Raw genomic sequence first — 121785 nt, 5'->3', positions numbered from 1 at the left:
AAGATATATGTATTCTAAAAGCAAATAAGGATTGATTTTTATTTTTATAAATAATTTTTTAAAATTACAATTTTTAATTCAGATTACACCGCGTCACTATTTATAAATTAAAAATCGTTATATTTATGTACTTAATTTTATAATTCTTTTTAAAATATGTACATACTTAGTGGAAGTATTAATATAATAATATAAAAAAAAAGAAAAAAAATTACTTGATGAAAAAATTGTTACAAACATATTACTTTATTCACATTAATTTAGGTACACTTTAAATGATATAAATTTATAAATACGTATAATATATTTAATCTACAATATCTACATAACAAATAAGAAAGGATAGCAATGTAATTTACTTAAATGTATGATATAGTAATTTTTCTAGTTTTATCTTTAGACAAATACTTTTATATTTTATATATTTTTTTATATATACATGAAGTTAAGAACAAATTTTAAACAATCAATATAATAAATAGGCATAAATATATAAACGGTAAATGCTTTACTGAAAATATATTTACCAATAAAAAAATATTATAGTCCAATATATGTATTCCGTATGTACTATAACCATAACAGTGATAATTATGAAAGCATGTCATACGCAAAGAATTATTGTAATTATCTGATATATAACATTTTATTATTGTACTCTTTAAAAAATTTTATTCTTACAATTGAAAATTAAATAAATGAAATAAGTTCAAAATATTACAAATAATAATACTATTATATTTTTATAATTATACATTATTAATACATTGATAGTGCAATTTATTAAGACTCATGTTTAACTAGTTTATATTTTTCCATGCCTTTTTCGTCTAATGTTTTTTCTCATAAATAATATTTTCATGTAAAATATAAGGAAACTAAGTTTTTAAATGTAATATAATAATTATATGTAAATATATTATAATATTAATTACTCAATATAAGCACAGTAAAGCATATAATTGTTCTAAAAAATTATTAAAAATACAATTTTTCTATTTGAGCAACATTTACGATAACTAAATATTTTTGCTCCTATTTTTTTTATAATATTTTATATTTTTCTATATTATTTGTGTTTTTGCTTAATTAAGTAATAACATATAAATAGATTAATATCATTATATAATATTTAATTTTATAATTCTTTAATATGTAAAACATAAATGCAATATTCTCTTATATATATATTTGTATTAATATTTTATTATTATTTCATTCATTTGTAGATTCAATATCGTTTTTTGCAATATAAACTTCTGAATCTATTATTTTTACTAATTCATTTGTTTTTTAATTATGGTTTTCAAATAAAAAGCATTTAAAATATTTTTTTTTTTTTCTCATTATTATTGTATAAAAGGAAATTAACATATTCTTACATTTACAACAGTAATTTTACAACATTTTATTATTTTTTTAACGATTACAAATTCTTCATATACTAATATTAAATTTTTACACTTCTTTAATTAAAACATCTACAAAAAATATATGGAAATTTTTTTAACAAACTCAGTTAAAACCTATGTAACCAAAAAAAAAATTAATGTACATATGTATTATTTAAAAAAAAAGTTATTTTTTTTTAATTTAATTTTATTTAAAAAAAAAAGTTTATCATATTAAATTAATTAGTAATTTTCAATATAACTACATATATTTTATGCATTTATAATATAATATTAACTATTTACATAATATATTTATTGGACATAAAAAATGAGGAAATATAAATAAAAAACACAGATAGATTATTATATAAAAGTAGAAAAATTACATACTTCTTCATTACCCGTAATGATAATATACCTTTTTCCATAGATATGAATGTATATAAAATTTTAATTATGAAAAAAAAAAAGTATTTATGCATATATTTTTTTAATATTTGATTACATTTAATTCATTAATTTAAACGTTTAATACTGTAAAAATTATAAAAATATATATGGTATATTTATAAATTTCCATGTAATATATATTTAATTAATTATTCAGATATAAAATTAACTTTACAATTAAGGTAAATAATAAATAGTTATTTTCAATTAATTGTGGATATTTAGTATTAATAAGTTATTTAACTATTATAAGTACCTGAAAATTAATAAAGATATTATATTTATTTTTATTTTTATGTCTAGCAAAAAAAAAAAAAAATAAAAATCCGTTAAAAAAGAATTTACAACGCAAATTTTTCCACAGTTTATTTATCATAAAACTTATTTTATATAATGAATATTATGTTTTTTTTTATACAATATATATATGTACTGCAATTCAACAAAATACATCTTCATCGTGTCAATAAAAATAAATGAAGACATATTTTTTTTTATATTAATTGTAATAAAATATATTCAAATTATGCAACAAATATTCATTTTAACTAGAGAAAAATAAAAACATATAAAAAAGTATTTTTATAGTCAAAATATAAATTAACACAAGCAATAAATAAAATTATATAAATTGTCCCACTTAATATTAATTATAACACACAAAGACATATTTTTCATACAAATATATGAAAATATACAAATTTATTCAATAATTCAAAATATTCAATTTGGATAAAACGATACCTTAAATTACAAACTAAAAAATATTATATATTAGAATTCACAAAAAAAATAAGATTTTTTTTTAATGGTGTGTATCCTTTAGAACAGGTATAAGTATTTACACCTATAATATTTATTCAACTATGAGTATTCATATTATGAATACAATTCAAGATATTACAGTTAACTGTTCATATTGAATATTTCATTACGCAAAGAAAAATATTAATTATTATTCATTTACCTTTTTCTGAACTTAATTTTTTCATATTTTTTAACTTTTTTATGATAATAAAAAACGCTGATATAAGTATGATACCTAATATGAATAAAGGCACAAAATATATTAGAAATCCCAAAAAATTACACAGTAGTTAAAGTTTTTTCACCTTCCTTTACCAAAAGCTTCTGTGAACCATTTTAAAGAGGTCTGTTCAGAATGTCATATAAATGTACTAAGGCCGGAGAAGCATTTTGTATATAATTGAAAGATTGTAATATGCTTAAGATATGGTTTAATTAGTTCACTAACCTACGACAGGTGAAAAGAGAAGTATCACTTTAACAAACATATGTAAGCCCATATCCACAAAAATTATCTAATATGAACGATATGCTAATACAAAAAAACAGTAATAAGGTAAAGCTATCGTAATCCGCATTTTTAAATATTATTTTTTTTATAAATCTTATCACTAATTGTTCTGTTGTTTTTAAGAAAATCTGCATAATCAAGTTCTTTGAATATTTTTTTTTCTAAATGGGAATATTTTTTTGTTTCAAATATACAAGATTTACTTTTTGTATCTTTTCTATGACTTCTTGCATTAGTTGGTAAAGTTCTATTTGAATGTTTTTTTTTTCTTTCAGCATATTTTTCTTTACTAGTTATATCACTTTTTTTTGTTCACTCCGTTAGGTAACTGTTCATTTATACATGTAATACTTGAATGATTATACTGTTTATTTTTGCCATTGAACGATAATTTCTTGTATATAATTCTCTATGATGATTGTAGTTAATATCAAAAAGTTTGTTAAATGCCATCTAAAAAAAATAATATCAATAATTATTATGTATACGATTAAATATTATCATTCTAAAAAACAGCATTAAAAAAAACACAACACAAAAAGTATAAATAATACAAATTTCCTGAAGTAATATTAATATACCATATATATGTAAAAATGGCATATCCAAAATAAAAAGGCTAAATGTAAAATTTTAATAAATAACAGTGACTTAATTTGTTGTTCCATAATATAGATCTTTTATATTGTACAATATACTGAAAAAGTATATAATTAATAATAATATAATATACTTTTAATGATAAGGGGCACTATTATTATTTATTTAACTTCTTTTTTTATTATATTTTCATAAAACAAAATTAAATGTATGCACCTATAAATTCTTTTACGACAGAGATAAAGAAAAGTAACCTTAAAAATATATACAAAAATTATTATATTAATATTATTTATAAAAGTGTAACTTTACATAATATAATATAAAATGAATTCGGTAATAAATATTCAAAATATGAAAATTATTTATTCAAAATAGTGAATTAATTAAATTACATTTTTTTAATTTTCTAAATAAAATGATATATATATATATATGATTTCATAATATTTCCAAGTAGGTATATATATAGGATATAGAATGTAGAGAATATAGAAAATAGATAATTCTCTACATTAAGTGAAGTATTACTCATTTAATTGATTTTTCCTTATTAATTATTATAACAGTATAATAATAAAGAAAGAAAAGAATACGTTATACAACTTTTTATTTTATTTTCTTTCCTCTTGTCACTAGTTACCCCATAAATATATTCTTTATTATATGATTTATAAAATATTTATAACATCAAATTTTTAGCGTATGACTTAATAAGTATATATTTAAAAGGTATATAAAAGCTTATCATTTACTTCTTAAAAATAATTGTTTGAAGGTTATTGTATCTAATTAGATATAATTTATACTATTTATATAAAAGAATAGTCTATAAGTTTATCTACTTTTTTATATTACTTTTTATTTTTGTAATGTTATATATATATTTATAAGAAATACAGAAAAAAAGAAATAAATATTTATAGAGTCATTTTGTACAAAGTATATAACATAATAATGTTATAGAAAATATACTTTAGTTATTTAATTCGATTAAAAAATGAATATTTTTTTTTGTCAATATATATTTCATATATATTTAAATAATTTTTTTTTAAAAGTTTTTAACTCCAAAAATTACATAAGATAAAAACTAATCTGAAGAAACTTAATCCCTCATTTATAAATAATAATTCAAGAATTTTTAAATAGATAATGTTCCGTTAATAATTGATACATTAATGTAGAATTATGTCTTATTTATTAATAATATCAAACTTGAAATATATAAAAAATCTACTGAAAAAAACTTTACATCAAATAAGTTATGAAATCTGTATTTACATAATATTTTTATATAAATATGACGTGTTATATTTACTTCTAAATAAAAAATATATTTAAACACAAAAACTAATATGGTTTTGTTTTATCTATATGAAAAAAACGTAATATATGGAAATTAAAATTAATGTATAAAGAATTTTTTTAAAAGTTCATAAAAATTATCACTTAAAACCATAAAAAAAAATAAAAATAAATAATTTTTAAAAAATATAAATTACTTCATTAGATTAGTGAAGTTATATTATCTGTAATCCTACATATTAAATTAAAAGATCACATATTTATCATAATGTAAATCTACATGATACATATTGTATATATAATTTTTGCTTATTAAGCACATATTTATATTGTTAATATAGAGAAATATCAATTTCACATTTATATGTTGAGAAAAATATATATTTACATGAAATGCACAAACGTATTAAATTACACCAAAATAATTAATTATTATAATAAAGCTAAGGTAAAAACGCGCTGTTAAAAATATTTAATATATTTTTCTTTACTTTTGTGCAGTAATATATATTTGTTTATTATCTAGGGCGCATAAAAAAAATAGTTTAAATTATACAACAATTGTTTTATGTGAGATTATAATTTCATTAAGCATAAAGCGAAATTTCATTGGATTCATGAAAAATATTATTTCTGAAAACAATATATGAAATGTATATAGGATATAATTTCATTTCCTCATACTGCAACTGTTTATTTTAAAAATTTACCAATACATAAATAAACACTAAAATACATAATAAAGAAATGAAATACAAATACAGTTATGGTTCTCTCACTAGAGTATAATAATCATCTTTGTAATTCATTCCCTAATAGACAATAAATTTTTTAATGGAATAAGATATAAAAAAAATAACAAAAAACATTATATATGAATGTATTCATATAGAGTAAATAATAAAGAGATTTCATACGCGCTGAATATTTTATACTTTGGGTATTATTTATATATTTCCGACAATATATATAATAAAATCATCTATATAATAGATTTCCAAAAAAAAAAAAATATATTTATCACTTCAAATGGATTATATATAGAAGATTCTCATTTCTTGACTAATTTCTTGCTGAAGCATTGAATTATCTATAACCTTACACTAACCTTTTCCAACATATGCTGATTAATATTATCGATTTCATTATCGGAATCATCTTATCTAATTCCATATAATATATCCTTAATCGTGTATTACCCGTTACTTTCTTATTTTCTGACAATGAAAAACCATTTTGCATATAAGGTTCTATCATTACTGTTTTAATTATCTAAAGATTTATCTAAAGTACATCATAATGAAAAATAATATTTTTATTATTTATTATATGATGAATCTACCTATATGAAAATTTTCATATAAGTACATTTAATATCAGTTATCAAAAAATATAAGGCAAGTTTTCAGCGATGTCATCGTTATACAGTATGGTATAAATTAGAACATCCCCAAATAAGAATATAATTATAATAGTTTTTACTAAAATAAAAAAAAAATACATTTTTTCTTTCATATTATAACTGTTTATCCACTAGATAATAATGAAAAGGTATATTTATTTTCATTGTTATTATATTTTTTTAAAAGAGCAAAAAAACTTCATAAATAAAATACATGTATAGAGTATATTAAAGCAAATATAATTTTAAATATATTTTTGTAAATATTTCCAAGAAAGTTATTATGAAAAAGGTAACATAAATAAATAACTTTCTGTAAATGTAATATTATTCATAAATTCTCAAAAAAATATATATATTAATACTCTAACAAAACAATTATAAGTGTTTATTATCAGTAATTTCCATAATAACATTAAAATAAAATGGATTTTTTAGTTCATAAGGATTTTATTTTACAACTAAATAAAAAAAATATATGCGGTAAGAATAGATACATTAGCTTATACTAGTAATATAGTCATTAATTTGTTGTTTAGCAACTTAAGAATGAGCTTACTTCTTTATATAGTTTATGCTTTTAAAACATTATATTATAATAGAAAACACAAATTATTCTATAGCATACAATAGTATTAATAGGAATAAAGAGAAAAAAAAAAAAAAAAAAAGACAAATTTATTATATGGCACATGTTACTCTATAAATATTCTATAAACCTACTACACGTATAGCATTTATACTGTAATAATATAAAAATTACATTCTAAGGTTTAATAGAGTACAAACTTTAATTACAAATACTATCCAATTTAACAGTTTAATATATTTTTACCATTGTGTTATAAACGATATACTATAATTTTTATATAATTTAAAATAATACATTTTTTTTACCATAACTGAGGTGAAATATATTTATTTAAAAATAAAGCAATTTATATTTTTTATTATTTTATTTTTAAAAAAAAAAATTATAAATTTATAAGTTCTATAGAAATGATAATATTAAAAAAGAAGAAGAATTTAATAAAATAATATTTTAGTAAATATGTTACTTAAAAAAAAATTCTAATAAAAAATCACTGCAAATAAAATAATTTACAACAAAAAATAACTTTGTTAGAAATGCAAAAATATAATATATAAAAAAACAAATAATAAAATTTTGGAGAATATTTAATGCCTACTTTATATTTTAACATTTTTATGGATCAGATAAAAACTTATATATTTTTCATTGATTTACATATAAATATTACTGAGAACCATATTTTAAATTACATATATTAACTTAAAATAAATTAAATATTTTATGAAAAGTATCTATAAAAAAAAAGGAATAGTTATATTCATAGTTTTTGTTTAATAGAGTAAATATGGATAATTATAAAACACAATTTATTATTTTGATAGTATAATTATAAATTGATCAGAATATTCGTAGTAAATTATATCTCTACAAAAAATACATAATTAAAGGCAAATATAAAAAGTTGTAAATTTATAATAGGCTATATAACACATATTACATTATAATATTGCGCACAGATAAGAAAATAATCTTCTTTATTTCAGTTTTTCATATATATGCAGTATATATAGATATGTATATATATAAAAAGATTCATTCTTCAAGACCTTTAAATGATTCTTTCATTTGGATGTCCGCTTGTCAAAATTTACAAATTTGTGTTAATATAAAAATATAGAAGTAATTATCTTAATAATTAAAACTATCTAATAATAATAACATATTATGATACAAATTACATGAATTTATAAGCTCCATTTTTATAATTCCTTTCTAAATATTTGTGTAACTAATACAGTTAATAATATTTAGGAAAATAATTTTTGCCTAAATTATTTTATACATGTTGGAACTATTAAAAATTTCCAGATTAATTTAAATTAAATAATTTTGTATATTCAGAAAATTGAATGAACATTCAATAAACAATTTTAATTTTTTTTCAAATACTTTAGTTCCTGCATGAACAAATACTATATGAGAGAGTAGAAGTATTAAATATATATATATGTTTCATATATGCATATTTATTAATTCATATATACTTAAATTAATCTATGCATACTTTTTAAATTATTGTATATATAATGTCAATTTTAAATATAATTTCTCATAAATATAACTTTTGTTATATTATATTAAGTTTCTTTTAATTTAGCATGTACTTAATGTCATAATAAGGCATATGACTTTTTTTATTTTAATATTTCGTTCAAAAAATAATATGTGCTATACATATTTTTAGGGAAATTATTATTTTCTAATTATTTCATTACGTAATATTTTTAAAATAATATATATTATACAACTATTAATTCTTATCTACAATTCTAATATTACTATGACCTCTATTGAAGTATGTTCACATAAACGTTTATATATTAAAATATTCAATAACATTAGGACCATTATGAGTTTTATGCATGTGTGTTTCATTTTACTCTAGAAATATACAGATATTTATTTTTTCTAATTAATTTATTGATAAAAACATATTTAAGACATTCTTGTTACAAATGAGATAACATATCTATATATATAATGTAATTATTAAAAAAAATAACAAAAAAAATTAAAGTATAATTTTTCCTTTTTTTATGTTACAAATAAATTCATGCATTACATTCAAACTTGCATACATAATTTCCTTATGCATATTTTTTATTACTACACGTGTATCTTATCTTAGATACTTGTTTTACTATTGTGAAATAATGAACATATCCATCAAAATATAAGTACATTTTATGTATATGTACACTTAGTTACATATATGAAATGTTTACTATCATATTACGATGAATTAATAAATTTTGGATTTTTGGTTATACCTTTGCTCCTTATACATTTGTATTTTTTATATCGTTTTTTTTGCATCCTCCATGTTTACGATGAATGCATTAATTGATTTCCATATAAGGATATTTAATAGAAGTAATCAGACCTACGATAACATTTCTGATGTAATATAAAATGTGACACAGTTAAACGAATTTCCTTTTCAAATAATTAATTTAACCAGCTCATAGTTCAAGTGAGTTATAATATATACGTTTTCTTATCCCTTTTCTTTATTAACGTCCTTAAGTGAAGTAACTCTTTTAGCGAATTCATGCATTGCACTTATATTTTCTTGTTATTTATCTTAATTTTATCATTCGTTCCATTCTCTTTTAAGTACATGTACTTATTCCAAATTTTTCAGATATATAAAAATAAACATAAGTTGGTAATATCTGTAAAGTAATTTAAATTAATTTCCAATATGCAAAAGTCTGTATACATATACATGTGTACGCATGTTTTCCCTTTTATAACTTTTCATTATAAATAATCTAAAACATACAATGGAGACAGTATAAATAAGCATATATATATGCTTGCTTGTCATGTGCACAGATATGCATCTAATAATGAATAATGATATTCTACTAATTTTTATAGGTATGAACTCAATTGTATCCTCAAATTGATTCAGTTAATGACATAAAATTGTACTCCCATAATGAATTGCTTATTCTCTTTATCTTTATTTTAATAAATTAAAATAGCATTAGTAACTTTGTGAAAGTATTATTCCCATGGATTCCTTTATTCACGTTACACATGCATGGTACAACACATAAAAAAAAATGTGTACATATATGTACGAACCTCAGAAATAATAACGAATTGCTGTAATAATTGCATAAAATGAAATAGATAAATGAAGCTGTAAAAAATGCATCTTATTTGTTTTATTAGATATTATTGCTTTTATGTGGGAAAACATGCTTCCATAAATCATGTTAATAACATAGATAAATAATTCAGTGTAATTTTTCATGTTTAAAAATAAAGTTGCGTTTTTTAAAATATAAGAAAGTATATGTGTTTAAATATATTAATTCGTACCTTACATTATGTAAGTATACATAAGTACATGTACACACACTCCTATATGCATTTACATACATACATACATGTTCTTATGCACATGTAAATATACACGTATGTATGCACATACATATGTACACAATATAGCAGCATGATTCACACATATAAATTCTTTGAAAATAATTTTTTTCAACGCTTATGTCACCGATTCCCAAGAAACTACATAATTATAGGTTTATTTTTCGAATTTTTGCACTTTCATAGATACAATGGAAAGAAAAAATAAATTGGAAAAATGGTAGAAGGATACACTAACATTTTTTTTTTGTCTCTCTTGAATAAAACATTTATATGTATATCCAACTTCGTTTTCAAAAAACTTCGTAATATCTATTTGAACAATGAAAAAAATAGGGACAGAAAAAGTTTTCTTAAAATACCCAGTTATACATATGTTTTTGTATCAATATCAATCACATTTTATGTTATTTACCTTTTTTTTATATTCTTAGAGTTTTGCACGATCTTGTCAGAAAATGATTTTCTTCTTCTACATTCTCTCCTTTTTCAACATAACCTGCTTTCTGGATAAATAAGACATCTTGATAGTAGTGAAAAAAACTTAAAGAAAGCTTACATCTCATTAATATAATATTGTTAATTTTTACATGTACTTAATATTCATTCACGTAGTTCTCTTATTTTATATATATTAAGGTACTAGTTCGTACACTACGTTAATTCTTATAGATATAATGAAAATTGATACCCTAAGCACAGAAAATAAAAAAAAATTTCCATTTTTAATTTCGCATATAATAACAATTATTATATAAGTTCAACATTATGCGCACATTTCGGTGACATTTCCACAACTGTAAAATTCAAATTTAGCTCTACAGTATTTTTAAAAACTCGTGCATGAATTCCATCAACGTTTAATAATTTCTTATTTTTTGATTTTAATTTTTCAGAAATCAATTAAAAATAAAATAAAAGCAGAATAAAACGATGTAAAAGGGATAAATAAAAATGTGAGATAAGAGGTATATATGAATACATGTACAAAAGAATTTTTAAGGAATATGTGCACACATGTAAATACTTAAAATACATTAAAAAGTGAGATGAAAAAAAAATATATTTTAAAGAACAATAATAACATATAAAAATTAAAAACATAATATGCCGAAGATTCAAAATAAAGCATTTTCTTTAACATTTTGGGTGAATAATTTAACTTTTTTAAGGTATTAATGTTATACCTGTCAAAAAATATATAATTATCTTTTTCTTTGATGGCTTCTAGTAAAAAAGAAATTTGTTGTCATGTAATTAACTTTATGTATTTTATAAAATACAAATAAACGACGAGCTAATAGCCCCAAGGAATTAGCATAAATACTTAAAAACAAAATTTTCAGTTGTATAAAAATTCTATTATCATATTTATTTTTTCGTTTATGCAGTTTTTATATAAATAATTTTTATTCCTTATACAAAAGAATATTTCTGTAATATTTTTTTTTATGTTAACCTATAAGAGTGTTCTTCAATTTTGTTGTATTTTGTAATTCTATATAATACATGCATTTGTATTATTAATATTTTTAAATATTTCCATACAAATAAAAAAAATTAGGACGACGTAAATTTAGTGTAATTTTTTTACAAAAACAAGAAATAATTAATTATCTATAAATTCTAAAAAAAAAACATTTATTAAAATATATTACATTTTGAATAAATCGACAATTAATACATAACAATTAATATAAGGGTAACGATATGAAGTAAGTATCAGTATAGTTCGAATATTAACTAAACTTTTACTTATTTTAGTTTTCCTACATGTATATATGTATAATATTATAATCTAATGAAATTAATTATTTTTCTACTTTTATATCTCATTTCTTTTCTATTTCTTAGAAATTTAACTATATAAAAATTATTCTACACAAAAAAAAAGAAAAAATGTATACATAACAATTCGAAAACTCACGGATGCGATGAAATTAATACATTTAAAAGTATCTCAATTTACGTTAAAAATTTTAGTCAAGAAAATCTTATAGCATGTTTTTTTTTTTTTTATGCATCAAAAATAAAAAATTAGGAAACGTTACAAATCATTATGAAATATTATACGTAAACAACAAAGATATATAATTTTTTTAAACTTTTTAATGCTTACTGGTATGTATTTCATGTATATAATTTTTTCTTCACATATTGTACTATAACATTTTCTCATAAAAATGCTGCCATTACGACAAACTCAAAGTATTTTTAATACTTGATTAATTATATATGTATATATTAGGAGCAACTTATTATAACTGTATGCATATTTAGGTGAGTACTCAATATAAATATTTAATTATGAACAATATTTTGTAAAAGTTAGAACTTCATATTATCATCATGAAATACTCTATTTTGTTGTTAGCAGATTGTAAAAATATATATATTTTATTGCATATTCCAAATGTTTTACAGTAAACTAAAAGAAACCATAATTTTTTTTATCTTATACACACACTAAAAATAATATAATTATGTAATCTCAAAAAAATTTAAATACCTCATTTTTAGAAAAACTACCATGATATAAACCGAAAAATTATTAATATAATTTTTCCTTGAATTATCTACATTCAGAAGAATGAACTCATTTTTAAATTCATATATTTTACATACTCCAAGATACATAAATGTATAATTTTCTACTATACAGAAAAAAAAATAAAACAAATTACTAAAAAGAAATATCATAAAGAATTTATAAATAATGGTATTGTATTAATACATAATGTTATAGAAAGTACGTAATATATGATGATCGCTTCACTACCATATTCCGAGGTAGAAACAAAAATAGAATTATAAAGCCTTATAATTTATTATTGAACTCATAAAAAATTCAAAAAATAATGGAAAAGAATATTTAAAAAATACTTTAAATAAAGTATTCATACATAAGACTATAGAAATATGGAATTCTTAATAACGCGAAAATTATGATTTATGTATATAGTAGTAACTTTTCTACTGTATAGTTTGCAAGAAAAATATTAAATACCTTATTCAAAAATTAAGTAAAAAAGATGGAATTTTAATTCATATAAAATCGAAAAATATAAAAAATTTAATTTTAAAATATTTAAAATATGAATTTAGTGCTCCATAAGTAAAATTACTAATATTTTCGCATACTTAAAAAAAAATATATTTTGTAGATATAAAATTATTTAATAATTGCAAACTATGATGTTAAATTTTCAATAAACACCTTTTCGCTAGAGAGAAGAGTTTTGTTTTATGTAAGTAAAAAACATCTGCCTAGTTATTATTTATTCTCAATATCCTATCTCATAAGTTATGTAATTTTTTTTGAGAAATAATTAATGAAAACTATAGATATTTAAAATTAGTACCAACTAGTAAAATAAAAAGATATATGTTATAAAAAGTAGACATAAATTTTATAAATAATATTTAAAAAAAAAAAAAAAGCAATTCAATATATGATTTATTAATATCTAATTGAAATTAATTCATTAGATTAATAAGAGAACAACATGAAAAATAAGAACTACATGCTCTATATTTAATTATAAATTTTCAACATAACTTATATATAAATATTTTACTCAGACTCCAGTTAGTACAACAGTTATGAACAAAATTAATAGGACAAATGATTTAAAATATTCATTTAAACTTAGCGATTGATAAGCTTAAATTTAGTATGATATTATAGTTAATCTATAATTAAAACATATATTATTAACTATATATCTATATTTTTACATTTCCTCGGCATAAAATAAGCTAAAAGTCTGTTAAACAGATTTTTTCAATATATTAGTTTTATAATATGTTTTACATGGATACATTATGCAAAAAATATTCAGTTCTTTCCTAAGAGAAAAAAAATGTATATATACATGTATCAGTGTAACGAAATACATATGCTTTTTTTCATTAAATACAAAACACCACACATTCACTGTTAATTTAAAAATACAAAATTTTCTTAATAACTTTATCAAATAATAATTTTAGGCGCAACGAGATACAATAAAGAAATCATAATTGTTTAGTATACTTTTAAATTATCCAACTTCTACAAAATTATGTAAATTCTGCTATTATATATTCCTATTAAAGCACAATCAATTATATTTCATAGATATATATTTAAACTCATAAATATATGTGCTACACCATAATATTTAAGCTATAATAATATTTGAAAATAAGAATTGTAAAACATTAAAACATTAATACATTAAAATCGACAAAAAAGGAAGAACATATATTTTTGTTGCTGTGTATCAAAGAGACTAGATATACATGTAGCATTATAATATTTTAGAAAATATATATATGCATACTAAATATATCAATAAAGTTTTTTAATTTATTACATCATATTAAAGATTTTACAGAAAGATAAACATTCATTTTTATACATTTTACTCCATCATTAACTTAATTCTATTATATTTTTCATTATTCCTTAAAATCTTATAAATCACTATTATAACTATTACCGATAATTTTATGATAATTATACTAAATAATCCTATATAAATATAGAAATTTTCTCCATTTTTCAAGTTATCTAGAGCACTATACAAACTTTTAAATAATATATTTCCTTTCATCCATTCACCTACAGTTTCCATAAATGGTAATCCTGGTAATACGGATAATCCTATTCCCAAAAAGAAAAAAAGTAAAAATAGAGCAACTCCAATTCTATATTTTCTAAATTTTATTTTATTTAAAGATATATCACAAATTCTCCTGTTTCTTTCAAGAAAATTGTCATAATCTTTTTTTTTAATCCATTTTTTTTCAAAATGGAAATGTTTTCCATCAAACATTCCTTTATTATAATCTGTAACTTCTGTATAATATTGTGCCTTATTTAATAAACTTCTATTTAATTGTTTGTTTTTTTTTTCGTCCAGTTTCTCATTTTTAGATATATCTTTTTTTTCGTATTCTGTATTTTTTGGCATATACTTTTTTAACCCTAAAGTATATGAATCCCTGTTCTGTATACATTTTGCTAGTATTCTATAATTTTTTGTATCTAATCTTCTATCAAGTTCGTAACTTTCATCCCCAGATATATTAAATACTCTCTAAAAGACCATAGTAAAAAATAATTATTTAAAGGCATAAATTATTTCACTCAAAAAATTAATATTTATAAAAATGAAATTTGGAAATTATTAATAAGCTTATGTGCTTAAATAGCATTATCATACCTCATCCATGTTAAAATGATATATCAAATTTAAGATGATTAATACAGAAATTTTAATGAACATGGTTGACTTAATTTTACGTTCCATAATATAGATACTTAATATTTTAATGTATTAAATAAAAAAAATGTTAATAACAGTAGAATATACTATGAGTGATATAAGATTTTGTATTTATTTTAAAATTTACTTTTATTATTCTTTCATAAATATTTAGTAAATTACGTGTAACAATATTAGATTATACTATATATACGAAGCAAAATAACTTTAAAAATATATATTTAATTTTTATTATAATATTAACTAAAATAAAAACTAATCCTCTTTATTATAAAATAATTTTGAATTTATTCGTAAGCATTAAAAATACATAATTTAATTTTTTATATTTCTACACTAATTAAATAATGTTTAATTATTTCATACCAAAACAAAATAGAAAAAAAAAAAAATACAACATTTCATTATATTTCAAAATATTGCGTTTATATAGAATAGAGAACTTAGAGAATATATATAATACATTCTTATATACATAAGTTAATAATAACTAATTGTTATGACTTTTTCCTATTAAATTTAGAATTGTTAACATTATATTTTGTAAATAATCCTTATTTCTAATATAATATATATTTTTATAACAATATAATAGTAATAATATATTAAAGAAATAACATTTTACGCTATGTTAATCATAACAGATACTTCATTTATTCCATAGGAATATATAATATTTTATGTTCTATAAAATATTTAAAAAATTAAAAATATATTCTTCTAAGTGATCAATGAAGGAATATATATTCTATATGAAAATAAATTATTTTTTATATTTGTATCATAATTTATAAATATTACAACTTTTAATTGTTTTATATATAATATTTTTTTAAATGAAAAATATTTATATGCATCTACCTAATTATTTTTATTTATTTTTTAATTAATTATATATTTATATATAGGAGATGGTAATACGAGAAAAAAAAACTTTTTTTAAATAAAATTATTCCATATATTATAAAGAATATATATAATTTTAATGCACAAATTAATTTTTACATACTATAATAATATATAATATTAAAAAATAATTTATACATATATTTTTTAATAATATTTTGATAATCAATATTTTCAATTTCAACATACCGTAATACCTTAAACTCTAGTTTCATTTTCAGTAAATTCTAAGGAAACTTTTAAAAAAAATAAATATTCATAGGTTATTTCATATAATACATTGTATTTTTTAAATTTACTGTGAGAGAACTAAAACAGTATTGATATTATATTATTATTTTCATTTGAATCTATAAAAAATTAAATTTTATAAAAGAAAATTACATAAAAAATGATTTTATAGGTTATGATGTACAACATATATATTTAAATAAACATTATGAAAAGAAAGAAAACGGAGTATCTCTTTCAGTATACATTATTCATAGTTATCAATCAAAAAAAAAAAAAAAAGGATACGTAGTTATCATCTATAAAAATAATAGTTCTTTCTTTTATTTTAAAAATTTTTTTTTTTAAATGATTATTATTAATTTGAAAAAGTTACTAATACATACTATATACAAAATATAATTTTATGAATGTTAAAAATAACATTAAACATTTACTTAGTATTTTTATATATAATCATACAAAATAGAACATATATATATATGTGAACATAGAAAAAATTAAATTATTTCAAAAATAAATATACATATGTTCATTATATTTAGTGAATTATTTTATTTTTATAAATATAAAACACATTTTTAGTAGACTATAATTATGAAAAACCCACGGTAAAAAATTAAAAACATCAACATATTATTTATTAATATATAATTATAATTAATTCATTAAGTGAACATTGTAATTATATTAAATATTTCAGTAAATATATATTTAAAAAAAATTCCAGAATTTCACTGACTCACAAATAAGAACAACTATAAAATTATTATTGTTTTCTTTTTTTTTGAGTTCTATATAATTAATATACCAAAGTTAGTAAATAATTATAAATAGTATATATTAAGAAAACAATTATCATTTTATTATACGTTTCTAAGTAAGAATTTGTAGAATGCATAAAAAAAAGGCGTTTACTAAATTGATATTTACCGTAAATGTTCTAAAAAGCATTTGTCACAATTTATTTTATATAGCAATTACTATTTTTTTTAAGAAAAAAAAAAAAAAATATATATATATATATATATTAAGACATCATAGTACACTCTCTTCTTTTTATTATTTCATAACAAGACACTTTTTTTAGTATTTAAAATTAATAAGACTTTTTTTTAATTGCTTCAACAAAAAATAATTTATACTGGAGAAAGATAAAAAATATAAAGCACCATTTCTTATAAAATATATATAATTTAATATATAATTTTAATAAAATTATATAAAATATTCTTTTATGTATTAGTTTTAACATACAAACGTATACTTTTCATAATAATTTATTAAAATATGTATATACACATATATATATGAAGTCATAATATTTATCATGATGAAAATATATCTTAAAGTACAAAATAATAAACACGAAAAATTAAAATCCACAATAAAACTAAGAAAATATTTTTTTTACAGCGATTTATTAAATTGTCCTTCTGTATGCACATTTATGTATATAATTTTTGCAATTATTGATATATTTATTTTACATATGATTAAATATACTACATATATTAGTTCTTAATGAATATTTATTTACGGAAAAAATCATTATCTCTTTGACATATTTTACCTTTGCTTGAACTTAATTCTTTCATATTTTTTAACTTTTTTATGGTAATATACAATTCGTAATATAATTGTAACTCCCAATATAAAGAGGGGTAAAAAATAAATTATACTCCTAAAAAATGGAATAACAATATAAGAATATTTCTTACTACTCTGTTGTAATTCTCTACCCAACCACCATAAAGGGGATTTCCATAACCACTCTTTTAAAGGGCTTATCCAACTTTTTCCAAAAGACATTTCCAATGCCTTGTGAAACGTATCTACAAGTGCAAAATGCCCAGATAAATCTAATATGATGGGTATTAATAATAATAAAAAGAATAATACAGGTAAAATAAGCCGTAATCCGTACTTTTTAAGTATTATTTTTTTGTAAACTTTATTGCTAATTGTTCTGTTATTTCTGAGAAAATCTTCATAATCAAGTTCTTTGAATATTTTTTTTTCTAAATTGGAATATTTTTTTGTTTCAAATATACAGGTTTTATTTTTCATAGATTGTTTATGACCTTTAACATTATATAATGGACTTCCATTTGATTGTTTCATGGTTTCTGTGTTCCTTTTTTCATTACTACATATATCTTTTTTATCGTTATTCCCATTTGGTATATCTTCTTTTAAACATACAATATTTGAATCCTTAATCTGTTTATATTTTGCCAATAAACGATAATATCTTGTATATAATTTTTTACGATTATTGTAGCATTCATTCAAAGATTTCTCGTGCGTACTCTGAAAAAGCAAAAATAAAACTATTATATGATCAAATAAATAATATCATACTAAAAAAAAATTATTAATATAAAACTCTAAAAATATAAATAATACATGTATATCTATATAAAATTATTATAACCACACAAGTATGAAAATGAAATATCCAACTTAAAAGGACAAACGTAACAAATTTAATAAATGACAGTGACTTAATTTGTTTCTCCATTATATAGAATATTAATATTTAAATATATCCAACAAGGGTTCATTTGACAATAATAAAATATCCTTTTAATAATAAATAACGCTATTATTATTTGTTTAATTTGGCTTCTTTTATTTTCCCGTAATATAATAATAAAAACTGTATAACTATAATTACTTATACAACAGAAACAAAAAAAAAGACTTCAAAAATAAACTATAAATTTTTTATAAAAATGTAATTTTTAAAATAATAACTTTCATTAATATAATACAAATTTATTTCATTATTTGATATTCAAAATATATGAATTTTTTATTTAATATAGTGAAGTAATTAAATAATTTCTTTATCAATTTTTATTAAAAAATATATATATATATGCTTTCATAATATTTATATGTATTGAGTATATAGAAAATGTAGAAAGTAGAGAATATAGATGATTGTTTCCTCTAAATGTTGGGAGAAATGTCACTTATTTAAATGATGTTATCCTATTAATAATTCTGACATAATGAAAATAATATTTCGGAAAAATTGTTTTTTTCTAAAAAATATTATTATTGTACCAATAAAATAATAGTAATAAGAAAATAAGAAAATAATATTTTGTATAAATCTTTTTTATCACTATTTGTACTAGTGGTAACATTTACTTCATAATCATATGCATTTATTTATGGTATACAGCATATTCAAAATATTAAATATATGACATATCCCTTAATCTAGTAAAAAACAATAAATTGAAAAGGAAAATAAATACCGATCTTTTATTTTTGTAATATCATTTTTGAAGGGTATAGTATTTAATTAGTTATATTTTTTAATATTATTTATAAATGTAAAATTGTTAAATTCGTCGATTAAATAATAGATATATTTTTTTAGCTAATATATATATTCAGAAGAAATATAGTAAATAAAAAGAGAGTAATAGTTGTATAAAGTATATTCACATAATCAAAATGCTGATAGAAAAATGCACTTGTTTAATTATGTCAAATGTATTAATGAACATAATATTTTCTTATTAATATATTATATCATAGTTATTTAAGCAATACTTATACAAATGTATTACATCCCGTATTTATATAGGATAAAAAGTAAATCACAATTTTTAATAGAAGTCCTAATTTAATTATAAAGCTTCATATATTCTCAAATTCATAATGTTCTATTAATATTTAATTTTTAAATGAGAATTATATCATTATATAGCTATAATTTAATACTTGAACTATAAAAAAATTTAGAAATTTATTAATACATTCTTATTTCATATAACTTATTAAATATATAATTTTCAAAATAAGTTTTTTATGAAGATGTTTTGTTATGTTTGCATTTAAATAAAAATTACAACTTAACACAAAAAATAAAATAATTATGATTTTACTAAATAAAAAAGTAATCATATATTAAAATTAAAAGTAATATAACATATATTTATTAATAGGATCAAAAATGAAAATATACAACCTTTAAAAAAATAAGAAGAATATAAATGGTTAAATATATAAATTACTTTATTAGATGAGTTAAAATACATTGATTACGATATAATATAATAGCTTAGATGTCACATATATATTATAATAAAAACCCCAATGAAACAATTACATATGTAATGTTTGCAAATTAGGTATATATCTTTATTCTGATTATTGAACAATTTGAATTTCACATTTTAATGAATCAAGAAAGAATTATTACATATATATATGTAAAGAATAATTAATTATAATACTAAAAAAAATATAGAAACATGAAGACCCTTAATATTATTTAACATATATCTTATTACTTTTTTGTGCAAATATGTACCTGTACAATATCAAAGTTTCTTAAAAAAAAATTTATATGTATACGACAGTTAATTTTTGTTAACATATTTTCATTAAGCATAAAGAAAAAATCTATTAAATACAGGGAAAAAGGTATTTCTTAAAACTATCTATCAATTGTAAATATGCTTTAATTTTATCTTTTTCTACTTCAGCGATACATTTTACAATTTTAATAGTATATAAAGAATTAAAATGCATAAAAAGTAACTAACAACCATACAATTGTAACACTTTATTGAGAATTAAATGATCTCGTTAGAACATGTCACCTTAATATATATTACAAATTTCCTAATGAAATAAGAAATAAAAATATAATAAAAATACGATAGGAAATGTATTCAATATAGTAAATTCTAAAATATTACTCATATATTCTGAAAGTTTTAAACTTTTTTTCTTGGTAATACATGCATGTTTTGAGTTATAATATATATGAATAAATGCTCTGTATATTTTTTTTTTAAAGATATATCTCTCACTATATATGGCTCGAATATAATGGATATGCATTTCATTCATAATCTTTTGTATTCAGTTCTCGAAGTATCATTATCATTACATTAATACTTTCGATGTTCTTTTAATTCAACATTACCTCTTTGTATTAGGAATTATCATATACATTATCTTATAACATATCTTTAATTATATATTATTTCTTCCTTTCTAATTTTCTGAAAATGTTATAACAGTTATTGAAACTCATAATCCATTTCCACTGTTCTAATAATGTAAAATATTATAAAATATTTATTACAATGAAAGGAAGATATTTTTATTATTTATAAGGTGATAAAGTTCTTTACTCATAATAAAACTTATTTTATAGGTGTATATTTGTGCATACAATATGCAGAAGCAAAAATATAAAGCAAATTTTATGCTATCATATTACAACTCTCTACTTAAATATGGAAATATCAAATAAAAAAGGATAAATCTGAGTAATTTTTCTAATATAAAATATTTATATTTTCTATTAAAGTTGTATTTACTTAATTTTATAATAGATCTATTTAAGTAAATAACCTAAAGTATATTCACAAGTTAGTGACATAAGCATATAGTAATTTCAGTAGCAACTTTATTTTATTTTATAAAAATATATTAAGTTAAATAAATAATGTGAAAATTATAAAAAAGTGAAGATATTTTAAAAAATATTTTTGCAAATATTTCCAATAAATTTATTTTTAAAAAAAGCAACATAAAAATGATACTTGTGAAAACTAATTTTATTAATGTATATGCAAAAAAGAAAAAAAAATTTAATAGCCTAACATAGCAGTTCAAAATTTTTTTTAATAAAACCTTTCAGAAAAAAAATAAACTGGCTTGTCTAGTACATAAAAATTTTATTTTATAATTAAAACAAAAAAAATTAGATGTGTTGAGTATGGGAATATTAGCATATATTAGGAATATAGTTATTAATTTTTTACTGATCTTCCTAATAATAAGCATAAATAATTGTACCTCTTATACTTTTTAAACTTTATTTTGCAAATAAAAAATACAAATTATTCTATAATATATTATAGTATTCATGGGATAAAAGAAAAAATAAAAAAACGCTTTTTTTTTTATATCACGTATTATAATTGAATATATCCCATATATGTGCAAAATATAGAAGCTTTGTGCTAGAATAATTTTTAAATTATATTATAGGATTTAATTCAAATAATATATTTTAATACTTTAAAGTACTCTATCTAATTTAACGCTTTTATACAATAGTTTGTTATTATTATAAATAGAATACTATAATTACTATATAGTTAAAAAAAAATAATTTTATTTATTATGATCAAATTGAAAATTTATTTTATATAAGAATTAATTTATATATTTTTATTCTTTATCTTTTTTTTTAAATATATATATTTTTATATTACATATAGTAATGGTAATATTAAAAAAACATATCTATACAAGATTATGCGTAATAAAAAAACATTTTTACTGATTACGATAAATAAAAAAAAATTTGCAATAAACGAATTATTTTACATAAAATAATTTACAACAAAAAATAATATAATTATTTAATACAAAAAGATAGTATATAATATAACATGTAATATAATTTAATAAAAACTTTAATGCATTATTTTCCTTCTTGACATTTCTATGGAGGACATAATAATGTATATAACTTTTATTTATATATAAATAAATATTATTTAAAATAATATATTACATTAAAACATCTTTGTAACTAACTCAAATAAAATAAATTAGATTTCTAATGAAATATATCTATAAAAGCAAAAAAATTTGTATTATATACCGTTTGTTTAATATAATAAACGTAGATAATTATAAAAATATAATACCATGAATACGTTATTTTAATTATATAATAATAAAATGATACTAATTTGTGCAAGTATACTACTTTTTTAAAATGTGATTGATTAAAATTAAATATAGAGTATCCCTAAATTTCCCATATTCTGCATAATACACATTTCCCTGAAATATTACAGAATAATAAGATAATTATTATTTTGTTTCAGTTTTTCGTATTTATACATACTACATAAATATATATGTATTCACATATAAACATAATTAATAAGGTTCATGCTTCAAGACATTTAAATGATTTTTTTATTTGGATGACCCTTTCACAAAATGTACAAATTTGTGTATATACAAAAAAGAGTAACATCGTAACTTAATAATAAATTCAACATATTATCAAGATTAAATAGTTATAATAATAATATGAACACATAAGCTACTTTTTAGTAATTATTTTCTTAATTTTCTTGTAACTAATGCATTTAATTTTTTTTTTGTTTATTCTTGTTGTTTCTAATTATTTTATTCATGCTATATTAATTAAATATATTCATATCAATTTAAATTAAATAATTATGCATATTCAAAAAAGTAAAAGAATTGTAAATAAATAATTTTCATTTTTTCTTGCAGTACTTAATTAGTACCCAAGTAAATGTATACGATATAAATTTATGGTAATATTAAATATAAATATATATTTTATAAGATTACATATATAAATTCCCATATATATATATTCATATTAATCCATTAATTCTTATTTAAATCTGGTATATTTGTTGTCACTTGTAATAATAATTTCTCATATATATCCCTTTTTATATTAATAAAGTATGTTTCTTCTAACTGCAGATTTTACTATTGTTGTGATAATAATAGCATATATGACTTTTTTAATTTCATTAATATATTTAAAAAAAAATTAATGTAAGTCATATATATTTCCAGTGAATTTATCGTTTTTCCATTGTTTTATTCAGTAATAATTTTGCAATCATTTTTATTATACAACTAATATACATCTTCTACTGTACTATTACAACTATGAAATGTATGAACTACGTCAACATAAACATATATATGATAATATATTCTCTAAAACGAGGACCATTATAATTTATATGTACATGTATTTCTTTCTACTCAAGAATTTTTCTTCCATGTATTTATTCAAATTAATTTATTTTTTTCAAATCCTATTCAATTTTTTCATATAACCATTAAGTATTTGTATATTAATCTAATGTAATGTTTACAAAAAAAAAGAAAAAAAATAAATTATAGTTTTATTTTTTATTTTAGTTTCAAATGAATAAATTTATTATATGCATATACGCATAAGTAATTTGTTTGTACATATATTTTTATTATTATTTTTGTACATTTTCTTACATAATTTTATATATGTAAACAATGTTCTACAGATAAGCATACATTTGTAAGCCCACCTTCCTCAAACGTACATATAAACATATATGTGAATTATTTTCCATAACATTCCAATGAACTAATAATTTATACGTTTCCGTTTTATACCTTTGAAGTTTATACTTTTCTATTTTTATCATTCATCCATGGGCATTCTGAATACACCTAATAAATATAATAATTAAAAACTTGTACAAGAATCTTTAATAAAGGAAAACAAATGTAAATTTACAATTTTGATGTAATATAAAATACATATGTTTTGCAATGAATTACTTGCGCAACTAATTATTTTATTCAGTGCCACGATTAGGCTCCTTATCCTGTATATTTTTTTTTCTTCCTTTTTATAACATCCTTAAGAGAAATATCTTTTTCCATAAACTTCATATATTAGTGATATATTCCCTTACTATATATTAGAGTTTTGTCAGTTATCTCATTCTATCCTATGTACATAAACATCTACATGGACACATATACAATATGGAAACATAAGGTGGAAATGTGAAAAATGGCAAGTAAATTAATTGCCGGTATGCAAAAGTTTATATGCATATACATATGTATGTGCGTCTGTTTACAGCTTTTTCATGTAAACAAGCTATAATATCCAATTAAAGCTAGTAGAAAAAAAAAAAAAAAATACATATATGTTCTATGTATAAATAAGCATTCACTCATGAATAATGCTATATTATGTACACATACAATCATGCACGCAATTGTGTACTCAAACTATTTCAAATATTTATATGCATATAATCACCTTTCGAAAATAAATGTTTTATTAGATACATTTTGTTTTTAATCCTTTAAGTACACATTAGCGTCTTTAAAAAAATATTCTTCTAGCGGAGGCAACAACTTAAAAAAAATTTAAGTATATATATAAGAATCTTGATCATTATAAGAAATTCCCAAAAAAATGTCATAAGAGAAAATAGATAAAACATGTCATGTAAAATTCATTTTATTACGTTTGCTTGTTTTAATTTTCTCTTATTCATTTTGTGCAGGAGAAGATTCTCACATTAAAACTATTGATAACATTGTCTTATATGTCAAAGTACTGTAATAGTCATAAAAATAAATATGAATTTTAAGAAGTATAGAAAAGCACATGTCTGGAAATATGTATATGTATACATCATCCTAAGAAATGTATGTATATACATTAGCATACAAACATGTGCTTATATACACACATATCCATACATGTATATACATGGTATAGAAGCATGCACGACACATAAAAATTCTTTGAAATTTTATCATTTCTTACGAACATAATTCCCAAGAAATTACATATTTAGAGGCTTATTTTGGTGATATGTAGTCTTTCTTACAAACTAAACAAAAAAAAATATATATATTAAATTCTTGTAAGCAGCTACACTTCCTTTATTTTTCTGTTTTTTTTTTTTTGTATTAAACAGTTATATATATATCTATCTAAGTTTTTAGAAAACTATTGTTGTACGTACTGTCTTAACATAGAAAGACAAGGAAAAAAAAGAAGTGTTTTAAAAATTTTCAATTATACTTATATATTTTATACAATTATTAATTGTATTTCATGTTATTTTAATTTTTATTATTTTTCTTATTTTGATTTTCTTGGAGTCACTTTTGCATGGCCTTGTCAGATATAGTATTACCTTTTCTCTATTCTCTCCTTTTTCAGAGTATCTTCCATTCTAGTTTAATAAGTGTTCTTGATAGAGATACATTTAACTTAAATAAATAAATCTTATTTTCCATGACACACCTATATTTAATGCTCACATATGCATAATGTTAATTCACACAATTCTCATTTTTTATATTTATTAAAATTTTACCGTGCACTTACCTTTAATACTTATGGATACAATGGAATTGATACACAAATTTCAGAAAATAAAATAAGTTTTACAGTTATATATTTCAAAACAATTACAATGAAATTTTAGTGTTATATTAGCAATTGAATATTTATGTCAGAATGGTAAAATGAAAACTGTATGCCATATTTTTAAATATTATTACACAAGGAAATTTCGTTAAAATTTAATTATTTTTCATTCTATAATTGTAATTGTTCAAATATTAATTACAAAAAAAAATTAAGTCAAAAAGCAAGTTGAAAGCGGGAAGTAAAAAAGTAAAGAATGTTTTTCGTGTACATTTAAATCAGAAATATAAATTTGTTAAACATATGTAAACGTAAATATATCAGAAAAATTCAAAACCAGATAAAAAAAAAACATTATATTTTATTGTAATGTACATATCTTACACACATATATATTTATACGTATAAGAAAATATTTTAATAAAATACATTAATACCTAATATTATAAAACAAAAATACATATAAATACATAATATTGGAATTCTTATAAAAAATCACTTCACTTTCACTACGAAGAATAATTCGTTTATATAATTCTCATACTCACTATCTCTTTATTATATTTTTGTAAAGGAAAAAGTATGTATGCGCTATTTCATTCAATAAACAATACTTTTTTTTCATATGTAAATGTAATAACTAAAGTATATATTAATTCTATATAATAATATTCAATTAAATCCATAAAAGAGGCTGTTTACTTAATGAATTTAGATCATAGGAATTAATGGTTAACTCTTCTTTTATAAAATGGTATACATTACACTTATTTAATTAAATCTTATAAAAAAAATATTGTAAATTTTAAATTCCACTGATTAAAACTTATGTAACAAAAGCAAAAGTTGAATACCTATGAATTATCAAAAAATACATAATATATATATTTTTTTAATTTCATTTTATTTAATATACGAGCGTTAGAAATGTAAATATATTATTAACTGTCAATATAGTATATTCATATCAATATAAATCCTTAAAATTTTATTTATGCCTTACTCCACATTTTATATATATGTGAAATAGTAAATATATATAAAAATTTACCTATACATTATTATATTATTGTAAAAAAAAATATTTTTTTTTATTATAAATAATGATAATTCAACTGTTCCCAATGGTATTCATATATTTTAAAATTTACTATTTACGAAAAATGAAAAAAAGTTGTCTTATATTCTATCTATTAATGTATGCTTACATTTAAATAATCTATTTAAAATTTTAATAATGTACAAAATAACATTAAGTATATACTATATTTTTTTACATATTTTCATTATAATACATATTTAAATGGTCTATCAAAATATAATTAACAGCAAATTAACTGTAAAAATAAATTATACTAAATCTTCATTTTAATTGTAAAGATACAGAATCTATAGTTTGGTAAACAAATATATTTATTCTATGTTTACTAATGATACTTCACTATTACATATATATAAATTCAAATTTATATTGTCCAAAGAATAAAAATAGTGAATTAAAATTATTTTTACTTTAATCTTGACTTCTTATATAATTCAAATAAAATATATTTTATAGAACGTATATTAGGATATTTATTTATTAAAACAAATATATGTATACATATAAACACAACAATATATATTCACTCTCTTTCGTTAAATAACAATAAATACACATTTATTACAAATTTAGAACCAATAATATTATTTTCTTAATAAACTGAAATAATAATCATTTTATCCTAGAGCAAATATATAAAATAAAAAGAAACATTTTTTATTTAAAATATAATTTATCACAAGAATTCAATAACATTATATTATTTGTGCTTTCTTATATTAATTTTGAAGCTCCGATATATTTTTTTATAAAAATTTATTTAAATTATACAAATATATATTATAACAAAAGTATTTAGTCCGTAAAATACTTTATAATAGGTATTAAAAAGTATTAAGATGTTCAAATTTACTAAAAAATAAGAACTTTTAGTCTTGCGTGTAAAGTAGTACACAAATATGTAAATGTGTCTATAATATTTAATCAATAATGAGGATGCTTAATAAGTTTATATCGAAAGTTATAACACAACCTATCTTATATGAACATTTTTATTATAAAAACAAACATTTTTTTTACCATTCACTTTATCTCTTCCTGAATTTAATTTTTTCAAATTTTTTAACTTTTTTGTGATAATAAATAATTCCTGATATAATTGTGACACCTAATATAACGAAAGGTAAGAAATATATTAGAATACCAAATAAACCACTCGCTGTATGTAATTTTTTTACAGTTCTGCTCTCATCTGCTATATATATTACAAAAAAAGCCTTGAAAAAATTCGCCAAAGGGCCTACAGCATTATAAAAATTTTGTGCTATTGTATTGTAATAATCTACACCAACAAGATTTTTTAATATATTCTTCAACATATTTACAAGGCCATAACCCACAAATAAATCTAATATCAGTGATATTGATAATATCAAAAACAATAATAAAGGAATGGCAATTTGTAAACCATATTTTTTAAGTATTATTCTTTTGTACAACTTATCACTAATTATATGGTTGTTTTTAAGAAAATTCTCATAATCAAGTTCTTTGAATATTTTTTTTTCTAAATAGGAATACTTTTTTGTTTCAAAAATACAAAATTTATTTTTCATATCTAGTTTATGATTTCCCTCATTACTGAGTGAACATCCATACGATTTTCTATTTTTTCCTTTGTCTCCTTTCTCATTGTTGTATATATATTTTTTCTCGTTTTCTACATTATATAGTGTCGTTTCTTTTAATACCTTGTTACACGAATTCTTATCCTGCTTATAATTTGTCAGTAATCTATAAGTTCTTACATCTAATTTTCTAATTACGTTACAGTTTTCATCTATATATTTTTTAAACTTACTCTAAAAAACAAAGAAAATATTAGTCATTTAAGGAATAAATAATTTCTTGCCAAAAAAACGTTATTAATAAAAATAAAATAAGAAAAATCTGAATAATACAAATATTCTTAAATGATATTATAATACCAGATCACTTGTAAAGTTGCTTTTACAAGATAAAAGAATAAAAGTTGCAATTTTAATTAAAAACAATAGTTTCATTCTTTCCTCCATTATATGAATATTCACTACAGTAATATATTAAAATAAAAATTGAAAATAATATAATATTTTTTTAACGATAAAAGGAAGTATAAATATTTGTTTATTTAATTTTTCTTTAATTTTTTTTTTTCTGTAAAAAATAAAATATATGAAACTATAATATTTTGTTTAATATAGACAAAATAATATAAGATTAAAATTATATTAAAGGGTATTTATATTATGCTTATTATTAAAAACTAACTATTATTAAAATGAAAACTCTATATTTATTCTAAATATTAAATAGGTATATTTTAACGTAGTAGCATAATTAAATTGTTTTCATTATTAAAACACTATAATAAAAAAATAAAAAAAAATATAAGATTTCTTAATATTTCAAAGAACACTATGTAGAATATGGAATGTATAGAATATATAGAATAAAGATAATTTCCTGTTTTCTATATTAAGCAAATAATAAACAAGTTTAATTTTGTTTTTCTATTATCATTTATAATTTTAAAAAATAATACATTTTAAAAAAGCATGTTATTATTTTTAAATAATATAAATCACAACAATATAATAATAGTAATAATAAATTAAGAAGGAAATATTTTATACAAGTTCTCATTATATATTAATAAAAATACTTTCAGTTTCTATGGTATATTATATATTTTAGCAATCTTATTTATATCATACTTCCAAATCATTAAAATAATTCACATTATAAAAATAAACATTAATTTTTAATTTTTTTATAAAAATATTAAAAAGTGATAATTGTTCATTAATGTTAAATCATGTAATTACTTTTAAATGTAACGTTTATAAAAATTTTTAATAAATTAATTAATTTTTTTAATTAAATATATATATTTAGAACACTGGTTAATGTAAAGTAGTAAAAAAGAAAAAACAAAAAAAGTAATTCTAGTATTAAATATTTCGTTATCAGTACAAGCACAGTTCAATATTTATTTACCTATATATTTTAAGATATAATTCCATTATTTTTTATTATAAATTTATTATATCATGGATACTCAAGTCATTTTTATAAATAGTAATTGAATGAACAAATAACTAATTCTGATAATAAATATTCGCATTCATTCATTTTATAGTAGAGCATTATACTACACAATAATAATAATTTGAAACAAGCATTTTGTATAGAAATTTAATTTACATTAATGAGAATAGACTATTTTTTGTAACTAAACTGATCCCTTACCACTAATATAAAACGATAATTTTTACAAATTATTATATGTTAATTAATATTTATAAATAGTACATATTTTATTTGGACAATTTTTAAAAGCAATATCTTATTTTAAAATGTTGATAAAATAAATTATTAAATATCAAAATAATAAAATCGTAAATATCTCAAAAAAAAAAAAAAAGAATAAAATGTATTTAAAATGTTATTATATAACTATGAAGGAATGTACCCAAAAAATAACTAAGAACTAATTATTCACAATAAATAAAACAAATAATTCTTAGGGCTATATATTATTATGAATATTTTTTTAGTATAAATTTACAACAATTTTCCTAAATAAATACCAGCATTTAAACCTAATTATTCACATTCTTTATTATCTGTTTTATTTTTTTTTTTCTCTACTTATATTTCTATATCTATATATGTGTAATTCTCTCTCTATTTCCTCTTTATCCACTTTTTCCTGAGCTATACCATACCCTTTTGTATCCACATAGAATTATTCAAAATTATAATCTTCAGGTATTATTAGGAGAATTATGAGAACACAAAATTCATTTATTTTTAAAATTCCTTTTTTATAAACTTCTAAATATACAAAACATTATTCTTATAAAATATGCAACGATAGAAAAAAACACAAACGATTGCTAAACATTGCTTATTTACATAAAAATTAATATATTTTAGTTTATGCATAATTTACATTTAATAATTTAACTAAGAAAATTTTGTAATATTTTTCTGGTTATTATTAAAAAAAAAAATTCAGGACATTATAATACATAAACAACAATCATTTGTAAAAAATAAATATATATTAATTGAAACTTTTTATTTATTCCTATAACTATGAATTTTACATGTATACATATTTCATGGTATGTCTCACTAAAAGTTTTTATTGTGAAATATGTACTACTACAATAATATAAAAAAAAAAGATTTTATTAAGTACTTAAATAATTATAAATATAATTAATATGATTAGCATATTATTATTAGGTTTATGATTACAAAGGCACATAATATAATATATTGAATAAAGGATAACACTATGTAAAAGCTAGCATACTGTAGCTTAATTATTATACTCTCGTATAAATATTGTTGATAGTGCGTTAATAAACACATATTTTAATATCTTTTCTTTACATATTAAAAAGGATATACATGACACTCCAAAAAAAATTCATAGATTTTATTTTGTTTTTCATATAATAACTAGAATTAATGTAGTTAATTATGTAAAAAGAACCATACTTCACATTATTTAGAAGAATTATCATAACATAAATAAATGTATATTTAATGTTATTTTAATTTGTTTTATCTATATTCAAAAAAATGATTCTCGAACATATGAATTTTCTTATTTTAAAATGCATGAATGTAAAAGTATCTATATTGCAGATAGAGAATAAAAATATATTATTAATAAAATATCATAAATATATTTTTATGAATATTATTATATTTGCACTTATTGGAATGAAAATATGTAAGATATTATGACTCTTGTACAATTATATCCTGAAAAAAGCATAAAACTAAGATAACAATGTTTCAGAATAAATTTTCTAACTTATACAAAATTCCAAAAATAATAAGATAACAATTACAGGAAATATTCAAAATAAAGTATACATAAATAAAATCAAAGAAAAATTGAACTTTTATTAACATTAAAATAATTATTAAAAAACAAATCAACTATACTTATTTATAGTGTAGAAAAAAAATATTAGTGTTTTATACAAAATAACACAACACTCATTTTTAAAAAGGGGGAGAGTTCATTAAGGTAAATAAAAAAAGAAAATTTATTTATTAAAAATCTTCATAATTTCCATTTGATAATACTCGCGAGTTATTCTTAATATTTCCTGATAATCAAAAAGAAACATATAATAGTTATAAAATTACTTATTCTTTGGAATTCAAAAGATAGCATACTAAATATATCGTTTTTTGTTAAAAATAAAAGCTCTGTCTTATACTACAAACAAATACCTATAATTTTTTATTTAGAGAAAATATTCTGATTCATTTATTATAAAATTGTTTGTGAGAAATATTGAATAAAATTCATGAATAATTTGAAATTTGTATCAATTAATAAAATAAGAAGAAATTATGATATAAAAAAGAGATGTTAAATGACAGATAGGTGCACATATAACATATAAAAAAGAAAAAAAAAAAAAAAGGAGTATTAACATGTTATCAACTAATATATAATTAAATCTAATTAATTTAAACTTTTAATGATATACAAAAATAATTAGCTTATTTATACAGAAATTTTTAGTATAATATATACTTAAGTAAATTCTACAAAATTGAATTAATTGTAATATTAGACACAATAATAAAATGATAAATTGTATTACCTTATCATTTAATTGTATCTACTTATAATTCCCATATTAGTAAGTAGTTATTAATAATCCATAATTAAAAAGGTATATTGTTTTATTATATATATATAACTTAACACTTATGGTATTAATAAAGAACTAAAAGCCCCTTAAAATAATTTTTTCAATAAATATGTTTGTTGTACATTCCTGTAGAATATATTTTATATAATATTATTAAGTATTCATTTTTAATAACATATATATATATATATATGAATATACAAAAATACATTTAAACTCTTCGAAAAATACAAAATAAGATCAATCTAGTTTTAACTTTAAATAATACATATTCTTAAAAACCTGAGCATATAATAACATTAGACTAGAAAAAGATATAAAATAGAAAGAAAACATATTTGTTACAAATACAAATTATCATAATTCTAAAAAATTATATGAATTGTACTAATGTATATTAATTATAATGTATAAACATATATACTTCATAGAAGTCAACCATAATACACAAATATATATATTATGAGTAGTATATTTAATTAAGCTTGAATATTACATTAAATTATAAATTCAAAAATGTTAAAACATTATAATCCATAAATAAAAGAACAAATATTATTACTATTCCTTATCAAATTCATGAGATACATGTAAGTGATTTTATAAAATTTCAAGAACTTTTGTATTTTTAATAATTATGTTACTAAAAATATTACTGTTATTACTTCATAATAAGGACTTAGTTGCATAAGGATATATATTTTTTTCTATTCATTATACTCCTTCATTAAATTAATTTTATTATATTTTTCATTATTTCTTAAAATCTTATAAACCGATATTATAAGCATAACAGATAACATAACCATAAAGACAACAAATAATACTATAAAAAGATAGGGTAGATCTTTTATATTTATTGACAATTTTTTTAAAACATTCATACAAAATTGCCCCAATGCACTGCTTTTAAACTCTTGCGCTGTAGCATACAAAAGCGATAAAAAACTAGGCGATAGGGGTATTCCTATTCCAAACAAGAAAAAAAAAAAAAATAACACAATACCAAATCCGTAACTTCTAAATTTTATTTTTTTCAAAGATATATCACAAATTCTTCTTTTTTTTTCAACAAAATCATCATAATTTCTTTTCTTAATCCATTTTTTTTCAAAATGGAAATGCTTTCCATCAAACATTCCGTTATTATAATCAATAACCTCTGTATAGAACTTTTCCTTATTTAATAAATTTCTACTTGAATACTTGTTTTTTTTTTTGGTCCCCTTTTTGTTATTGTATATATCCTTTTTTTCGTTCACTCCATTATTTCGAAACTTTTCTTTTAAGCATACTTTATTTGAATTATCTAGATTATATTTTACTAGTAATCGGTAATTTCTTGTGTCTGATATTTTATCAAGATAGCAATTTTCATTCGTGTATTCACTAAATCCACTCTAAAAGAAAAAAATTGATATTCAGTATTAAAAATAATAAAGAATATAATTCAAAAAAACAGTACTAATAAAAATATAATACACTATAAATATAATTAAAGCAATTATCATTAAGTTATGCGGGTATACAAGTTCATAGCTAAAAAGGCATATCCATGTTAATAGGAGATATACAGCAACATCAATAATAATAGGAAAACTTTTTTTTTCCTTCATCGCATAAATTTTTTATATTTTTTATTTTATTAACAGAATAAAAAATTAACAACAATATACTTCTACTAATAATTTATTCTATATTTTTTTGAGTATTTATTTTTATTATTTCTTCTTAAATGCTTGTTATATGCATATATATAATACATATTTTACAGCATATACAAAGTAAAATAACTTTAAAAATATATTATATAATTTTTGTTTTAATCTAAATAAAAAAAATGACCCTTTAAAATAAAATAATTTTAATCATTTCATGAATACTTAAAGTATAAAATATATATATATAATGTAGTACATTAATTAAATAATTTTTTATTATTCATTTTTATTGTGAACTATATATTAAAATTATCATTTTCTATTATATATAAATGTTGAGCTTATCTACTATATAGAATGTAGAGAGTATATACATTATATATTTCTCTAAATATTAAGATTGTTATCAAATTAATAATTCTAATTTTATGAACTTTGTACTCTTGAAGAAAAAGTTATTTTAAATAAAATATTAATTATTATAATATAATAATTATAATAATAAAAAAACATATTATGCTATATTAATTATAACAAATATACTAATTCATATTTAAGTACATAAAATATTTTATCGAGTATACTTTTTTATAAAAGGAATATTTACATGGAGCTATTTAATATATAAAGGTATATGTATTCCAAATGTGAATAAAGAGATATTTTTTATCAAAGCTTTATAATTCTTAAAAATTTCATATTTAAATTAAGTTAAACTTATTCTTTTTCTAAATTATAAATAGATACATTTAACTACGTAATTTTTTATTTTTTTTTTTAATTAATTATATATATTTAGAATTAATAATAATGTATAAATAAAAAGAGGAAAAAAGATTAAATGTAATACTTATATAGAAATATTTTATGAAATTTCATTAATTTATAAATATATCAAATTAAATAAATTCACAAATAATATGCAGTATATAATATGTACATATTAAATTACAAAGTATAACAATATACTATACTAAAATACGTGATTTATTAATTTTTCTATTTATAATTTTAAAATAAATATATTTTTTTTTATTTATTCTTTTAAAAATATTATTGTGGTAATGAGTTTCATAGGTGTAGATTAATAAACCTACATAAATATGTAAATAAAGAATATTTTATTAAGAATACGTTTAACAACAAAAATATATTACCCTCAATATTTCCATTGTTATATTTTATATATAATAATATAAACATTATAAAAGCAATACACATAAAATTATTGTAATCATTTGTGATATTTCTTTATATTATTATTATTATTATTAAATTTTTATAGCTTGAATGTGAGTAATTTTAAAATTAGTAAAAATTACTGAATAAAATATAATTTTTTAAATAAGTATCAAAGTAATATATTTAAAAAACATAATGCTATTACATTTTCATTGTTATAATAAACATAAAAAATCAGAGATAATGTACGTAAAGATACTTATATAGTTTCTTTTAGGTTTTCTCACAACAGTTTCGTCTAAATTTTTACATATAGCTAATGTTTCTATATGAAATATACATTAAAACATTTAAATATCCATAAAATGTATATATAACTTATAAAATAAATTATGTAATATAGGTCCATTATATAATGAATTCCTTCTAAAAATTAACTTATAAATCTTTTCAATTTTAGCAACGTTTATTTTCTCTAAATAATTTTTCAAGACTTTTTTCTAAAATATATATTTGTATTCACCTAAATTATTTATTTTTTCCTGAAAATAGGAAATCTTATACATTAGCTCCATTTTACTTTATAATATTTAATTACATCCCTATTATATATGTTTACAATAAATGAACAGTGTCATTATATATATGAAATTAACACGTTTATTATATTTTCCTTTTTTATATTAAATAAATTATATTATTAATATTTAATGCAAAACTATAATATTAGTTAAATTTAAAATGATATTAAATTTCTAAATATTATTTTCATATTTATACTAGCTATATGGTAAAATACCATCAAAAATTACCATATACATTTAAATGCTCAACTTTTATATAATGTAACATATAGATTATATTGTTACAATCATAATTTAATGATGTATATTTATATTTTTTGCTTTAAAAAATGGGAAAAACTAATTAAAAATTTTCCCTTTTGTATATTTTAAATAAAAATTATTTAATTTACCATTACTAAAATGTTCTCATTTTTTAATCAGTACACATAATCTTTGCATAAATGGTGTAAAACATGAACGATTATATAATAATCTATATAAAGACATATTATGCAAAAGGGTGATATTTTTTGTACGAATTATCAGAACTTCAAAATTATGTATGTTACTGGTAAAAATTATGCAACTACAAAAGTTGACTGCTCATATAAATTGTCAACTAGGTACATGATCTCCTCGAATTTCAATGAATCTCATTTTATATAAAACTTTTACTCGCACAGCTATTAACACGAGAGGCACATTCGGATGATACTTAATAGGAATTTATATAATAAATTCCAATAATTATATTGATATTTATTGTATTATTTTAAGTATATTTTGTTTTTTTCAAAATATATATTATTTCAGTTAAAAATAATAATGCTCTTATATCATCCATTTAATTAATTATAACAATGAATTATTTCTATAATAAGGCAGTATTCATACGAAGGTCTATCTTTTATACTATTTTACTTCATTTGAACAATGATGTTGTTTTAAATAGAAAACAATATAAATATTTTGAAATATCTAGATGAACAAATTTATCATTTAACTAATCATTGTTCTGAAAATTATCATATATATTTAAGTTACAAAACGTACTATTTAGTACATAGTACTTCAATTCTAATTAGTAACTTCTCAACTAAAGTAATCATTGGAAATCTAAAATATATAATTGAACATGTTAAGTGAAATGTGTTTTAAAAAAATAAAAAAAAGTAAAATTAATGGAATAAATTTTTATAATAATAATATTGCAAAATAATAGGATGCAGCTAAGTACGATTCTATGACAATTATAAAAAGTTCTTATATTAAGAAACATGTTAGCTATTTTAATTCGGTAAAAAAAACAACGTGAAATTAAATAGTAATTCTTCTGTGGGCATATATTATATCACTATGAAAAAAGAGTTATTGTATAAAAATATGTTAATATTAGTTAATAATATTAATATTATTATTCAAGATTAAAATATTTACTATGTACGATATTTATTGTGAAAAATTCATCTATAGAATTTATATAATGTCAAAACGATAAATAAATATGCATCACACTGTCACTAGATAAGGAGAAAAATAATTTTTTTTTTTATTGTCTAATAATTTGTAATAATAGTAATATGTTATAAATTAAAGTAAAATTAATAAAAACATAATAATTTTAATATCACAGAATTTAAATAGACAGATATGTAATAAAATATTCAATCAAAATTTGAAATATGTGTCCTATGATTGTAGAATTATATATTAAACATATTATATATAATACGAAATGTTGCAATTCAATAGGGTTAAACGATATTAAATAAATATAACAGTAATATCACGTATTTTACATTATTGTAATATGTATAAATATAGTTTATTTCGTACTTAGTCCAATCAAATATAAAAAAAGTTTTTTTTTCATTATGATTGGGCTCTATATTTATCCGAATAACTAAAAGTATGTACATAAAATAAAAATATATTTATCATCAAAATAAGTTTTTTTATATTATATTGAAGATGTATTATTATTTATGGGCGTATTCCCTGTTTTAATATATATTAAATTATAAAGAATAGTATGAAATAATATCAACTATAGATTTAAATATGTAAGTAACTTATTTTAATAAAATATTCCATAGTTCTTACTTTGCGCATTTGTACATATTAAATAAAAAAAAATAGAAAATATAATTCGTTATTTAAACTATTTTTTCTTAAATATAATTACTTTTAATTATATTTCTTGCTTTGTTCTGTTTTACTTAATAGAATTTCGACTATATTATATTATGTTAATAATTTACATATTGTGTATATCATTTATAGTAATATATATTGCATTTTTAATAAATAAATAAATAATATATTTATTATACTATTAAAAAGGCTCCAATAAATCATATAAATCATTAATAATTAAATATCACTTTTAAATAAATGTAATTCGTAAAATGCAGTATCAAGATATAATTTTCATAATATATGCAAAAACAAAAATTGGAAGTACAGAAACAAAAAAAAACATTTCACACATATATAAAATTGTTAAGAAATAAAAAAAATAAAATAAGTAAAAAAATAAATAAAATATTTCATATAAACAAAACGTAAAACTCTTTCCTTTTTTTTTTTTTTTTATATGTTTTTTATTTTATCAAATATAGTTCATTCCACGAAAATTTCATTAAATAGTTTTATAAAATATATCTCATGATTTAATAAATATTGTTTTCCTAGAATCTACTTACAGAATTAATAAATACAAAAGTGTTTAACAAAAATCAAATCAACTGTTTAAACTATGAAAAAAAATAAAATAATGTACAAAAATAATATGAGTTAAATATTGGAAGAAAATATGTTATAAAAGGATATTGTTTTATTTATCTGTTTTGTTTTTCTACTTTATCCTATTATAATTGTATTAATGGAATATTCATAAAACGAAGTATATTAAGAGTACATATTTTATTATTTTAATATACTTCCTAGAACAATATTATTAGAATTTCTAACTATATATATGTATGTATTTCCCTTTCAAGGTTTAATTGAAGTATATTGTTAAATTCTCATTCATGTCAAAAATCTCTTATATTGTTTACTACATAAAGTAAAACTATGTATGTATTATATAATTATATTTCGCAAACATTGTTTTTATTAATAAATATATAATTATATTAAAAATCAATAGTACATATATATTTATATATAAACCTATGTAATATATTATAATTTTGTTACGCTTATATATAGTCGTCTTCGTCCAATAATAATATTTTCCAAGAGTATTTTTAAAAAGTATTACAAAATAATTAGTATACAATTTCTAAAGAGCTTTTACTTTATATATAATAACAGATTTAAACAAAATTGTTCTAAAAGAATTTTTTGCATGTTTAATAATGGAAATCGTACTACTATTATTTTATCCTCTATTATATTCCTAATGAAATATTTTATATATTTACAATATATATAATTTTTGCTTTTTTAGAAATAAGTTGTACGTTCCTGAATTATAATTTTTATGAAATTTTATATTCATTAAATTTAATAAATAATATTTTATTAATTTTATATCAATAATACTACTTAATGACAATTTTAAACAAAATTATTATTAATTTTTTTTTTTTTAATTACATATATTTTTTCGTTCCCAGTATAAACTAAAATTATACTTAAACAAATATATATTGTTATTTATATTGTTATAATAAAAAACAAAAATAAATAAATTATAAATCAAACATTTACTAAATATTATCAAAAGTACTATATATGTCTAATACCTTAATTATTTCAAAAGTTTTATCAACATTAAAAATATTCATTATACAACATAATACAAATATGCTTAATTTCTTTAATAAAGCTATTATTTTTCCCATTTTAACATGTAATTGGAAATACCTGGATGAGGTACCATAATTGCTATATATAAATTATTATTTTTCTCATTTTTTTTTATGCTTTTTTATATGAGAATATATTTTTATTCAAATAATTTATAAAATACCATTTTTGAATGTTGAATATTCATCTTTATTTTTAGTTAATCATCCATCGCAAATCATGGTACAATGGATACTAAAAAAATAATACATTCAATGTAAGGTTCACAAGGTTACTAAGTAGTGAAACATAAGTAGCAAAAAACAAAAAACTAAAATATCAAAAAATAGAATAAATGATTCATTATATCAAAGTGAAGATTTCTTAGTAGAAAGAATATATTCGTTAGAGGATAAAAACATTTTACGAAAAAGATTTATTGATTTAATGCAATATACAATATTTCCAAAACAACATGATTCATTCAACATGGAATGTAATTTAAAAAAAATATATAACTTAAAACATTATGATAATTCTGAAAAACATAAAAACTCACATACATCATTAAAAAAGGGAGACTCAAAGAATTAATCAGATTTATTCCAAAGCAAACAAAGTAATAATAATCATTCATTTAAACATCAATATATAAGTAAAAATCCCTTATATTTAAGAAAAAGACGTCAATCGTATTCTTATATTAAGTCACACAATAAATTGTTTAAATTATTATATATATTGTTTACAATAATTACTTTTTTTACTAATTTTATATATCTCTTCTTCTATAGGAAAATACTAAGTAATGTGCAAAATTTGCTTATCCACAGATAAGTTTTATTAGGAAATAAATTCTTTAAATTAACATATATAAAATTATTTAATAAATAAATCTAAAACTAGGATAAATATGAAAAAAATATTTGCTGTAAAAAATTAATCTCATAAATTTTAAAATTTATGACAGTATTTTAAAGGTACATACAATTTTATATGTTTAATAGTAAAAAAGTATACGACCTAATACAATTATATAATATTTGAATTCTTTATTTTTTCATGTTTAATCTTAAAAAAAAGACTTAACATAATTATATGTATCCCTTAATAGGAGGAAATTATTAATATTTTAATTGTTGGTTCAGATTATTGAAGTTTCATATTTTATCTAAAAATATAACTTTTAGAGTTATATATATATATTTATTTAACAGTATTTGCATAAAAACCATTTATATTACAATTATATAAATATCAGAAGATACAATTAAATTACATTAAATGATATTTTTCAATGAATATACACGTAGTTCTCATTCCTTTTAATTTCCAAAAACATGTTTCTATAATTAATTAATATTTATTAAAAAATTTAGAAAATAAAATGTAATTATTCGTCAACTAGTTTTATTTATACCGTAAAATGTAGTATATTTTTTATCTTGTTTCTTGTTTTGAATAAATATTTTTTATTTACTATATAAACAAGCCTTATCAAAGATTCTCTTTTCTTATGTATTTATTCGCATTAACTACAATTTACATAATTTATTAATATGTAAATATATATCTTACAATTTCCTCATATCATTACTTCGTTAAAAAGAATTAATTTTTAATAATTTTTCATTTATATATTTATTATATTATCTATTTCCTCACATTTTTATATAATTATGGAATTCTTAATTGCATACTGTTAAATTTCTTTTTTTCTGTATATTTAACAAAATTTTAAATAAAGCTTATTATTTATAAATTCTTCCATTTATAATTGTATTGGAAGCAAAAATAATTGATTTCAGAATTCTTATGACAATTATTCCATTTATAACGTCAAAAGTTATAGCAATGAATAAATGATTCCCTTGTCCTAACTTCAAATATGAAATTTTAATTATTTACTTAATGCCCTAATATTGTTAAAATTCTGATTCTCATTCAAAAAGTAGCCTATATAAAGTCTTCTTTCATAAACATAATTTATATATCACTTTATATTCTTCATTAAATTTAATAAAAAATTATCATTTTCCTATTTTTTCCTATTTTATTAAGGTATTATTGTGTCTAATATCGACCATGTGAATGCATAGATAATATGTAGTTTGATAATTTTTTATGTCTATAACTTTTTAAAAATTTTATATAACGCAAAATAATGTTTCTATTATCAATAATATCTTTGCATACAATGCTTAATCAAAATAGTATCCTATTTTTTATAATCCTCCTAGATAACTGTATATATAATCCTTAATCCTTCTAATATAATAATATATTTAGTTTCTCGTATTCAAATGATTTAATTCAACATATGCAAAGAAGAAATATATTTAAAAAAAAAAAAAAATATAATATAGTGTATAAATTGCTTTTATTTTAAATTGTAACTTTATTACAATAGTACTAGCATATTGTCAATTTTTATTTTTTTTTTATATCTTTGAACATCTTTAAAAATATTAGTGTCTGTACATCATCCTTCATTATTTATGATAAAAATTAAAAAGATTTATTTTAATATAGTAATTCAAAAGATTTAAAGTTATATTAGTATTATTAAACTCAATTTGTTTGCACAGTCGTGAAATTTTTTTTTACTTTTCATTATGTCATTAGTACAACCATACACTAAAAAAAAATAAATTAAAAAAAAAAAAAGTTAGTATTATTGCACATCTGTTGGTATATTCATACCGGAACAATTATTTATATTATTTTTATTATTATAATAAAGAACATATTATATTAATATATAGAAAGCAAAATGAATATAAATATGGTATATATACTTAGTTTATTAAAGTAACATTTTTTACTTGAATATAAAAATAAAAATTAATACTATATTTTCTGTTAATTGAATAAATCCTTCAATTGTAATCTATATTTTTATATGAACATTGTAAAGGAAATAAACATGACAATATGTATTAAGTATAATGGACTAATGAAAAAGTTTTTTTTATATCTTTTATTATAATAATCACATCCAATCATAAAATATAAAACAAAACTTTTCAACAACAGAAAGGATAATTTAAATGTAAAATTTATTACACAAATTTATATTATAAGAATATTACAATTTACTTAAATCATTAAATTATGGTAAATAAAATAAAAATTAAAGCATATTTTTTTTTTTTGAAATAACTTTATTATTTTATTGTATATTTATATTTAAATGCTCAATAAATATATAAAATATTAATTTTGTAATTTCACAGTAATCAGCCATAATTTCATGTATTATTATATAAATACATTATACATAAGGCTAATACAATTCCTAAATATCGTTCACTAAAGAATAACACATATATTTTCAATTTCTTTAGAATTTCTGTGTTAATAATTTTCTATTTTATAACAATAAAATTTTCCACCATGCCATATTTTCTTTTATTACGTAGCGTGCGAACATCAGTTTTATGCAAATAAACTTATTCATTATTAACATTGTAACACGAAAAAAGTTCATACATGAGATTAATAGAAATGATTATTTTGTATTAATATATAAATTATGATATTTAATATAAAAGTAGAATTATTCATATTTTTTTATATTATATATATTTTTAAGCTTTTAAATATAAAGAAAAAAATCTAACTGCACAAAAATGTAATATACATTTAACTATAAACTTTTATTTTAATTCTTTATTTTTGAAATTTTAATTCTTTTAAATATATGCATATCATAAATATAAAAATAATTTACACATATTTACATGGTTATGCAAAAAACAATTATTTATTTTTGCTTCGTTTATTGTTAGTTGTACCTTTATCTATATACAATTTAATTTTTAAAACTTTCAAAAGTTTAAACATATATTGATAAGAATTTTTTAGTAAATACGCACTACGATTCTTTTATCATGATACCATTTATATTGAATATTAAATATATTTTCTTATTACCAAAACAATAACATAAATTTTTTTCAATTTATTTTATAAAAAAAAGACATTTACAATTAATTTAAAACAAACCACATATTTCTGTTATTATATTGCGAAACAAACATTTTGCATTATATAAACATAAAAGATATAAAAACAAAATGAGTACAACATTTAAGAGTAATAACAATAATTTTCCTGATAGTTTAAGGAAATAATACTAGTTGAACTCGTTTTTATATGAATTAAATAGAGAATACATACGTTTTAAATTCAAATACACTTAAATTCTCATATTCACGTTATACTGAAGTATTAAATTAAGTTCAAAGAGTTCTTTAAAATACAAGTATAAGAAATAAAACAATCATATTCGCTTATTATTAAGATTACACATTTTTATATATTATATAACAGGAGGTATTTCCATATATATATTATTATAAAAATTAAGTAATTCTATGTACGTGCAGTATTTATACTTGACATTTTTTAGGGCATCATATATCTAATTTCACGATATTAAATGTTTTTCCTACATAGAACATTATCACCTTTATAACAATTTCTATAATTTTTTAACTTTATTTTTTCATATATTTCTAATTTCATCAAAATATGTATAATACCTAATACTATTAGTATAGATGGACATATAAGTAATATATGATATATACAGGAACAGCTGGAAAGTAATGGAAAGGTATTAAATATTTTTTTGGATTAATAGTAATTTTATATGTTAAAGTAGATAATGTGAATAAAACTACTCCTATAAACAAAACTAAAGAAAAGGGAGAAGTTACTAAAATTATTTTTCCAAATAACCTTGTACATTTACTTTTTTTGTTATATGCTCAAGTTACTCATAATTTTATCCATGCAAATTAATATATTAAATATTTTTTTTTTAAAAAAATATATCTACTCTAATAAATAAAAGAGGATTCATTTTCTTTGCTATCTTATCTGATTTCTCCCTATTAAATTCTATTCCTCTTAATTCTTCTCTTTTTAAATTTCATATAAGTAAAAGTAGACCATATTATCAATATGACAATTAATATACACAGTAATACAAAAAATATTATATTATATTATCATTAGTTCCTAAAACAAAGTTTTTTGTTAAATTTGGACTTCCTTCTGGACTTAAATAACCTCAAACTAAAACTATCAATGGTTCTAATATCACCCGCGAAAGTACTAGAGTTGGTAAATACATTGATAATCCAAACTTTTTAAATACTAATTTTTGGTATTCTCTATTACTGACGGATTTTTTCTAATAAAATCTATGTAATCAAGTTGCTTGAAATAATTTCTTTCAAAATGAGACAATTTGTTTTCTCAATATATTAATTTTGTTTGTACCTTATATAGTTTATTGAATTCTTCATATAATGAACTTCTCCTTAATTGTATGTTTGTTTTTTTGTTCCTATTTCGAATGTTGGATATAACCTTTTCACCATTTTCCTTATCATTGGATATCTTTTGTTCTGACTTTACAATATTTGAATCATTGTTTTCTTCAAATTCTCTTAGTAATATAAAATTTCTTAAATCTAATTTTATATCATACTTTTGCTTCTTTATCAATATATTTAAAGCACACTAATAAAAAAAAATTAAATATTTATTATTGAAAAAGATAAATAATTTCGTTTTCAAATTCAAATAAATAACACTAATATATACAAAAATACAATATATAACTTTCTCTAAATAATATTATTAAGCCAGTTCATTGTAAAAATGAAATATCCAAGTTAAAAAAATAAACATCCAAATTTTAATAAAAAATATTGACTTAATTTTTTGTTTCATTATATATATTTTTAAAATACTACTATATTCAATAATAAAACAACAAACAATCGTATAATGCTTTTTTAACTATAACGGATACTCTACGTATTTTGTGAGTTTTTTATTTATATATAAAAACCTAATAACATATATAAAATTAAAATGTTTCTAACAATTAATATAAAGAATAAAATCACTAAAAGTGCATTAAATAATTTTTATTTTCATATTATTTATAAGAAATTAATTTTAATAATAATAATAATATAACATATATTCATTCAAAAATATTCAAAATACATAATTTAATATTATACAGTAATTAAATAATTTTTATGTAATACTTTTCAATATATATATATATATATATGTGATCTTTTAATATTTCAAAATAATAAATATATTTTAAATGTAAAATGTATAGAATACTGATTATGTATTATTCTATATATTAAGAGAATATTTTGTAATTTTAATGAATCTTTCTTATTAATTATTCTATTTTTGTAAATGTTACATTTTAGAACAAATGATTGTTATTGTTGAAAAATATTTATTACCATAACAATATCATAGTAGGAATATTAATTAAAAAAAGAAACATTTTGAAAAAATTATGCATTATATTAATGATAAAAATTGAATTCCTTATGATATTTCATATATTTAAAAAATCATATTAATAAGATGTCCAACAATATATAAAATATGTATATATTTCTAAGGTAACCAAAAAAAAAAAAAACAAATTATTCATACTTGTAGCATAATTTTTAAAAAAATAAAATTTAAATACTCTTAATATATATCATTATTTGTAAATGAAACCTTGTAAATTCATGGAATTAATTACTTTTTTCTGTTTTTTAAATGAAAATATATGTTTAGATAAAATATAAATATAATGGAAAATAAGAAGAAATAGAAACGAGATGCAAAATTTCCTTAAAAATATAAAATATAATTTCCTCAATTCAAAGGTATATCAAGTGAAATATATTTAAAAATATGTATAATTTACGAGCTGTATTATGAACAATAAATAAGAATAAGTATATTTTAATAAAATACGTTTTTTAGTAATATATTTCAGAAAATTTTAGAAATAATATATTATTATTTTATTTTTTCTTTTGCAAAACAAAAAATTCAGGACAAATTCTAAGGATACATATACTAAGATGAACACAAAAAAATAATATACTGTTAAAAATAACTTTAGCAAAAAAATATATTATTTTTTAATATTTTTATTCTTTATGCATAGTATCCTTAGCTATGACAATTATGAATATATCATATACAAAATTATATACTGTAATAATCCTATAATAAAACTTTATATTTATGTTTAGCTCAATGAAAATTTTTCTTTAAATAAAACAATTAAAAGAATTAAAAAAATAGCTAAATTTGAAAAACTATTCTTAAATTTCCAAAAACAAAAAAAGATTTAAATTAACACTAATATATTTTTTTGTTTTAATGAATATGTATATTATTATAGCCACGTCATATATGGAGATTATTATTTAGTTTCTTTTAAGATTTTTCAGAACTTATTAATTTCCCATTTTTATGTACATTTTATGTTTTTATATAAAATATACCCAAAAACATTTTTAATATGCATAATAATATACAAATAACTTATAAATCACATTGTCAAATTGAACACTTTGTATAGCAAAATTCTGCAAGATATTTATTTATAATAAAATTTTTTAAGTTTAATAACATTGGTTTTTTATAAATATTTTTTAAGCCTTTTTTTAAAAAGTAAACACATATTTGCATAAATTATTTATATTTTTCCTAATTTCAGAGGTTATATATAAAAAGTTTAATTTCTTAGTAAATTATTTTATTTTTTCATTATTACGTATATAAAGCATAAGTTTATTTTTTTTTATATACATATATCTCAATAATCTTCACCTGCATTTCAAATATCTTTTATATATTTAATGAATTATATTATAAATACATAATGATTAAACAAGTTAAAAGAAGAGCAATGTTAAATTTTAATTTTCAAAATATAATCTTCATATTTATAATACGTAATACTATATCTACAACAAATAAATTATTTATTTATATAATTGATTTGTACCGAAAATAACATATTCTTTATATGGTTTCATGTATTATCTACCAAGGAAACAAATATTATTTTTTTATAATAAGTGTATGTTTTATTTTTTACATATTTTTATAATTTAACACATAAATTATTTGTTTCACTATTTCTAAAATGTTACTTAATTCAATTATATATGTAGACTTCACAGATAAACTACAAAATATAATTGATCATATAGTAGACATATAGGTAGATATGTTACACTAAATTAAATAAGTTTTTTCACATTTGGAAAAATTTTAAAATGAATATAACACTCGTAAAAATCATATGATTATGAGAATAAGGGTACATCTTTTAAAGTATATTAATGTACTGCATGAAAGTAATGAAAATTAACGATATATAGTTCCAGTAAAATGTTCATTTGTGGATTTACTGATACCAGAAGAAATAACGTCTGAAACTACATTGTATGAATTTATCATTTTATTTAAAATAATTACATTATCATTTACAGAAGTATTTGCTTTTTCATTTTGTCTAGAACTATAAATGAATTTATTCAAATATGTGAACGTTCTACACCATATCTGTAAATTGTTACTACAAAGAATTACTGTTTTAATAATGTTTCTTACACGAATATGCAATTTATTTAATACTTATTAATATCGCGTATACTTTATTCGATATTCAATAAGAAAAAATATAAATATATGTATAAGAAAAATCCTGCAATACAGATAAATGTTTCTAAAAATTATAAAACATATTCGGCACACAGAAGTTATTATGCACCATATATTTTACAAAATTGTAATTTATAAATGTTCCATAATATATGTCTATCAACATATAATATAAAAAACTTGAACAATTAAAAGGGAATATATAATAGAAAAAAAAAAAAGTTCAGGAAAATTTTTTCAAAAATAACAATACAAATGTAATAACATATGAATACAATGCTTATAAGACTGTATATAACTCATATACAAATAACACTGTAAAAATTTTATCAAGGTAAAAAAAAAAATATATGAAAGTGAAGCACAAATATTTTATGCAAATTTATAAGTAATAAAAACACAGAATTATGAAAAAGAAATAATTTTAACTAGCTAACTAACATCCATATTATTGTTCAACATGAACATAGCATACATGAAATGTATTAAATGCAAATAATCATATAATACATATTAAATTATATGTAGCAAAAAGTACAAATTAATAATTGAATAATTTAACAATCGTTCCACCTGTACTGGAAAAACAGAATAATAATTAAATTAACTAAAAATTAGTAATTCTAAGGATATGGCATATATAATTTTTGGATTAATGCATAAATAATAATTTCTATACTATGATAAATAAATTATCAGAAATGTAATATATTATGGATCTCATTTTTTGAAAGATCCATTTATCAGAACAGCAGAATTTTATAATGAATAAATTATACATCGAATGATCTTATTTAATCCATTAATATGAAATGACGCTAATTAAAGCATTAAAATAATATCGCTTATTTTATATTACGATATTCTGCATAAATATAATTTATTAATTTATTCTCAAAAAAAAATTTTAATGTATGTTCCTTATATAATTTGATATGACTACATATTCATCTGTATAACCAAAGGTATATAAGTAAAATTAGGACAAACTTATTATCAAAGTAATTTTTTTTATTTTGCTTTTTATGATTATTATTACTCAAAATTGTTAAGACTATAATATTATGCTAATAATTATGAACTCTAGTTTGAATAACATGAACTAGAATTTTTATTACGTAAGTATCTCACTATAATTTTATATACCACTGTTTTTATATTACATTTTTGTACGTAATAAATGAGTAAAAATTATAATTTATTATTTAAATAACTACACTATCTTAAATTCATTTGCTTCTACATATTTTTCCGGTTTTACACTGTAATACTTTTTATGCATATAGCATTTGTTTTAACTTATATTATGTTAATGTTTTACATAAAAATATATTTATTTTTGTATTAAATATTATTTTTTAAGAAAAATGATTTATAACATATTCTCAATAATATTAATGAAATTTCATTATTTTATATGAATTTTTATTAATTTTGTATTATTTTTAAATAAACCTAATACATAAATTTCAGTATTGTACACAACCTCTTATCATATATTAAAAAATATAATAAAAAAGAAAAAAAAAATATATTTTTTTTTATAAATATTTTAAATATAAATTTACGTAGCTTTTTTACTATTCTTTCAAATGTTTGATAATATCGTAGCATATTGTTATTTGCTGCCACATATTAATCCACAATAATATGTTCACTATATATATTATATTTACATAAATTTATATAATATATTCAAGTACAGTAATATATATAAATAATACTTTAAAATATGATAATTTATTTTTATTTATAATCCTATATTTATTGTTATTAATATATTTAAAAAAAAAAAATTAAATAAAATGTAAGAGCTTAAAATAAAAGGAACATAAAAACGAACAAATAAATTTAATATAAATAAATTAAAGCATAAAAGAAAATTAAGATAAAACTTTTTAGAAAACCATATTTATTTTGCTTAACAATAATAACGTAATTTTATACGTGAAATAATTAATTACAAGCATTTGTTATTACATTCTTTTTTAATTTGCTCACTATTCAATATTTCATATGTACATGTTTCAAATGTAATATTAATATAATAAATAATTTATATAATTTATACTATAATAACCTATTCTCTTGTTTGTGAATTTAAATTGTTCTGCGTTTTCAATTAATTATTCACAATTTAAAAATTATTATAAACTATACATAATCTTTTTTTTTATGTAGGCTAAATAAATATTTATTATTATAAAAATGTTATTTTCTTTAATTAAAAGTATAAACGAACAAAAAAATATATAATATATTTTTAATTTACTTATAAGAATATAACTATCAATTAATGAATAAAAAAAATTACAAAAGTTAAATATATTTTGTTTTGTTCAACGTAATATATTATTTCTTTTGCGTCAAGTTATTATTTTATGATTCCTTATTTGAGTATTATAATTTATTTTATATTTTATTCAACTATATTGCATAAATAATTTTAGTATAATTATTTCTTAATATTTTTTTATATATTTTTAATATGTATCCAAAATTTATTTCATTATTAAAACTAAATATACTTTTAATATATTGTTTTTTCAAATCATAGGATTCATATATAAAAGTAGTAACAGGTATATACAAGAGAAAATATATGTAAAATAAATTATACTATATTAAAATTATTCAATGAAATAATATATACTGTAAACAAGGAATGTTAAGTAATAGATATAAATAAAATGTTAACTGTCACACGTACATTTTAATAAGAACATTCCACAAGTATAGCAACACTTTAGTATAATTTATATAATATTAGTTCTCGTTCTTTTATACAATATAGTAAATATGAAAGATATTTAAAAAAATTTATAACACTAGAACAACCTATATCAATAATAAATAAAAAAGATAATACAAAAAAACAAAAATAAAAACAAATTATCATTACTAATAATGTTTTGGCTTATAGATAATTTATTCTATGAAAAACGTAAGAATAAAAGGAATTATATATATTATTATAGGGAATAACATCTATATATACATGTGTTTCTACTAAGAAAAAATAGAAAATGCCAATATATAGATTAAAGTTATTTTTACCGAATAAATTTTATATTACATGTTGATATAATTTATATGTATTGTTTTGCGGATAATATTTTGGCTTTTTCTTTATATAGCGAAAATTATTTTATATAATAATATATACATAATTGTGAATTAATATTAAAAAATGATTAGGATATATCTCCAGTTGTTGTATATTTACTTAACGTAAAACCAGATAAGCAGCACATAACATAAATACTGATCTATTAAATTATATTATAGAATATATATAAATTCTTATGTAAATGATGATTTTGTATTTATTTTTATTACCATGTATAAACGTAAAATTACAATATTGATAATTAAATATATAAATTCATATTTTTCCTTCAGACGGTTATTTACAATAAACTAGAATATTAACGTAAATCCATCATGGATAATTGTTTTTCTTCGGTAATAATTGTTTATTTTTTGATGTGTATGAATTATTTATTTATTCTAGAACAACTGATAAAATAAATTAGGTAAAAAATAATTCTTAAATAATTCTTTTGAATTTAGAAATTGAATGTTCGAAGTTCTGGATTTCTGAATTACGCTGTCGATCGAAATTTTAAAAAAATTAGACAATATATAACCTCTAAGACTGCTACCTTAAGTAATAAGAGTGACAAACAAACAATTAGGAAAGTATGTAGAGATTTGAGTAAATATCTAATTGAAAACAAGTCTCCCCCATCATATTATAGGTCTTCTAAAGATACATGGGAAGGGGCAATAAAAAATTGGGTAAGATCTCACTATGAAAATGTTGATATACATGGGAAATGTCCTGTTGTTATGAATGAAAGTGATATGGAACTTTTAGAATTAAAATATAAAGAAGAAGAATTTTGTGAAAAAAGAAGTACATATATGAATAAAATAAAACTATTAAAAAGAGGAATCTCAAATACATGTGATGACGAGTATTTAAATATATGTAATGAATACAACAATTGGATTGACGCGATGAAGATTTATTTTGAGACAATTACAAATCGCTTTCGACATTGCTACAGAAAAAAACCAAATAAAGGAAAAAGAAGACAAAGTCAAGAAATATTCTGCGACGTGTTCCAAAAGGAAACTTTTACAAAAACTTCTCATTGCTTACCCATCAATAAAATTCCGTCTTGTAGAACTTTACCTGAAAAAAAAAGTGATAGTTCACAAGAATCAGATCAAGAAAAAGATAAACTTCAACTAAAATCTGAAGTTTCAATGGAAATAAGCTCTGAAACTCCACCACGTATGGAAATTCTAGATGTACAGAAAGCTGAAACTGAAGAACAATTTCCAAAGGAACAGAAAAGTCAATCTGATGCTCAGTCGTTAACTGAAACATCAAGTTCTCAAGATAAAAGTACAAGTATTCCAGCTATGCAAATTAAACCAAATGTAAAATTAGAAGGATCTACACAGGATAATATTGAAAATACAGTATCACCAGGATCCGATACTTTAGCAAATTCAAATTCTGAAGGATCAGGAGTATCCCCTGCTATTGAAACTAATGCTCCAAGTGCTCAATCATTAATTCATATGCCAGGTTCTGCCAATTCTACTGAAATTTGTAAAATTCCAGGAATCACGAATTCTACTTACATATTTTTGATACAAAAAAACTAACTAATATATATATATATATATATATACATATATATAACTACACAGGTCCAACAGTTAATTCACTTAAAGCATACTCATCTATTTTTATAATCTTCATAGTTATTGTATTTTCCCTTTTTATTAAAGTAAAATAAAACTTGTCTTATAAAAATATGATAAATATTTTGTTATTGTAATTATTTGTTTTATAAATTTTCTTTTTTTTTATATTTCAGTACTATTTAATAGGGATATTTAAAAAAAAAAAAAAGATAAAAAGAAGACAAGTGAAATTTCTAAAAATACTAACACCTTCACATTCTTGCACGAAACACAAATTTGTAAAACATGATAATATGGAATATCCATTATATGATGATGAAGAGATAACAAAAAAAATAAAAATACTTGAACATAACAAGAATAATAATATAAACGCATCAAAGCAAAACAAACATAGATACAAAACTATCATAGAAGTACATATGCAAATACTCGAAGAATACAGAAATGAAGAATGGGAGTATACAAAAGGAGAATTTTTAGAAATATGCTTAGAATTGTTAACAAAAGGCGAACACAATACATACCCTTTTTTAACTAATGACGAACTAATAATTGGAAATACAAAAAGTATTAATCAAAAAGAAAAACAAAAAATATTATGGAATAAATGGATAGAAAAACATCAAAATCTTGCTGACAAATTGAAAAAAGAACATTGGTTTAATAATTTAAAAATTGATTGGAAAAGAGAACTAGCTAACTTAAAAAAAAGAGAAGAATTAACAAATGATCCTGATGAAATTCAAAATATTCCATTTTCACAAAGAGAAAAAGATATATGGAGACAGTGGATATTGGAAAATTGTATAATTATTAAGCAATATATTAAACAGCACTTATTTAACTATTTGACTGATGAACTCCAGATTATACCAGATGAACATGATAATGAAAAAATTAAAGATTCTTTGCTATTAATTAATATAGGAGAATTATCGGACAAAGAAGACTGCCAAGAATTATATAAATATATAAAAAAAAAATTATTAACAAAACTGTGTATCCTCGTTCTTATGTCAGTATTAGAAGAATGCAAAAAAGAGCAGGACATTGAAAAAAATGAATCACATTTGGATAATTACATAATTGAATTTAAGGAGAAAGAAAATTCAGATAGTAAAAAAGAATTTATAGAAAACATAAGTGACTTTAACCGGAATTTTTTGGGAAATATGGAAAATTCTGATTATACAACAGACGATAGCTTTATGAAAGAGTTAGAAAATTGGATAATAGAAGATAATACAAATGCAAATTCTATGGAAAAAGAGAATACTGCAGACAAATACTATTGAATTATAAAAAAATACATTTTTAAAATTTATAATATACATTCTGAATATATAAGGATAATATATTTGCGTAAGCAAGTAATTTATATGATACTTATTTCATAAATTTTATTATTCACTAAGGGAACAATGAAAAAAATAATTTGAAAAAATACTTAATAAAAGAAAGAAAAGCGAACATGAAATATGAAGATTGAAATAAAGATGCATAAAATATATTTCAATTATATATACTATTTTTTATTTAAGATTATAAATATGAATGTTATATTAATATTTGATTAAATATAAGTAACAAGGTATATATATAAATATATATATAAATTAAAATTATATTAATGTATTCCAAAAATATTAAACTTGTAGGAAAATAAAAAAAAGCAAAAACATTAATATTGCAATACTTTTTAATTTATATATCACAATTACTTATAATTTTAGAATTCTATGTTATTTCATTATTTTTATATATATGGTTATTTCCATATTTATAAAGATTCTTATTTGTATCCTTCAAAAAATTCCTATCAATTAACTTTTTAAGGATTTAATTAATAAAAAAAAATTTAATAAAAAAACAGAAATACCTTAAAATACACGAAATCGTAGTGAACACATATATATAATTCATATAAATTAATATATTATAGAAAAACCATATGTTATATACATAATGAAATATTTCTAGGTCATTATGATTTAATAGATAATCGCATAATAAACGTTTTCTTTTATAGTAAGTTTGTAACCCTTTATTTGTTATATATCAATATATTTTTTTTTAATTATATATATCTTCTCACAAAGAAAATACCGTATTTAAATGTACTGTCCCTTTATAAAAAATTCAATTTTTTTATACAACAAATAGTGTAACTTAAATGAAAAAACTTTATACATATTTATAGATATTTATGATATTAAAGTATTTTTTTTGATTGTATAACTTTTATAATTATAAATTTAAAAAATCATTGAACTAATTAAAATGCCTAAAACATGATAATATTGAAATTATTCTGAATACATAGTTTTTTATATTAACTTGTAATTTATATTCGCTTTTAAAAAAAATGTAAACAATTAAATAAAAAATATTCTTATATTTTTTTTTACTTTAATATCTACATTATTATTTATTAATATTTTTATAAAATAAAAGATATAAAAGTTAAATATAAAAAAATGTATAAATTAAACAGTACTATATGAATTTCAGCGCTTTTCTAAAACCAGAAGGATATGAAAGAAAATATAAATATTTTATAGTAAATTTAAAAAATATGATATATTTTTACATTTTAAAAATAATTTGTTAATTTTGACTTTTATCTTTATATTTTTTTTTGATTTTATGTAATTACTTAATTATATTTTTCTTTTTTCTACTTGGCTAATAAGATTAATGGTTATTATTTTTTAAATCATCTCTCTATATATTAATATTTATAAAAATAACTACTACTAGATTTATCTGTGAAAATATAAAATCCATTTTATATATGTAACAATTTTTAACTCCTATCATATACCAAAAAAATAGGCAGATTACAAATTATTATTTACTGTTTTATATTATGTAAATCCCATAATAATATCACTTAATTTATGAATTTTACAATATCATTAATTCATAAATAATATAATAAATAAAATGGCAAAAAATATATTAATCTGAATTAATTATAATTATTACCATAGGTTAGTACAATGCTATATGAAATAGATATATTCGTCTCTCTAATGTAATATCCTTATAATACATTAAGCAAATATATTATTACATATTAATAACATATTATTAAGAAAATAATTATTTTTAGCTAGTTATATTAGCGTTGTCTTTGTTCCAACACTTTTGAATAAATTCAATAGAATTTATATTTTTTCTTTTTGTTTTACAAGAAGTAAATATATAGTTCTTTTAAAGTATATTCTTTTAATTTATATAAGATTCATTCCATTAGATATTTTTATACTTTATCATAAAATATTAATATTACATGCATAATTTATTCATACAAATTATACATTACCAGAAAATAAATATTTATGTTTTCTTTTATATTTTATTTTTTATATATGATATTGTACTTAATAAATTTTTTAATATAACTTTAGTCTATTAAATCTATAGTGATTATACTAGAAATATATTGAATATTAAAAATAATAATAGAATATTGGCACACATAAACCTACAAATGTAGTTATTAATTAATATTAATCTCATAACAGCACAACTGTAATTCTTTGGAATCTATTGGGAATTTTGACAACAGTACTTTATTAAATGAAACGCATATATGATAACTTAAAAAAGATATATTATTGGTATAAATATAAAAATAAAATAACAGAGGATATCTTACATAAAATAAATTTAAAAAATATTTATTTTAACCGTTATAATAATAACTTTTCTATATTAATTACTACTTTGTTCATAAAGTAAAAGAGAAATCATTCTACGTATGTATTAATAATAAAAACAATTTTTGTTTTTATGTAATTTTATATATTTTTTTAAATTTATTTAATTATATCATAAATATATTAGTACAATTAAAATATAATAATATACAAGTTATATATTTTACTAAATATATAATCTTGAGATATTTTACAATAATATGATATATAAGAAAAAAAAAAATAATTTATTATTATTCTCTGAGATCCTTGAAATATACGTTATTGTATAGTAGAACATATAAGACATGGAATAGTGATAAATAAAATAGCAGTGAAATAATTGAAATTTAAATATATTATGATATTTTTTTAACAATTATTTTACTATATCTGGAATGTAGAACAAAAGCCATAAATTTATTTTTTAATGGGGATTGTTATATTTTGCCTTTAAATATAAATTTTAGTTGATATATTAATTTATATTTTTAATAAGTCACATGTATAAATTAAATTCACTAATATATTTTACTAAAAGCTTTAGGAATTTAAATACTTTTTTTTTTTTAATTTATAATTTTAATTAATCTACCCTGTAATAATATCTGATTTTTGTTTATATAATTGTTATATTTGAAATATAATCATATATATTATACTAAATCAAATGTTATAAAGATTAAACTGAAACTTTAGCTTGCTGTGTAATAGGATGAAAAAGAATAAAAGATAGTTTTAAATTATATGATATTGTCTATTACTAGAATAATATATTCATACTTAAAATATTATTTTTAAGCGAAATATTTTTAATTTAACGAAATAGTACTTATTTACGTGTATTATAATCGTATTTAACTTAAATTTATTTTTCATTTATTTAAATTATAATTTCACTAAAAATCATGAAATTGAGATTCCTAAAGGGTCCATATATTATTATAACGTATTTTAAATATTAAGTGAAATAATTTGAAAGGTGTCATTCTAACACTAAAACAAAAATAAAAGGGAAAATTCTATACCTATAGAATAAATAATATTTATCTATTTATATTATTTTATAACGTAAAAAAGGATTTTTATATAGATACTCATAAATAATTCGAAATATGTATATGAAAATGCACTAATGTTAATTTATTTTTTTTTAAGGAATATAAGTACATTTATATAATTTTCATACGAATAAAAATAAAAGTGAAGAATATTCTTTACCATAATTATATTCTAGATACAATAAAAAAATTATGTTTTTCAAATTATCATGTTTACAATTAAAAGCTTTTATATTGTACTATAGAAACTATACAACCTTATTTTAATTTTAACCAAAAATTAAAGTTGTGATTTTATTAAGAATTGTTTTTTTAAATTCTATATATGACAAAACAGAATGTGTCATGTATATACTTAAGGTGTAAAATTTTTTCACTTAGATATATATATATATAATATTAATTTAACTTTTGCTGTTTCATTCACATATATTTATATACAGTGGCGCGAACATTTTAGGGGAAAAGCGTAAGATTTATTTGTTTATTATAATATTTATATATATAATAATATTTCATTAATTTGCTGTTACATAAATGAAATATATATTTTTATTCATTAAAATAAAATTTACAAATATATATTATTATTAATAGTAGTATTTTTTATCTAATTTTTTTTATTTTTGGAATAATTCCGTGGAATTATATCATCAGTTTAAAACGGAATATGAGATGGTTTGTTGAAATATTAGGAGTGGTAGTATAAGTCCTGGATAATATTGTTCTAATACTAAATATAATTCTTTAGATATTCCTAATACTAATTTTATTACATTATGTAAACAGATTGGTATATATTTAATTGAAATTAAGGATAAATATTATTCTGATAATCTCAAACGTCGTAAATACTTGAATTACCTGATAAATTCAGAAAAAAAAAATAAAAAGAATAATAGTTACATTTTGTTTAACCCCTTTAGAGATATTTCGTCTAAATTAAATAATATATGCATACAAGAAATAAAAGAAATTGATACTGAATCTTTAACAAAGCTTGAATAAATATACGGTTATTATGATTATTTCAGCAAACTTAATGGTAAAAAACAGGTTTCTACTGATACAATTTGTGGTAATTTTAAGAAATGTTATAACATTTACAAGAATAATTGTGAAAAACATCAAAAAAGTAGTTAAAATGCTTTTTGCGAGGAGTTAATCAATTGTAAAGAAGCATTTAATAATAAAATTCACATGGTAACTCCTTGTATTGTTTTACCACATATTTATCACTTATGCAAATAGAATATATATTTGCTGTCGGTTTATCCAGAGCTATCGTATTACTAGCATCATTCTCTTTATTTTTTCTATATAAAGTTAAAAAATTATAGTAAATAACGTGAATATTCTAATACAATGAGTATACCCATTTTCACAAAAATTTACAGGCACAAAACATTAATATATTTAGGTATATATACATGTTTTGTTTCATATAGTTTACTTTATTGAAATCATGCTTATATAATAGCTTAGTTATGAAAAAAATAGTTGAATTTAAAGAAAAAAGAGAATCCTTACAAAATATATATTAAGTATTAGATAGAAAATTTAAAGGAAGTTCTTATAGTATAGGATATCAACCACAATGTGATCCTTGATATAAGAACCACAGTTTATATTATTTACAATACAAACTCTAATACTCAGCGGTGCAAAAGTTACATATAAAAGGATATTTCTTAATAAATGTTATAAAAAAAATTAGAAATGCATACAAGCGCATAAAAATTAAAAAAAATAACACAACAATTATTCAAACAAAGGATAAACATAAATACAGTACTACTGTTTGAGTCAGTAGAAAAAGGTCCACTTATATATGAATTTTTCATTAGAATAAAAACTACATAATTTTAGTGTATAAATATATAGCACAAGGTTGTGAAATGAATAATGATTTTATTACACATTAATATATAGAAGCGTTTATTAAAGTAGTATTAATGTGAAAAGAAAAGAATCAGAAGCTTTAAAAAAAACACCAGTAATATTATTGTGCAAATAAAAAAATAAAATTCATAAAATAAAAACATTATTCAAAAGTTTAAAAGAATATATATATATTATTTATATCTTTAAAGTTTCATTATCATTTATCTAGTTGCCGATAAACAGAATTAAAAATTTAAAATATGTAAAAATTATAGTATTGTTGTTTTTGTATGGTATTTATTCTATGTAACATTGTAAAAATGTTATTTATATATGTAGTTAAGAGATATTTATTCTACTCAATCTCTAATTTATATAGTAAAACTCTTAATATTTAGTTTATAATTCATATATATGCTCTTCTAAAGCACTATAATTAATTGTCTTTTTCTCCTCTAATACTTTTTATACACGTAACATCTGAAGTAGTAAGAAAATATTCTTATGATAAATAAAAAACATATATAAATTTATTATATAATTATAAAATTTTATCTAATGTATATTATAAAAGTAACAAATCGTATATACATTTCTATATTGCATTTTTATTTGCTATATACCAAGAAAAAAATACAACAGTTATTTCCATAAAAGTAATAGCAAGTAACATTAAAATACCTAAATAATTAGAATAGTTAAAAAGAAATTCTTTTTTTATTCAGGTTTCTAATAGAATTCCACTATTTTGAACTCCATGGAACTCATTATATATACATTATTATACATATTACATTTTAAAAAATCAGATACTTTTTTTGCTGCATGTAAAAACTTTAGATGCATTTCTAATAACCAAATTATAAATTTCAGAATAGGAATTAATATTAATTATTCTGCATAACTATATGATATCTTGTATTTTACCATATATCTGTAATTTTGTTACTAATTTAGGTATGGAAATGATCAGATTACTCATAATATCACATTCAAAATAATAAAACAAAAATATTTTTCATTGAAATTATTTCATGTTATTTTAAACATTAGCATGTTCGTATTAAAAGGATAAACGAAAATATATTTGAAATAAGGAGATAATTAATTTTATGTTTCATAATAATAGTTTTATAGTAATCATAAATTTAATTCGGAAAAAAGAGTTTAGCATACGCTTCCAGATTATAATAAATATAAAAATACTATATAGTTTATAATATTTATTTAATCATAGATTTTAATTTTACTACATATATATATTTATATATATATATATATATATATATATATATATATATATATATATATATATATATATATATATATTTGTACATCATTATGTATATAACTAAAAAAATTATAAAATATTATTGTGACATTTTGTTCCTAATTTATTTATGTAATGTCATCTTCCAATGTTTTTAACATAATTAATCTATATAAACTATTTACTCAGCTCACTTACAAATTCAACATACTTTTAATAATTTATTTTCTATAAAAAAATAATTTCAGTAACAAACAAATTGCTTTCATTTAAATAATAAAATATAGGATTTATAAAAATAAAAATTTTGTTAAAGATTAAAATTTTTTTTTCTTATAACTTATATTTTTTTTTAATATATTAATAAAAATATATTTCATTTTCTTAAAATAATGAAGTTCATTTTTTTCTATTTATAAATTAATTATATACTTATAGCATACATAATCTTATTAAATAAAATAAAATAGTAACTTGGACAAAATTAAAATATTATTCCTCACTACCAAAGGAATATTACTTTATAAGAATATTATTTTATTATACAATTCTAATTCCCTACGTACACCGTTAAAGAAACAAAATCAAACTTCTTACAAAATTTATTAATAATTATTTTTATGTTATGCCATATTTCTAATAAAAATTATTTATATAACAAATATTATGTTTATATTGGAGTAAAATATATAGAAATCATTGTAAAATAATATATATATTACTTTACATTAAATACAAAAAAAAAAATATTCATTTTTAATGTAAAGTTCATCATATAATTTCTTAAGTATGTCAACAGATAATTATATTATTATTCAAGAATATAAAATAAATACAAGTACTTTTCGTTTAAAACGGAAATTCTAACACTTCTTCATTAATATTATATATTAATTTTAATTCACTTATATATGTTTCTTATAAGAATCTAATTATATACAGAAATGCATATATTACATGATGTTATTTTATTTTGATTCAACAATAATTTATAAGAAAAAATGACAATTATTAATACATTCAAATTTACCAACAGACAAAGAACATAATTTATAAGTATTAATTATAAGTATTACGTTCTAAATCCATGTACATTAATAAAATTATAGAAACAATATGTATGTTTATTAAGTATATAAACTAAAGATATTACATATAACGTTTCATATATATAAGTTATATAAAAAAACATGTTTCTTGTTATGCACTTTACTCATACATCGCCTTAATTCTGTTATATTTTTCATTATTTCTTAAAATTTTAGGAATTACTATTACAAGTATAACAACTAATATAAAGATAATTGTGCTATATGCTATAAAAAAAAAATGATTTTTTGCCGAACCTAAACATGTTTCTATAGCTGACCACACACTATTCATAGGTCCTAAATTTTTAATCGCATCTCCAGCTTTTTGTAATAGATTTAATCCTTGTAATATGGGTAAACCTATTCCCAACAATAAAAAAAGTAAAAATATGGCATTTCCAAATCTGTAACTTTTAAATTTTATTTTTTTTAAAGATATATCTCTAATTCTCCTCTTTTTTTCTAAAAAAGCATCATAATCTTTTTTTCTTATTAATTTTTTTTCAAAATGAAAATGTTTTCCATCAAATATTCCATTATTGTAATCTATAACTTCTGTATAGTACTGAGATTTATTTAATAAACTTTTGTTGGATTTCGTGTTTTTTTCTTTATTCCATTTCTTATTATTAGTTATAAATTTATTTTCTTTTTTATCATTATTTTGAAAAAATTCGTTCAAATATATGTTATTTGAATCTTTATCCTCTTTACATTTTGCTAGTAATCGATAATTTCTTTTGTCTAATATTCTACACTGCATAAAATTCTCACCTACAAATTTGTTAAAAGTTAACTAAAAAAAGAGATTATTATTCAAATGAACAAATATTTTAATTGTAAAAAACTGTATTAATAAAACAAAAACACGGAAATTATGTATAATACAATAACATAACTAATATTATCATACCCCATCATGGTTAAAAGAGAAAATACTCTTTAAAAAAGTAAAAGTAGTTATTATAATAAATAAGATTGGATTAATTTTTAGTTCCATATTATATATCTATAATATTATAAAATACAAACTAATGAATAAATAATAACATATTTTTTTTATTAATATCTTTTGCTTTTTATTAAGATATTAATTAAATATATACAACTATAATTTACAATTAAACAACTACATATAAAAAGGTATATAATAATGTATTATATATTTTTTACCTAAATGTTATATAAAAACAAATTGTATCATTAAAATAAAAGAATTTGAATTCATTCATAAATATACAATATATATAATTTAACTTTTTATTTAATGCAGTATTAAATATTTTTTATTATATGGAAATATTCAGTTTATAAACAATAGAGAATGTATAGAATATATATATATAATACGATCCAATATATATTAAAATGCTTATTAAGTATACTAAAGAATTTATCCTGTTTATAATACTAATTTTACAAGCAGCATTTTTTAGAACAAGTATATTTTATTCTTAATAAATATTAATTATTATAGCGTAAAATAACAAATAAAGAAAATATTTTGTGTTGTGTTAATTATAATCCATAGTTTAGATTCCTCTTATTAATAAGCAGTTTTTTTGATATTCTAAATATAATTAAAAAAATATAATTTATAATGTAATATCTAATTTACGAGAAAATATATTCATAAAGAAATCCAAGAAATAATTTCTTATGATTATGCATTTATTTTTGTAAATTATAATTTTTATAAATAAGTCACTGTTTAATTGTAAATAAAATATTTTTAAATTTATCCATTTTTTTTTTTTTTTTTTTCCTTATTAATTTATATTTTAAATATTGTAATTCAATTAGAAAAAAAGAAAATCCTAAAATTACAAGAGAATTATTCCTTACATATACACGTATACGTAATATTTTCATGTAATAACATATTTTAACGAATTTTAATAATACTTTATATTAAAACAAAAAAAATTATTATTTCTTCGTAAATAATTAATGAAACGTTCATTGCTGTAATAAATTTTGTAATATATATATAAAGAAAAATATATTTATAAACGTATTATAAAATTTTTATTTTAATATTTTTAAAAATTACACTTTCATTAAAATAAAATAATTTAAATTTATTCTTAATTATACTATGTATATTATTAAATTATTTCATCGAGTGTACTAATTAAATAGTATTTTTACAAATACTTTTCTTAAGAAACTACGGAAAAAAAATTTTATTCCATATTATTTTGAAATATTGAGTTTCCATAAAACATACAACATTTAGAATACATATATAGTATGTTTATCTATTATTAAAATATTAATTACAAATTTTATGGATATTACCTTAATAACAATTAAATATTATAAACATTATATTTCACGACTTATTATTAAAAAAAAATATCAATTATTATAACAATAAAATAATAAAAAAAATTAAATGGAAAAAAATATAATTTTATGTTTTTTAAAATATAACATATGATCCAATTACTCCTTGAATTAATATATTATTTTTTTAGCGTATAATATATTTAAAAAATTAAATTTATTTTATTCTACCTAATATATGATTTAGTATCTATTTTAAAGTCAAATTAAGACTTTTGTTTTATATTCGTACCATAATTTTTAAACGTTCTAATCTTTGCGTTCAAGTGGTATTACATAATTTTAATGAAAATTATATATAATCATGTACTAAATTTTTTATTATTTTTTTTTTTAACTATATATATTCAGAAGTAACAATAATATAATAAAAAAACAAAAAATAAAATACCTATTGCTATAATAGAACTGTTACATATATCAATGGATATATATTTTTTTTGAATGAAATAAAATATTTGAATATATTATATTAATCTGTAGAATTAACAAAAAATACAAAAATATTTGATCTTTTAATTAAAATGTATATTAGATATGTTTTCACTTTCCTAGAAACAACTACTTGTACATGATAATATCTTATTCCCTTTATCTTAAGTATACTTTTTACAAAGAAATAATTATGAATGAGACATTATATTTATATAAAAATATTTTTTAAATGTGTATTTAAGTGTAATAACTAAAAAATATAATAATTTAATGTTTTTGCGTTCATTTATATCTATATAAAATCAATTTTAATAAATAAAAATATTCGAAAAACCATTCCATAACCAAATTTCTGTATTAGATATATTGAATGAAACAAAGCGAACAAATATATAATTTTTACATACAAATTGTTAAAAATTATCTAAAAAATAATAACAATATTATTTATAAATTATCTAAAAAATATAATTGTTTTTTCTTATTTATTGTGTTTAATAAATTGTAATTATTTTGAAGATGTTATTAATTGTTTCTATAAACTACATATATTTTCATATATATTTAAAACATTTTCAAAATTTTATACATTACATAATTATAGACAATCTTGAAAAATAGAATATATATAAAAATATTTAAATACATTTTAATTTATTATTTCAGAAAAAAATAAAATTAGATTCATTACAGTTAAAGACAATTTTTATTTTCATAGACATATAAAACACGTTAAGAGATATATAATCATTAAAAACAAAACAAAACAAAACAATTCCACAATATAATACATTCATCTGCAATTAACGTAAAGTAATTTCTTTTATTGTTTTGTAATAAAAAAAAATTAACAAATTATATATTCTATATATTTTCAATATAATATATATTTAAGTAGAATTTCCAAAATTATCTTTAATATCGCAGCCGAATACACTAATAATAAATTAAATTATTTTAGCTCTTCCTTTAATTTTAAAAACTCATAATTTTAATTTAAAAAACTATTAAAAATAATCAATATTTAATATATATATTATATAATTATATACATTTTTTTTTCTATTAAACCATCCCCAAACATCTCCACCTTTTTCAAAAAGGGATTAACAAAAAATATATTCTATAAAACATATTTCATAAAATATATTTTATACAATATATATGATAGTTTTACTAATTACAAATATGTATGTAAATGGAACAAAACAGATTCACATTCTTACATAAATTATAAAATAGGACATATTTATAGTTAATATAAATCGAATAATACATTTTAATAATTACTTCCATAAATAATAATTTTAGACTTAATCTGTGGAAAAATAGGAAGTACCACATATTATATTTATAAATTAACATACTATTTCAATATAATTATGTAAATTATCCTATTATATATTAATTTTAACTCAGAAAATTTTATTTCTCATAAAAACCTACTTACATATAAAAAAATATATAAAAAAATCGAAAATGCAACATTAAACAGAGATAACATATTAATGAACACATTTAAAAAAATTAAAACATGTATATTCACAAAAAAAATTAAGACATATTTTTTTACAGTTGAATATATTTATCGGTATATTTATGTAAATTTACCTATAAAATATATACTGTTTTGAGAATATTTATTAAGAATATCACTAAAGATAATATATATTAGTTCTTATTGGGTATTTCTTTTTAAAAAGTATAATATCTCTTACTATTCGTTTTACCTTTTTCTGAACTTGATTTTTTCATATTTTTTAACTTTTTTATGATAATAAATAATCCCTAATATTAATGTGAAACCCAATATAACGAACGGTATGAAATATATTAGAATACCAAATAAATGCCATAATACGTCTATTTTACTAACAGCTCTCGATGTTGCATTAAAAGCAGGTTTCCAAAACCCTTTTAACTCTTTCAATTTTTCTAAAAAGTTTTTCAGAGAACCATTAGCCAAGGTTCTTAAATGGGTCAAAACCCCTAATGCATCCCATAACCCCTTATTCCCATCAATCAAACCCCATGATAAATCTACTAAGAGTATGATTAATAACAGTGAAAAAAATAATAAAGGTAAAGTAAATCGTAATCTGTATTTTTTAAGCATTATTTTTTTGTACATCTTATTAGTAATTGTTCTGTTTTTTTTAAGAAAATTCTCATAATCAAGCTCCTTGAATATTTTTTTTTCCAAACGGGAGTATTTTTTGGTCTCAAATGTACAAGATTTTTTATTCATATCTCTTTTACGATTTCTTGTCATACTTGGTGAACATCCATTTGATTTATTCATTTTGCTTTCCACCCCATCCTCTCTGCTACATGTATCTTTTTTGTTGGTCAAACCAATATTTGGCATTTGTTCTTTTGTAAATATATCCTTTGAATCGATATTATACTTATATCCTCCTAGTAATCGATAATTTCTTGCTTCTAATTCTTTCGTACAATTGCAATACTTATTCAATGGAATGTCAAACATGCCCTAAAAAAAAATGTAAATATTTTTTATTTAATAGTATAAATAATACAGAGGTAAAAAAAAAGTATTAATACAGAAAAAAACCAAAAAATGTTATGATTACAAATATCCTTAAATAATATTTTCATACAACATCACTGTTAAAATTAAGAATCCAAGATAATAGGATAATCTCAACCATATCAATAAGTAAGAGGGTTTTTGTTTTTTGTTCCATTATACAGATATTTATTATTATAATAGAATCAATAAAGAAGAAGTTAATAATAATAGAATATACTTCTAATGATAAAACGAAATATTTAAAATAATAAAAAAAATTTATTATTTCTGTATAAATATATAATAAAATATACATAACCATAATGTACGTTACATATTCTATAATCAAAATTAATTTTTAAATTGCATTATGTAATATTTATCTTAATTTTATTTAAAAAAAAAAATAACTTTCTTTGAAATCATATAATTCGATTTAATACATATATATTTAAAATATATAATTTAAATATTCAGTGTAGTGTTATAATGATATAATATTTTTATTAACCTTTTTCAGAATAAATTATGAAAAAAATATTCGAATACATATTATATGTAAATATTGAGTTTATACACTATGTAGAATGTAGAGAATATAAATATAATATATTCCTCTATATATTAAGAAAATAATTAATAATGTTAAAAATTATAAACAATTAATAATTCTGATTATATAAATTTTTATTTTGAAAACGTTGATTTTTATTAATAAAATATCAATTATTATAATAATACAATAATCATAATAATATAAGAAAAAAACATATTAATTATATTAATTAGGACAAATGCATTAATTCCTCCTCAAGTAAATATACTTTTTTATAGTATATAATTTCTTTTTAAGATAGAAATTTATGGAACTACTTAATCTATGTAGATATATATATTGTAAGAGCAAACAAGGTGTGATTTCTTATTTTTGCACCTTAATATTTGAAAATCACAATTTTTAATTACGTTTAAGTTATACCTTCCATATAAAAGAAATTTTTTTACATTCATATACATAGATTTTTAAATTTTTTTTTTAATATATATATTCCAAAGTGATATAAAAATATTAAAAAAAAAAAAAAAAGTTTAAAGGTAAAGCAGATATATAATTGTTACATTAAATTTCATTAATTTAAAAATATATCAATTGAAGCAAATTTACTAATTATATATATATGATATAATATGCTTAAATTGTGAAATAATAAAAATATATTCAACTAAGATATATTACTTAGTGATTATTCAATTCATAATATTAGAAAGAATAAATTACTTTTTATATATTCTTTTGAAAATACATAATCACAGAAACATATTTTACATGGTAACTGAAATGAATGAGTATAAATATATTATTCCAATATTTATCTCTTACATATTGTAACCATTAGAAATTTAATTATAAAAAAGTTTTATAAAAAAATATTCCAGTCAAAAGAACATTCACTTTATATTATTGATGTCCTTAAAAATTACTATCTTTCCAGTTAATAATTAAAACTTAAAAAACAAACAGATGAAACCAAAATACTATTTATAATTTACAAAAACAAGGAAAAAAAAATTACATATATTAAAATTAACATAATTTGATATTTTAATATGTACATTAGTTTCATTATAACTTTTATGAAGACACTCAGGTTCTATTTTTTCGAACATTTTGAACAGCTCACATTTTTTCTCTCACCTAATTCTTATGTATATAATGTGCTTTAATCCATTATAAAAATTTATAATAATCTATACACAAAAATTGTAAATATATTATGAAAAATAAGTGCACTATATAATAAAATACTGCTAAATATTTACTTATAAATATTGTTATTTTTAGAAACATTTATTGATCCTATGTATTTTTTGATCTATTTATTTTAAGAAACAATAAGTTATTCATCTAGATTATTTACATTCTCTAAATAAAGAGACCATATATAAATATATTAATTTACAGGGAAATATTTAATTTTTCCCTTATATATATGTCATATGTCTTTGTTGTTTATAATATAACAGTAGTGTTTAAATACTTTTCTAATTATGTCATGTTTATGTTTATTTAATAATATTATTAATACTTAGTACATACATATAAAAGAAGATAAATATAATATTAGATTACAATTTCCATAACATCATTTCATGTTTATGAAAATTGTATATTCTAACATATGCAATAAGTAATGCGTTCATTTAAATAAGCAATTTTTATCCAATTTATTGTGTAACTTGGTTTCAACCGTAACTTAAATGGATCTATTCTTTTGTTGTTCAACAAAGGTAAAATTCCTGAAAATCCCCCCTTTTTTATATTTTTAACACATTTTATATTCGTTTTAATTTTAGTAAATTTTTATTTTTCAATTAATATATATAGTATGCTTATATATGGTGAAAAATATTATTTATTATATAATATCCATATAAATGTACGTGTTATATAAAAATGAAATATTTTTTGTACATAAACGGAAAACGTTAAAAATGAATATAATAGTAATAAAAATCGTATGGCTAGGTTCTAACACATGAACAGCTTAAAATATACTAATAAACTAAATGAACCTGTAGAATCTCAATGATACATCATTTATGTCAAATACTCTTTCTAAGATAGCGTACCATTGGTACAAACTCTTTCTGAACTACTACATTTGGATATATTTGTTTATATCCTTTAATAACATTAACATATATTGCAGTATTTTTAATATTATTTATTTAAAAATATAAATTATTCTATTCAAATATTTCAAGCACATCTTTACAAATATCCAATCTCCTCAGACAAGACATTAATATCGTAATAGTGATGTATTGAAAAATATGTAATATTTTCTAATAATAGCTTATGCTATTTTAATTTTCCTATTCTATTCAATAAAAAACAAATATAATTATTTCGAAATATTTAGATAAAAAAAATGATTAATAAAATAGCTTGAATTCTGAAAATAATCTAAAATATTCACGTAACAACAGGTGTTATATAACATGTTATATTGTAGTAAATTCTTATTTATAAATGTTCAATAATAAGGATCGTTCCGCATATAACATAAAGTAATAAAAAACTTAAAGAAAGTGTTTTTTTAGAAAATACCAAAAAAAAAAAGATTATAACAACTTTTTTTAATATTAATATTGTAGAAGCAGTACCGTATAAATGAGTATAAATCTAATAGAACGACAAAACTTTAGCGTAATAAGACTCGTTTGAACAAGTTTACAAAGGTAAAAGAAAAAAATATAGGAAATCAAAAAAAAAATATTTATGAAAAGTTATATTTTATCAAGTAGATACATATAAATTGTGAAAAATCTTCAATTCTAATTTGATATCCTGTACCTATATTATCATTTAATACACCCATACACAAAAAGCGTATTACTTTTTATAAACAACCTATCCATATTATATGTATAAGTGGAAATCTAAGAGAAAAGACGAATTAATAATTATAAAATATTAACGTTAATAATAGCTGTAACAAACTTACAGATTAATCATTAAATTAACTAACTTTTCTTAATAATAAATATAACTTGTCCTTTTATATATAATTGAACTTAAGTAATAACATTTGTACTTATTTAATTAAATAGTGTGAATGTAATAAATTATTGAACACAAATTTTAAATTATCTTTGTTAAAATCATAGAATTTTATATTAAATGAATTGAAAATATTGCAATTATATGTAAATCAAAAGGAGTAAACATATTATTTAAAACATAACTATATTATCAAATATTTTACATTAAGATAACAAAGACAAATAAAATTTATTTCATATTTGTTGAAATCATATATATATATATAAGTTACTTTTATAGAGTGTTTCGATTATATATTTATATCTACAACTAAAATAATGTATGTAAAATTAAAATATATCATAAAATAAATTTTCTCATATACATTATTTTTAAGGATGTATTCATTATTAGAGGGTATTAATTATTATATATATGTATGTCATATAATATGAACTATAAATTTTAATACGTAAATTCTATTTATAGTAATATATATCACAGTTACTGCGTTGTTCTTTTATACATAATTAATAAGAAAAAAATATGTTATATTATTTAAAGTTACCAAAAAATGTAACATTGTATTAGCTGTATATATATTTCATCTTCATCCTCTACTTCGTCATATATATCCATTGATATTCTGTTAGTATAATTTATGTGAAAAATTTACCTATCATTTTATATATTTTATTGTTAAATATTTTTTAAATAAATAATATATTCGTGGCATTATGAAGGAATATTTAATAACTAATATGAATATTTATTAATTTTTGCATTACTCTGAATAAAATGTAAAGGGTGAACTACATTAATATATAATAAATTTGTTCATATATTACAACAAAATAACGAGAAATATATTTTAAAAAAAAATTATATATATATATATATATATATATATATATATATATATATATATATATATATATATTTATAAAACAATAAAAAAACAAAATATATATATATTTATAAGACTATAAAAAAAATAATAAAGAAGAAAAAAAAAAAAAAAATTGTTATATAAATATTTAAAGCAATTAATTTGAATTTCTTCCAGTAGGTTCTCATATATTTAGGAAATTAATATATTTTTTTATGTGACTACTTATGCATCTAATATTATATGTTATTTATGTAGTATGCGTATCACATGCATAATGTATTCAAACATAAAGATTTAAAAATATAATTCCTAGAAAAAAAATAAAATATTTTTACGTATATTTCCACATGTAGCCTTATTAATTAACATATATTTAAAGTAAATCAGATATAAAATAAGTAAATAAAAAAAAAAAATATATAGAACAAAAAATTTGTATAAATATAAATTTAGAAATTATAAATAAATAAAACCAATAACACCTTAATAGAGCAAAATGATTAAACATTAACGAAATAACTAATTTGTTTATGTTAAGTAATTATTTACAAAAGTTTGTAATTAAAATGCATTTATTTATTAATTTACTTATTATTCCACATCTCTTGTGTTCTAGTTTCAAAAGAAAAATTAAAATTAGTAACTGTATTTTTAAATTATGGTTCATTAACCTATGATATTCTCAATACATTTAAAATTTTATGTAATTCCATATAGTGATTCATATATTAAAATGTATTATAAAATAATATATTAACTTTTTCATTTTTTATGGTAAAACATATTTGTCATTGTTGTATAAATGATATTCTCATATAGTTATGCAAAATAAAAACAAAAAATAAAGGTTATTTTTTTGATATATTCATTAGAATATATCTTTAAATAATTACAAAAACAAAATTAGGGGGTTCAATATTTTTTATATAATTTAATGTAGTATAATAATTCATTTACATGGAAATATAATATTATTAATATTATTCATTAAAACATTATAATATAATTTACTGCTTTTTTAAATGTATAGAATAATTAATTTTGTTATAAAAATATCCAGAGAATTATACTTATTTCGAATAAATAGTTGAATTTGCTTTTTTTATTTAATATATCTAAATATTCATTTTATTAATTAAAATATTGCCAGTATGAATTCATTCATAAATAAAAGAAGTAATACGCATGTACAAAACATATATATATGAAATATATTACTCTATTTTAGAATTTGTCAATGAAATTATATATATATCACAAATAGTTAAATTTTGGATAAATGATATATATATATAATATTAAGTGTCAGTTACAGTTTAATTACATGAGGTGTCTAGTATCACATCGAAAATTTAGTATAATTTATATATTATCTATTCTGATCCTTAGACATAAGTAGTAAATACGTAAAAGAATTAACAAAATAATTATGGCAAAATTATAGCTAATATTAAAAATAAATAACAAAAATAATATAATAAAATATAAACATACTAACAGTACTAATAATTATGTGTTTTTTAGATTATATAGTTTCAGAGAAACATAATAATACGGTGAATTATTTGTATTAATACATACAATTTTATTTATATTTTTTGGTCTTCATTAAAATAAAAGGAAAAAATGCAGTATATTAATACTGTTTTTCCATAATGAATTGTATATTACATGATGCATCTCATATGTAGGTTTATATTGTCAGCAACTTGACTTTCTCTTTATATAGAAAACATGAAATTGTTCATAAAAATATTTACTTAACTTGTATTAAATATTAAAGTAAGTTTAGATAAATATCTAGTTCTTATATATTTATGGTTAATATAAATAGATTATAAAATAAATAGTAGTTCATTCATTATTTAATATTTCATATAAAAATTCTTATGTAAATGATAATTTTATAATTTCCTTTAATTAGGAAATATTAATTTAAGAATATGCTTTTGTAAAATATAACATAATAAATTTTTATTTTTTCTTTCAGATATATATTCAGAGCACACTTTAATATTATAGTCACCATGGAAAATTGTTTTAACTCGGTAATATTCATAATTTTTTAAGATGCACAATTTTAATTATAAATTCCATATATGCTATAAAATTATAAGATATCTACCATAAAAAATAATGCCTAAATAATTCATAATAATTCCAAATATAGTACCCAGTTGTCCAGGGTATTACAGCAATAAATTTGTATTCACAACAAGTATTTAAACAAGTTGGTGCTAATATTAAATCTCAAGTCTCTTCTTTAAAAAGTGAAAATAAAAAAGAAAAATTTAGAGAAAAATGCAAGAACCTGGCTGATTATCTAATTAATTCGAAACACCCAAATGGATATATTCAAGAATATATTTGGAAAGGATCACTAAGAACTTGGTATAGTAAGAACTTTACAGGGATTACTCAACATGGTGGATGTTTTATGATTTTTAACAATGAAGAAAAAAAACTTTTAGAATTAATTTATGATGCTTACGATTTCTGCGAAAAAAAAAAACAATATATGCAAATACTAAGTAAGTATAAAAAAAATAATAGTAGCATATATGACTGTAATAGTGATGAGAATTGTATAAATAAATGTGCAGAATATAATATATGGATTAAAGACAGGGAGGATCATTTTAATAATAAGAAGAGTCTCTTACATTCCAAATGCAAAAACAAAATATCTTTATCCAAATTTTCAACAAAAAATTGTGACATAATGAAATCTCAAACTTTTCAAAAAGTTAGTAAATGCTCAGTGTCTAATACAAGAATAAGTGCACACATCACACCTGAAGAGATAAATGAAGTTTCAGAAGAATCACTACGTGAAAATAAAGCTCAAGAACCCTCTAAATCTCTAAAACAATCTTTATCTCAAGAGGAAAATTCTCCTAATGTTCAAACATCACACTCAGAAAAACTTCATCATGAAGAGGTACTTAAACATTCAGCTAATCAACATGCAACTAAAGAAAATGAAGTTACAGCACCCTCACAGATTGAACCATCGAATCCAACTACAGATATTAAATCTCCACGTTTGCAAAATGAAGAAGCTACTATATTACAATCTCCAAATCCTGAAAATTCGGGGGCACTTCCTAATTCTAAAATTATTTCTCCACCTACTTATGCGTCAAGTTTTTCCTCACTTTCTACTTCACATTCTTCATTTTCTACAGCTCTAGGTATCAATAATGCTACTTATTTTACTGTTTTACAAATGACTACATAAAATATTATATATATTTAACAAAATATTACAGAACCAAAAGGAAACCAATCCTCCACAAATATATCATCCATTTTAATAAGCATTGTAATTATTATTATATTATCTCTGTTTATTAAGGTAATATAAAAATAAAAGCTTAAAAATATGATAAACATTTTATTATTGCAATAATATATTTTATAATTTTGTATTTTTTATATCTTAGTACATATTAATAGGAATGATTAAAAAAAAAAAAAAGATAAGAAGAGGACACTCAAAATTTCTTAGATTATTAGTACCTTCATTTTCTAACAATAAAAGTGAGCTTTTAATAGATGATCATTTGGAGCACTTGATATATGATGAGGAAGAACTCATAAAAAAAATTAAAATAAATGAACTTACAAAAAATTTAAACTCGTCAAGCCGAAAAAAAGACAGGTCCAAAACCATAATAGAAATACATATGGAAATACTCGAAGAATGCGGAAATGAAGAATGGAAAAACAAAAAAGAGGAATTCCTAGAAATATGTATAGATGAGTTCACAAAAATGTTTTATAGGACTTATCTCAATTTAACAGATGATGATCAAATAACACAAATTATTAAAATTAATAATGATATTAAAAAACAAAATATTCTATGGAATAAATGGATAGACAGCCATAGATATATTTCTGAAAAATTGAAAAAAGTAGATTGGTTTAATAATTTGAAAAATGAATGGAAAAAAGAAAAAGCATACATAAAAGAAATGGAAGAATTAAAAAAGAAATCTTCCAATGACAATCACAGAGTTCCTTTTCTAGAAATAGAAAAAGATCTATGGAAACAATGGATATCGGAAAAGAGTACTTTTATAGAACAATATTTGGAACAGGACTGTCTCAAAGAATTGGCAGAAATGTTGCAGAACATGTCAAAAGATTCTATAAACGAAGAAACCATAAATTACGCATCACTAATAAATATAGAAGAATTACCCCACAAAAAAAATTATGAAGAATTATATAAATATATAAAAAAAAAATTATTAACAAAGCTATGTATTCTCGTGCTTATGACAATAATAGAAGAATGCAAAAAAGAGGTAGATTTTGAAAATAGTGAATCGTATTTGGATAGTTCCATAAATGAAATGAAGGCAGAAGAATATTCAGATAAAAGACAAAAAATTACAGAAAAAATAATTGAATATAACTGCAATGATTTAGAAAAAATAAGAAATAAGGAAATTCATGCATATACTGAGGAGGACAATTTCATGAATCAGATAGAACATTGGATAAGAGAAGATGATACACACGTAAATTCTATAGATAATGATGGGAAAGTAAAAAAATCAGATGATATAGAAGAAAACCATATTTTATAGATTTACAGTTATACATCCAACATATATTTAGATGATATTTAAGAAAAAAAAGCTGTTAGTGAAATATAGCATTTAAATTTTGTAATGTATGTAGGAAATAAAATAGAACAATGTAAAGTGATAAGTAAAAAAAAAGAAGCATGAAATATGAAGTTTGAAATGAAGGCACTTAAAATATATTCCAATTATATATACAATTTTTTATATCTATAATATTATCCATTAGAGCTCTATATCAATACTTGATTCAATAAAAATAATAAGATATTAATAAACATAAAATAAAAAAAATTAATATTAATATTTTCCGAATATGTTAAACTTGGAAAAAATTATAATTTGGAATAAAAAAAGAAAAACAAAATAAATAAATTGTAATACAATTCTTAATTTTTTACAATATTATTACAAAAATTTAAATATAATTCTATTTTATTACATTACTTCATAATATACAGTTGTTTTCACATATATAAATATAATTATTTATATCTTTTAAACATTTCGATTATTCGATGGTTTCATATCTAAATTATTATAAAAATAATTTTTTTTAATATGTTAAAGCGTGATGTTATTTCATGCACAATTTATGTTATAAAATATATTATAAAAAAAATATAATATATACTTAAGAATTCTAATTCTGTTAAGCTTTAATAGATATTTTCATATTAATAGTGTTTATTTATTGTAAATTTTTAACCCCTTATTTGTCAGATATACATGTATTCTTCTCAATTATTTATCTGTTCACAGAATTAGAAAATCATATATAACAATTCTATTTCTTAATAAAGAATTTAATTTTCTATGTAATAAATATGTAAACAACAATAAAATGTGTTCATATATATGTACATTGACAAAATTAACTTGTTTTACGTTAGTTCTTATAACTTTTATAATTATATAATTAGTAAAATAATGAAATTGATTGAATGATTAAAATATTATAATAATGGAAATATGATGAATAAATAATGTTTTATATTAACAATCATTTAATATTTTAAAATAAGATATAAACAAAAATAAAGTAGAATTCTTGTACTTTTTGCCATTTTTTTTAATTTCTATGTGATAATGTAGTAATACTTCTATGAAATCAAATGAATAAAGGTTAAATACAAATAAATTCATAAATTTAAGAGAACTGAATTAATAAGTTTCAACATATTTTTAAAACGAAAAAGAAATAAAAGAAAATATAATTATTTTATAGGATATTTACAATATATTATATATTTTTATTTGTTTCCTTTTAATTAAATTTCTTATTTTATTTTTATTATTTTATATTAATAAAACATTTTCAGTAACTTTCTTTCTAAGCTTTAAATGATTTTAATTAATTTTCATTTTCATCTTTTTCTTTTTATTTTGCTTTTTTCTAAATACACAGTAATATTTTTTATTTTTCTACTTAATAAAATTAATGTTTATTAGATTTTTTGTATTATTTTTTATATTATCACATATGTATCAACATTTATAAAATAAAAGGATACTATATTTATTTGTGAAAATTTATAAATTCCATTTTGATAATAACTTTTTACTTTTACCATATACCATAAAAATAATTATATTATAAACTTTTATTTAATGGAATGTATTAAGCAAATAATATAAAAGCACCATTTTATGTACTGTTTAAACATGCTCATTATAGAGAAATTTTACTAATAATTAAAATAAGCAAAAATATATTTTTTTAATATATTTATAATTATAACTATCGGGAAATACAGTGCAAATTGAAATACGTATGCGCCTTTGTAATAGAATATCCTTAGAATACATAAAACAAAAATATTATTATATATTAATAATATTTCATTAAGAAAGTAATTATTTTTAGTTATTAATATCAACCTTATCCATATTTTAATAATTTTGAAAAATTCCGTACAATTTATAAAATCTTACTTCATATTGCCATTAATAAATGTACAGTTCTTTTAAAGAATATTAGTTTAATATAAATAAGGAATTTAAAAAAAAATCTTGTATGTTTCATCATATAAAATATATATGATATACATACTTAATATAAAGTTAAAGTTACTCGCATAATAAATACGTACGACTTTTTTTATTTTTTATATATGATAAGAAAAACTAATAATTTTTTTAATTTAATTATAATCATATAAACATATTACAAGTATATTAAAAGTATACTATACGTGAATACTTATAAAAGAATATTAGGTTACATAAATCTAAAAATGTCATTATGAGTTAATATAAAATTTATTATATAAAAAATTTAATTCATGGTAATATATTGTTCATTTAACAACCCGCATATTTTATTAAACAAATCTCATATATAAAAATTAAAAGAAGATATATTAATTCTATATAGAAAAAAAACAAATAAATAACAAAGAACCTTCATCGTAATATAATTCATAAAAAATATTTATTTTAACTATTATAATAATTATTATACTATTATAACTTCTAACATATTCATGAAGAAAAAGACAACTCACTCTATATGTGAAATAATAATAAAAACAATTTTTTTTTTTATTACATTTTTTTTTTTTTAAATATATTTAATTATCTCATACGCATATTGTTAGAATTAAAATATAATGATTCTTTTAAATTTATATATAATATTTAATATATATGAGAATATTTTATTTTACAAAAACATAATATATAAAAAAAGGAAAAATAATTTGTTATTTTTTTTTTTTTTTTTGCCTTAAAACATAAGTTATTACGTAGAATGACTAAAAAGACATATAGTAGAGATATATAGAATAATAGTGATATATAAATAATCGAAAAATATAATGATATTACACATCACATTTATTTTATTATAAATCGAAAGTAAAACACGTATCATAAAAGTTTATTCATATTGTATGTGTAATAAACTGATTATAATTAAAAATTTTGATTTATATATTAATATATATTGTTATTATATTACAAGTAAAAAAGGATTTTAATAACAAACTTTTTTAATGATTCTAATAAAATTATAAAATTTTTTATTTTATTTTTAATTAATGATTACAATAAATTTATATTATAATAATATCTAATTTTTCTTTACGTATATTTATTTTCATTATAAATATTTATATTATACTAAGACAAATGTGATAAATATAGAACTAATAATTTATCATTTCCACATAATATAATAGTAAAAATTAATGGATAATTATATAAATATATGATTCTGTGTATCTTTTAAAAATACCTTTATTGATGAAAGTGTTTTTTTTTTAACAATCATATATTTAATTCACAAAAAATGCCTTTTTTATATATTATGCTTACGTTTTAGTTAAATTTCTATTCTATTTCTATATATTAAACTTTCGGTGATAATGATTAAGTTGAATTTCATTGAGTGAGTTTATATCATTATAACGTATAATGAAAATCAATTAATTTAAATTGAAAAATATCAATTTAACTTTAAGAATATATAATCGTTAATAAAAGGGAAAATTCTAAACTTTTCATAGAAATAGTATCTATATATTTATAGCATTTTAAAGGATCAAAGTATATTCCTAAATAGATATTCCAGTATAATCTTCAATTTATATAAATATGTACTGAAATTTATTTATTTTTCTTTATAGCATTTCAATTAAATTATATATTCATCTTTAAATGAAAATAATTAGAAGGTGCATATTTCTCTATAATATTCGTTAATTAATATAAACTAATTCTGTTTCTGATAATATTATATTTATATATTAAAGCTTATGTTTTAATCTATATAAACTATTCTATCTTATTTCATTATTAAAAAAAAACGAAAAAAGAGAGTTGTTAAGGTTTTTTTTTTTTAAATTCACTGTTAATATAAAGGAATATATTATATATCAACATATAATCTATCATTATTTTTATTTATATAAATACTAACACGATAAGAAATTAATTATTGCTATTTAAATCCCATATACTTATATACAATGCCATCCATAAGTGCACAGAGAGATGTAAAATTTATCATTTTGTTATTTTAATTATATATATTATTGAATTCAACAATGGGTTTTTCAAAAATTAATATAAAAATCAATTTCATGAAAGTATAATTTTTCTAAATTATATATAATAATTATTATTATTTTATTTTTTGGATAATTCGGTGTAATTCTTATTTAAATATGAAAATGAATTTAATAGTTATATCTCAAGATATCCATGGACTAGGAAAAATCCCGAACAGTATTGTAATAAAAGAAAAAACGGTTTTTCACAGATTACTAATGATACTTTTATTACTGCATGCCAATATACTGACATATATATAATTAAAATAAGGGATCTTTATAAATCTGATAGACACAAACACTGTATATATGTGAATTATCGAATAAATAAATAAAATCAATATAGTAAACATTTTAGTTGGTTTGATGGTTATAAGGAATCTTCCACTTATATAAGTAATACATGTGCTCAAAAAATAAAACAACTTGATAGACATATTTTATAAAAACTTACAGATCTATATAGTCTATATAAGGGATTTAAACATTTTATAACCGAAAAGAATAAAGTTACAACTAGTTGTGATAATCTTAAAAAGTGTCACAAGTTTTATATCGAACATTACGAGGAATGTGAAGCAAATGAAATTAACGCGTTTTGTGAAGAGTTAAGAAATTTTAAGAAATCATACAATGAAACAATGAGCGATGTAACTATTTGTCCCTATGTACCAAAAATTTTATAACTTCCAAAAAGTTATCTTTTTGCTACCAGTTTAACAGATTCCGCATTACCAACATCTTTTAGCGTATTTTTTTTATATAAGGTTAGTAAAAATTGTACTTAATATGTCGAATATTCTACCACAATGCGTATATACATGTTCACAAAAAATTAACTGCATAAAAGAATTATATTTTTATGTATATGTTATTTTTCATATATATTACTCCAATAAAATATTGGTTACATATTCGTTTAAATAGGAAAAAAATAATTGAACTTGAAGAAGAAATAAGAGTATCCTTACCAAATATACAAGATATAAATAGAAATTCTGGAGGAAATTTTCATAATATATGTTATCAGCCTCAAGGATATCCTTCATACTAAAATTATAGTTTATAATATTACCAATAAAAAATCTAGAAGACACCTATATGAGAGATTAATACATGTGAAAAGTTATTAATAAATAAGATTAACTAAATATAAACAAATTAATAAAATTTCATAAAAATTACAATTATATTGATATAAAAATTATTCAAAGAAAAGGTTAACATATATACAGCACTAATTTAAGAATTAGTACCAGAAAAGTACGCTTATACCTGAGATTTTAGCCAGAATGAAAAAAAAATAATTTTAAAACATGAATATATAGCACAAGATTATTCAATAAATATTGATTTTCCTATATAGTAATATGAAGTAATATTTGTTACAGAAGTATTAATAAAGGATAAGAGGAAAAAAAAAAAGAAGTTTTAATAACAACACCAATAATATTACTATATAAGATAAAACAAACGTTAAAATAAAAAAACAACCAAAAACATAAAAAATTTATATATTTTACTTATGAAATATGTATCCTAAAATTTTTAATATTATTTTTCCCTTTAAAATTATGTCGAATTGAATATTTAATCCAATGTAGAACAATTTCATCATTGTTATATTCATGTTGAATCCATCATATGTAGAAGTTTATTAATAATATATATACATGAAGATAAGAAACAAAAATAATAATGTTAATGGAGCTTAAATTAAAGTATTTCTATCTATTAGTTAATAATTCTTAAATAAGTTCTTCTCAAGAGCTATTCTTAATTTTTTGTTCTGCCATTTAAAAACTTTTTTATGTATAATATTGAAGGAGGGTAAACAAATGGATATAAGATAAATAAGAACATATATAAAATTACATTATTATTATTATAATTTTTTTACTAAAAAGTATTATAATTGAAACAAAAAATGTTTATATATCTATACATTATTTCTGTTAACTTTATATTAAACAGAATATTCTACATATATTTCCATAAATTCTAAAGCACATAATATGCTAATACGTAATGGAACAGAAAAATTAAAAAGAATTTCTTTCCTTCTTGAATATTCAAAGAAAATTCCATTTTTATAGCCTCCATGGAACTAAATATATATATATAATTATACATATGACATTTTAGAAATGGAGGTTCCCAAATTTAAACACATAAAAATTTTAAGCGCAGTTTTATTTTGTGAATTAGATATTTCAGAATATTCATTCATTTAAATCATTGTACATAAGCATATGAAACCTAGGATTTTACTATATATAAGAATTTTAGATATTAACTTAGATATAACATTTTAAGGATTATACTTAATGTTACACTCAAAATAGTCAAACAAAAAATATGTAATACTGAAATTTTTTTAACACTACCAAAACATTAACAAGTTCATATAAAAATGATAAATAAAAAAGTTTTTATAATAACGAAGCACTTAATATTATTTTTAATGAACATTTCAATATACTAATTATATATTTTTTCTAGACGGAAGTGCTCAATATATAGTTAATACTTCTAATATATATAAGGACACCATTTTGTTATATTTTAATCAACATTTTCCATTTTACTCTAATTATTTATTAATTAATATATATATCAATATATATATGTATAGAGAGAGAGGGGAATGAATTATAAGGTATACATCAAAAAAAAATTACAAAAATAATAAAGTATCATCCCCTTACAAATTTGTTTATGTAATACCAACTTAAGATATTTTTAACTGAATTAATATATAAAAATTTGTGAATTATTTTCCTTACATATTGAGCATATTTTAATAATTTACCTTCTTTAAAAAACAAAAACTTCAGATACAAAAAATTTGATTTCATTTATATTTGAAAATAGAAGAATTAAATAAAAAAATTTCTTACAGCTTAAAAAGGTATTTTTAAAATTTATATTGTATTCATTTTTATTCTTTCTTATTCATGTATAAAAATAAAAAAAATATTTATATTTCTTAAATCACTAAAGTATACTTTTCTATATTTAAAAAGAATTAATTTTACACTTAATAATATACACAAGAGCATAAAATAAAGTAAAATTGTAAATGGAGTAAAATTAAAATATTAACCGTACTCGCCAAACTCAGAACCTTATTTAAAAAAGCTATTATTTTATTATATATTTATAATATCCCATGTATATCACGAAAAAAAAAAGATGATTCTTAAAAGTTATTACGTAATAAATATATTTTATATTATATTCCTAGTAAAAATTATTATATATATAATTAAAATTATGTTTTTTTTCTTGAGTAAAATATATGCAGTATAATATAATACATTAACTTCAGTTGATTAAATACAAAAAAGAACATTTTTATTTTTAACATAAAGTCAACCATGTATTTGTTTTATTACGTCTATCAACAGCCATTATAGAATTGAAGAAAGTAAAAAATGGAACACATGTATTTTATACTTAATAAATAAATTCTAATATAAAATCAACAAAATTATATTAATTTTAATATTATATATTAATTTTGATTCAATATATACAATTTTAGTAGCAATCTATTTTAACACATAAATATATATATTATTCAATAATATTTAATTATTTTGCAAGAATAAGTTATAATACAAAATGAAAACCCCTAAAACATTCAAATCCACAAAAAATCGAAAAACAAAATTTATTACTGTTCGTATAAAAATAATGCTTTATACACATTTGTATTTATAAAATTATATCAATAATAAGTATTACTATAAAGTATATAAAAATAAAGATATTACATATAATGCTTCTCACTAATAATTAATTTATATGAAAATACAAATTTCTTATTGTTTATTTTACTATGTCATCAGATTAAATTTTTGATATTTTTCATTATTTCTTAAGATATTATAAATAGCTATTATAATTAATATTGATAACATAATGAAAGTTACTGCAAATAATAATATAAAAACATGTCCTTCATTTTTTAAACCAAGTATATTTTTAAGGAAATTTATAATCTGTGTATCTATTTCACTACTACCACCTGTACGTATAGACGCCAACTCGAATTTACAGGACATGGGCAATCCTATTTCCAAAAGGAAAAAAAGAAAAAGTATAGCAACTGCATATCCATATTTTCTAAATTTTATTTTTTTTAAAGCTATATCACCAATTCGCTTGTTTCTTTTAAAAAAAGTATCATAATCTTTTTTTTTATCCATTTCTTTTGAAAATGGAAATGTTTTCCATCAAATATTCCATTATTATAATCTATAACTTCTGTATAGTATTGCGCTTTATTTAGTAAACTTTTTTTTGATTGTTTGTTTTTATCTTTAGCCCCTTTTTCATTAATAGTTATATCCTTCTTTTCATATTCAGCATTATTTGGTATATTCTGTTTTAACCCTAAAATATGTAAATCCTTATTCTGATTATATTATGCTAGTAATCGAAAAGTGTTTGCCCCAAATTTTTTTGCCAAATTTGTAGTTATCCATGGATTTATTAAACGTGATCTAAAAAGAAAAAAACAGTTAAGTAAATATTTATTATTTGAAGGAGAAATAACTAATAATATAAATTATTATCAATAAAAATGGAGTATGCAGTATACGTATAAATCGTATATCCTTATATAGTATTATTATACCTCATGATTATTAAAATGACTTATCCATGTTAAAAGGACGGATGCAAAAATTTTAATGAGTAAGATTGTATTAATTATTTTTTCCATTGTACAGATCTTTTATATTCTAACATACTAAGGAAAGGATCAATAATAATTTAATATACTTTTAATTTTAAAGAATGCTATACTATTTTAAAAATTTCCTTTCGTTATTGCTTCATAAGAAATTAATAAAACTATATAACTATAACAACTTATACAAGATATGCAATAAAAATAAATTTAAATATATATTATAAAATTTTAATCTTAAATTTTTTTATTAAAAATTAACTCTAATTAAAATAATATAATTTACATTTATTTATATATTCTCAAAAATTATAGTTTTATTATTTAATAGAGTACACTAATTAAGTAATTCCTTTTATTAATTTTTTCCAAAATAAAATAGAAAAAAAAAATATATATTATTTTATAATATATCTAAATACTGAATATATATAGAATATATAACGTAGAGAACATAGATCTATACTCTTCATATATGAATACAATATGTAAAATGCCTATAGATACTATATTACTAATAATTCTAAATATATAAACAATATGTATTATAAGAAACTTATATTATTCATAAAAAATATTTATAAGAATATAATATTAGTAATAATATATTTAAACAATAATATTTTGTGTTATGTTAATCGTAACAGATTCTTTAGATAATCCACTACCGCATACAATATATTATAGTTTACAATATATATACTATTATATGATATATGTAGAAGCATATATTTTAAAGGAAAATAAAGAGTAATGTTTTTAATATTCTACTATAATTTTTGAATAATAAAATTTTTATATTTGTTTAATATATTTCATTATTAATTAATGAATACATATTATATTTATGAACTTAATCTTTTATATATTTTTTTTAATTAATTTTTTCTTATATATAGGATGCACTCACATACGAAAAAACAAAAAAGAAAAAAGAATAAACATATTCTAAAAATATAAGTATTGTCTTTTCTGTACTACTTATTAAATAAATGAACTAAAATATTTTAATAAGTTTTAGTAATATTTATTATTAAAATATATATATATATATACATACTTTTTATTTATATTTTTATTGTACATATTTTCATGTTCTAAATACACTATTTCCATATATATAAGTTTAATTTTCTACAGGCCCTAAGTATACTTTTACAAAGAAAAATGTACAGAATGATTATTTTACTAAGAGAACAGTGCCTTTTAAATTTTACATAAAGGTGATAAATAAAACATATATTAATATGTTATTATCATTTTCATTTGAATCTATAACAAATCATATATAGAAAAAAAAATTTAATCATAAAAATTACTAGGTAATATGTTCAACGGGCATACCTATTTATTATAATTATTTAGATAAATATATCTTACAAAAGTAGTCATCCTTTTGATACAATTTATTAATACCTATCAATATAATAAAAAATATATTACCTATTCATTAATCGTTTATAATAAATAAATCTTTTTTCATTTCTATTTTGTTCATAAACATATTATTATTAATATGAAAAAATTACTAATGGTTAATATAAAATATGCATATATATGTACATCAATGAAATTATATTAACTTTTAACTTAATATATTTACAAACAAGCGTAAACAATAAAATTTATATATAAAACTTATCTATGTATTATTATTTTACAGAGAAAATAACTGAATTGTTTTTCATTACTCTTAATGATAATATTTATAGATATATATTACATACTTAGAAGTCTACAATTATGAAAAAAACAATATTAAATAGAAAACAATTTCATTATACTATTTATTAATATCAAATTACATATAATTATGTAATTTTATCCTTTAACGATCTAAAAAATAATAAAATTTATATATCTCATTTATTTATAGATTATCAATATAAATTAAATTCAATTATTTTTATAAAAACTGAATTAATTACAGAATTAAGGAAAATAATAAAATAATAAATAGTTTTAACTGTTCATTTAAAAAATTATAATCATAAATATAATGTAATTAAACAATAAGTAATAACCCATACACAATAATGTTATTATTTTGATATACAATTATTTTTTTCCTTTTTAAACTAGGAAAAAATAGCTAAACAATTGATAAAAACAATTAAAAAATATATATTTTTTATAACAGATATCTCAAAAAATTTATATTAAGGAATAATTAATATTCTCACTTAAGTAAATATATATATATATTTCACTGCAACAGAATAAATGCACATCCTTTAATTTCTTACAAAATAAGTCACATTTATTTTTAATATTAGAGTACTGAAGTACATTTTATGAACTATATCAACATATAATAATTTTAAACTGGAAAAATTGTGATAATAAAAAATAATATATTATATTGTTCAAATATAAAGTAACATGAGGCTCAAAAAATACAATACAAATTGTACTATTATAAATCCATTTTAACACTCATATATATATTTTCTATGAAGATATATACAAATACCTAAATATTTATATTAAGCCATAATATTTAATAAACAGAAATAATAAATTAAAATACATTTTAAAAAAAAATAACCCCTTCAAATTCAAACAAAACTAAGCATATATTTTTTTAGTGTTGTATATCATATAAGCCTTGTTCATGTAGATTCACTTAAAAAAAGATAATCAATTATTGATATTCTTAGTAGATATATAACTATAGATATTACAGTTATTACTTCACATTAAATACTTTTTTATATAAAGGATCATATTTCTTATTATTTATTTTACCTTTTCCTAAACTTAATTTTTTCATATTTTTTAACCTTTTTATGGTAGTAAAAAACCCCTAATATACACGTGACACCTATTATAAAAATTGGTACGAAATATATCAGAAATCCAAAGAAACCGGTTATATAAAAATCCTTAGTTACTTTTTTACTCTGTCGACTTGTTATTTCAGCAGTTCCTTTGAAGAATAAACCAAAAGATGAATTTTTTAACCATTCATGTAAAGGTTTCAACATTTCACCAAAAGTAGTATGACCGCTTGCAGAATTGGCCACAACTGCTGTAGAGATTTTTTTCAAAACATAAAACAAAACATTTATAATTCCATAACCCACGAATAAATCTAGTAAAAGTAAAATTGATAACAACAAAACAAAAAATATAGGTAAACTTAATCGAAATCCGTACTTTTTACGGATTATTTTTTGGTAAATCCTATTACTAATCCCCCTGTTGTTTTTAAGAAAGTTAGCATAATCAAGTTCTTTGAATATCTTTTTTTCGAAACGGGAATATTGTTCTGTTTCAAATATACGAGAATTACTTTTCTTATCTTTTTTGTGCTTTTCTATATTCCTTGATAAACTTCTATTTGATTGTCTATTTAATTGTGCAAATATGTTTTCATTATAAGATATACCTTTTCTTTCTGTTATATCATTATTTAATATCAATTCTTTTAACCCCATAGTACATGAATCCTTATTATGTTTACATTTTGCTAATAATCGATAATTCTTTGTATTTAATTTTTTGTCATTTATATAGTTTTCACCCAAAGATCCATAAAATGTCCTCTAAAACAATAAAGTAAATATTTATAATTAAAAAGAATCAATGATATTATGCTAAAAAAAAGTATTAATAAATATAAAGCACAAGAAAAAGAAATATTTGCAAATATCATTAGATAATATTATCATACATTTTCATTGCTAAAATGGCATATCCATGTTAAAGGTATAAACGTAGCAATATTAATAAATAAGAGTAACTTAAATTTTTTTTCCATTATATAAAATTTATATGTTGTAGTATGTTCAATTAAAAAAAAATTATATTCATGTAATATACATTTAATGGTGACACTACATCTATTTTTTTAATTTTTTATTATTCTGTTCTCATAAAAAAATTATGTAACAAAAATATCAATAATACATTTTATAAAACAAAATGAAAAAAATAAATGTTATAAATTATTTTAAAATTTATATTTTAATTTTATTCTCTAATATCTAATTTATTTAATATAATTATAATTTATTTTAATTCATACGTATTTAGAATATATAATTTTGTTACCTTGTATAGTAAATGAACAAATGTTATTATTAATTCTCTTCAAAAAAAAAAAATATATTTTTTTTTTTTGCTATTTGTAAATATTGAATTTATCTGCAGTATAGAATATAGAGAATATAGATATAATCTATTGTTATAATTATTGATGCATTAATTACTGATGTTACCAAATTTACTATTTTACTATATGTATTATTATAATTCCATAAACATCATATATTCCAAAAATTGGATATATTTGATATAAAATAATAATTGTTCGAACAATATTATAATAGTAAGAATAAATTAAAAGAGTAATAATTTGTAAAAAGTTTTCATTCAATGTTTGATACATACTTTATTTACTCTTTAAATCCATACATTCTTTTATATATTATAACATATTTAAAAAAATTAACAATGTCCTACATAACATATGAACATTTTACATTTTAAAGGTAAATACAGGATTATTTTTTATTCGTGTACTGCAATTTTTTAAAATTCTAATTATTAGCTTGATTTTATATCATAATTCTTTATGTTATTTTTTAAATTCATTTATATAATATATTTTGTTTTTCTTAAATATATATATTTAGAAGAAATATTAATATAGCAAAAACAAGAACAAACAAAAAAATGAAAATTGTTTTGTAAAATTTATTAGAATTTGATCAAATTCTTATGTGCATCCTTCCAAATATTAATATCTATTCCTCTATTTGCAACTATATTTATGCAATAAAAATCAAACACTTTGTATTCTTTATGATTTAATAAATATATTTTAAAAAGCAAAAGCCTTGTGATTAAAAAACAAATATTAATCTTAATTGGACGGTTCAAATGTAAATTAAAAAATAGTATTTTAAAAAAACATAAAACTTAATCACTTGTAAGGCACTTAAATAAAACCTATTAAAAAATTATAAAATTTATAATTGATAGTTTTATACGCATTATTGATTAATGATTAAATTAAAAGACATAAGAAATTATATTTTTCATAAAAGCAATATAACATTTATATGAGTTGACCTATACATATATGCTGATTAACTTTTATTTAACATTATATAATTAAAATAAAGATGAAAAAAAATTTCGAAAAAATTTAAAGATATTAATAAAAACTCTTTACACTTATAGACGTATTTAATGTCATATTACTACTTTGGAAATCGCATGTATAGACAAAAAATGAAAAGTAACACAAATGCATAATTTTTATTCATATGTACTTTTGTTATGGAAAGATATATATTTAACTTTTAAAGTTAAATATATATTATTTAATTGTTAAATGAATTTCATTGAAAATATATTAATAACATTTATTATGCATTAATTCTTTAAGACTCAACCAAAACAATCATTTTTTTATTGTCATAATATAACGCCAAATTAACAAAGATACAAAAATATAATCTCCTAATGTATTTTCAAAAAAAATATACATTGTTTTTTTATGCACATTTTTTTTATTATAGAAATTTAGATAATTTTTATGAGATTTAATTTCAACAACTAATTAAATTCAAAAATAATAGGACAAAAGTATCATAATTCAATTAATTATAAAGTATTATAAATTTTAAAATAAATAAAGTTCTATTAATAATTTGTTCTTAAAATCAAAATAATATTTGTGTATTTTGACAATATCACAAATAGGATAAATATATAAAAATTTAATAAACACATTCTTATATTAAGTTTTAAAATATATATTTCTCAAGTTCCTTTACATAAATTATCTATTATATGTATATTTAAATAAGAAATACATGTTAATTAAATAAAACACAAACTTTTAGTTTTATTAAATGAAGAGTAAATTGAAACATGTAAATTAAAACTAATATACAATATGTTACTTTGAAAAATTTTTAATATACTTAAATTCTTAAAATAGAAAAAAGAAAATATATGATTGTTAAATATATAAACTACCTCACTAGCTCGAGTGACATATTGAATGTTACTATATATATTAAATTTAATGAATACTAAATTCTTATTATAAAAATTTAGATTAAACATATATACACATATTTTCTTCCTATAAAGAACTCATATTGCTATGAATACTAAGAAATATCAACTTCTCAGTTTTATTAAACACAATATTAGATACATATATATAATGTTAAGTCAAGTTAATAAATTCAAAATATTACATCACAATAGGAAAAAATATATAAAAACATCTACTTTTATAAATATTTAGTACATATATTTTTATCCTTATTTATAAATATATATGCGTATATTATATCTTTACCTAGATAAAATCTACATGGATCTAATAAGAAAATATTTGAAAACATTATATTATACAAAATATTATATACTTTTTTTATTTGCAAGATAAACATTTTCCCTTACAGCAATACTTTTACACATAAGCTTTAATTAAAATTCCTTTAACTTCAAATGCGTATAATAAGAGTTTAACCAATACACGAATAACCATATAAATACCTAATATAACTAGAATAACGAAAAACATGTAAATTTATCATAGATTTCTATGAATAAAAGTAATAAAATTCTTATTATCAAAAGATTTACTGGTGCAAAAAATGTTAAAAAGGTTCTTCTACAAGCTACATATATTAAAATTTTTTTCCAAGTAGAACAGCTACATTTTCCGTATTATATATAAAGGAATAAATTCCTTATGGAGTGATTTTTTAAAAAATATTCTACTTCTGAAAAGATTTATATATGACAGAAGGGTACTTCTGGACTAAATCTTTTTGATTCAGCACTTGAATTATATTTATTTGACGATTAACTTTTCCTGTTATACTCTCATTCTCAATTAACGTATTAATTTTTTTAATGATCCTATCTCTCATTTTTTAACATTTTTAAAAGCCACAATTTTTGTTTCGATAGAATTTTCTAGTAATAATATACTTGTTCTTGAATTGAATGTTTCATCTTCACTGTTTTTATTATCTAAATGTTAATTACATATAGTTTACAAATAAAAGAATATATTTTTAATATTCATAATTTGATAAATTTATTTAAGCATTAAGTAGAACTTTTTTGTTATCATATATATATATATAACATGAGTTAAAATAGAAAGAGAATTTTATTCAATTCTATAATACTGCATCGTTGTAATAATAACATATCCAAATAAAAAGCATATATAAAGGAGTTTTATATTATATATTTAATTTTTCTTTTCGAGGTGGTATAGATTAATTTTATAATATTTATATTTCTGTGTACAAAAGTCTATATTATTACAAGATATTCTTAGAAAAATAGAACTAATGTAGTTTATATTTTACATTATTATACGTTTTAGAAAAATACTATGATTCATAAATAAAATACATATATTAGGTTCGTCAAAATAAAAAGTTAATTTTAAAAATGTTTTAGTAAATACGTTCAATAAAACTATTTAGAACAAGGGCAACATAAAATAAAATAGTTATTGGAGAAACTAATTTATTAATGAATTCCCATATATATATAAATTATAACAATATAACAGAACAATTCTAAAATCTTGTTGTATATATTTTCCATTACGAAAATAAAATAAAAAGGATCTTTTAGTGAATAAATATTTTATTTTACAATTAGAATAGAAAAATTAGTTTCTGTGAAAACAGATACATTAGCATAAATTAGGAATAATAGTTATTAATTTTTTTCTAAGCTTCCTGATAATAAGATTTGCTATTTCTACATATTATACCATAAAAACATAATTTAAAAGTTGAAGAACGTTAATTATAGTGTATCTTATAATGTTCATACAATAAAAAAAATTAAATAAAAAAGAAAAAAAATGTTTTAAGTACAATTTATAATCTAACACTCGTCATATACCTACAGCATGTAGAATATTCATATACAAATAATTTCATAATCACATTTTAGCAATTAATTTACCTACAAAATTTTAATCTTTTAAAATTTACCATTTACATTAACTCATTTATATATATGTACTTATTATTATGAACGGAATACAATAAATTTTATATAATTTATAATAATTCATTTTATTTATTATAACCAGAAAAAAACTAAGCAGATTTAGTGTATAGGTAATTTATTTTCCATTTTGTTTTTTTTTCATAAGAAAAATTATCATATTTATTACATATTATAAGAATAATAATATTTAAAAAAGAGAGTACCATAGTAAGAGGAACTGCAGTGAAAATAAATTTTTAGTAAGATAATTAAAAATAAATTATAAAAATAAAATTAATTTTTTAAAAATAATTAATAATGAATATAATGAAACTTTAAATTGTTTTTTTTCCTATATAATATATATTACTTATAGTATTACACAAAATTAAGATAATTATAATTTTATTGCAAGTTTCCATATGCATATATTATATACAGAGCTATAAACATAGTTAAAAAAGATTGTGGGTTTGAATTCTTTAAATGTTTCCTTTATATCAACGTCAAATATTTTGTTAAAATTAAAAAATTTTCTGTTTATATAAATAACTATTAGGGTTCATAGCAATAACTAATACTACCTATAATTACGAATACAAAATGTTAAAAATTATATAAACGTATTATCTTCTTTTTATTAATTTTTTTCTAACATTTCATGTAATCAATCGATATTGTAATTTTTTGGAGCATTTTGTTTTTTCTAATTCGTATTATGCACTATATATTTACTAAAAATATTCACGTTTATTTAAAATAGTTAATTATGTATAATCAGAAAAATTAATGAATCATCTATATATAATTTCTATTTTTTTTGAAATATTTATTTAGTCCCTAAATACATGTATTCACCATAAATTAGTATTAATAAATATATATATTTATAATATATATGTATATTTATTAATTCATATATATATATTTATATCTTAATACTTGTTGACCCCTGTAAATATATTGTCACTTGTAATAAATATTTCTTATAGATATTCCTTTTATATTAATAAATTATATTTAGCCTAATTAGAGATGTTATTAATGCTACAAAAATAATGGATTATATAACTCTTTTAATTTCAGTATTTTATATAAAAATAAATTAATTTAGATTATAAATATCTTCCATGAAATTATTATTTTCTTATTGTTTGATTAAGTAGCACTTCTACAATAGTAGTACTATATATTCTATTATGTATACACAAACATATATATGATAAAATATTCTCTAAAATGGGGACCATTATTATTTATATCTACATGTATTTAATTCTACTCAAGCTTCACTCTGATATTTATTTATTCTAATTAATTTATTTTTTAAAAACATTTTGAATCCTTTTATATTACAAATAAGTTTACATTTATTTGATATTCTGTCTACATAAAAAAAAAAAATATTTTAAATCATTTTACATAAGTATATTATATGCAGAGAAGAATATATTTTAATAAAATTCATTAGCATTTAACAATAAAAAACAAAAATACATATACACTTTTTTTTTATTATAATTCTTATTATCAATCTCTTCCATTTCATCATATAGAATTGTTCGTATGCATTATTTTCATATTCTATATCTCTTTAGTGTATTTTTGCAAAGAAATATATATACTTATATTATTTCATTAACAAAAAATAACATTTTAATTGTATATTAATGTGATAAATGAAACATATATTAATATTATAATTTTAATTTGAACCTATAATGATACAAATTTAATAATTTAAATTTATTCTTGAACATTACTAGGAAAATATTCATATTCAAAATCATATACATTATATTTATTTAATTAAACATTGTATAAAAAATATAGTAATTCTTAGATACAACTAATTACAACCTATGTAACCAGTAAAAAATATTGCATAAATATGAATTGTCTAAAAAAAAATAATACCCTTTTTTAATTTCATATTTTTTAAAAAATGAGTTTTATAAATGTAATGTTTATTGTCATTTTAAAAAATATATATTCGTATACATCTATAATATCATATTAACTCTTATATATACTCTTACTCATTAAAAATATAAAAAAAATATATAAAAATAAGTACACATTATTACATTTTAATACAAAAAATATGTACTTTTTTAATATTATTAATGATATTTCAGTTTCTTACAGACATATGCTTCTATTTATATATTTAGAATTATAAAAACTATAAATGAACAATTTATTTGTACCATATATTAATATTTAATTAATTTATTTAATATTTTAATAATGTGAAGAATAAAAAAAATATATACAATTTATTTATAAATTTTCATTATAATGTATATTAAATTAGTCTTACCAAAATGTAATTAACATCAAAATTAAGTTTAATAATAAATAACTATAAATCTTTATTTTAATTGTAGAGATAACGAATCTATAATTTGGCAAAGTTTTATAAATAATAGATATTTAATAAGAATATATGTTTTTCATATATATATAACTACAAATGTATATTATCCAAAAAAATATATAAGTTCATTAAAATAGTATTTACAGTTATAATTTCTTATAACATATTTCTCATAAAAAATATTTTATAGAATGAATATTAAGATTTCATTTTAATAAAAAAATATATATATATTATATCAATATAACAAATATTTTCTTTTTCTTTCATTAAATACGAAAATTTACACGTTTATTGCTAATTTAAAACTAATAGCCCATGTTCTTAATAACGTGAAAAACTAACAATATTAGACTATTATAATATCTGTAATAGTAAGAAGAATATTTTATTTAAAATACAATTATTAAAATAATTCTGTAAAATTATATGAATTCCTTGATTATATATTAATTTCAATGCCCAAATATATTGTTTTTTTGTAGAAATATATTTAAATATAAAATGTACAAATGATAAGACAAATATATTTAAGTTGAAAAAATACATTATAATATAAACTGAAAAGTATTAAAACATTCAAATTTATTAAAAAATTGAAGACTCAATTTAATGTTGTCTATAGGGAAGACAACGTATATATATTCGTATAGAAAAAATTTAAGTAATTATATTTTTACTTTCTAGTTTAATCATTTATGCTATTACAGATATTACTTCGTGTTAAAGAATTACCACAAAAAAAAAAGCACATATCATGATGTTCATTTTACCTTTTCCTAAACTTAATTTTTTCAATTTTTTTTACTTTTTTATGGTAGTAAATAAGACCGGACATAAATGTAATACCTAATATAATAAAAGGTACGAAATATATTATAAAACCAAATAAATTACACGATACATGGATTTCCGATTCCCATTTGCTATTTTTCCATATTGACAATTCGAAAGATGGTCTTAATATTTCAGACCAATGATTCCGTAAAATATAATTCAATTTTCCTCCTAACGCACTCCAAAAATCTCTACCATATGTATTCAATAACGCGCTCAAGCAATTTATAAAACCATAACCCACGAATAAATCTAATATAAGTGATATCAATAATAACAGAAACAATAATATAGGTAGGGATAGTCGTATCCCGTATTTTTTACTCATTATTTTTTTATACAATTTATCACTAATTATCCTGTTGTTTTTAATAAAATTCACATGATCAAGTTCTTTAAATATTTTTTTTTCTAAATGGCAACACTTTTTTGTTTTAAAAATACACAAAGTATTTTTCTTATCTTCTCTATGACTTCCTGCTTTATTTAATGAACTTTCTTTCGATTTTTTCTTCCTTCTTTTATCTCTTTTATCGTTATTACATATATTATTTTTTTCTTTCTTTATATTATATGGTATCTTTTCTCTTAATACAACAATACTTGAATCCTGATTTTTTTTATATTTCTACAGTAACTTACAATCACTTCTGCCTATTTTTCTATCAAATTTGAAGTTCTTACTCAAATATTCGTTAAACATACTCCGAAAATATAATGTAAATATTTGTTATTTAATGAAAAAAAATTTCCTCCTACAATAAATTATTAATAAAAATAAAACACTAAAAATATTAATAAATCAAATATTTTCAAATAATATTATTGTACCTTATCATTCTCAAAACAGTGTATCCATGATAAAAGTATAAACGCAGAAATTTTAATAATTAAAAGTAACCTAATTTTTTGTTCCAGGATGTATTTCTTTAATAGTGTAATATATTCAGTAAAGACTAAATTAACAATAATAAAATATTTATAAATGTTAAAGCTCACTATAATTTTTAATTTTTTTTTTTTATTATTATTTGTTTTTTTTTTTTTCTAGTATAGAATCAATAAAATCTATACACTTATAATACTCTTTACATCAGACACCAAGAAAAGTAACTTTTAAGACATATTATAAAATTATTGTATTAATTTTATTTTTATAAAACTAATATCATTTAAATAAAATAATTTTCATTGTTTAATGAATATACAGAATATACACATTATTGTAGTATAACAGTAAAATAATATTTTTTATTAATAGTTTTTAAAAATTAATAAAACATATATTCTTAATATTTGTAAATATTGAGTAATGCTAGAATATAGAATATATACTTTGAAAAATGTATACACTATGTAGAGAATACATATAATATTTTGTAATATATTAAGGAAATTATAATTAATATCAACGATGTATTTATATTAATAATGATAATAATATAAATATTATTTTTTGGAAAAACCGTTAATATATAATAAAATGTTAATTATTAAAATAATATAATAATAGTAATGATAAACGTAAAACGTAAAAATTTGTACAGAATTTCGTCAAATGTTTATTATAATATTTTCGTTATAAAATGGAATATAATATATTTAATAATTCAAATTTATATAATACATCAAAATCTATAAAGCAATCCATATTTTTTAGTGTAATTAGCTTTTAATTTTTTATTTTTGTGCAATCATTTTTGATAATTATAATTTTTAATCGAATTTAATTCATATGAATATTTTTAGGTAAAATGTTTTTAAATTCTTTTACAAAAATGTTTTTTAGATTAAGTATACTAATTTAGGAAAAGTATAAAAAAAAAGAAAATAGTAATAAAATAAATAATGTAAACTGAAATTCTTCCATTAAAGTTTTTATAACAAGAATAAACCTGGTACATTAAGTTCTCTCTCAAATTATATATTAATAAGAATTCTTATTTTTTTTACTAATAATCTCATTATATTATAAATATTTATGTTATTTTAATAAAGTACTTTTAAATTAACCATTATATAAGCGTAACAATACAACGATTAAAGTATATATACTATTATTTATTGAAACAGTACTATAATACACAAAATTAATAAAGAAGAACATACAATCACAAACAATTCTAAAATTACAGTAATAAATACTGAATATTCCATAAGAATAAGAAAAAACCTAACTCTAAACCTAAATTTCTGTTTAAGAAATATATATTAAAAAATAAAAATTTTCTTTTTGCTACTATTTAAGAAATGTGCATTATAAACATGAAAATATTGACGATGCTTAAAAAAAACTATATGTATTATTATAAATTTTTAAAATAATTTTATCAATTAATATATTTATATATCATAAAAAATAACAAAAATATATAGTTTGTTTATTAATATATTTTTATTATATTATATATTTAATTTATTTTTCCACAATAGAAATATTATCATAGTTAATAAAGTAATAAAATGGAGAATATATTTACCTTTTTATTTAATTGTAAAGTTATAGTATCGATTACGTAATAATTATAAGTAATATATACATAATAAGAATATATTTTTTATTACATAATTATAAGTCCAATTTTACATAATTCAAAAAAAAAATTAAAAGTATATTAAAAGAATTTCTACTATAATTATGTCTAATAATATAATTCTCTTAAAAAATATTTTATAGAAAAAATAAAATTTTTTTCTTTAGTAGAAAAAAAAAATATATATACATATCAGTGTAAAACAATATCTCAATTTTTTTCATTTGATACAAAATAAGACACATTTATATCTAATTTATATCTAATAATACATTTTCCGAAAAAGTGAAAATATATTCATTTTTGACAAGAACAAGTGAAAAAATAAAAAGTACTATTTTATATAATACATATATAAATTTCCAAAACCTTAGAATAAAACTATATGAATTCTTGTGTTATATATATTAATTTTAACATACAAATATATATATTTTTTAAATATATTTAAATACATAAATATATTTATTAGGCAACACTAGTTAATTTAAATGGAATATACTTTAACGTCCATACATAAAAATAATAAAACATTCAAAATTAAGAAAAAATTAGAAACATATTTTTTTATTGTTCTGTATAAAAAATATCTTGTACATATGGGTGAATTTATAAAGCATAAGCAATTATAACTATGTTTACTACGCACAACCTTAAATGTATTACAGATATTATAATAATGATATTAAAGAGATCTTTTAAAAAAAAAAAAATACTCATTATTTATTTACTCATTCATCAACTTAAGTTTATTATATATCTCTTTATTTTTTAAGATCCTAGGTATTGTTATTATAATTAAAATTGAAAATATAACAATATCTATGGCATATAATATTGCACATGTATAAGGATCTAAACTTACTGGAATTTTAATAATCGATTCTAAATTTACTCTAATTTTACCCCCTACTTTTTCCCATGAAACATAAATATCTCCTATAATGTATAATATTCCCAACATAATAAAAATTAAAAATAAACCAACTCCATATCTATAATGTCTAAATTTTATTTTTCCTAATGCTATGTCGCAAAGTCTTCTTTTTTTTTCTAGAAAATGAGAGTAATTTTTCCTTTTAATCCATTTTTTTTCAAAATGAAAATGTTTTCCATCAAAAATTCCATTGCTATAATCTGTAACTTCGGTGTAGTATTGCGCTTTATTTAATAAATTTTTATTAGATTTTTTGCTTTTAAATGGGGCTTCTTTTTTATTAATAATTATGTTTTTCTTTTTGTAATCTGTATTATTTAATATATTCTGTTTTAATCCCAAAATATATGAATCTTTATCATGTTTATATATTGTTAGTGATCGAAAAATTCTTGTATCTAATTTTCTACAAATATTGTAGTACTCTTCAAAAGATTTATCAAAAATAATCTAAAGGGAAAAAAAAATAAAGATAAAAAATATTTGTTATTTAAAAGATAAATTATTAATTCTATGAAGCCTTATTAATAAAAATAAAACACGTAAAGCATTAATAATGCAAGTATACTTAAATGATAATATCATACCATATAACTCTTTAAATGACATATCCAAAATAAAAAGATGAAAGCAAATATTTTAATAAATATGATATGTTTAATTTTATGTTCCATTATATATAACTTTAATATTCTTATATGTTAAATAAACAAAATATTACTAATAAAAGAATTATAATTTTCCAATGATAACAAAAATTCATCATTTATTTAAAAATTTATTTTTATTGATACATTGGAAAAAATTAGTAAAATTTATATAACTACAATGAATTTTAGTATACGTGCAAAGAAAAATTACATTAAAAAATATTATATACCTTTTACATAATAAAATTTAAAATAAAATTAATTGAATTTATTCAAAAATATATTAAATATATAATTTAGTTATTTAATATAGCGCACCTATTATACAAATTTTTTATTAATATTTTTCAGAATTAAACAGAAAAAAAAATATATGATGTTATAAAATTTCTAATTATTAAATTTATATAGAATATAGAACGTAGAGAATACAGATAAAACATTATTCTCTATATTAATACAATAAAGACAAATCATAAGAATTTTATCATATAAATAATTATAATTGTATATATATTATGCTGTAGAATTACGTTTTATTATTCTTAAAAGATATTTATTATTATAGCAATATGATAATAATATATATAAGAATTATTAATTTTTGTTATGCAATTCATAACGGATACATTAGATAATCTCTAAGTCCATACGAACTTCTATAACATATAAAACATTTAAACAAATCATATATGTGTTAATAATATATGTACAAATATATATTTTAGAGGATAAGGGGAATTTATTTTTATATTTGTTCCATAACTTTTAATAATTATAATTTTTAATTTTGTAAAATTAATGGCATTATTTTTAAATGAATAATTTTTATATACATATAATTAATTCTTTTTAATATTTCTTTTAATTAATTATATTTCTATAACAGAAACTTAAATATAAAAAAAAACAAACTTAATATCAAAAAGTAATTATTCAACTTCTGTACTTATATAAATGTTATATAAATGGTCTAATATATTTTAAAAATATTATTATAATATTTAACATTAAAAAAAATGTATATATATATAGTTTTTATTAAAATTGTTATTATCAATATTTTCATTTTCAATGTGCTCTATTCCAATATCTTCGATTGTAATTTTCTATAGGTACTAATTATAATTTTAAAAAATGAAAATATGCATAGGCAGTTTCATAGTCTAAATCATATTATTCAAAGTTATAGCTAATTATTAAAATACATATTAGTATCATTTTTTTCGTTTGAATCAAAAAAAAATGATATTTAATAAATCAGACGTAACCAAAAAATTTTCTTGTTGAACATTTGTATGGGGAACCTTATATGTAACATTTTTTTAATCAATTAACTTTAAAAGAAATAAATTAAACCATTAAATATAAAATATTAATACTCATAAAACAAAATAAAAGGATGCAACTATTTATAACTTATCTATAAAAATGTAATTCTTTTTAGCAATATCCTTTTTTTTTTCTTAAAACCAAAATATTAATTTGAAGAAAATACTAACTATAAATATAAACTCTCCATATTATTATATATTTTTAAAGTAATATTGACTGTTTACTTAATATATGTACATAAAAATTAAAAAAATACGACTTATATATATACATATACGTTTATCCCCGTATAATTATATATATTTTTTTAATTGCCGTAAATAAAAAATTTTTATAGATAAAAATAATACATTTTAATAAGTATTTTATTATAAAAACTATGAAAAAAAAAACTAATCTGAAAATACGATCCATTAATATATAATAACATTTAATTCATTAATATGTCCCTTAGTGATGTAAAAAAAAAAAATATATAGTATATTTAATTATAAATTTTCAGTATAATATATATTTATGTGATTTTTCAAAATAGAATTAACGAAAGCATTGATAACAATCATGAATAATAAATTCTTCTAAAACATACTTTAATTAAGAAGTTTTTATAATTCTTGAGCTATTAAACAATTATAAGTAGATCATATTTTAAAAAAGTATTATTTTATATTATAACAATATTTTGCCTTTTGACCAACAAAATACAAACTAAAAGTATGTTAAAAAAACTTATAAAATAAAAATTTTCTATAACAAAGTTTTCATAAAATATATTTTATAGAATAAAAATTAAGTGTTTTTCATATAATATACATATATATATAAATGGGCAACGGAAAACCTGCACTTTCCCTTATTAAATACAAAGCAAGATATACTCATCTTTTTCTTAAAACAGATGATGCATATCTTTAAATGCATTAACATATAACAATTTTAGAACGAATCAATATAAAAAATATAGTGTGTCATTTCATAAATTACAAATACATATTAATAAACTTAACTAAAATTGTATTAATTTCCCTATAATATATTATTTTTATTACAAAAAAAATAGAATTTTTATGAGTAACAAAAGAAATTCCAACATATATAAATATATATTAATCTAACGTAGTTAACTATGTTGAAAATATATCATAAAATACAAAATAAAAAACATTTAATTTCACCTAAAATCATAATACACATTTATATATTGTCATGTACCCAAAAAAGGAAAGTGCATATAAATGTATTTTTAAAATTACGTAATTATATATATGTATATTAAACATATGACGAGAATTAATACAAATATTACGTCATATTAAAGACTTCATTATCGAAAGAAACATATAACATACTTTATATTTTACCTTTCCTGAACTTAATTTTTTGATATTTTTTAACTTTTTTATGGTAATAAAAAACCACTGATATAAATGCAAAGCCTAATATAAGAAAAAGTGAGCAATATGTTAGAAAACTAAACATGTTATGAACAAGAGCAGACTTCGGCTTACCTTCAACGGTTACAACTTGCTTAAACAAACTACCGAAAGAATCATTCTTCAAATAGTTCCCAATTTTATCAACTGCGCTTTTTCCAAGAGATTGATAAAACACATAATATAGCACATTTGAAATTCCATAACCCAAAGATAATTCTACTGTTAATGCTAGTGATAACAACAATAACAATATAAATGGAATAGCGATTCTTAATGAACATTTTTTACGTATTATTTTTTTGTAAAGCTTACCACTAATTGTCTTGTTGTTTTTAAGAAAATCTTCAAAATCAAGTTCTTTAAATATTTTTCTTTCCAAATAGGAATATTTATTTGTTTCAAATAAACATAATTTATTATTTTTATCTTTTTTACAGCCTTTTTCATTATATGGTAAATTTTCACTTAATAGTTCCTTTTTATCTTCTCCCACCTTTTCGTTATTAGACGCATCATTTTTAACATATTTTCTATTTTGAATCTCTTCTTTTAAACATACAATATGTGAATCCCATTTCTGATTATTTATTCCAAGTAAACGATAATTTCTTGTATAAAAATTTCTACAATGTTTGCAGAATTCATCCAAAAGTGTGTTATGCGTACTCTGAAAAAATAAAAAAAAACTTATCAATTAAATGAATATTTTCACACTAAAAAAAGTACTAAAATAAAAAAAAATAGAAAATTATAAGTAATATAAATACCTGTAAATAATTATATTTTAAATTATAAATGTAAAAATTACATATCCAACTTAAAAGTATAAAAGTAGAAATTTTTAAAAATAATAGTAACTTAATTTTTTGGTCCATGATATAGAACATTAAAACTGTAATATACTGAGCAGTAACACAATTAAAAATAATACAATATTCCTATAGTTATATAGGAAACTTTTATTATACATTTATTCTTTTATATTTATAAATTTTTTTTTGTTCGTAAAAACATATTAAAAAATGTATAATTATAATTTTTTTTTACAGCAGTGACTGCGAAAAAGAACTTCAATTAGAATAATATAAATTCAAATAACTAATAAACATATAAAATATATATTTTATTTAAAATAATAAATTAATTAAAAAATATTTTTATTAATTCATTTCAGAATAAAATAAAATATATACGATTACATAACATTCTAGATATTGATTATATGTAGAATATAGAATGTATAGAATATAGATAATGGATCTCTTTATACCTTAAGAGAAGTATTACGGATGTTAAAGAAGTTCTCCTATTAATTATTCCGATTTTATAAACAATATATTTTTGAAAAACTAGTTATTCCTAAAAAAATATTAATTGTTATAGAAACATAATGGTAGAAGTAAAAAATGGAAAAAATATTTTTCATAAATTTTTGTTTTATATTAATTGTGCTAATGTAATTAGGTATAACATAAACATATACATTCCTTTATCTTCAATAACATATATCAAATATCGTATTTATAATAAAGAACTTAAAGCACTAAAAAGGTATATATTTCAAAGGTAAATAAAGACCGTCTTTTATTTTTGTAAAATAATTTTTGAGTGTTATAGTGTTTAATTAGAAGTAAAATGTACTATTATTTCTAAATTAAAAGTTTGTAAATTTATCAACTTATTTCAAATTTCTTTTTAATTTAATATTTATTTAGATGAAATAAGATAAAAAAATAATACATAAAAAAGTGAAGGATAGAATAAGTATTGAATTAACTTAATAATAATCTTGGAATAATAATATACTTCGTTAACAGCATTTAACGTAATAATGAGTATAATTTCATATCAAATAATTTTACATAGATTTTTAATAATTTTTACAGAAAAATTTTAACACAAACAATTATCTAAAATAAAAAGTAAAATAAGAGATATACTTTAAGACACTCATTTAAATATAAAGCTTTAAAAATTATAAAATTGACAATTTACTAATAATAATTCATTTCCAAAGGAGAATTATATTATTATTTAATTATAATTTTTTACTTGAACTATAAAAGAATCCAGAATTTTATTAATATATTCTTATATCAAATAACTTTTGAAACATGTAATTTTCATAATAACTTTTTTATAAACATGATTTGTTATGTTTACATTTAAATAAGAAGTACATTTTAACAAAAAAAATTAAATAGTTTATATTTTATTAAATAAAAATAAATTCAAATATATTAAAATTAAAAGTAATATATCGTATATATATTAATAAGATCAATAATGAAAACTTACAACCTTTAAAAAGAAAAGAGAGGAATTGTTAATTATAAAAGTTATCTCATTAGGTGCGTGAAATTACATTAATTACGATATAGTATAATAAATTAAATATCACATATATATTGAATTACAAATCCAAATGTAACTATTACACATATATTTTTTGCATATATGGTGTATATTTTTATTCTGAATATTCAGCAATTTAAATTTCACATTTAATAAATAAAGAAATATATATTATATATATATATTCCGAAAAATAAATTTTAATATAACAAAAATCTAAAAATATAAGAACCGTCAAAAATACTTCTTATACATCTTATTACTTCTGTTCATTAATATATACTTGTATAATATTTAGTTTCAATAAAAAAAAATTTATAAGTATACAATTAATTTTTGTTAGCATATTTCCATTAAGCATAAAGGAAATATTCACTAGATACAGGAAAAAAGGTATTTCTGAAAACAATATATCAATTTTGAGGAGGCTTTTATTTTGTCTTTTTCTAATTTACAGGCTTATTTAATAATTTTAACAGAACATATAACATTAAAATATATAAAAAATGAAAAATAAAAATACAGTTGTAAATCTCTTTTTATAATTAAATAATTATATTAGTAATTCTCACCTTAATATATATTACAAATTTATTAATGGAATAATAAATAGAAAAGTAATAAAAATACTATAACAAAAGTATCCATTAGAGTAAATGCTAACGTAATACTCATACATTCTGTAAGTTTTACACTTTTTTTCTTGGTAGAACAGGAATATTTTCTGTTTTTATATATAGGAATATATACTCCTTACAATTTTTTTAAAAATACATATCTATCACTATATATGGCTCGAATAAAACAAATAATCATTTCGTGACTAACTTTTTGGATGTCCTTGAATTATCACTGTATCTACGCTAATACATTCCAATATATTTTAGTTCAATATTACCTCTTTATGGTATGAACCAACATATACATTACCATATAACATACCTTTAATTCTATATTATATCTCTCCTCTTGTTCTGATAATAATATAAGAATCCTTTGTCTAATATTCCATCCACAATATTCTAATTATCTAAAGATATATAAAAGGTACATTATAATGAAAAGAATATATTTTTATTATTTATAATGTGCTAAATTTCCTTAGAGATAACAAAAATATTCTTATAAATATATTTATATATAACATGGAGCTACAAAAATATAAGAAAAATTTTATTCTAGTTTATTATAGTGCCTTATTTAAATATGGACATATACAATTGAAAAAGACAAATCTGCGTGATTTTTCTAATATAAAATATTTATTTATTCTATAAAATTTGTATATTTTTTGATTTTATAACACATCTATTTTGGCAAAATATATAGAGAATATTGACAAATTAGTAATATATGAGTATAGTAATTACTTTAGCTATTTTATTTTATTTTTTAAAAAAGTGCTAAATTCCATAAATAATGTACAAGTTATAAAAAATATAATATAATTTAATAAATATTTTTCTAAATTTATGAAATTAATTTATTTATAGAAAAGCAAATATCAAATGATATTTGGGAAACGAATTTTATTAATGAATACTCAAAAAGCATATATATTTTAATAGCCTAACGTAACAGTTCAAAATGTTTGTTATTAATATCTTTCAGAAAAAAAAATAAAATGGCTTTTCAGGTATACAGGAATTTTTTTTATAATTAGAATAAAAAAATCAGACATGTGTTGAGAATAAGTATGCTAATATATGTTAGTAATATAGTTATTTTTTTATTGAACCTTCTATTAATAAGCTTAATTATGTATACCTGTTATACTTCTTATACATTATTTACAATAATAAATACAAGATATAGTATATAATACTAATCATACGCTGGAAAAAAAAATAAAAAAAGACTTTTTTTTATAGCACAAGTTATAATCTAGTATGTCCCATATATATAAAACATGTAAAATATTTGTACTAGAATAACTTTGAAATTATATTGTGCAATTTTATTAAAATAAAAAATACTAATGTTTTATAGAGTTCTATACAATTTAACGCTTTTATAAAATTGCATGTTATTATTTTAAATATAATAAATTAATTTCTATATAGTTAAAAAAAAAAAAGAATTCTGTTTATTATGATCAAAATAAAATTTATTAAATTTGAGAATTAATTTATATATTTTTATTTTTTCGCTAAAATATTTATAAATTTATAATATATAGCGAAAATGCTATATTAAAAAAACATAATAACTATGTAAGAATATATATAAGAAAAAATTTATAGTAATTATAATTATTAAAAAAAAAATTATAATAAAAAAATTATTTTAAATAAAATAATATACAGTAAAAAATAATAATATTAATAAATAAAAAAAAAATATATATAATATATAATAAAAATTAAAAAAACCAATAACGTATTATTATACTTTTTGACATTTTTATGGAAGGAATAATAGTATATATAATTTTTATTGGTATATAAATAAGTATTACTTAAAGTAATATATTAAATGACTACTGCTATGTAACATTCTCAAATAAAATAAATTATATTATTAATGAAATATACCCATAAAAGAAAAAATATTTTTATTATATATTGTTTATTTAATATAATAAACGTAGAGAATAATAAAAATGTAATATCATAAATATATTATATTAATTATATAATAATAAATTTACACTAATTTTGTTAAGTAAACTACTTTTCTAAAAATAATTAATTAAAAATATATGTAAATATCCTGAAATTTTCCATATGCTACCAATATACATCAACCTAGATAATTACAGAAATATAAGATAAATATTATTTTACTCTATGTATTCGTATGTATATAACTATATAAACTTATATAATTATATATATATATAATTAATATGTTTCTTGGTTCAAGACATTTAAATGGTTCTTTCATTTGGATTTCTCCTTGTCAAAATTTACTAATTTATGTTTATATAAAAAAACATACCAACGCAACATAATATTTAATACTGCCTATTATGAAAATTATATAATTATAAAAATAACATGAACATATAAACTTCTTTTTAATAATTATTTTCTAGTTTTCTATGTAACTGATTTAGTTAATATTTTTTAGGATCATTTGTTTTTTTTTAATTATTTTATGCATTTTATATTAATTAAATATGTTCACGTTAATTTAAGATAAATACTGATGAAAATTCAGCAAAATGAAAGAATAATTTATAAACAATTTTCATTTTTTTTTGAAATATTTGATTATTTCCTTAGTAAATGTATACAATATAAATTAATGTTATTATTAAATATATATATTTATTTTATAAGTATACATCTATGAAATCACATAAATACATATATATATATATATATTATTAAATACTTAATAATTTTTGACTCTTGTAGATACAATATCAGATGTAATAATCATTTCTCATAAATTTACCTTTTGTATTAATAATATTTTTCCCCTAATTAGAAATTCAATTAATTTCGTAAAAATAATGGAATATATGGCTCTTTTAAATTCATTATATTACTTAAAGGTAAATTAATGTGGATTATAAATATATTCCTCGAAATTATTACTTTCCTATTGTTTCTTTAAGTAGTATTTTTGTAATCATCCTTATTATAGATCTAATGTATCTCTTCTATAACACTACTACTATTATAGATTCTATGAAGTTTACACAAACATATATATGATAAAATATTCACTAAAATGAGGAACATTATAATTTATATCTACATGTATTTCATTATATTCAGTCACTTTTCTAAAATTTATTTATTCTAACTAATTTATTTTTTTCAAAACATATTGAACCCTTTCATATTACCAATAAGTTTACGTATATATAACTAATGTAATGTTTACCAAAAAAAAAAAAAAATGATTATAGTTTTATTTTATTTTTTTTAGTTCCAAATGAATAAATTCATTATATATATATATAAAAGTAATTTCTACGCGAAGATTTTTTATTATCACTTGAATATACTTTTTTACATGCTTGTTTATATGGGATGAATATCATAAAGATATGCATACACTCATAAGACCACCGTATTCATACGTGCACACATTCATATACGTAATCTTCTTTCATAGAACTAAAACGAACTAATAATATTTACTTTTTCGTTTTACAACATTGCAGTATATACATTTCCACTTTTTATTTTTTTTTCGGCTTTATCAATGCTAATAATAAATATACTAATTAACAACCCTTATAAGAATCTTTAATAAAGTTAACTGCATGTAAATTTACAATGAAGGTATAATATAAAATGAAGCCCTCGTTAAACGAATTATATACACATCTAATTAATTCAATTATTGTAACGTTTAGTTACCTTATGTATATATTTTTTCTTCTTTTTCTTATAATCTTTAAGATAAATACATGTTTCAGTTAACTTCATGCCTTGAGATATTATCCCTTGTCAAATATCCTATTTCTATCATATGTCTCATTCCATCTTATATACATTAACATTTACGTAAATACAAAGCGATACTGGGGGAAATAATATGTGAATAAATTTACAGCATGCAAAAAATTACATGTACATATATATGTATGTGCATCCGTTTACAGCATTTCAATGTATACATACTAAAAGTTCTACAGAAAGCTATTACAAAAAAAAAAAAAACAATAAGCATAAGTTCTATACGCATAATTATTCATACATTCATGAAGAGTTCAATCTTACGTACACACACAATAATGCATACAACTGCATACTAAAATCAATTTAGTTATTCATATACATAAAATCACCTTTTAAGAATAAATGTTTTATTAGATATATTTTATTTTAAATTTTTTAAGTAAACATTAACATCTGTATAAAAATATACTTCTGGTTGATATAACAACACAAAAAAAATTTACCTATATATATAAGAAGCTTCGTTATTATGAGAAATTCATCAAAAATGTATTAAAGGTAAATAGATAAAACAAGCCCTATAAAATACATTTTATTACGTTTATTTGTTTTAGTCTTCTCATGTTGTTTCAGTGTAGTAGAATATATATCCGTTTATACTATTAATAATATTGTGAAATCGAAGTGTTGTAATAGGCATAAAAATGAATATGCATTTTATAAAATATGGGCAGGTACATATGTTGAAGTATGTATATGGACGGACCATCCTAAGGAATGCATATATATACATCCGCATATTCACATGTATATGTGCATATACGTATGCACATATATATTTACATGGCATAGAATTATACATGACACATATATTTACATGGCATAGAAGCATACATGACACATATATTTACATGGCATAGAAGTATACATGACACATAAATTCTTTAAAGTAGTTATTTTTTAGTTTTTATTCGTACATTTTCCCACAAATTTCGTAATTAGAGACTTATATTTATGGATTTTCACCTTTTCATACAAACTAAGGATAAAAAAATTAAATCAGAAAAATATCGCTAATAAATTATATCCTTTTTTTTCTTTGTCTTTTTCATAAAACTTTTATAAGGATATCTATCTTCACTTTTAAAAAAATATCTCTGTAATTGCTGTTTGAACATAGAAAAAAAAAGGGGAATATTAGAATTAAGAATTGCACCTATTCATGCATAATTTATGTCGTCATTAATTATATTTCATATTCTTTTACTTTTTTTTATTTTTCTTATTTTCATTTTCTTAGAGTCACTTTTGCATGTGTTTGTTAGATATGAGTTTCCTACTTCTCCATTCTTTCCTATTTCATAGTAACGTTCGTTCTCGATGAAAAAGTAGTCCTAATACAAATACATATAATCTAAAAAAAAAAAGAATATTTTTCATAAACGTAATATTATTTTTTTTCAGTTCACATAAAATGAATTCTGACAATACACCGTTTTATAATTAACAAAATTTCTGCATGCACATTCAAAAATTAATTAAGACTAAAATGAAAAAAATATACAAATCGCAGATATAAAATAATTTTTAGAATTATAATTATTTATATTACAAAAATTATTATATCAATTCAATATAATAGTAACAATTCAAAGACTCTGCCAAAACGGAATCATGCAATTTATATATTACCTTCTAAAAATAATTCCGGTTATTTCATTAAAATTTTATAATTTTTTATTTTTTAATTTTAATTTTTCAAGCGTTGACTGCAAAAAAAAAGATAGATAAAAATCCAGGTAAAAGAGAGAAATAAAAAACTGAGATAAACGGGAGAGCTCAAAAAAAAAAAAAAAAAATTTTTACGGATATGTATATATGTGTAACTTATATTCTTTACCCGTATGTTCATGCATATATACAAGAACAATTTAAACAATATTAAGAACAAAAAATATAAATATACATATACATTAAAGTATTATAATTACATAAACAAATCAAAAACTCTTTTAGGAGAAGATTCAATAGAAGGTTCTTATATCATTTTTATTCTTAACAATTTTGCTTGAATTTCTGTTTTAAGGTTCTATATACTCAATATTTTATTAACATAACATTTGGGAACTTGCACTAATGAAATTTGGTATCATGTATTTAACTTTACTTAACTTATAATAATACAAGTAAAAGGGAAACAAATGATATTAAAAACTTAAAATAAATACTTGAAACATAAGACATTTTAATTAGATCAAAAACATTTATTATTATATTTTTTTATTTAATTATACAAATGTTCAGATAAAAGTAGTTTTTATACACTATATTAATTAATCCTTTAATATCGTTCCTCTCTTTTCCATCTTGTAGGAATGTTTTTACTTTAATGTAACTGCGTTTTTCAGTTGTCTCCATATAATATATTAATTTTAAAAATTCATATTATTTAGCCTTATGGACTATTAAAAAATATATGATGAAAAATTTTGAATAAAAATTTTTTTGAAAAATATATTGTAATTAATTTTCATAAAATGATAAAAAAAAAAAATAATGTAATTAAAATACGTCTACGCTTTTAATATTTAAAAAAAATACGGATAGATATTCAAGAACATAAATCTAATAATATAACATGTAACATTATACATTGTATTATAAATGAATATTTACTCACTTTGTTTTTCATGTATATCTAAATAGGTAACATTATGAAATAATGAGCATTACTATTTTTCAATAATTGTACTTCGTTTCTTTTTATTTCATATAAATTAAACTAAAAAAAAATATTATCTTAATATAATTATTCTACATAAATATATGTATTATGTACATAGAACAAAATATTTTAATAAAATATAGTAATACCTAATATTATAGAAAAAAAAAATACATATATATATATTTTATTAAAAATTTTATTAACAATCTTTTCGATCTCACCATATAGAATTGTGCATATATGTTAACATCAAATTTTCTGTCTTATTAGTATATTTTTACAAAAACAAATATATGTATGTATTATACCACTGACTAAATATTACGTTTCTATCCTAAAAGAATGAGATAACTAAAACATATATTATTATTATTTTATAATATTCATTTAAATTCATAAAAAGTAAAATGTAATATATTAACTATAGTTATGAAAACAACGAACAAAACAGCTTCATATTAATTCATATATATCACAGTTAATTAAATCTTCTATAAAAATACATAATAATTTCGAATGGTACATATTAAAATTTATCTAACAAAATAAAAACAACTCTATGTAGTTAAGAATGTCTCAAAAAGGAAAAATACCTTTTTATAATTTAATTTTATTCATAAAATATGTACTACACACAAAAATCCATTATTAATAGTTAATATAATATATATACATTTATATACATTAAAAATAGAAAATATATATATAAAATACATACACACTACTATAATGTTGTAAAAAAATATTTATTTTTTTCATTACTAATAGCATTAATGTTGTTTTTTACAGATATATAATATAATTATAATAGTACTATTAAAAAAAGATAAAAAAGGATTTATATGTATATACGTCCATATGTGCGAACAATCAATTCATTCATTTCATATCTAAATAATGTCCAAAAAAAAAAAAAATATAATTTATTTATTTATAAATTTTCAATATAGTATATATTAAATTAAATTTTAAACAGAGTAATTAACACCAAAATTAAGATTAATAATAAATAAATCCATGTTTTCTTTTCAATTATAAAGATACAAAATCCATAATTTGGTAAACAATTATAAATAATATATATTTAATAAGGAAATATTTTTATTATATATATATTCAAGTTTGTATATATAAAAAAAGCTAAAACTTTATTAAAAGGTTTTTTCAATTATTATTTCTTATAGCATAATTTTCATATAATATATTTTATATAATGTATATTAGGTTCTTATTTGGCAAAAAAGAAAATAAGTATATACGTACGAAAACAACAAATTATATTCAATTTCTTTCATTAAATACTGACCAGTTACCATTTATTGCTAATTTAAAACTAATCACACATTTTCCTAATATTCTGTAAAAATAACCATTTTGAAATGTAACTGAGTATAAAATAGAAAGCAGCACTTTTTACCTAAAATATAAATTATCAAATGAATTCAACAAGATTATATAATTTGTTTTACCATATATTAATTTTAATGTACAAATATATCTTATTATAAAAACCTATTTAATAAAGAATATAGGCATACAACTATAAATATATATTTAATTAATCTGAGAAAATATATTATAAAACGATTTTAAAAATATTAATATGTTCAAATTAACTAAAAAACTCATAACATATTTTTCTCTTGTACATAGAAAAGTCCACCTGTACGTAAGTGTATTTATAAAATTTAAGCAATTATAGTTATGTTTACTAAGCAGGGCACTAAGAATATTACAGGTATTAATTCATATTAATGAGTTTATTAAACAAGGAAGCATATACCTTTTGTACAATTTACCTTTTTCTGAACTTAATTTTTTGATATTTTTTAACTTTTTTATGATAATAAACCATTCCTAATATAAGTGTTACACCCAATATTAAGAAAGCTATTAAATATATTAAACATAACAGATATCTATAAAATCCATATACGTAATCGAATTCTTCCAGATCCACCAATTTTTTTTTTTCATTAATCCACTTTTTTAATTTTATTTTTTTTGTAGACTTAAATAAAAAATTTAAAGAGGAGTTTTCCAGCAAACTATTTAAAGAACCGTACCACCAACCTCCAAGCCATATACGCAATGCGTAAAACACTCCCTTTCTAAAATAGCGAAAGCAAGAAAAATCTATTATCATCGATACTGACAACAACAAAAACAATAACAAAGGTATGGTAAATCGTAAAGCTAATTTTTTACGTATTATTTTTTTGTAAGTTTCATCACTAATGGTCCTTCTATTTTTAACAAAATCTATAAAATCAAGTTCTTTGAATATCATCTTTTCTATATGAGATAATTTTATAGTCTCAAATATATTAGACTTATTTTTCTTATGTAATTTATATCCTCCTGTATTATTTAGTGAACGTGCATCGGATTGATTCATTTTTCGTTTATCTCCTTTATCGTTTATACATATATCTTTTTCCTTGTTCATCAAATTATTAGGTAACTCTTCTTTTGAATGTAAGAAATTTGAACATTTATCCTGTTTATATTTTGCTATTAATCTATAATTTCTTATATCTAATTTACTTCCAATGGTTCGTTTCCCATAAAGGAATTTGTCAAATATACTCTAAAAAACATAGAAAATATATATTATTTATATAAATAAATATACTCGTACTGAATAACAGTGTAAATAAAAATTAAAAACTAAATATGTAAATAATATATATTTCTTTAAATTAAGTAATAGTACCATATTATTGGAAAAATGATATATCCAAGTAATAAATATAAAAAGAGAAACTTTAATAAAAAAATATAACTTAATTTCTTGTTCCATTATATATATTTCTATATCCTAATATATTCAGTAAAAAAAAAATTAACAATCGTATAATATTCATTTAATAATATAGCATAGTAATTATAATGTAATAAAATTTTATTAATGTCTTATAAAAACATAATGAAATGTATATGAACATAATGTTTTTGATAATAGATACAAACAAAAATAATTATAAATAATATTTTAGAATTATTTTTTTTAATTTTATGCTTAAAGAAATATTTTTTATTAAAATAAAATAATTTGCATTCTCAAATATTTAAAATATATAATTTATTAATATAATATAGCAGGGTAATTAAAAAAATATTAAGAAATATTTTTTTAAAACAAATTAAGAAGAAATTATAAGACTCATAAATATTTATAAATTCTGAGATTATGTATAAGATAGAGCATATAGAATACATATACTATAGAATGTATAGACAAATTATATATAATTCCATATTTTGAGATAATAATATCTAATTCATATGATATTTTTTACTAATAATTATAACTTTTTTACATGTTTTGGAAGATCATGTTATTGTTTAAGAATAATAAATACTACTATGTTATTATAATAATAGTAATAATAAATGAAAAAAATAATATTCTATAAAACCTTTCATGTTATATTATTTATAGCTCTTTCCTTATTCACTAAGTAAACATGGAAATTTTTATGTAATCCATAAAATTTTTAAAAGATCGAATTTATAGTATACTACGAAACATAAGAAACAATATATTTTTTAAAGGTAAAAACGAATTATAATTTTTATTTAAGTTTTTCCATCGTTACTATTTGTACATTAAATATTTTTAAGTTCTATTTATTTTATTTATTTTTTTGTTTTTAATAATATGTACATATTTATCAAAATTCTAGTAGAAAATAATAGAATAACAAGAAAAATGTAGTTCAATTTTAATTATAACTGTTTCGAAGTAAGAATAGACTACATAGAGTTACACATTAGTTTAATTCCATCAATAATAAAATTATATAATGTATTTTCGTAACACTTTATTTTTTTCATAGTTATTTAAGAAAATTTTCATAAAATAAAATAAAAAACGTTATTAGAAGATGATAGATTTACTTATTCCCTAATTTAGTATAACAACATAGTAATATACTAAAGAAAAGTAAAATACTCAAGGCTTCTATTGAATTAGAAAACGCATTTCTACAATTGGATAACTTCCTAGAAATAACTTAAAACCCAGGCCCCAAATCTAAACCTGTATTGATAAATTTTATATAAAGAAAGAATTTTATTTTTTTTACTATTATTTTATTTAAAAAATTAAATTTATAAATATGAATGAATTAGTAATGTTCAATATGAACTAAATGCATTTTTATGTATATTCATAATAATATGAAAAATTTAGTAAATATACTTATGGACAACTAATATAACATCATACATTTGTTTAAATAAATACCTATATATAATGAAAAGTAAGTAGAAAACATATATTTAATTTAATAAATTTTAAGGATAATTTAGATTGTTACAGATATGTAATCATTCATTAGATATTCACTATTATCTAAATATAAGAGTAAGGATTTTTACGTACTGTATATTAATTTGTTAAATAAATTAATTCATTAATTTCAACATTGAATTCGAAAAACAATAAAACAATATAATATATATTTATTTATTCTAATATAATATATAATTAAGTGATTTTTTCAAAATTAAATATAAACTAAATGAGGAATAATAATAAAGTGATAAAGGTTAAGTCATACTTTAATTTTAATGGATTGGAATCTCTAATTTAGTTAACATTTATATATACTCTATATTTAACTAATATATTTATTTATTATATATCAATTATTTAACATTTATATTATTCAAAAAAATATTTCAATTTTTATAAAGACGATTTTACAATTAGCATATTGAATAACATATTTTAGATAAAACATATCATAAAAAATAAAAATGAGTTTGTACATAAATTAAATATATATATATATCAATATAATTAAATATATGCAACTAATTTCATAAAATACAAAAGAAGTCACAATATAGTTAACATGAAAATTATAGCACATTTACAAAGTATCACGAACAGTAATAATGTTAGTCTAGAACAAGATTTATTATATAGAGAAGTACTTATTTATTAAAATATAAAATATCACAATATTCAAAGAGAGTATATAAATTTTTACAGTATATATTCATTATAAGGAACATACATATATTTTTTATAAAAATTCATATAAATGCACAAATATATATATTATATCATATACATGTAACAAAGTTTAATTAATAATTTAAAATTTATGTCTCAAGATATTAAAATATTCTAATTTACCCAAAAATTAAGAAGTTGATTTTTACTATGGTACATCGAAAATCCTGTGTATATACGCTTATATTTATAAAACTATGGTAATCATAGCTATGATCATTTAGAATATATAATAAAATATATCAAGTTCTTAAATCATATTAATGACAATTTTAACTTAACAATATTTGCTTATTATTATTTATTTCATTCAGAAATGTACTTAATTTTTTTATATTTTTCATTATTTCGTAATATTTTAGGAATCGCAACGATGAGCAAGATAGCTAATATAATGATAAGTGCGACAAATGTTACTAGGTAAAAATATTGTACTCCTGCTACTTCTCCTGCTACTGCTTGTGAATCTGTTCCTTCTATAATTGATTTTAGACCTGTGTCTTCATATATAAATTTCCAAAGAGTCTTAAAAGGTGTAAAATTTGAATCCTCAACGAAGTCAAAAACGCGCAATATGGGTAACCCTATTCCCACTAAAAAAAAAAGAAAGAATAAAACAATTCCGAATCCATAACTTCTAAACTTTCTTTTTTTTAAAGCTATATCACAAATTCTTCCATTTCTTTCAACAAAATTATCATAATCTTTTTTTTTAATCCATTTCTTTTCAAAATGAAAATATTTTCCATCAAACATACTAGAATTATAATCCATAATTTCTGTATAGTATCGCTCTTTATTTAATGAAAATCTATATGAGTTTTTTGTTTTTTCTTTATTATGCACATCCTTTTTTTCATATTCTTCATTATTTTGTACGTCTTCTTTTAAAACTATAATATTTGAATCCTTATTCTTCTTATAATTTCCTAGTATTCGACTATTTCTCGCATATATTTTTTTACAAATATTGTAGTTCTCACCTAAATAATAGTTGAATATACTCTAAAAGCAAAAAGTAAATATATATTATTTAGTAGAATACAAAATATAACCCTAAAAATCTTGTTTTTTAAAATATATTACAAAAAGTGTTAATTTTACAAATAACCTTAAATAATTTTATCATACCAAATCATTGTTACAAAGGCATATCCATGATACAACAAGAAAAAAAGCAATTCTAAAAAGTAAGATTTGTTTATTTTTTAGTTCCATTATATAAATATTTAATATTCTAAAATATTAAAAATAAGTTGATAATAATATAATTTATTAATAATAAACAGTGTTACACCTGTTCAAAAAATCTACATTTATTATTGATTACAAAATACATCATAAAATGCATATAACTATAATTGTTTTTACCAAATATACAAAGTAAAATAATTTCAATAATATGTTATACAATTTTTATTATTATATTATTTAAAACAAAACGTTACTTTCATTAAAATAAAATAATTTGAATTGATTCGCAAATTTTTTAATTACATAAATTATATAATTAACATACAGAACTAATTAAATAATACTTTTATTGTCGTTTTATGAATAAACTAAGAAATAAATTTTATCTCTTATTACAAGGAAATATTAGCTTCATCTACTGTATAGAATGTACCGAATATATATATATAATGTACATATATATATTAAGACAGTAATAGTAATTTTAGTATTTTTATTTTAATAATTCTAATTTTATAAATAATGTATTTTTAAAAAAATAGTCCTTAAAGATTGAATATTAAATATTTAAACAATACAGCAATAATAAAAGAAAATTTTATATGTTATTTTGTGTTATTTTATATATAACTCCAACTTTACTTACTTTTTATGAATATGAGATTTATTATTATTGTAAATCATAATATATTTAAAAAAACTAATTTATATAGGGCTAGTTAGTCTATAAAAATTTATATATTTAATGAAAATAATATATAATTTTTAATTTTTTTGTAAAATTCTTTAAAAAATTTGAATTTAAATAAATACATTACATACTATTACTTTTAAATAGAAAATAGCTATATATATATATATATATATATATATATATATATATATATATATATATTTCATTTCTATATTTTAGTTTTTAATTAATTATATGTATTTAGAAAAAATATTTATATAGTTAAGTAATAAAAATGAAAGCTATAGCCTCAGTATTATTGTTCTATATATCTAAGCATATATACATTGATTATATTGTATAAAGTATTTAATTAAATTAAACAAAAATTTAATATTAAAAAAAAAGAAAAAAAAAATAAATAATAAAAATAATAAATTCTCTTATTATAATTCTTTTTATTAGAAGTTTCAATATTCCCCTGTCCAAATGCGCACATATTCTTGTCTCAATTTTTGTATGTTTTAACATTCTCTATAAGGAATTTTTTCATGAGATGCTTCTCTGAAGGAAAAATAATTTTTGAGTTGTACTTAAATGTCATATATAAACATATGCAAATATTATAATATATTTTTTAATTCAATTTATATAAAATAAAATTAATAGATGAAAATTACACAAAAAGATATCACAAAGGGAATCTTATGAATAACATTTATTAAATTAAACATTAAAAAAAAAAAAGAAAAAAAGGTTAATTTCATAAATACACCTTATTAGAGTTTATCTAATCAAAAATAATAAGGTTACATATATATAAATTATGTACAGAACAACTGTGCTATTTTCTTTTTTTAATTATATTTTATTTAAAAAATAGAATTTAAAAATAAAATGAATTAGTAATTAACGGATTTAATTATACATGATCTTAAACATCTTTAAATAAATATTAACTCTTATTATATTTATAATCAAGTATAAACAATAACGCAAATGTAAAAAATATATTTACACAAATTATATCGTTATAGAAAACAATACATTTATTTCCATTATTCTTCTATAACATTTTGATTTTTACGATAAGTAACGTATGTATATAGGTTAATTATAATTAAAAGATAAAA

The 121785-nt window shown here is 18.7% G+C and overlaps 13 protein-coding genes and 7 pseudogenes across 13 annotated transcripts, besides 7 other annotated features; 5 read left to right on the top strand and 15 right to left on the bottom strand.

The window, feature by feature from the left end:
• Positions 1–2807: 2807 nt before the first annotated feature.
• Positions 2808–3830, bottom strand: PmUG01_05045100 (annotated as a pseudogene).
• Positions 2808–3830: a sequence feature (fam-l protein, pseudogene).
• An 11036-nt stretch (positions 3831–14866) lies between these two features.
• PmUG01_05045000 (fam-m protein) lies at positions 14867–15757 on the bottom strand (the record flags this gene model as incomplete). The annotated part of the gene is made up of 2 exons (XM_029003662.1): positions 14867–15544; positions 15671–15757. The coding sequence occupies 2 exons, from the start codon at positions 15755–15757 to the stop codon at positions 14867–14869; spliced, it is 765 nt and encodes a 254-aa protein (XP_028860586.1).
• Positions 15758–18439: 2682 nt separating this feature from the next.
• PmUG01_05044900 (fam-l protein) lies at positions 18440–19394 on the bottom strand (the record flags this gene model as incomplete). The annotated part of the gene is made up of 2 exons (XM_029003661.1): positions 18440–19183; positions 19308–19394. The coding sequence occupies 2 exons, from the start codon at positions 19392–19394 to the stop codon at positions 18440–18442; spliced, it is 831 nt and encodes a 276-aa protein (XP_028860585.1).
• Positions 19395–29000: 9606 nt separating this feature from the next.
• On the bottom strand, positions 29001–29987 carry PmUG01_05044800 (fam-l protein; the record flags this gene model as incomplete). The annotated part of the gene is made up of 2 exons (XM_029003660.1): positions 29001–29774; positions 29901–29987. 2 exons carry the CDS (start codon positions 29985–29987, stop codon positions 29001–29003), a joined length of 861 nt encoding a protein of 286 aa, XP_028860584.1.
• A 4367-nt stretch (positions 29988–34354) lies between these two features.
• Positions 34355–35263, bottom strand: PmUG01_05044700 (fam-m protein; the record flags this gene model as incomplete). The annotated part of the gene is made up of 2 exons (XM_029003659.1): positions 34355–35047; positions 35177–35263. The coding sequence occupies 2 exons, from the start codon at positions 35261–35263 to the stop codon at positions 34355–34357; spliced, it is 780 nt and encodes a 259-aa protein (XP_028860583.1).
• Positions 35264–40872: 5609 nt separating this feature from the next.
• On the top strand, positions 40873–41646 carry PmUG01_05044600 (annotated as a pseudogene).
• Positions 40873–41646: a sequence feature (Plasmodium exported protein, unknown function, pseudogene).
• Positions 41647–45776: 4130 nt separating this feature from the next.
• PmUG01_05044500 lies at positions 45777–46602 on the bottom strand (annotated as a pseudogene).
• Positions 45777–46602: a sequence feature (Plasmodium exported protein, unknown function, pseudogene).
• Positions 46603–52806: 6204 nt separating this feature from the next.
• PmUG01_05044400 (STP1 protein) lies at positions 52807–55385 on the top strand (the record flags this gene model as incomplete). Its single annotated transcript, XM_029003658.1, has 3 exons — positions 52807–52827; positions 52936–53965; positions 54274–55385. 3 exons carry the CDS (start codon positions 52807–52809, stop codon positions 55383–55385), a joined length of 2163 nt encoding a protein of 720 aa, XP_028860582.1.
• Positions 55386–59455: 4070 nt separating this feature from the next.
• PmUG01_05044300 lies at positions 59456–60399 on the top strand (annotated as a pseudogene).
• Positions 59456–60399: a sequence feature (PIR protein, pseudogene).
• Positions 60400–63218: 2819 nt separating this feature from the next.
• On the bottom strand, positions 63219–64100 carry PmUG01_05044200 (fam-m protein; the record flags this gene model as incomplete). Its single annotated transcript, XM_029003657.1, has 2 exons — positions 63219–63896; positions 64014–64100. 2 exons carry the CDS (start codon positions 64098–64100, stop codon positions 63219–63221), a joined length of 765 nt encoding a protein of 254 aa, XP_028860581.1.
• Positions 64101–67610: 3510 nt separating this feature from the next.
• Positions 67611–68592, bottom strand: PmUG01_05044100 (fam-l protein; the record flags this gene model as incomplete). Its single annotated transcript, XM_029003656.1, has 2 exons — positions 67611–68378; positions 68506–68592. The coding sequence occupies 2 exons, from the start codon at positions 68590–68592 to the stop codon at positions 67611–67613; spliced, it is 855 nt and encodes a 284-aa protein (XP_028860580.1).
• Positions 68593–74883: 6291 nt separating this feature from the next.
• PmUG01_05044000 (STP1 protein) lies at positions 74884–77457 on the top strand (the record flags this gene model as incomplete). The annotated part of the gene is made up of 3 exons (XM_029003654.1): positions 74884–74904; positions 75027–76050; positions 76316–77457. The coding sequence occupies 3 exons, from the start codon at positions 74884–74886 to the stop codon at positions 77455–77457; spliced, it is 2187 nt and encodes a 728-aa protein (XP_028860579.1).
• Positions 77458–81610: 4153 nt separating this feature from the next.
• On the top strand, positions 81611–82551 carry PmUG01_05043900 (annotated as a pseudogene).
• Positions 81611–82551: a sequence feature (PIR protein, pseudogene).
• A 2800-nt stretch (positions 82552–85351) lies between these two features.
• Positions 85352–86241, bottom strand: PmUG01_05043800 (annotated as a pseudogene).
• Positions 85352–86241: a sequence feature (fam-m protein, pseudogene).
• A 2711-nt stretch (positions 86242–88952) lies between these two features.
• PmUG01_05043700 (fam-l protein) lies at positions 88953–89971 on the bottom strand (the record flags this gene model as incomplete). Its single annotated transcript, XM_029003653.1, has 2 exons — positions 88953–89756; positions 89885–89971. 2 exons carry the CDS (start codon positions 89969–89971, stop codon positions 88953–88955), a joined length of 891 nt encoding a protein of 296 aa, XP_028860578.1.
• Positions 89972–97352: 7381 nt separating this feature from the next.
• On the bottom strand, positions 97353–98338 carry PmUG01_05043600 (annotated as a pseudogene).
• Positions 97353–98338: a sequence feature (fam-l protein, pseudogene).
• Positions 98339–100681: 2343 nt separating this feature from the next.
• PmUG01_05043500 (fam-m protein) lies at positions 100682–101565 on the bottom strand (the record flags this gene model as incomplete). Its single annotated transcript, XM_029003652.1, has 2 exons — positions 100682–101341; positions 101479–101565. 2 exons carry the CDS (start codon positions 101563–101565, stop codon positions 100682–100684), a joined length of 747 nt encoding a protein of 248 aa, XP_028860577.1.
• Positions 101566–104226: 2661 nt separating this feature from the next.
• PmUG01_05043400 (fam-l protein) lies at positions 104227–105187 on the bottom strand (the record flags this gene model as incomplete). The annotated part of the gene is made up of 2 exons (XM_029003651.1): positions 104227–104979; positions 105080–105187. 2 exons carry the CDS (start codon positions 105185–105187, stop codon positions 104227–104229), a joined length of 861 nt encoding a protein of 286 aa, XP_028860576.1.
• A 10364-nt stretch (positions 105188–115551) lies between these two features.
• PmUG01_05043300 (fam-l protein) lies at positions 115552–116559 on the bottom strand (the record flags this gene model as incomplete). The annotated part of the gene is made up of 2 exons (XM_029003650.1): positions 115552–116346; positions 116473–116559. 2 exons carry the CDS (start codon positions 116557–116559, stop codon positions 115552–115554), a joined length of 882 nt encoding a protein of 293 aa, XP_028860575.1.
• Positions 116560–119091: 2532 nt separating this feature from the next.
• Positions 119092–120003, bottom strand: PmUG01_05043200 (fam-m protein; the record flags this gene model as incomplete). The annotated part of the gene is made up of 2 exons (XM_029003649.1): positions 119092–119790; positions 119917–120003. 2 exons carry the CDS (start codon positions 120001–120003, stop codon positions 119092–119094), a joined length of 786 nt encoding a protein of 261 aa, XP_028860574.1.
• Positions 120004–121785: the final 1782 nt, after the last annotated feature.

This window comes from Plasmodium malariae (assembly GCF_900090045.1).
Source record: "Plasmodium malariae genome assembly, chromosome: 5".
Lineage (NCBI taxonomy): Eukaryota > Apicomplexa > Aconoidasida > Haemosporida > Plasmodiidae > Plasmodium > Plasmodium malariae.
This window is presented reverse-complemented; position numbering and strand designations above follow the sequence as displayed.